At 34.5% G+C, this 144,179-nt stretch overlaps 1 protein-coding gene across 5 annotated transcripts; it reads right to left on the reverse strand.

Annotated features, from left to right (window-relative positions):
* Positions 1–16,841: 16,841 nt before the first annotated feature.
* Positions 16,842–108,195, reverse strand: LOC119636176 (tyrosine-protein kinase Dnt). Of its 5 annotated transcripts, none has more exons than XM_038031371.1 (12): positions 107,561–108,194; positions 84,038–85,319; positions 83,747–83,952; positions 59,371–59,498; positions 57,412–57,649; positions 48,138–48,306; positions 47,885–48,045; positions 47,581–47,726; positions 20,002–20,390; positions 19,781–19,921; positions 19,376–19,675; positions 16,842–18,641 (listed from the first exon to the last, which is right to left on the reverse strand). In XM_038031371.1, exons 3-12 carry the CDS (start codon positions 83,856–83,858, stop codon positions 18,530–18,532), a joined length of 1,896 nt encoding a protein of 631 aa, XP_037887299.1. In that variant the 5' UTR covers positions 83,859–83,952; positions 84,038–85,319; positions 107,561–108,194; the 3' UTR covers positions 16,842–18,529. The 5 variants fall into 5 exon arrangements, with proteins under 5 accessions (XP_037887299.1, XP_037887298.1, XP_037887300.1 ...); XM_038031370.1 differs by having other exon boundaries at positions 83,747–83,970; XM_038031372.1 differs by having other exon boundaries at positions 48,138–48,294; positions 83,747–85,319; positions 107,561–108,195.
* Positions 108,196–144,179: the final 35,984 nt, after the last annotated feature.

Here is a 144,179-nt window from a genome sequence, read left to right on the forward strand (position 1 = left end):
ATTTAATATTCAATCAACCAGTGCGCTATGAAATATATCATTTATCTGAAATTCCATTCATTTCACTATAGATTGAAATAATAGCGAGTTGTTATTAAGTCTTCGGCTACGTATGCCAGCAGTAGATAGATGATGTTGACTAAGACGAATTCGGCATAACTATTCTTTTGCGAATTAAATCATTCTCTTATTAAGCTTTCGTACAAAGAGAGTATCACAAGCCTTTACCGTCAAAAAAGTATCGGGAATTTTATATTTCATCCAGTCTAAATTCATTTCTTTTATTTGTTTTCGTGTTAAAAATGTATTGGGTGTAGATTTAAATTATTAATTATTATTAAACACAACTCATTGCTATCAAAAAAGTGTCGGGAAGTTTATATATCAAATAACATAAATTTATTCATTTGTGTTATTTCATATAGCTCGCTTCTGCCAAAGGTCTTTATAAATATAAATCTATTTGTTGTATTACCTTTAAATTATTCATTTGCACTATCAAGCATAGTTCGCGAATATCATAAATGTATCGAGAATTTCATTTTCTACAAACATAAATCCATTCCTTTGTCCAACATAGTCCGTTCATTCCAAAAAAAATGTGGGGAAGTTTTTATTGCAGATCTTGCCTAATCTATCTATATTATATTTCTAAAACTTCTAATTATCGAATAAATAAATTTTGTTCAAAAGGTCCATCATACGGTACAGACTTTGCACAAAGTTCCAAAGCTATATTTGTGCGATATCACGGCACTTCATAGGTTAGTGTACAAATTATATTCGGCTTGGGATGAATGTGCTAATGCTTATTATAAATTGTGTGTTCTTTGCAAGACAAAGTGCGATTTTCTTGCTCCAAGCCTTAATCGCATACAATGCTATTCCAGGACAAATTATTGATAGTGATCCAAGTTAAAAGCTACATTTTTTGTTGGCAACTAAGAACTAATCCTTGGCTCGACGTAACTGATTTTCGTACTTCCCAAGTGGCGTCAATCGAAAAGTTGCGAGATACCACATCATTCAATAAGTCTGGTGTCTCGCATATATATGGCGTCACTGTTGGCCGGTTCATATGATTTCCGGATAGTGCGAACTTTTATACGCTACGCGGCAAAATTTCAAGATATGCAGACAATTAGTCTATAAGACGCAGTTACTTTGATAATGCTATTACGTGCTTGGATGTATTTCGAAAATTGTTTCACTTGAAGAGGTCTTATATCCAGATAATTGGTACAATAATTATAATAATCAAAATATTTTCCGTCACATTCTACAATTTTTTCCCATCTTTCTGGCAACATGGCAAACTGTAATGGTTTGGCAGCGATTCAATTACCGACCAGCATTCTTCAGCATTTCGAAATCGCGTGCCAACCAAGCCATGCTGCATCAATCTGAACAACTGGTAATGAAAAGCCTCATGTGTGGTGAGTATGCTGCGGCATAACGTCCCATTCGAGCCGTAACAGTGTGTCTTATCAAGGTGTGGGCGACAAAATTAGTCGCTGATCAAAATACATGCAAGCACCTATTACTTTTGTAATTTTCAAAACAACATAAAATCTGGCTTAATGAGTTTTATAACCTAACTCCGAGCCTTAGGAAGAACATTTTTTTTTTAAGAGCTTTTAAGCTAGTTATTCAATTTAACTCTGAATTTTAAAGAAAAAGTTCTTACGTAGGCCATAGCGCGGGAATATGGAAAACTCAGTAGTTTATTTTGATACCTTTGATCGAACCCAGGTATCGGATCGGGTAAATTCCGAACTTAAGCTTGCGATGAAATATAGTTTGTGAATATTTTTCGCAAACCTTATATCAACACATGGGCGAATATAAGTGCAGAGGCATGTGCTCAGGTTGATTGAATTTTTCACACTGAATAAAATTGTATGTCACCTATGCGCTCTTTGAGTAGCAGGGCATTCTAACGGGTCTGAACTCTGACGCCGGTCGATTCCGGGAAACAAATGTGCTTTGGGAAACTACCATGTCAGTCCCCATGTCAGTATACTGTGAGTGCGTCTGCCATCATATTATTACTTGTCTTGATATCTCAACAAGTGAATGCACGGGAACCAAGAGTCTAAGTCACCTCCAGATCTTACCATGATATGTATACTGCTTTATTAGGTTTTGCATTCACATTTTGAGTTTTAAGTGATAAAAATGCAAATATAAAGTTAAAATATCGTCATTTTGTGGTGTTGGTTATAAAAAGCTCTTTAATGCATACGCAAAAATCTAATTATATTAGTGGTGTACACAAAACGATTTCCATTTATATCTATCTGCACTCTAATGCTTATGCTTATATATGTACATATGTACGGCTCATAACACTTGTGTATGCATTTTAAAGAGAGAGCATAAATGATGAATGATGAATTCATATGTAAAGGCGTGTATCATGTACATGCATATATACATATAAATTTTAATTATACCATTAAATGGAATTTGTTATATAGATATCTATATATATATATATATATATATATATATCTATATGTATTCATAATTTAGGTTAAATTTCAAAATAATATCCATCAATAATGCAGAAAACATTTGATTATCGATTAGAGTGCTTGTTTTCAGAATTATTCGTTTATGCATATTATGAATATATGCATATATCTATATAAAGCAAGCTGTGTATGTATGTATGTATATGTGTGTGTGTGTGCGTGTGTGTGTGTGTGTGTGAGGTATGAGTAAAATATTTAGAAAATTTCTTAATGGTATTTTATTTGGAAATTTATTGCGACAGTTGTAATGATAGATGAGATATTTGGCTTTGAATTATATGCTGAAAGTTTAGTTTAATTTTTATAGCAACTATGTGAGTCATGTGAGTCTAATAAATTTTTCTTTTGTTAGATATGTTATCACTAATTTACATATATCTATATATATATATATGTATACATACATATGTAAAAAGTCATTTCAAGGTAGGTGTATACCCTCTCTTTAAAATATCGTATATCATCATCATAGTTATTATACAGTTTTTCTCTTTCATTATTTGTTGCTAAACATTTTGATCTACTTTTTTTTTTTCTAATTCATAACTAAAGCTTATAAAGTTTGATAGAAAAACTTATAATTTCCTGAGATGGAAATTTTAGTGCAGTCAGTCAAAGCAGTTAGTGTGAATGTTTTTTTAATTCGATTTTAATGAAAGTTTTATGAAAAAACTAGTAAGCCCACCGCAGTGAGCTATGCCTCACCATTAAATACGCTACAGCAGCGTGCACATGTTCATACGAAGACTTTTCAAAATAAGACATTACACGGAAAGTAGTCGAAAACTTGGACTGACCCGAGCAATGTCAGGGTGTGATATTAATCCTTAGGCTAAAACAGGTCGGTATACCAAATTTCATCGAAATATATCAAAAATTGCAAACTGTAGGTAGAGCATAAAAAACCCAGGATGGACAGACAGAATGACCCGCAAACGGGCGAAGAAGCTTAATTCTATTCGGAGTCCTTCGCTGTCGGTATAATAAAAGATAGGGTCTGTCTCAAGTCTTGCTGGATGCTGCATGCATTTGTAAAAACTTAATATACCCTTGTAGCAACGTCGATTAAATTTGCTAACTGGATGTAAAGTATATTTTAAGGTATTGAAGAAAGCTTTAAAAAAATGTGTGGAAACAAGCAAGAACATTATACTAAAATACCAACCATTATACCTTGCTTTCAGCACAAGGCATCTATTTATCTGTTTTCGTCATTAAGTACTGAAAACTAGAAAGGCGTGTCTAGTGCGAAATTTAAAGCTACGTAGTCCAAAATTGGTAATCTCTGCATCGAATTATTGTTATGGCCACATTTTTCGTCACAAAATATTAAAACGAGATCTGTTTGTTACATGAAAGGCTGAGTACCTTTACGCAAGATGCAGGACCGAAAAATGGTGCTATAGATGATCTTTATGTCAAATCGTAATTCGGTCCAATTCTCTGTAAAATATTAATAATTATGCTATTTCCTTTTACAAAGGTTCATTTTTCATGGAAGCGGTTACATAGGACGAGGTTCAAAACATCAGGCCTTCTGATCATAAGTTTTCGTATCGATTCTGCAAGCTAAAATGCTATTAATTAATCATATATGGACTGTTGCAATTTTTCATCATATAAAGATTTAAAAAAAAAAGACTTTAGATGGGGAAGGGCCTTAAAAATGGTCGGATCCAATCCAATTTTCCATAGTGACTTCTGAGGCAAAGAGTAATAAAGTTTTACCAAAATATATTAGAAATTGTTATCTGTAGGTAGAACACAAAAATTCATGGAAATCAGAAGGACAGAGGGACAGACAATCGACTCAGCAAAAGGCTCACAATCAATCGATGAATGGCGAGCCGTAAGCAATTCTGGGTGTTAAATACATCCCCACAAACTTAATGTATCCTATACCGCAAGTGGCGTAAGGAGCACCAATTGATCGGCTCGTGAAGAAATGTTATATTTACTGCGGAGGGAGTTAGCTGGCGCAATTGAAGTCTACCACATACCGTCGGCCAAATAACGTTGTCAATTAAAAATGAAGTCCCTTAAGTATATTGCAAAATTTAATTGCAGTTAAAATTTTTTGTTAATTTATGCTATGTACACGTCCATGTATATCTCTTGTGCTATAACTGCGGCAAAAATGTAGTTTTTCCTCAAAACGAGTCGTCTATTAACTTTTAATATTTATTAAGTGGACTCATAGTGAAGTATGTTTTCAAAGATAAGAATACGCATGAAATGACTACCCTTCCGTTTATGCGAGACCCTTTACAACTTTTAGAAACATTCTTCAGAGACTTACTAAAATTTATCCTTGGTCAGTATATGGCTGTAAGGGACGATTAGCACATTATTGCGTCGCTCTACCCGTTCATCTAATGTTAAAGCCCCTGTGACAATAAAAATTGAGAGAGAAATTTGAAGCTTGACAGGTGTGTATATATGTGTATAGCTGACTGTTACAGATGTGTTTATATACATGTACATAGTTGATTGCCACAAATCGAGTATGAACATTTAAACTATTGCGTTCACAAACACTTTTACACAGCGCATATAAAAATGGTAATTACAAGTAATAGCAGATATTGTAGCAGAAATGTAGATAAATACGTATTAGAATTACGTAATAGTTCAGTTCTAGTCGGTCTCGCGAACAAGCTTAAAATTAAACAAATGCTATGAACTAGAGATGCAATACTTCACCCGTCTCTAACATCATAACATTTGAGGTAGCGTTAAGTACCCTTGTTGGCGTACACAAACTATTGCACATCACTACATGGCTACCTTTGTAAATGCACATCATATGCATGTAGGATGTTATAACTACCTCTTCTAATCTTTCATTCTTCAGTCGGATATGCACTGATCTTCTGCTGTCATTTCCCTTTTTTTTTTAAATTTTTTATTTGATTAATTAAAAATACTATTTTTGATCTAAAATCTAGATAAGAAATTGGAATGAAATGTTAAAAAAAAAAAGAAAATCGAAAAACAAACTGAAAATATTATATTACAGATAGAAAAACATATGGAAAGAAAATTAGGAGATTGGATGTTTGGTGTCGTATCTTGGGAAAAATCAATTAAGCTACGTTATGCAGACGTTTGTTTGAAAAATGGCATTGTAGTTTTTAATTCTCAGGTAAAAAATAGTTTTGCACTTCGCTAATTACATCAAAAGCTATACTAATGCGAGAATGCGTGAAATTTATGATGTTTACGTTTAAGACGCTTTCTGGATTGTATGACGGCCACAAAAGCCGCTGGAGAGCTAAATATCGACCGCAAAGTAGTTTTACACCACTCCAAGGATGAATACACAAAAACTCTTACCGCATGACGCGATTGAAAATAGTGAGAATGCTCTACGAAAACAATTATCGCAACAACTTCAAAAATAGGATTGACATTTTAGAAGATTATGCCATGTGTAGAAGATCGTCTTAGAAGACAATTGTTTCAGTTTTATGAGCTTCTATAACCTAATTAATCGACTGATTTTGGTATCTACTGTCAGTACTTAATCAGATTGTAAGTGTGAGGAAAACCGCCCAGTATTAATTAAAAGACATTGTATTACCTTCCACCACAACAGAAGGAACTTTACACTTTCATAATAGCTCAGAGAATGTTGAGATAACTTGATTGGGGACTTTTGATGTGTCCGCCCCATTGCCACGAGTTTATTGATCGAAATGGCGCATAAATGGTTTAATAAAGTGTATATTCATATATGTATATATATATATATGTGTATGTGTGAATGTACGTTAGCGGTCAGAATGTATAAAGAAACAGATGTATGCCGCTTTTTCATCTTATTCCAAGACTTCATTTTTTATATTTTGAATGAACTTTGTTAACCCAATTATATGCTATACATATATACATGCATATATATTTATGTGCGTATATACACATCTGTATATGTGTGTGCGAGTCTGCTTGTGTTTTGTAGTTAGATGGCCAATCATCGGAAGCCGACATTGTATCGTCTGCGAAACTTTAACCCGCTAAAGTGACCTGTGTTCTCATTCCCTATTCTATAGAACGACCCCTTACGCACATCTTTCCAAAAGGAACTATATATTCAGCTACGTTGACGATTCTGTATTCTCCGTTACCATAATACCTTAGCGGTAAACACTCTTGCCACCTTCCGTTTTCTGAGGTTCTACAACACATTTGTCATGAAGTCAGAGAATACTCACCCAATTCTATTCATAGTTCCTATTTGTAAGTGTGTGTGTGTGTGTGTGTGTAATCGTGTCATTTATATTTTACAAGTATGTATACGATGGCCAGTATGAAAATAGTCACACAGTGAAAGTGTTTCATTAGAGAATTATAGAGATGGTGGCTAAGAGAAACAATTTTATAAAGTTTTCCCTCACTTTGGTACGAAACTTGATACAACTCTGAAAGGTATAAATATCAGTATAAAAGAAAAGCAAAAGTGGTAAGCGGGAATTATTTATTTAATTCATTGACCTGGCTTCGTTTTCATCAAGGTTCGCAAGATAATTTGAAAGCAAGATTTTTTTTAATTTATGGAAAATTAAATTTTTTTTGCTAATTAAACTCTGTACAAAATACAGTACACATTCTTTAATTACTGAATGAAAGTACCCTTATCTCACACTGTACGAGAATTTCCTTCATATGCCTTGAACCTATAAATTAATATATCTCGTTGTAATATATAGTCATAGCGTCATACATAAATAGCACATCCTCTGTAATAAGATGAACGCAAAGATTTATTGTGTTGTGCAGATTATATATTACTAGCAAATAAATAACGAAAAAAAAAAAAAATGAATATAATAAAATATATGGATATTAAACGCTTTATAAATATGTGCGGAAGATTTACTTTGCTTTGAGAATGGATTTAATAAGTTTAAGAAGGTGTGAGTAAAAATACGCACAGAAATTAAGTACGAAAATAACATATTCGTCTGCGGCTGAATCTTTTATACCCATATGTAGCTGTTATATGGTCTCCAAAGTTTCTTTTTGGGTGCCGCAACCGAACGTTTTCGTGAAGAAACAAAGAAACAAACAATACAAATGGGAATTTTTAACGCTGTGTTTGCCTTTTGGGAGCAGTAGGCATAACACAGGCAGACGGAGAGACGGACAAACAGACAGGCGGAGGGCCAATTCTAGTTGGAGGGCCACTATAGTTGATGCGATCTCTGAAGCTTCCTTCCTGGTGTTGGAAACATTGCGACGAAATGAATATACCTGTCATACCCCCATATATAGCAGAGTTAAAAATGTTGCAATAGAAGCGTGAAAGTCCATTGGACAGAGAAATAGTTTAAAAATTCTTAATATTGTTTTGATGTAAGCTTTCGTTGCGGCGACCTTGGATTTGCTTACTGATCGAAATGATAAATGTTTAGAAGCAACGAAGCGTAGATTACTGTAAACGCATTATGGGTAACGTGTTGATGAAAACCTTACCGCAACCATTAACCTTTTAAGGTCTTTGGTTTTCAAGCTTGATGCTCTAGAAGTTATTTTTTGTTATTTCCTTAATGAATTCTTTCACTGAAGCAGTTTCGCTGCCATTGCAATATTTTATGAAAATATATTTTTTCGTTTTTTCTCTTCTCTTCTCTTTTATTTATTTATTTTATTTTTATTTTTTTGCAATTTAGTTATTTACAACAAGCAGTTGACCTTTATATAAATGAAATTGCAACAATAACAACAAGGTAACGAGACAGGATATAATTAATGTAAACGCCCTTTGTGTGATGCGAGCAAGTGCATAAACAACAACAATAACAACAGAAACAACAACAGCAAGAATAACGTTAACAATCACTGTTGTTATTATATGTTTTTAGTATAAAGTTACGAAGATGGAGAAACAAAAATGAAACAAAATTAAGAAAAAACAGTAAAAGTAAAGTTTTTCATTTAATATTAAATTTACATGAATGGATATATATATATATATATATAGACACCTGCAAGCATACACATGCATACATTTATAATAATCATGAGAGTACACTTTTAACTAAAACTAAACGTATTTATACAATACATATATATATATATGTATATATATATGTATATATGTTGCACAAAACATGCATACGTGCATGCAAGCATGCGTTTAGATATGTCAATGGTTAATGTAGTGTTATATATGCAAATAAGTGTGCGTATGTGTGTATGTATGTGTGTGTGTGTGTATGTATGTATGTATGTATGTATGTTGCACATGGTGTTTTATTTAAATTAACTTTCAGACTTTTACATGTAAATGAAATAGACAAATAAAATATTCTCATACACGCATACTCACACTTATGTGCATATAAAAAATTTGTAAACTTTACTTACACTAAAGAGTATAGAAAATAAAAACCAATTTCTGTGTAGAGCGGGAAAGGGAAGGTAAGAGTAATTTCACTTTGTAGATTTTGTGCATGCATTGGTACGTTGTTGTGTGCCTGTGATTGATTGTAACTGAGTAGATTAAGAGATGAGTGGGTTTAATCTTATTTAAAATATAAAGAAGAACCGAGAGGCTAGAGTTTGCTTCCTTGCGATGAGAGAGATTTCCTTGGCTATGATGTTTATTTCAGTGTTTCTCATACAACCGGGAGCGAGTAAACAAATTTCTTTACATATTTTTACATATTTTTCATCTGTTTTATAATAAACATACATAATGAAAACAAAGGAAATTAACAACAACTAACCATTTATTTATTTTGCATTTTTTAATAGATTCGATAGTCTTCTGCTACTAATGATCATCTTACTTTACCTAAAGAATGTATTTCTTTAATTATAACAGTGAACAGAAATTTTCGGCTTTTGATATCGACACCGGGTGTATGGTATTTGATTTATTTTGTAATAACAAGCAATTTTGTCCATTTTCGAAACTTCATGTGACATAGATGATAAGATGAAAGTTGTAATAAAAATTTTTCAAAGTTCTTGTGCATCATATATTGAGATCGTCCGCGTAATTTCAGCGGACGGACGGACATTATGCCACTAAATAGGCGTCGAAATGCACCCTGCAATTAAAAAACTGGCTTTGTGATGCGTATTCTTTTCGGAAGAAGTATTTAATAGTAATATATAAAAATTATTTACTTCCAAAAAATCGATTTATGCGATCAATTTATTCAGGTTAACGAGGACGGACAGACAGCACGGGAAACGGTGCTAAACCATTCATTGTAGTATAGATAGGACTACAAAAGACTCAATCACGAATAGAATGGATTCACCTCATGTCCTTTTCCTCTTGAGACCAACGGTAGGCACGAGCGCCGATTTCTCGTTTGCATAAAAAAATTACTTACCCAAGGAACACGTTTGAGCGTTTTGAGGCCTTTGATGTCAAGAATGTCCTATATATATGTATATATAGGTACAGTGGTATTTAGGACAAATGATGGAGGGATAATGTTTGTAAGTGTATAAATATCTACAACAAGAGACTCTACTCTAAATAGATTGTTTCAGAGGCGAACAATGCATTTAAAGAAAAAGCAGTAACGGCCTTGTGTCGCTCGATAAAAGCAACTCTAGGATTCTTGCTTATTCGAGATATTAAAGGAGAAGAAAGCAGGGTCTCAACCTTCTTCTTCCAATCACTTGAAACAACCATCTTGTTGGCCACAGCAGCTACGTTGACTACTATAAACATTTCTTTTTAATTGATTAACGAAATGGGTTATCTTATCGATCGAGGAAATAGGCTCAATGAAATTCGTGACTTTAGTTTTCACAGGGAGAACAAAACCGCGTTAATTACCATTTAAGATCAGTTTAGATCAATAAAAATTAATGAGTCTGCAAGCAAGAAAATATTACCCATTTAGATAATGGTTACACCTGCCATTGCACAGCGCTTTTACTCAACTGTCACTTTACCAGCTGATGCCTATATTAGGAGATTTAAAAATACATCTCCCAATGTTCCTATAAATGAATTTGATACATATCTTGGTCTGCAGCATAAATTTGCTTAAGAAACACTGGCTTGTAGGAAAAAGTAGTGTTCAGAGTTGCATTATGATATATGTATTTAAATTGCTGTTGTGGAATTGGTTAGTTTTAGGGTAAAGTAAATATATAAAATCACATGCAATTGTTATGCACAGCTTGTTAATTAAGTCAAAGTAAGGAGGGAGGGGAAAGGGAGAAAGAGGAACCCAAGGGGTTTTCATCTTATGCATGTATTTTTCTTTTTTCAGACATACGCACCATTTTCTTCGTTCCTTTTTACCTTTAAATTAATATTCATACACATGCATTTACATATACGTACATTTATAAGCTTAAGCGTTTATATATGTAAATACAAATGTACAGCATATGAGTGACAAGCATTTAACAGTTTTATGTTTCAGTCTTATTTTGAAGTTTGTTAAGGAGAATTCATTTCGTTAAGCTTTGTAGCTGACGACAGATTTATTATACACTGAGAGCTATATGCACTATATACTCAAAATTCATATTGTGTAAAAAGTATACGAAATTATACGGAATCGTCAGACTTTATAATGATACATCAAAAGTAGGTGTCATTGTATGCAACACAACACTTGTAAAGGATAAAGCGTGTAGCGGACTTCAAGGCCATGCAGCTTTACTTTTATTAATTAATAACAAGACAGAACGTTACAGTCGGACAAGGCCGACTTTTTGGTATTTTACACCGCTTCGTCTAACGCAGTTATCCACTTGTTTTGGTAATACTACGCCGAAAGTTACCCACTATTTTTATGCAAAGACATAGTTTCCATGAAAGCTTCCAATTTGAAGTAGACCCAAAACGTCACATGACGTGGTCTAAATTTTGCAAAATTGAGTTGCTTCTCAAAAATTTTGTTTTTTTTTTGAGTGTCGGTCATAAAAAGAACTAGAAAATAGGCTTCCTCTCCGTATACGCGATTAGGCCTTTGGCGGTGCTATCAAAAAAATAGATCTACGTGATTCAAATCGGAACGATTATATGTAAGCGGGTTCAACAAATTACGTCAGCCCAACCAAATTTTTCATATCAATTTAGAAAGTTGAAGGACTACTACACGGCGGGCACAATTTAAGTCGCTACGAATTTGAGCGGCATTTACTTAATCTTTATTAGGCAAAAATAGGAACATAAGATGATGAAAAACCCCGTGGCCTCAAAGTGTCATGAATCCACGGGCATAACAATACCACGATTGCTGAATAGTACTGAAACGAGAGTTGACTTGAAACCGGGGTTAGAGACGACACTTACGTACGCCATCTGTCTTAAAGGCTTATTTATGGGTAGATGAACTCTTACAGTGAACTTTCTTTATCTCTATTGCACCCGTATAGCACATGTAGTCCTAGCTAGGGTAAGCGCTCACTGTACAGTAAGTTGGTAAAAGCATAACACTTACCGGTGTTTAACAACTACGCAGCCGCTTGTCTGGGGCCACTTTCTATAACTTTCTCTTTTCTCACCTCATGACTGTATTCCATGTATAGGGGACATTTCGCTAGTGATTCTTCTTATTAAAGATAAACGCACTCAATTCACACTACTTTTGTGTAGAGGACATATACGTCTGAAGTTTTGGTTTTCCCATAGCTCGAACATCAGCCACCTATAACCAATCGTAATATCAACACCTTTTACATAGCAAATATAGCGGAAATGTCGATTTCATTGCCAAGTAAAAAATATTCGTCGAGAACATTTTTTCTTTGCCCGAACAGGCCACAAAAGAAGGTCTTCCTTGCAATGTATCCTAACAAGCGGTGAAAAATGGGTCCATTTTAGGGAATATCAAGCCTAGAAATTTATGGATAGATCTAGGCGTACCATCTACATTGACTGGGGGACTGACTCGCTTTGGCAGGAAATCGACACTCTGTGTTTGGCGTGCTTTTAAAGTCTGATGAAGGAGTCAATACCAGACGCTACCGATAACAACTAATCCATTTTATCCGTTCACTGCTCGAAAAGCAAGCAAGATTTCAAATAATAACACAGTGGCACTTTTCTATGAACAATTGTTCATCCATCCTTCTGGCACCAGCGATTCGAGACATTTTGAAAGCACTCCATTAAAGAGTGCAAGCCGCAGCAATTTACTCAACAAAACTCGAGTGCTTTCGATTACCACTTATTTGCATCCTCGACGGCGCACGTACTTGCTGAGCAGCGCATCACTGTTTCCAAAAATATACGCAAATCAATCGACGACTGATTTGCCTCAAAAGAACTGCAGTTCTTCCGACGTGGCATCCGCAAACTATCGGCCAGATGGGAAAAATGTGCATTTATCAATGAGCAATGCCTTGTATGATATATTTGTAGTCATTTTCTGTAGAAAAATTTTGATTTCATTTGTGCGTAGCTGGCATAGCTCGAATGAGATGTACTTTGGCTTAAGAACATGGAATAAAATTGAATTATTCCACAAGCAATAAACCCAATCTACGTCGGAGAGCTAGTTTAGTGAACTCGAAAAGCTCGATGATCTTTGAACAGCAGCTTCTTGATTATGTCAATGTTTTCTTCCTTCTATTGCGAGGTTGAAAACAACGCAATACTGGGTTAGGCTTCTTCTTCCAATGTTTCCAGTCGAAAAACTACCTCATTGCTTTGGCGGTTATAATGCATTACAAGGCCTCGGTAATATGAGTCGACTTTTTAAGTTTACTCTAATGTATGAGATATAAGCTAAACTCTTCAACTCAAAATAGCAGAGGAAAGTTTTATAAAAGAAAAAGAACTAAATTTTGAAGACATAGGTTAAGGGATTGGTTCTCCTAATATATCCTTCTTTCGTTTTCATTAGAGTACAACCAGTCGAAAAAAATGGTGCGTTGTCTCTAACGGTCGTTCGATTTCACCAAATAAAATGTTGCGTACTACTTTAAGGACTTTTTTTCAAGTTTCTCGAATATCCCTTGAATATGGATTTGTAAATATTGCTGTGTAGTTAGAGATTCAATGATAATCCTTTCCATTATACGAAAATGCATAAATGTTTTTAGTTTTTTGTAATTTTACTTTATTCTCATTTATTTATTTACTTATTTATGTTTTTTTTAATATATATTTTTTTTTTTTGCATTTTTTTTACATTTAGAGACAAAGATTACAGAGAAAAAGAGATAAAAATTAAATTTCCATTTATTTCGTGATGACATTGAGTGAGTTTAGGAAAAAACGATTCATTTTTAGTTTTACTTTTTGTTTTGTGTAAATTTAAGTTTATGATGAAATAGATTTTCTTTTTAGTTATTTATTTTTTTTTTTTTTGTATTTTTATATTTTATTTTTTGTTTTATATCAATACATATACACACATAAACATAAACATTTAGACATTTATGTATATATGTTTGCATAGAGAGAGAAGAATAGGCAAAATAGTTTATGTTCGTAGAGGTGAGGAGGAGATGAATCGATTTATTTTGATTTGATTGTAGGAGTGTGGGAGAAAGAGCTGGTGGAATTTATTTGTAATTGTGTGTATTTTTGTTTTTCATTATTATTTTTATTTTTTAATTCACTTGGTTTATATTTCAACATCTGTTTGATTTTTACTATATTTTCAATTAGTTTTTGCCTTTTATTTTATTTTGCTTTCTTCCTTTCTTTTTTTACATTAACTTAACCTAATTGCTGACGGATATTAGTTTAAAATCAGGATCATGTTACATAAAGAGTTTTATTTTTAGTTTTAGATTCGCAATGTTTTTTTTCGGTTATTAATTTGATGCTATTACGCTTTGTTGATGCTTTTTTTTTTTATCTGGTGTTGTTGTTTTTTCCTTCTATTTTTTTTTTTTTTTTTAATTTAGAGGATATCATCCAATGAAAATCACTTTGTGGTACAGGCGGATTTTAAGCTTTTTATAAGTTTTAAATAAAAAACGACAAACAAACTGTAATTACAAAACAGAAAAATATTCCATGAAATGCAAAAATCGAAAGGAATTTTCATTCAATCGGAAGAATTTGTTTTTATTGTTTAAATGGTAAAAATGTGTTTTTTCTTTTTTATTCAAAATTAAATTTACGTTGCGAAGTAAAAGTTTCTAAGCATTGAAGCATTTCATCAAACTGAGGGAAAAATTTATTTTTATACCCATCATCGAAGGACGAACGGTATATTGTTTTGTCGAAACGTTTGCAACACCCAGTAGGAAGCTTCCAAGACTCCGTAAAATGTATGTATTCGTGATCAGCTGTCTTATTTGCTTATTTGCTTGTCTGTCTGTCTGTCTATCCATCTGTCCGTCCGTGTGTTTATTTATGGCACACATTCTCCTGGTCGCAAAAATGAATCAATGTCTGAAGCCTAAACGGAACGCAACTTCGTTTCTCTAAGCAGAAATTTGTGCGTCTTTGTGCATTACCCACAAAATGTGAAAGATAGAAGGCTGTACTGTTCTTTGTTTATTTTTCACGTAGAAACTTGACAAATATCGGCCACGCCCACACAAAACAATAAGTGACTAAATTTTTATTGTTTTTACTTTTCTGACGCTCTCTGCTTATTACCCACATGAGGAATATGTTACTCGTATTATAATGTGTTAATTCTAAAATAAATATTGGCCATTCCGCAACGTGGAGGACTCGTCTCTTCTTGTGCTGCTAACACAATTAGCTGGGTATCGCCGGCACTAAAGAACGGAGCGCGACAATCTATTTCTCTTCACTTTGCTTGTTCACAAAGAATGGGTATAGATAGAATATGAGAGTCGTTGGCCACGTGTATGAAAATTTAATTCTTTTTTAGGTCGTTTTTACGATGACAGTGAAGGGTACACAAGATTCGGTCGCGGCCGAATGTAATTTTCTTGCTTGTTAATAATGGTATTTCTACAAATTTATGTTTTGAATGACAGATGAATTCCATCCAAAGAAGTGTAAAAAGTTACTGTTACTGTCTCTACAATAAAGAAGGAAAGTATGCTTTGCTAATAAGAGTGTAAGTTTTGCTTAATACACTTTTAAAAGAATTACAAGCTTACGCTTTATGGAAACGATTGTCTTTCGAATTTAAATTATTCAAATGTGATTTTATGTTGAACGAAGTCGCGAACGGAAAACTAAATGAATTTTTGTAAAGTTTTGTTAATCGAAAGCGTGGAAAACTCGAACTATTGCAACGTTGGATGAATTGTTGCTGTTTCGTGCTTTAAGGTAGTGAATAAACCTTTCGCTGTCTTTTAGCTTAACAATGAATGGAATCTGATTCCGCTTAAGTCGAAAAATACTAGTATTGAGGTGTGACGGATGATGAACAATGATTGCTTTACACTGTCCAAAGGCGAAGACAAAATGCTGAAAATTAAGGAAACCGTTATTATTGATAATAGGGCTAAAAATGATGGGAGGGGCGGTGAATTGCCTAAGCCTATTATGATTTGTTCTAACTAACTAAAATGATCACTTCAATCACTGAGCAATACTGTCAGCAAGAACTTCTGCAATTGTAGCGAATATACTAAAAGCTATGACATCGGCCACAAGTTGCAAAACTCATCTAGGAACCTGTAGCGTGCAAATAGTTAAGGTCTATTCATACTTTTGTTTTTTTTTTATTATTGCACTTATATGCAAGCAAGTGGTCATGATGTTTACTCTGCATACCACATTCCTTGCATTCTTTTGAAAATAATAGAAAATAAACAAGTAAGAAAATTGAATTCGGTCGGGACCGAATCTTTTATGCCCATCATCGTTTATCCGAAAAGAAGACAAAGGACGTAAAACAACAAAATTCTCATGCTCTAGAACATGGAGTGGGCGCAGCTGATTTCTTCTATGTTCAAAACAAAAGTTTTTATCGTAGAGGCATATGGGCGCTATAGGCGTATCTTTCCAAATCCTTTTGCCAGTTTGTAGGCGATATCTTCATTTTCGCTAACGGAAGAATGTTTACCACAAATGTAGACAAATAGGCGGGCATGCTTAGGTGCATTCAAGACTTAAAACTGTCCAAGAATTTGTATACTTTGTGGAGGTTTTTGAAGATTGTTTCTGCCCATTGCAAAGGTATTGAAAAAATAATTCAATTTTGCTACTGGATAGGCGTGGCCGATTTTTTCCGTTTTTGTGCACAGCGTCGCCCATCAAATATGAAAAACAGTTTACGTTCTTAGTTTACGTGGCGCTGGGGGCGTGTTCTTCGACCCATTTGGCTTACTTTCAAGACCAACCTGCGTGCAAAAACTTCCAATATTTTCTCAGTTTTCAAGTCAATAGCTTCATTTTTGCGGCCGAGAGAATTTATAAAACAGACATTAGACAGACGGATAGACGATCAGACGAACAGACAGAGACATGTTTAAATTGATTTAGAATTTGATGTTGATTAAGAGTACTTTGCCAGGTCCGTTCTTCTGCTTCTTTCTGGGGGCTGCAAACACTTTGACGTAATGAATCCTTCGGTGATGTGCATAAAAACTAAGTAAAAACAAAAGAATGCAATGAAAAGAGAGTCGTTCGTAGGAGATCGGTCACAAGGGTAATGAGAAGGTTAGTTTTAAGTCAGTTAGTTCAGCCAGTGTTTTGTCGTGGCGGAAGAAATTCACACAAACATTACGTAGCGATAACCAAAGAAGTTTGTAAAAATGGCCTTTTCTAAACTAGACTTTTGCACGACATTCGCTCGATTAGCCACTTGCTTTGTTTCATGACGTTCTAGTGGTCAGAAACCATGAATTTACCACAGGAAGCAAATATTATTTTTCCCTTGAACATTATAATGATTTTTCTTTTATGGAAAGCCGGAGTGAGATTTGACTTTACTTTCGTAAAATCGGGATCGGCATGACTACTGAGGAAAAACTTGACATCACTTGTGCAAATACACAATACATTTAACGCAATGCTATATACATTTGATTCAATTCTATTAAAAGGGGAAGCGGTCAAGAAATGGTCCGATCGCTATCATTATCAATAGCGCTCGTTCTTGGCTGAAGATAAGGCAGGCCGTCAGATCTCATCAGAATAATCGCAAAATTTTTATCCTGCAAGTTGAACATAAGAAAACAGGACGGACGGAAAAGCTTAAATGGATGTAGGAAGCAGTTCAGCACTGCGAGATATAGTAAGGAATGATTCGCAACTATAATAATCTATGCCTGTTGTGGCCCCGTTTGTATGTTGAGACAGTTGATAAATTTGTGCGTCTAAAAAATGAGTAAACAAAGCATTACATTTTCGACAATTTTAAAAAAGCTTTTGCTTTCGTTTAAATAAAAATATAAGATGGTAAACAACTTACCGCTAAATAATGTTTTAAATTCCGCCTTGAACCAAAAATTTGTTTATTATGATCGCACTGTTCGTTTTCAACGATACTTAATTTTCTTGTGTTATCCTGTGTAAATTGAAAAATTGTTTTCTCTTTTTGAACCTAAATTCAAAAGAGAGAGTGAGAGAGAGCGATAGAGTGAGATCTTATGTAAACGGCATCACTTAACAGATTAATTTCTTCGCCTTAATTTAACATTTAGTGATAACAACGATAGACAATCAGAATGATAATGAGAGTAAGTGTATGTATGGCTGTTGTTGTTGTTGTTGATGTTGTGTAAGAGAGGCAGTGTTGAGATTAGAGGACTGCATAACAATTCAAAGCCCAGTAGAATGGCAATGATTTCTAATTGTAATTGTTTGTATCTCTTTGGTTTTAGTTTGATTTAATTTTAGTTTTTTGTTTTTCCTTCATTAACTACATTTATATACATATGCTAACTACACTTAGTTTAAATAAAATTTAATAAATGCTAAAAATATGTTCAGGTTGTTTTCTCTTGTTAATGTGTTTTTAGTTAAATTCTCGAAACAATTAACCAACGAGAAGATTTTTCTCTAGGTTTAAGTGCAAAGTTCGTCTAATAGTTTTTTTTATTTTATTTATTTTTTTTTTGTTTTGTTTTTTTTTTTTTTGAATTTCAATACGTAGGACAAAATTAAAATCGATTTATATATACATGCCCAAGTCTTCATAGAAATCTTGTAGATAAGCAATTAGTTGAGGGAAGGACGGCCTTTGCTTAGGATCCACCAGCCAACAGCAAGACATGACAGTAAAACTTTAAATGGTTAAAAACAGGAAGGGGAAAAGGAACAAAGCATACAGAAAATAGATTAAAGTTAGTGTCGCCGTTCTAAATAGTTTGATAAGAAAGAGAAAAGATTTTGATTTACATGCACACATCATTCAGACAGTTTGTAGCCTTACGCCTGACCGGAAGAATTGGAAAAGTGCTGAAAAAGTTAACCAAGTAATTTCAGTGACCTTTACAGCCTTCTTAAAGCTTGTAGTTATGAATCAGATATTGTATTATGATATCTAATCGCAGAGTATACCGATGCGGGTTGCCGCTCTCTAAGCCAAATAGATTGGCGCAAAGAGGCTCGTCAGTCGTCGGTGCAGGCAATTTTCTTAATTGATTATTTTTGAATGAATAAGTGAATGTTGTGCTCAGCGACTTTTAATAAAATTTGCCGACAAAGATGGGCGGAAAAAGAAGCAAATACTCCAAATACTCTGCATTTTTCATTAAACAGTGGCAGATGGCGTGAGTAAACATTTCAAAACAAATTCGGAAGCACAACAAGCGAAACGAAGGAATCATTGGAAAAATGTGCTACAGAAATGAAAGATTGTAAGTTTGATGGCAAATATGTTAGGGAGTAAATTTCTTTTGACGCATCATCTCGGGCCGCATCATTCGGTCGGCTGCAAAGTTTCTGAATAAGCAGAATTGCTTATGCATGTGTTTGCTCAGGTCAAAGAGAGAGATTTTTTATTATCGTTACTTACAATTCGTCTGGACAATTAATGGGTTGCGAGAGGCGAAAACCGTCGCTTAGATATGGTGTTAACTCGAATATGTCGACTTCTTCGAACGGTGTTAAGGCCAGCGTAGCCAATTCCCAGAATAGAACACCCAAACTCCAGACATCTGTCTGCGTATTGTAGAAGCTCTTTTGTTGTAGCGATTCTAAAGCCATCCATTTTAGTGGACGATTTTCATTATCGCATAAGCAATGATAGTCATCGGGAAAGAGATCACGCGACAAGGCGTTATCACATATTTTAACATAGGAATCAATATCCAGGCTAAAGTAAAGAAATAACAATCACTTTGATAGCATCATCTTGTCCTTCTTTTGTTTTTTGTTTTTGTTTTTTTTTTTCTTTTTCTTTAGAATAAGCACTACTTACTAGCAATTTCTGGTCGCTATATCTTTGTGTATAATCCCCACCGAGTGCAGATGGGCCAAACCTTTAGTAACATGTAAACCGAATTCCACCAACTGGCGAGTACTGAGCGGTGTATTCATTTCGCGCGACTTCTGCAAAAATCTATAAAAAACATCGAGAAAGAGGGAGAGTTTGCATTAAAATTGAAAAAGATTTCTTTTTTTTTGGGGAACAAAATTTACATTTTTAAATTTCCTTTACAAGGATAAGGATATGCTATTTCAGGTGGCCCCGGTAATTCGGTATTGGCCAACATGGGAGCCAATATGTTTTGATGACCCACTCCAATAAGCATTGAGGAATCCTGCAGTAAGCAAGCGACTTGTGTTAAAGAAGCTCCATCTACTACGGTTTTGATCAGAACATCACAGGCGTCCGCCAATTTACCGCCATATATACGACCGTATGTGCCTTCCTTGATTAGATGTTCAGATAGCAAAGTGCCCGGCTGCACATTGGGTATACGGCGCATTTTCTCTTTAGGATCACCTGAACTGCCGCCGGCTGTACTGGCACCACCAAATATACTGCCGTTGCCCCGACTCGATTTCGGTGTAGACATGCTATAGGCCTGAAATGAATAAGAGCACAAATACTTACAAATTTCATATGGTAAAATTAATGAAGATAAATTTTCTTAACAAATTTATTCGAATTTCGAATTTTATCATACACTTGCAGAGCATAAAAATCCACTTAGGCAGGCTTAAAATAAATCTCTCTTCCCCTCGCATATACATAATTGTAAATCCTTGTCAAATTAAAAGATATCATCAATTAGATTGAATAGTTATAGGGGAAAGTGAGTATACATCGCACAAATATATGCATGTACGCGCACACCCACACGCACACACAATCCTATATTCGTAACCATATTCAGGCACACGTACAGAGCAAGATTGCAACACTTGCTCTATTACCCTTGACATAACACAATGAAGAGTTAATTTTCAGTTTTCTCTCACTGCTGTCTCTCTCCATTTCTACCCTTTTTTTTTATACCCTACACTACTTGCGCGAAGAGCATATTAGATGTGTGCCGATGAATGCATTCTTCAGCAAGGCGCGAGACATTATGATGAAAGGATGAAATTTCGTACGCTGGCATCTTTTCACTTCGAAACTCATGCATTTTCATTTTTAATATTTCTCGATTGGCAATGTAGGAAATTGGGATGGGTTGGCGACATTTTCTGATCTGTTTATTATATAAAGTTTCCCCAAAAAGAGAAGCCTTCGCGTGGCAACAAGTTATGTTATCTAAAAATAAACATCAATGCGAACTAAAATCACATAGATCTGGTTTTCGGACTTCTTCGCATGTAAGGGGAGAGGCAAGCTCTTTTATGATAACGTGGTCCAGTTTTGATCTTCTTATGGCGCAAGTTGACCCAGGATAGAGATTTAAAACACAATCTGGCTGCGCTATGTTTGGATCATACAGATTTAGTTTTAAACTTCTTCGCCTATAGTGGTTCTCATAGGTAAGATAACTCTTTGTATGACCACAAGTTCGTCTTTTTGATTATTCTATGATGAAAATTGCTACAGAATAATAATTTGAAATGAAAATATGTCTTATATTTTTGAATCATATAGATCTCTTTTCGGTCCTCTTGGTATATAAGAATTCTTATGATATAATATATCCATTTTCTACGATGAAGTAGGGCGTTGACTTCATTGGGATATAATCTTTTGGCTTGTCATTATTGCCTTTTTATCTCTTTCTCTTGCTTAGTAGATAGTAAAGAGCATAAAAGAAACCACAATTCAACTTACACTTAACTAGCTTGCTGGACCGGCAACAATGTCTGTATTTGACTTGGTCAAGTGATGATAGTATGAGACAAAAATGAGCACTTCAATATATTACTTCATAAATCATTTTGACCATAAAACTAACCAAGCTAGCCAATAGTCAGAACGAGTTGTAATCATTTCTTCTGCTTTCATACGTTTACACATAAAGACGCACATGTAAACATGTAAGGTATACGGTCGGACAACATGACTGAGTGAATGTTGTGTGAACGAATGGTAAGCGGATGCAATAAAACTACAAAAGAGGAAGTCGCGAGTGCATGACCAGTAAGCCCGGTTAGTCAGTAATCAGCGAAATGGCTGCGCGACTTATACAAGTCTCTCTTATATAAGTGTAAGTATAGTTGCGGTAGCTAAAGCGGTAGCAGGACATCATTTTATTTATCGAGTGCAAGTCGCTTCGCGTCACTTCAATTTCATTTTGTTACATTTATTAAAGACTGCACGACCGCAATATGGACAATTTATTTGTGGGAGGCCACAAATTGCTGAGCGAATCCGCCTGTCGAGTTGAAAGTTTTTCCATTTTATTATTCCCTTTGTTTTTTGGTTTTGTTCTATGTGTTGCTGACTGTCATTGCTGTTGTTCGCATGTAGGGACGATGATAATAATAATAATAAAAATAAGAAATCAAAAAATTTATCGTCATTTTCCTTCCACCCTTGACTTTTCTGTGCTTCAAAATTAAAAACAAAAAACAAAAAAGTTTTCAACAGTTCTCTTGGCGTTGATGTTACTTTTGTTGAATAATTTCAGTTTTGATGTCATTGCTGTTGTTGTTATTCGTGTTGTTGTCTTTGTCTTTTTTTTTTTTGTTTTTTGTTTTTTTTTAGTTTTTGTGCTCGCTGGCTGACTATATTTGTGCTCGTTATTGTTGGCAACTTTCAACTTATAATAATGTTGCCAACTGCGCCCTGCATGCTGGTGTTGCTGTTGCTGTTTTGTTAATGCTACCACCTACTGAGCAGAGAGGGCCTAACGTGACCAGAACCGTGTGTTACAAAAGAAAATTTCAATTAAAATGAAACAATACCTACAATACGGGACAGGCAGCCTTTTGTGTTAAACACACACACACACACACACACACACACACACAAACACACCCATGCAGGCTCAATATATATAAATATATATGTACACATGTACAGGCCATTACGCGCCCATTCATTCAGCTGGTGATAAATCTTTGTCGCCAAATAAATGCCATCCAATGCTTTGTTCCACGACTCAGTTTTACTCGTCTGTAAGTATATGTTTGCTTCTTGCTTTACGCAAGAGTGTGCTTGTGTCTTTGTGTGCAGATACTTTGTCTCTCTCTCCCTCTTTCAACACGAACGAAATTGGAAACCTTTCCCTGCGGTACTAACGCGACGTTCAACTGTAGCGTAATTAAAACTTTGACTAACGATGATAACCAAAACAATAACAACAACAATAATATTAACTATAACCACACCAACAGCAACAATAACAACAACACAAAGTTGCTATCAGTCGAGCAAGTAGATATACGGCCAGCAGCAACAGCAATAACAGAATTCGCCCAGATGTGCCATCCGATTGTGAATTGTGTAGCCCTGGTGATGGCTTGTGCTGCGGTATTGTAAAACACCGTTGCTTGTATGCAACCTTATGCATATACATATAAATACGTATATATATATATATATGTGTTTGATAAAAACTGTTGCTGTTGTTGGCTGGCGAAATCTCTGCTTTATCTTTAACACACACTCAACATAAGACATAAAGTTTCACCTCATTTCTCTTTTCAGTTTCGTCGACTTTGGACTCGTTGTTGATTTTTTTCCATTTTTGGTTTTTGTTTAAGTTTATGATGATTTTTAATGGAGTTATATATAACCGCAAAAAATATGCTAATGCTGTGATACTTGAAGGAATTGCTACTAATTAGAAAACTGATTATAGAAGATTTGATGTCATAATGACAATGTTTTCCCTAATGTTGAATACTCTATCACTGCAACTAGCTGTTAGTGTTTCTCCCATAACGAGAACGATGATGACGACGACGATGACGACAACAACGATAACAACAACAATAACGACAACATTCTCTACAAGGTTGAGACGACGATGATGATGAAGATAAATACATATTTCCTGCAAAAAGCGCACACACACATAGATTGCAAAGATTTACCAATAATTTCTAAAGATTTGCTGTGACAGGGTGAGGTTAGAGGATGTGATAAATTGTAATCTCTAAGTGTATTTGGTGCTGCTGCTTCGTTGTGTTTTTGTGAATGTATGTAGAATATGTGCACCACGTGTCAAATGTTGCTACAAACATGTCTTTAAATTCTTCTTATTATTGTTGTCGCTATTTTTGTTATTGTTGTTGTTGTTCTTGTTGTTGTGACACATCAAATGACACATCGTATAACTACACATAGAGCAGCATCATCAACAGCGATAAACACATACGAACATACACTTCTATATCTTTGCTCATCCCTTAGTTTATTCACTATTGCTCATACATGGTCTTAATGATTCTCTTCGTTCGATTTATGCATGTTTTATCCATTGTCATGGTAACATTAGCAACGGTATATATTACTATGTACGGTTGTATGATTAACAGTCTGTGTCTTATACTATTTACGTTTGCTTGCGACTGCAAGTGACACACGCTTATCAAAAATCAAATCAAGTCACCCTGTCTGCCTTCGTATCTGTCTGTCGCTGTGCGCCATCGAAAACCAAGAGAAGCACAAATCGTAACAAACACCAAACACACTAGAGGAATATCACTTTGATTAAAGTCTACTGATATTGCAGTATGCTATGGTATGCTTTTATAGAATAACTTTTCACATAATTTCGTGAATGCAACATTAGTTAAATTAGTAGACTTTCATTAATATTTGAAATGATTGCAAACTCATTCTTTTACCCTAAGGCAGTTGCTTCTTAATTACAAGATCAATAATATTCATCTTGGAATTATCATAAGCTTTAAAGCAGAGAGAAAGAAAGAGAAGGAGAATGCTTTTCAAAGTAAGCAATTTTCTTAACTCTAATCACTGGCAATCTATTCCAGTTAGGTTTTCAGACTCGCCACTGTCTGGAACAGAAAAGATATTTTTGCATTAAGAAAATGCTTCTAGAAGACTAAGTAAGCAGTGTTAATTGTTTACAAATTTAAGTTGTATTCCTTTTACTAGATGGATGATACGATGTTAACTCTAAAAATTTACTTTCGAAACGTTGCAGTGGGGAAAAGTCATATTTAAATACCCTAAAGCACTTCGCGTTATACAAACATTCATTAATTGTCGTGACCTAAACATTATACTTTCTCAAATTCTGGCGACCTGCAGGAAAAACATGAAAATACCAGGACAGACATCACACGAAGTTGGATAGATTCAGAAAATGATTCTCAGATGTTCAGTATCAGCCCTTCTGGATACTGTATGCGTCCGTACAAAGTTAATCTCTTCTTGTGCCAAAAGTTGTGTAAGGTAGAACATATACAAGATTACATTCTTTAATTATATTACAAAAATCAAACACACACACACACACACACACATAAAAAACGTCCACATGAAAATCAGCTAATTTTCTAGGTAAAAAAATTCCTTAAAATGTTGAAAGCGAATACCGTTTTATTATGTTTTACCTGGTGACGTCATAAAGTAAAATGATCTTACGTAGCCAGCGATTGAGGAACAGATTAACAACAATTCGAAGGAAATTTAACAGGACTAACAAATAAAAAAATAAAAAAAAATGTCAAAATGAAATTTGATGTCGATGTTTATAAAAGAAGAGCAATTGCTGATGGCGAACATAGTCGGAATCGTGATATTCGAAGGGAAAGGAACATAACATAACATAAAAGCAATGAAATGTGGTAAATGCCGGCCAGTTCCTGGAAATGTAAATAACATCTACGCTATCCTAAAAACCACCATGTACGACCAGTGGTACGACCTTAATAAAAAAAATGTCAAATAGCAAAAGGGCATTGTATGCTACAATATTGTAAACAGAGATTGTGAGTTGCATAATGCAAATAAGATAATCTCATGTAAGGCCGTTCTTCAATTAATTATATTTATTACGATAGATGCCTCGTCGGCATACGACGTTGATTATGTACTAATTCGCTTCGAAAAGTTCTCAATATGCCAAAATAGAAGCTGAAAAACTGATTGCAAACGTTGTAAACAAAATTTTTTAAATTATAAAAAATAAATTCAGGGCAAATTAATCTAAGAAGATTGCTCTTGTAAACCGTAATACATGAACAACTACCTCTTACAAGCCAACATTGCATCAAGATAATTCATTTTTAGATTTGCTTTCATCATGTCAATCAAATGTATTGCATGCATTCTTATGTTCCATTATTTGCTTGGGATTTGTCGTAATACTCTTCTATAGGTATGTTAGTTTACCGTTTTGTGCAATAAAACTAAACTTACTTCGTAATGATTACATTTGTTTAGTCATATCATGCACTCTCCTAGTTTCTTGCACGAATACAAAAATACACTCGAATATGGGCGTAGACCTTAAGAAAATTACTATACCTCGTAAAGTGATAAGAACTTGCTGTCACAGAAACTCTCTCTGAAGTCAATAGTTTTTTAGACCCCTCAGCGAAGAATGAGGCGTACATTCACTTGGTCAAAACGCTTGCAACGCCTAGAAGGAAGCTTCGGAGAGGCCAGGCCGCAAAGTATACACTTTCTTGATCAGCATGAAATTCTGAATCGATTTAAGCATGTCCACCTGTTTGTACCTTTGGTTTTGAAAAGGATTTAGAAATTGGTTTTATGCCCAATACTCATAAACTACAACAGATAAATTTACAAAATCTTGAACGTCTGTTCTACGAACGATACTGTCGTACCTCTACAGACGTGACAAAAATTAAATTATTTTCAATACCTTTATGGCGCGTAGAAACAAGTTTCAGAAATGCCACAGTGTATATAAATTCTTGATCAGTTTCAAATTTGGAATGCACCGGTCTGCTCGTCTGTCCCTCTGTCCGGCTCCTTAACCCTGTAGTATCTTTGCTAGACAGAATTTGGAAGTAACAAAGAAGGTCCACAACGCCCACACGCCTGTGCGAAAAAAACTTTTACTTTGAAAATATAAAAAATCAGCTGCGGCGATATTACAGAGCATGAATACTTTTCTTCTTTAATTTCTTTTTTGTAGGATAACGGTGATACGTATAAAAGATTCGGTCACGACCGAGTATGATTTTCTTAATTTTCCTTCTATAGCATTACTTAGTAATTTTCGATGCCTGAGAAATTTTTATTATTGATGAGCTGTTTTTATAATGATTGACTGCTTTTGCCTCTTGTTTTTGTGCATTTGTAAGTAAGTTGGACAAAACGAAAAAATAGTGCAGATGTCAAAAAGAAATATTGCTCGTATTACAGGTACAGTGCAGTCCGTACCATAAAAAATATGTCTTTCGTCACTTTACTGACCATGGCCATCTCCAACGTTGAAATTTACAATTTACGTTGCTTCCATAATTACTTACTAAGCCATCTGTTACGTCTGCCACAGACAACTCACATGAAGATTTGTGAATGTACATAATGCTAGCAACGAAATATCGGCGATTTCATAAAATATTTCACCTTTCGATTAGCGGGAATGACCGGCTTGAGCGTTAGGTATTTGTGCCAGTCTGCGTGCCACGTATTAAAACGACAGTTGCGCACTGACAGGATTGGCTACAAGAACGAAACTTCAATGGCAGGAGAGTAAGCTTTCGTTCTAAGGTTATTAACTAAGGGATGCGAACTTTAAAACTAACTCAGCTCTGCCATGAAGATCGCAATTGTTAACCTCCTGCTAAAAACGTGCCGGGTTGGCGACAATACCCAAATCATACGAAATGGAGTTCCACTCACGAAAAACATGACTAGCGGATAGCGTAAATCAAAGCCTGACAAAACGCCGCCTAGATTAGCGATATGCCCACAACCATGCCATGCAAAAGGCAAACTACATCTTACGACAAGTTTTGATTTACAGCTCGGTACAAATACGCGGGATTCTCGCAAGAGTTTTCAAGCATTGCTTAAAGGGCAAAAGTTGGGGAATATACTCGTACTTCACAAATCACTCTATTATTTTGGACGCGCATTTGTTGTTTAACATTTAATTAAGCAAGTCGGTGTGGATTATGGTTAAGTAGTGGTTTGTCAAAGCTAGCACGCGTACACAAATTAGAGACAAGTCGGAGGACGGATAGAGCATTATATTATAGGGTATTCAAGGGTTCATTATGTTCTACTTTAATTTTCTTTAGAATCGTAAAACCACAGTCTTAGTGCCTTAGCACTCGCTCTGTAACATTTATGGAAGTGCTCAGAGACAGCTATGCCATTTAGAAGGTTAGGAACGAAGAATATGATTAGAATTATTCGTCTGCTTTCTAGAGGGAGCAACTTTAATACAATGTTAAACGATCTCTGTATAGTGGACCGTTTGTTGAGTGTTCTCCTGGTAAAAAAGAATGTCTGACATAGCTGTTGTCTGCAAGTGGATGGATATTATTTTTTGTCACGCGTAGAAGGCCGTTGATGAACACCAGGCAGAGCGAAGGAGAAAGAAGACTTCGAGGTCAGTATTGAAACTTGGTTATCTATTTGCACATTATTGATTCTATCTGGATTGGTGAAAGCTTTGGTTCGGTAAAAAAACCATGGGCTCCTACTTGTTAATACTTAGGAACGCTAGATTAGTGCAGCGCCTTTTGTAAACATTGTCGAAGTCTTCCTGAAAGTAGACGTGGGCTTGACTATTATTTGATATGCAGATAACTGAAGCGAAACATTCTATGACATTTAGTAAGTCATTTATAAATAAGACAAAGAAAACAGGACCAAGAGGGGTGCCTAGAGACACACGAAGGTGTATTACGATTTCCTTAGAGGATTCATTATTAAACGATTTTTTTTATATATATGAGATTTGAAGAACAAGTAATCACGTGAAGGTTGAAAAAGAAAGTTGCAAAAGTTCACTCGCGGTGCACTGGTACTTGTCTTCATTTTGCCTATCTCTGTGGTAACGAGCACTGACGGTACCGTACGCACGATTGCGAAGCACCCAACTGTGAAAACTTGTTTATCATTTGATATGATCTAAGTGAGAAACTCTTTACGTAATGTCGTCGCACCCTCACACTCTCCCTCTTTCTAATGCTACTTTTATGTAATAATAACATGTTATGAGAAATTTTAAATTTTTGCTGACTTCATTGCCTGTCATGTTCAGCGCCGTTAGTTAACAGGAATTCTATCTATATATTCTGAACTTCCTTGATTACTTATTACGCTGCATTTTGAAAAGTTTAAAGAAAGTTACGCACTATAAAGTTCATGTCACTTGTAATGAAAGAGATTAAATGATTTTCTTCTTGTTTTTTTCTTTGTTTTCTGTTGCTTTTTCGCTTACTAGAATTGATTTATTCAAAAATCACATATAAGCGCCGTCTACGGAAGAAGTTCTAAGGAAATGTTTTCAAAATGAATTTTTTCACTGTCTTGTTGTGCTTGCCTTTAAGAAACACGTACAAATTTGTGCATTGTAATTAAGTGATTTGATGAAATAATGTTGCACGGTAACAACGCCATTATCCATACATATCTATATACATATCTACATATATATAGGTAGGTATATATGCACATTTCTTTATGATAACTATCGTTAAAGGATATGAAAGTTTTTTGCACTGAATCAGCATAAAATTTTTCAAATATAAAAACGTAAATAAAAGTTTGTTGTTGACTAACTAACACACAACGGAATTGAAGGGCTGCCAGGGATTGCGGGGAACGCATAGGGAACGCATGCATAAATTATGCTTTGCTTATTTTGTCTGCCGAGTCACGAATCTGAGTCGAAATCTGAACAACTTTATAATTTTATACGTCTAAGCATCCCTGCAGGTGGGAAGTCTCAAATGCAAAAAAAAAAAAAGGTAACTTAAAAGGAGAAAAAGAGGGGAAAAGAGATAGACTGATGTAGGAAGATCAACCAAGCGAACAATTATCTTTCAATTTGTTGTCGAATTTAACGAAAATTGTTAAAGAAAACTTCTTTTTAGAAATTTTTCCTTTGAAGTCGTCTAAATAACTGCAATGGTATGCGCGACAGAAGAGTGAAATGAAAATTGAAAGGTGAAGGTGTTTTAATGTTTAAAATGTGTTTGCACCAAAAAAAAAAAAAAAAAAGAAAAGCTTTTTACCGTTAATGCAGTGTTAAACGAGTGGAATATTAGCAAAAAAAAAAAAATGAAAAAATTAATAGAAATGTTTTGGTGTGTGTTGAGTGGGCCGTGATATGTAAATTAAGGAAAAAGGTTATTTTTTTATTTTTATTGTAATTTATGTTAATTTCACTGCTGTCGCTAAACAATAATAGCCCACAAATATGTTGCCGACATGAAAATTTCATTTAAAATTTTTGCTTTCAGAAGAGGTTCACAAAAGCCTCATGTATATGCATATGCAAATAACTGTAATAGGGAAGTAATAGGGAACAAATTAATATTTTTTTTTTTTTTTTTATGAACATTTCTAAATTTTGTAATGGATAATTTTAAAATATTTAAAAAAAACTTTTGAAAAATTTTAAAACTTGATTAAAATTTTTAGAGGAAGATTTATGCATAAAAAGCGAATGAAAAGCACAAAAAAAAAGAGAAAGCAGCCTTCGGGCATAGTAAAATTTTCAGTACCCTGTTTGTAAATACCCTACGTCTAATACAGTACTTGATTTTTCTTCGCCATAAAATAACAAAAATTAAGCCTCCTTGGCATATTAAGATCTACTTTTCATGAGACCATACTTCGTTTATATGCCAAATCCCTACATAGCACTGATTTCTATTATGAAGTCCTGAAAGTTAGGTCTTGTTCTTACATCGAGCCTTACACAGGGTCCTCAAATAAGTGTTTTCTTTTTTTATTAATTTGCAATGGAGACTAAGCGCTAAAAGCTATCAATTTTCTTGTGTTTTAGATACTGATTCCCGCCGTTTTAAAAAAGTCAATCCTGGAACACCAATTTTTGCTCCTTTTCCAAATAAAATTGCTCTTATTTCGTCAACGACACGGAAATTCTTGGTGAATAAGGCAAGTGGGAGTTCAGTAAGCCAGATTGAGGCAAGCCAGTGTTTAATATAATCCCACAGTAAAAAAAAAAACGATTCCACAAAGAGAAGGAGAAAGTTAAGAATGTCGTCCCGTTTTATCCAATTTCTCCTTCGAAAATGTTATTTTGGTTATTTCTTGGAAAAGTGTTTTCATATAACAATTTTTTCACAAATAGAGTCTTATATGAGTAGCTTTATGTGCTCGTAGACATCGTTCGATCCAGTACTTTTTCAATAATCTTCAGCGTTGCACCTAAATATGTCAATGTAGGAAATTTCATAAAAACAATTCGATGTGAGAGAGACGGAAGGACAGACATGCCTAGATCGACTTAAAAATTGATTCTGAATAGTTTGCCTTAGTAAAAAGGTGCGTTTATTTCAACTCCGTCTGGGTTTTGTATACAAACTTGGGATACCTTTTTTGTTAATGTAGGTCATGACGAATAAATACCTAAGAATACTTACATAAAGTGAATTCATTGGAAATGTTTATTGTTTTTGATGAGGAAACTTTAATGTTTTACAGATTTATAAGTGACCTCAAAATAGTCAATAACACGACAAGAAGAATAACTTTTAGATGAGAGGCAAATGCAAGTAAAAATACAAATTGTTTCTTGGAATTCTCCGGCAAAAATTGTGTATTAAGTAGGGGTAACTGATGATGACAATGCGAATTGAAATTGAATACAATTTTTCGCACTTCAGATGCCAGGCAATTATGTAGCAATTGTCGCAAACATATCAAGTTTCAGTTCGTACATTGTGCAATGCACAACGAGTTTAAGTAGAATAGAAGCTCTTTTAAAAGAATTCGATTCGCAACACGATGCTACCGGAAGTAGAAAGCAATCAGCTCATAATAAGGCCATAGACCTCGATGGGGACTAGCTAATGTTCATGTTCATTGCGAATCAACACGCGATTAAGAAAATTGTAATGCTTTTCTTCCAAATAAATTGGACTTTTTACATGTACACATAAATCTCTTTTTACACGATAGATACAAATAATCCGTGTAAAAAAAATCGCATAAAAAAAGGTGTTGTTGGCTTAATGGGAACATGGCATAGATGCTTCCAGGTCTAAAAAAAGCAGCTAAAAATATATATTAAATAGTTGTTTCTTGGGTTCACTTAAGAATTTATTTCGCACTTACACATTTTAATTCATTAAATATATTATAAAACATAAATTAATCTTTGAAACACCAAACTGAATTCCGGGAGAAATACACTGCGTCTTGATTCTATGCATAATTCGGGGAATCGTTCTCATATAAGCATGCAACCGACATAGTCTCACTGAATTATAAAAAATATAGCGTGCACTTACGATGCATATTTGTGAGGTGTGTCAATGAAAATATTTATAGAAACATCAAAAAAAGAAAAAATAATTCATCAGAAAAATTCATTAAAAAAATTCATAAAAATAATTCATGGGATATTGAAATTTGTGTTAAAACCAAACAATTCGGGCAAAAAGAGAAACAGGTGCATGCATGTATTATATATATATATTTATATATTTATTTACGCACATATATGTATATATATATATAAGGCTATATCGTGCCCTCAGACAGAAGTTGCAAGTTTTAAGACTCATCGTGTGCCATATATCGAATATGAAGTCATTGTTGTTCGACGTCTTCACTACATGTGTTTAGCACTTTTTCGCTAATTGTGTAAACAAAGACCGACGTTTTTATTCAGCTTATTTGTGTACGAAGTGTTCCGATGATAGCGCTTAGGACATTCGTCTCGTTCGTTAAGAGTCGATTCTCGATCGTTTTAAAATTGTTTTAAATGATGATAAATAAAAACAAAAGAATGCAATAAATGAAAATAGAAAATTTTATTTTGATGTAAAATAACTAAGAAAAGTAATAATTAAATATATCAAAACGAGTGTTAAAAAATTTCTAAAAACTATATTAGGAATAAAGAATAAAGAAAATGAGAAACTACTTAAGTAATAAATGGAAATAAAATATATTTCTTTAAATAATATTAAATAATTTAGTTGAAGTAAGAAGAGAAGTACAATTAATTTTAAAGATATTTAAAATTTTTTAAAAATATTTCGAATTTGTTTTTCAGAAAGATTTAAAAAAATTATTGTAAATAAAAAAGATTTAATTATTTAGAAGAATTTTTTTCTTTAGAAAGTGAAAACAAAAATTAAAAATGCCCGAAAAGAATAAGAAATAGAAATATCAAAAACAAAAAATAAACAAATTAAGGAATCTTATTATTAATACTAAAAGTATGTAGGAAAAATTAAAGAAAAAAGAAATAATTTTTTCAAATAAAAATGCAGGACAATCAAAACATTCTATTAAAAAGATATTAAATAATGAATGAAAATGATGCTAAAATGAAAGCTAATAATAAATAAAAATAGAAAAAAATTATAAACATTTTATGTAATAAATAAAAGTTAAAAATTTGACATAATTTTAATATAAATTAATTTTATGGATTAAACAAAAATAAAAGCAAAAATGAAATTAATGAATAATTTTTAAAATATATTTTAAAATATAATAAATGAAAATATAGAAGAAGAAATTAAAGAAAATAATATATAACAATATGAGAAGAAATTAAGAAAGCTTTTAAGTAATAAAGGGAATTAAAAATTTAGACAAAAAAAAAAAAAACAAAATTCAATATTAAGTAATTAAAACAAAGATGAAAAAAAAGAAGAAGGCAAACTCACTTATATAACAAACAAAATACAATTTCTCTTAAATAAGGTAAACGCTGTACTGTACTGTCTTCAGGGCTTTGGCCTCGAAATGCATTTTTTATGCTCTTTTATTATATTAGAAAATGCATTTGATCTTTAAAATGGAAAAACGAATAAAAAGTTTTTTCTTATAAATATTTTAATAACAGTTAAACATAGGAAGCATAAAAAATAACCTAAAACTAAAATAGCAATAATAATAACAAAAAAAAAAAAAAAAAAAAAAACAACAAAAATATCAGAAAAAAGAAATGTTATCAACTAATGGAAATTTGTCGCTATCTCACCTTGTCTCCGTATATATACGGATACCTTGTCTTGACAAAGTGCAAACAAACATCACACAAATACACACAAAATACATATGCATATGAGAGCACACAAAACGAACAGTACAAACACATACAAATATCAGCAACTTTATAAATAATGCAAATGAAAACAAAGTGTTTTCCAACAAGCAAAAGGAAAAACTTAAAAAACATAAAAATAAAAAATATAAGTGAAAGTGGTTTTAACGATAAACAAGACGAATTTTGCAAGCCGTACGGTATTCCAGAAGATTAACAAAAAAAAAAAAATAAATAAATAAATAAATAAATAAAATGATAAGAATAAACGAAAGAAACAAGAAATGGTAATCAAGCTGTATATATATATATATATATATATCTAAGAAAAAATGAATTCTTTGGCAGTGAATTTGCATATAAAAGAAATGCAAAATATCAAAGAAAAGAAAAATATTGAGAAATTCGAATAAAGCTGACGCTGGCAAAATAAGCTTTTTTTTCTTCTTTTTTCAAAGAAATCGTTTACCTTTGCGCTAGCGGTGCTGCCGATTGCTTCTCTTCACAGTATCACAAGATTTTCTTGGAAATTTAACATACATTTTTTTTGATATCGAGGAACAAAAATAAATGAAACTAAAAAGTAAAATAACAATTGCGTGCATGTGTGTGTGCTCATGTTTCTGTATACAAGACAATTGTATGCATTTACATAAACACATACCTATGTGAATAAATATTTACATTAGCCTTTTATGTATATGCTTATGCAAGAGTTAATGCACACAAACACGCTTATATAACAGCACACTAACATAAATATGTACACATTGCATACTTTGCATACTTACATATAAATATAGTGCATTTAATATTCATGTACTACAGGAATTTGTTAAGAGAGAAGCCGTGGTTGGTGCACACATATATGCATATCTATATATTTATTCTTGCTTATATATAAATACATATAGATACTTAAAGCTGCGGAAGCATAAATATGTAGATATATATATATATGCATACATGTATAGCTATACGGATGTTACAATTGCGTCGGATTGCAACCAAACTAACAGAGCGGCAATCAAGCAGTTATAATAATAACTATTGAAACACAAACAACAACAATTACAACAAGAAAAGCAACGACGAGAGAAACCAGATATTGTGACAGTTGTCGAAAAGTTGACACTTTGAAAATGAGGTCAAATAACTGCCTAGGAAAAATGGTATAAAATACAAAAAAAAAAAAAGAAAATAATAAAATAACAGCAATAACAAAAGCCACAACAACAACGCCAGCTACAGACAGTTACAAGTCCTAGTGGCAGATTAAAAAAAAAAAAAAAACAAATGAAATAAAATGCAAATGAAATTTTTGCGGTTTTTGAACGGCAACCAAAAGCTGACTGCCTTAACACCATCATCTTCATTTTCTTTATCTTTATCATCATCAGTATCATCGTCATCATCATCTTCATTAACATTATTACCAATAGCTTCATTACGACCGTCATCAACATTGTTGTTAAAAGTAAGAAAAAAAAAATTCCAATAATAAAAACAACACTTGACAGCCATTCTTGGCTTATAGTAGTAATATATACAAGTACATAATACGGAACGTATAATAAATGTCTTACATACAAGAATGCGCATACATATGTACATAGCTTCATAGATATGATAATAACTTTAAGAACGCAAGCAGCAAACGAGTGAATAAGAAAAAGCAAAATAAATGAATACAACACAACATGCGTGTGAATAATTCCATCCGAGTCTCGGCATTGATTGACTAATTGTCGTCAGGTGTTTAATTATGAAAGAGACTTAATTAAAAGGTGTCATCATTCTGGGGTCAGATTTTAACCAGAACCAGAACAGAAATGTTACTTCTAATAATATGCTTTACACGTTATATACGAACAATGACATATATACATGGATATAAACATACTTGCAAACATACCTGCATATATACATACATACATATAAACATACGTTGTTATAGCCGTAGACGTTTGCACGTTTATCGAAAAATACTTAAACGTTTGTCATAAAGGATTGTTCAAGCACTACATCGCGTACTTATATTACATACTTACTTACTCACGTATACATCTATATATGTAGACTTACTCAAATTAAGTAATTACCGTTAAGCCTCAAACTAATATACAAGAAAGAGAGACTGTACCGTTGAAATTATTATTCAATTCTTTATATGCACGTTACTGAAAGTAGTATTACAGGTAAATTTATATCCTTCATATATATATAAATATGTATGAACCTTGGATATTACATTTCCATATGAGTTATAATTTCACTATACTTGTATTTTAAATGACTCCACTTCTTATTTGTTACAATTAAAATCAATTTTCCTTAAATTGCTGGCAATTTGCATATATAAAACACACACATACATACATACATACATACATACAAATACAAATGCGTATATACATATTCATTCAAATATACACAGGCATATACATATATATATATATATATAAACCAGTATGAATATGAATGACTTCGGTATCTAGTTTTACATATGTACATACATGAATATACATGCATGTATTTTGTGTCTGCTGTTGATTATTATTGTTATGGCAGTCATTATAAAGTAAATGCAGTCGATGCAAGAGAGGGTGTACGAAGAAAAGAGAAAATCATGTAAAAAGTTGCTGATACCGTAAGTGTTGTGTGCAAGACTAATGTATTCCGTCCGTTAAATGGCAGTTAACGTAAAGAGCAAAAATTACTTATTTAAAAAAGATTACTATGAAAAGTCTTTTACTTTTGTTGCTGTTTCTTCTTTTTTTTTCTTCTTCTTCTTCTTCTTTTAATGTGACCAATTATAAGATTTTCTTAAAATTTTACAAAAAGTGATTGGGTAAAAGAATTTTTATTAAAAAAGTTTTTTAATTATAACAAGTAAAAAGTTATATTCACATTCGGGCGAATCGGAGCCGTTTTTTTTACTCAATTTTTATGTAGCTGTAAATTCATCATTTCTTTTTTATATATATATATATATATATTTCAAAAGTTTTTATGGCCTGATAATCGCTATTTATGCACTCTTTCAGGCGGTATCGTTAGGTAATGGGTAGAGGAAAAAGTTTGTGACGTTTGTTCATCTAAGCTGAAGCATATTTTTTTTAGATTTTCAATGAACTTTATGTATATTAAATTTATGTATATGACCGATACTCACTGTCGTAGAGCTTCCAATAATTTTCAACTAAAAAACGAAAAAAAAAACAATTTTCACAGATGTCTTTGGACGTCAGCTCCTTACTTTAAAGAAATGTATGCAAAGACGAAACATTTAGTAGTTGGGTGGGGTGAGATTCGGACTACATGGCAGCCCAGTGGGCGCGTGCTAAATCGGCAAATGCTTCGCCTTTGCCCTCTAGACACTAACAGTAGCTATCATCAAGCTAGACTTTACCGCGTTTGAGACTTAAATCTGCTAACGTTGACAACGTTTCCAAAAAGGACCCATTAGTATAAATTTCTGTATTTCCGGTAATTGATGAATAGTAGTAGTTTGTTATGAAATAGAACTTTTGTTTGTTCTTCAAAAATTGTTGTCAGTTACGAACATGCTACGACGTCACAGATCTGTCATATTTGGAGAAATCCTTAAGTCCGCGGTAATCATATCCTTGCTAAAGTTTTTTTTGAATGATTTCAAACTCGCGCTTTCTACCACAGCACTAAAAACTGTTACTTATAGTTTTCCTTGGATCCTTGCTTGGTTCGAATTATCAGTATTTACCCCGATATAGCTCAGCTGATATCATAATATAAGAGCACAAAAAAAAAAAACCACGGAAGAGAAAAACTTCCTTTCGCCCCTCATATAACAGGTATTCGACCTTTCGACCATTCGGCCATTTATTAGTCTTTCTCTGCAACATTTTCCCGTCGTGTATTTACTTGTACAGTGTAACCAGTATGTCTGTCCTTTATAATCTTCTCTTCATGTACATCACCTTCCATAACCTTATCTTAAGAAGTAGATTATAAATTTCATGTATGCAACTCACTAGAACATTAAATAAAAGAAACGTGTGTTACTCAAGTCACCAAACTTGTCGCAAGCAAGGTGTTATCATTATACGAGCATTACGCATTGATAAGTGAATACGTAGCCTATTGGTCGTGTTCATACCGACTTTTATCGCGTAATGCACAGGCAGCGCAACGTTGTCAACTTTAGTCGTCAATCAATGCCATCTCTTTACATAGCATTCAACAAACCGGTTACATGTGATGAAATGCAATATGAACAACAACCGCGATGGGATATGACATTCAATGTAATGATGTCAATAATTTGTAATGAACTTATCATGCTATGGCAATGAAACCATTACGCTTAATAAAGTTCAGTATTCAAGGCAAGAATCAGTAGGCCATCTAGCAATCGGTAACCTAAAAAAAAATGGAAAGTACATATATCGAAAAGTACCCATCAACGCACTAAGGCAACCAATTATGAGGGCTTTGCGAACTTGTAGACTTTTCAACGTTGTTTTTGTTATTGTGCACACACCTTATTATTATTAGCACGTCTTTCGAATGACTTCAGATGGTGTTTGATCTCCACACACAACACCTTACTTTTTTATGCACATTGTGTTGTTTTGATTTAAAAATCAAAGTGGCGGCTCAAGATTTCCAATCAGGAAATGAAAATATGAAAATGAAAATATGGGTAAGTAAAATTCTTCATTTGTTTTCATAAGCTGTAAAATCTTCATTGCATTGAAATCATTTTCTTTGTAAATAAAAATAAAATGATTGCAGACGTGCCCAACCCTTCTCATATCGATCGCTTTAGAATCATATTTTGTCCGTCTTATAAAGATATATTAAAGCTAGGCAAGAGATTTGGGCCGACGATGAACGCAATAGAAATTGGTTCGAATTGGACCACTTTTTCGGCTACTTCCCATACAACTCATTAGCTTGAAAAGCCGTTTTATGAATAAATATAAAGCGTTACGGCTAACTGAATTAAGCGAAGTAGTGTTGAATATATAAAGGTCGGCCGTGAACGATTCTAATGGTTTTACGCGTTTTTACTGCAAAATTTGAACTAACTCTCTATTAAGTACCGGGAAAAAATGGCTTAAATATACAGCGCTTATAAACACAGCGTCCTAAAAGAAACCTTACGCAATCGCCGGCTGATCAAAAATCTAAGAACTGGCATTTCTACTGGTGTAGGGGTAACAAGCTGTTTTCATAAGGAGGTAAAGGGACACGTGGGTCTCAATCTAAATTTCTTAGAGCAAAAGGCAAAGATTCTATGGAATTCTAATTGCAACGAAGTTCGTCATACGACCAAAGCATACTCTAATGCAGGCCATACTAAACTAACATATAGTCTTCTCTTCGCGTAGGCGTCGACAAAATCCCTCGAACAGCCTTTAATGAAGCCTGGCACTGATCTAGCCTTTAAGATGCAAAATGGAATTATCTACTAAATGCCGCCAGTTAATGTTTTCCTTGCTCGTTGAGCTAAAGCTCCGATCATCTACTTTGACAGGTTGTAACAAACAAGTTTTGAAACTTTTTTATAGGTTTTTTGTTTTTTTTAAACTTTTCCAACATTTCATATTATATAAATAAAGTTTGAAGTAAACATTTTATCTACGGCATCTTCTCTAAGAATGGAGTAAGATTCTATAAATTTTCCCTTATTTAATAGAATTTCATTTGAAATCCTACTCAGTCACAATAACGACTTTTGTTAAGTGAGTTATTGGTCTTTGCATACAATTGCATCACAAGTGAACTTGACTTTATAACTGTTCGGTCGTGCCTCCTCCTTAACCGAACTTAACCAGCATGGTCATTATCATTATCATCATTATTATCATCAGACAATACCAACTGACACATTATTTGAAATTATTAACGTTGGATATAAAAACATTACAATTTTATTTCAATTGTTGTCTGCAGTATTTTATGAAAGCACATGACATCAATTGTTCTTCTATTCAACAGCCATCGTACACACGCATATACACTCTTAGCTAAATACTTAAGCTAACAATAGCTTCGCCATTACTGCGAACGAGCACACATTACAAAAACAAACATTGCCTGTTATTCTATGGAGTTCAAGTTATTGTTGTTTTATATATATATATATATATATATATATGTATATATGCATATATATATTATAACGTCCCTTATGGCCTTCTCGTATACACTTGATTTCGATTTACCAGCGAAAAAACACATTAAGTGAACTTAATGGGGCGACAACATTTTTAATTAGCACCTGTTGTGTGTGTAGTCATTAACAAAAACAAAACAATATAACGGCAACAATAGCATCAACATTGACTATAATGGTAATAACAAGCCAAAAAACACCAACACTCCAGCACTAAAACCAACCAACCAACCAACTAAACAAATGACAATAACTCCAATAACAACATTGAAGATCCAAAAAGAAGACAAAAATGAAATTAAAAGAGAAAAAAAAGGCAGAGAGCGAAAAACAATTTGTTTAGTTTCCTTTTTCTTATGGCTTTTATACTCTATTAAAAAAAAATAAACAAAAAGAAGGGAAAGCCGTAAAATGTAACGTTACACTGTGGAGGAGAAAATGGTCCGGAGTAGTAATATTAATTTTATGTCTACCCTTAAAAGGATACCGTAACCAATCTGACACATTCCATGCACTAAGAGACAGATGGACGGACAGACGGCCTGGGGAGGGGGGGAGGAAAGGAGAACGAGTGACAAATAATAGAAAAAATTACAAGCAAAAGAGACATAAATTCCTTAAGACTTAATGAAAAGCTTTGGTGATACTTTTCTGTTTGCAATTGTTGCCCTCTTCTTTTCCTAGAGTATGTATGCCGTTATCGCTATTGCCTGGTAGAGGCTGACAAAAAACCAAATGCTAAAGAAAACCAAAAAACACAAAAAAAAAAAATTCAATGTTGCAACAGATGTGTGGATTGTTTATTTAATACAAGACGCAAACATAAACACGCATTTACACATATTCCCTTTTACACACACTCATATACACGGAACATGCATTTCTGTATTTCTGTGTATATGTGTAGTCTCTTAAACCTTTAAGCTCTTTTCTAACTTTTCTCTCACTCAATGCTTTAGAAAAAGTTCAACATCCTTCACTGCTTCCGATTTCATAAAAAAATAAGACGAGAAGTAGATGAAGAGGTTGAGCGAAAGGCAAAGGATAACTTTGTCATTTTATATGCTGTGTTATATGGTTGTTGCTGTTATTGTTATTATTTTGTTTGTAATTGTCCTTATAAATGTATGAGCGTGTGTGTTAAACTTATTAGAGAATTTTATTATCGTTACATACGTATAGCAAAATTCCCCGACGCGCTTTATAGACTGATTAAATGGCAAAGTAAACATTGAAGGCTCCATTATTCATTCGCACACATGCCGCTTGTATACAGATGCCGAGCGATACACATAAATGCATATCATTGTTAAAACAATTACTTTCTCACAGACGTTCATATCTCACTCCCGTTCTCGTTTTCTCCCGTTCTTATTGGTTTTCCTGTTCCTGCTTTTCCACTCCTTCTCATCTCCCCACCTATTAAAATATTACAGGAATTTGGGGTAATTCCTTATAAAACCGGAAGAAATTCAAAAGTTTTTGCTATAATATGAGAAACTTTGGATTTTCAAAACGTTATCCCAAAGAAAAAAAGAAACACAAATAGAAAATAAAATGTCGTTCACTAAATGGCATTTAAAAGAAAAAAAAAAGAAAAAGAAGAGAACGGAACACTTAAATATTCTTCCTGTGCTTGAATATATTCAAGTAAACACAAGATGCTACAGATGGGATATTACATTTTTCACAATATGGTTGGCTATGTTCGTGATTGTGATCGTCCAGACCTTAGAAATGGCTTTGGTCAATCAAACGTAAATACTGTAAAAATGTTTTGGGAAACAACCGATTGCTTGCAGTTGATGAAACTGAGACCATACTCACCCGCTTTTGGCTAAATGTACAGATTCTTAACTTAACGAATTAGATATGAGAAATTTATTGATAAATAGATGACGCATTCGATCGAAAAACAGATCTTTCGAAGCAGCTTTCTCAACACTTGTGCTATACTCAAAAGAATAGGACCAACTGACTTGTAAATATGCATGAGACGCGGGCCATGTTACAAGGACCATATTGAATAGTGACAAAAAGAAGAAGAAGAAGAAGAGGTCCACGTTAAGCTAAAAGAGAACGCTCACTAAACATCGTCGCCACAATTTAATCGCTAATCAAAAAAAGCAAAAAAGGACTGAATCCGGTAGAGGTCTCCTTTCTGTTTCTTTGCTTAAAGTCAATCCGAAGCGAACAGAACGCTTTGGGCACCGAGCCCACAGCCAACCGAATCCTCAGTGGCTGGGTCAACAGCGAACTGGGTCTTCTCTGCCGTTTGCCACTACTTTCTCTTCTTCGCATCGGGACAGAGAGCTGAGTTCAATTCTGTGTTTTGTTTTAAAACAGCCAAAGTGATGGTAAAACTTTTTTGGGATCAAAGACGAACTTTGTTAATTGACTATCTTCAAATCTGGTGGCCCTGTTCGAAGTTTTTGTATCAAAGCTCGCTACTGCAACTCAGTACACCTAAAGCCATATTAAGTTCAGATGAATATGTTAAATTAGGTGATGTCAAGGTTGGGTCATCCGAACGGGTATTACATAAGCTCTCTCTGTTTTTCTTCAAACTTTTCTTCTTTACAAGACTCGCTGCTGAGTGACGTGAATCATTATTCACAATTCTTTTCTCTTCACATATAGCACAACGTTTGACCAACCGCTCGGATAGGATTGTAAATTTTTAAGGCATTAGCTTCTAATGTTCTCATTAATGTTCTGCGTTATTTTTCAAATTAATTATAGTCCTTCTAGAAACATGAATCAAAGGATCTCCCACAAGTTTCTGTAAAAGTATCTCATATTTCGGAGTTATAGTTTGGAGATAGTAAGTGGTATCTGAATTAGCATACATGTCTGGAGCTTCTTGCTACCTTTGTGCAATTGAACTTAGTTGATAAGAATTCTTGGTATTCATGGTAAGTAGGACGGTTTATCTCAGGCACAATAATATATCATAAAAAATGGTCTTTCTATCGTCATACACTTTACGTTTTGCACATCTGTCCATCTTGTTTTCTCATGCAGACATGATGCTAGTTACAAAGGATTATAAGCAGAAGAGAAAGAAGAGAAAGAATAGTGTGGCGTGTGGGAAGGAAGGCGAGATGAGAGTTTGCTTTCAAGATTTTAAATAGTGGGTAGATCTCTTGTTAGAGAGAATGGCTGCGTAGAGGCCGCATCGAGGAGCTCATAGCATTGTAAGAAGAAAGGGAAAGGGACGGGGAGATAACCGCAGCCTGGCGAGTATGTGGCCAACCGATACGTGTTAGGCTTTGACGGGCTGAGCAGCGACTAAAAAATGAATTCTACCGCATTGAGATACAACGTTTGGTATATCTAACATTGTATGCTTGGCGGGTGGACCTTTAATGAATTTTTTAGATTTTCTATTCATCTAGTATTTAGAAGCAATTGCCCATATATGAGTTTTTTTTGTGTAGACTCTAGCAATAATTTCAACAACAATTACTGTTTGTACTAATTTCAAAAACTCTTACTACAATAGCAAAACATCAAATGTTGCCTTTATTCGTTAGACTATCTCTGAATAGCATTCTTCATGTTACCCCCTATGCATGACTTCTTCGTTCAACATTAGACAGGCTTGAATTTTACTCATTAGTAAATGAGTTTTACTTAACTCTGAAATTCATTAAATTCCTTTACGCCTGGTTGCCTGCCACGATGTATTACAGACGTAAGCGCCCATATATGCGTATATGTGATATGTATATTATACACATGTTTATATCCATATATATATAAGTCGACGCACATTCATTCCTATGTATGTGTAATAATTCACTTATCCTTATAAATAAACAAACAATAGGAGAAAATAATAGCAACAACAATAATAACTACATCTGTAGAATGACAAGTGTGTCGGAATGTTTGTGCAATGATTCGTTTCTTTAGTATTAAATGCAATATATAAACAAAAACAATAACAGTAACAACAACAACAACAACAACAGCAGCAGCAATATTTATAAGTGGGTCGCCGTCGCTACGGCGTTTTTAAAATCCATGAGAATTGCTTTTCGTTTAACTACACGTACATGAGTAAGCGTGCGTGCATATATATATATATATATGTGCGTGTATGTGAAATTTAATTTTTCCATACGAAACTGTAACTCGGTATTTGTATCCATCCACTGCTTGTATATATTTGCTTTGCCTTAAACTTTGTTAGTTTTCGCTTTAGTCACATCCACAAGAACAAAAAATAAATAAATAAAAAAAAACTTATTGTTGCATGCTATCGGTAGATTTCGTAAGTAGAAGGAATCGTTGCTTTCTGCTTCCAGGACGGGGGGATGGACGTTACGAGATTAGTTGTATGTGTTATGCACACATATAAACATATGTATATGCACAATTGTTTATGTTTGCGTGCGCATTGGGTTGGTTTTTACATCAAGTAATGAGGGTGAAATTGAAATCTAAGTAAATATAAACAGTTAAACAAACAAGCGTTTTGAAATTAGTATCCAATCTTTGAGAATTGTCACTAAACGTAGAGAGAGCACATAAAATACTTATGCATACACAAACAGCTGTAAACTTCCAAACAATATATACAAATGCGCATATATACATACACACACACGCATCCACAAAGAGAAAGACACATTTACATTTGTGCATATATAAAATCATAATTTTTGCATACGCATGTGTATTTAGATATGTTGTATACACAATAATGTTACATTTCTTTACACTTGAAAGCCTTACAAATGTTGTATCTCTGTTTTGCCGCCATATGTTATTAGCGCGTGCATACACAATTGTATGTGAGCGAGACATTGTTGCCACAATTCTACATTCAATCTTCATCAATCTTAACTTAGTGGCAAATGATTTCAAACGAAAATTCCATTTAGAAGGAAATAACTAAGAATTAGATTACCTAAGATAGATGAGCGTATGCAGCAAATCCCTTTAAACTAGAATAAGAATATGGGAATGCCTTAAGTCGATCAGAAAAAGCTTAAATAGCCTTACTTTCGAAAGAGACGTCCTAGCGTGCGTTCGAAACTAAAGCAGCCTTACTTCTACTATCATGTAAAATTCGGACAGTTATTCCTATATTTTGCATTGAGACGACAGTTGCACCTCACTACTGTGATGAAATCAGCCCTATTCTTCCATTTATTTTCGAGAAGAGCAACCTATAGCTTTCTTTCGGCATAAAAGCTGTTGTAACTCGCTAGGGAACACAGCTCTAATATTCTTTCGCGGCTAACGCACCCGTAACCCGTGCCATTTGCCTTAAGGGAGCGGATTTCCACCCTGCTCTCGGGACGACGAAAGCTTCATCAAAACATTTCTAAGAAAATGCGTTACCTATGTTACCTACGTGAAGTTTGAAACTGATTTTCAGCCTTGAAGAGTTTTTAAAAATGATAGCATTTTTACCCATATACGAAGCGCTCTTTGATATTTGCGCTACAGACTTGACACTTGGCAAAGAGTGAGGACAAAATGTTCAAAAATGTTTTTGAGATTTTGATATGGAAGATTTTCTTCAAATAAGATTTTTTCAAAATTCGCAGTACACGGCAACTCTAGTATTTAAGGATAAGTAAGTTTTTAGTGTTTTCTTATGTATGACTATATGCTCGGTACGATGTTTCTACACAACTCTGTGATGATAACCTAAAATTTATGCAAATGTTGGCATTAAGTGTTATGTGCAGCAACATATTACTAGGATTGTACGAAAAAGAAGGAATCCCACTTGAGAGAATTGGATACACTGGACCGTACACTATACATTAGTTTCATTTCAATCTGCACATATATGTGATAAGCAATTTTTGCTTTTAATTTATTGGTAAAAGGATTTCTTGAGTAATTTGTTAATTGCACTGCATTCGGTTATTGATTAGTTACCTTTAAATTAGAAGTATCTCCAAAGGGATTACTTCCCTTATATGAATGCAAGCGTAGCTTGATTCGTCTACGTATATCTATCTTTGCTTTATATTTCGCTTAACCAAACGGCCCTAAATTTGTCGCTTCTGTCCCTCTCTCTCTCTTTCTCTCTGTCTCTTTTACCAAATGATTTATTATGCACTTTCTATCTGTCGTTCTAAGCGAATATAGATATACTTTGCTGTACGAATGTCTTTCTGTCTGTTTCTCTATCTGTATGTCTACTTGTCTGTCTGTCTGTCTGTCTGTCTGTCTGTGTGCATTTAAATCACAACTTATATCTAATACTAGCATCTTTCAGTTGTTTTGCTTGTAAATTTTTGAGGTTAAATTTTTATCGAGCTTGTTAATCATGTGTACAGTACACTTTTTGCACTTTTACTTTGTTTTCCTTGCTTTTGTTATTCTTTGTCTATGGTAAACATAACTGCATGCATATACCGTAGTACAGGCAAATAGTAAATGAAGGGAATTTTCATGTTTGTTATAGAAATTTTAGAAATTCAGTAAACTAGCCAAAGGCGATAAAGCAGCAATTACTCATTTAACAGAGAAAGTTAAAGAAAAGCTAACACATGTACGTCCAGCCTCACAATCACGCACATGCTTTTTCAAATGTTATCTAAATGAACACTCATGACTGCGCTTTTAACCGAACATCACAAATGGCGGCTTAGATATTTGAAATTTGATTGTTTTGTTTTTTTTGTTTTTTCCTTTTTTTTGAAATTTTTTATTATTACCTCTTTTTTTTTTTTGAAAAATCCATCCCTCTATGCTTATAACCAATTCTAGGCATTATTGAGATGAAATGTTTGCTACACTTTTTATTTCTTCTTCAATGGCCGTCAATGCTGTAATATTTACTATCATGACTGCTATTGTGATTATCAAAAAGTTTACAAATTTCAAATGCATTTGTGTTACTACTGTTCTACTTTTCTCTTCTCTGTTGTTTTTTTTTTTTTTTGTTTTCTTTTATATTTTTATTGAACAAATCCAAATTTTTGTTTGGCGTTTGCTTACCAAACTCACGTATTTTGTATGTATATGTGTATGTATATGTGTGTATTTACCGAAGGGGGTTAAACTACACATAACTTTACATTGTTTACAGTAAACTTTCGAAAGCAATCGTTGCATGCCGTCGGCACGTTCTGCCAGTTCAGCCCAGGTCGTCGTTGTTCGGTACTGAAGTAATCGTTTAAACACTGGCACGTGTTGAAAATTTAAAATTTCCATCAAAAGCTTAATAACTTTTCACAACAACCACTTTTCCTTGCTTTATTTTTTTAGCTAACTTACCAAAAATGTAGTGCCCCCGCTCTCGCATATAAATTATTTTATCAAAAAAGTTTTATATAAAGTACCCAATATAAGACCCCTAAATAGAATATGAAGTAAGAATATGCGCCATGGCGCTCCAATGTAATAAAATACTTGGTCTTATATTAAAATGTACTTAAAAATAATTTTTTTATATATGTAACTATCTGAACATTTATGTATATGTATATAACATACTTATGCACATACCTGTGTTAGCTGTGACGAGGCATAATACGATATTCTCGAGGGACAACACACCGATTCCGGTTTCGAATAAATTGTCTCCGTTATCTGATCACCCATTGGTAACAATGCTGTTGCGTACGGTGAAGGGGTTGGCGAGCTACGAAATTCTAGTTATGTAAATAAAATAAAAATGAAATGAAATTTTTGAAAAAAAATAAAAACATTATTAAAAAATTTTATATTGGTTTTTGCTTTGTGCAGCTCGGTATTGTTTCTCTTCCTTTTTTGCTTTTCATGTTGCTTGTATTTGTTATGATGAACTCACTTTCAAATATATTGCATGATTTTTTCGTTTCCGAAGGATATTTATTTAGACTAGCAATTGTAGCATAGGAGCCGCTATTAGCACTCGGTGGCCGACCTAAAGGATCTAGGCGTATAAACACATTCTGGTGGCTGCCGTATGCGGCAGTAGTAAAACTTGTACTGATGTGCACAAAAAACAAGAGGAAAAAAACAGAAAAAAGATTTATGAGAACAATTTTTCTTTAACTCTTCTTTCTTTCCCTTTAACTTACTGTAATGAATCTTGTCTGATCTGCTTACGTGCCCTCAGGTACATTGTACTAGCGGTCAATCCCACCACTAAAATCAAGCCCAAAGCACAAGCTGCAGCTCCTAGCAAAGCTGGACCTTGTGAGGGCGCATGAGCCGGGGCCGGTGATTGGTTTGGCGCTGGAAAAAGACCTTAGAAGATAGGATTTCATTTCAATGGACAATTATTGTAGAAAAATTTTTCAGCAAGTACTATTTTGAAATCAATTCCTTTTGCAGAGTTCAATTTTGAGATCACCCCAAAGATACCCAGTTGAAGTAGGTCCATGTGCGAGCATCAACAACCCCATACACTTGTACTTGACTCTTTCAATAGTCTCAAGCGCCATGTCAAGTCATGTCCCTCTGTCCGTCTATACCGTCCGCCCATTTGGCTGCTTGCTTTTCTCTGCTTTGCTCTCTCTTCCTTTCTAATGCCTACTGATTTATTAGTATTTTTGATTGGCCTTCCTCCCGAATGTTGAACATTCTACCTATAAGTTTATTCTCTATCCATCTTTTTGTCCCACCGTGCTTTTGCTTTTTTCTTCGCCTGTCCTTCTTTGTGTCTCCTTCTACCTCATTCTTTCGCTCTGTTTTTTACACCTTACAATACCTGCATATACATTAAATATGGGCGTGTGTATACAATGCAAGACTTGAGATAGACCGATTTTTTTTGCTTGTCCTTAAACTTGTCTATCCATCCGGAGGTCACAATGTTAGAGATATTTGGATGAAATATAATGCAGCGAGGGGCCTTTGGCGCAAAGACGAACTCTGTTCCAACTGATTCGGATCGGACCATTTTCTCGACCTCTTCCCATAACACCTTATTTTTAAAAGTGTTTCTAATAATAACTGGGGTAAAGGAAGTGATGCAGTGTATCTAACGATTCCATAATGTTTTAAATTTCTTTGTTTCTCGCTTTTATCTGTTTGTCTTTCTTCTTATCTATGTGTAATTCTTTCTATCTCTATTTGTTTCTCCTTCTGTCTGATTCTTCTTCTGCTTACCCGTATTTCCGCTCAATTTTTCGCTATCTGTTTTCCTACTTGTTTAACTACAAAAAGAGTCTAAAAATCGTCCAACCCTTGGTGTAACTCGCCCAAAGAGAAGCTTACAATGGACACTGTATATGTACGCTATACGCTACAAACTATCTAAGATATTGGTCTGAACTTTGTTACAAACATTTACGATCTTTTCAGGTACAGCAGAGCAGTCGATTAGTTGAAGTAATTGAAAAAGGAAAAAAACCGTTAATCACTATTTTTTGTTTTACGCGGTTGTCTGTTTTAAATGCATATTGGTTGACAGCTGAATGAAAACCACATTGAAAAAAAAAAGAAAAGCAGTAAAATTATATTGAAAAATATAAATAAGCGAAAGAGCCATTATTAGTAGAAAGGGTATAAAGCAACTTCTGGATAAAATGTGACATCATTTTAGTTTCAATACAATGCAAGGATGTATTTCTTCTATAAAACAAAATGGAGCGTTCATTGGAGTCCGATTGCTGTAGCTTAAAAATATTATATGTATGTATATATTTATATATAATATAACACATTACTCCATAAGGTCTTAGGATCAAATGCAGTGAGAATGCTACACAATATTCACTATTGATCCTTTGTCCCTTTTGCAGATTGTCGGTGGATATTATACCATGGATGCCGACTGACTTTTGGTTCTTTTTGGTCGCTATGAACGGCATACGTTGGCTGCTGTCTACGCGTTGCTGACTGTCTTGAGTGTAGCGATATGTCCACACTTCATCCGTTGTCATATATATATCTGGTGAAAAAGTCCTTTTTACTTCGCCTAAACACCTCCAACAAGTTGTCATTCTCGATCAAAAGTAAGGAAGCGCAATACTCACTTCAGGCAAAACTTTCTCATGGGCAAACAATTATGCAAAATACATACATAGGCCGCCTTCTGATATCTATACCACGAAAGTTGACTTTTACATCTTGTGAAGCGAGCACTTGTCTCGAGAGAACAGAGTCCAAATAACACTTGTAAGGCCATTCCTTTGCTGGAAAGCTATTGTTTCACCTTAAACGCCATTGCCTTTTCTTTTCTCCATTATTTTGAAAATTATAAAGGTAGCGTCAGTAAAGCAACTGCGACTCACTCACAGTCGGGAAATCACGAAAATTTGACATATTTCGTTTGAAGAACGGGATATTATGTGGATTGTTTAATGGTATATATATATATTCTGCTTTAATAAACACATGCATTCGCACATTTATTGTATATAGTATATTTTTGTATATACGAGTATACGTATGTGTATAGTAATACGCAATAATTTTTTTAATGCTTCTTTAAAACGAATTATTCAATGATTATGATTATAACTGTAAATTTTTATAAATAAAACCTAAGTTTCAGGAAGAAACTCTTTACGCTTAGCTTGAGGAAAGTGCAATATGTAGAAATTTTTGAAGAAGCAGCATTTCGTAGCGTAAAACACGCAAATTACGTTAACTCGCAAAACGACATATTTTAGGACAATGTGATGTGTGCAGTGTCGCAACAATGCTTGAGTTGAAGTGGTCAACATAATAATTGTCTAATTAACAAATCTCAATGTAAATATTGTTGACCACAAATTTCTTGCTGTCGAGATTGTCATATCTGTGAATGACAGAATTTATGGCATTGTGGCAATATTCTGCTTGGACACTGTTCGTGAGTGCCGTAGTATGCAGGGGAGAAAAATTTGAAGATACAGAGCCTGAAGTGCAAAATGTAATTGAATGGTTTGTCCTTAAACCCCATGCCTCGAAAACAGTGAGGAAGTAATTATACAAACGCTCGAAAAATGCTCCTAAACAAACTTCGATTGAAGAAAATGTTTCCTTTAAAGTTACTTTTTGATCTGAGGAAATACAACAAAGTGCGAGGTGTACGTTAGGGGTAGCATTAGCCAAGCAAGCAAATTCTGTTCGGCTGCGGACGAATTCTCTGGATTGGAGTGCCATTGGTGTTTTTTTCTGTGTTTCCACCGCTACTTTAGCGTAGCTCATGGGATATAGAAAAATTGATTGCTGTTGTTTATGAAAACAGGCGTTTATGCGATCAGGGTCATATGTATAACAAATGGAAACAAACACACGGGCACAAGCATGCCGTAAGTAGATTCAATACTCCATCCTGCTTAAGAGTATTTAGGAATTCTATAGGATCTCTGAAGCTTCCTTTTGGGTGCTGCAAACGCTTCGACAAAATGAAAAGGAAAAAAAATTTAAATTGATTTGATTTATAAAAGTTTGTTTAATTTTCTCTTTCTAAACGAAGTAATTCACTTTTCATATTTTATAAGAAAAAAAAAGAAGAGAAATCAATAAAGAAATTTTTAACAAGCTAGATTGATGAATATGTATGACACGTCCTCGTTTTAATTATTGTAAACACCGCAGGGGGTATATTAAATTTTGGCAATGCCTGGCGCACGTATATTCTTGAGCGTAGCGAATAGCGTAAAGTATTAAAGCTTGTTTTCCTATCCGTTCGCTCGGCTATTGAGACTTGTGAAATTTTAATCACAAGCCGGGATTCATACGATTTTTTTAAAACTACATCATCGGTCCATGGATGATCCCTAAGTAAAAAAGAATTGAGAATTGAGTCGTTATAACATATAAAAAACTATACCTTGTCATCACACTTTTCTCTCCCATGTAAACTTCTTTGAGAGAGAGGGTCGGCCCAGAAAATCGACTAATATTGTTCAGATTTGCGGCATTACATCTGCATACCCAGCTACTACATTACAGTATTTTTAAACGAAGGATATCAAAAATTCAACCTTATTGCCATATTCACCATATTGTTCACCTTATTGTTCCTTAGAATTAAAACTTTTTACATTCCTGTAGTATTCTAAACTCCCATTTTTCAACTTTTTTTATGGACAAATACGAAAAGCCACATACATTTTTCACACAAAGCAAAAACTTTTTCGAAATTGTGATTTGAAAATATTGAGTGAATTCGTAAGAATGGCCCCAATTTTCAATGGGATCCATTCTTTGTCCAAATATTAATGTAAGTATTACAAGTTTGGTCACAATATATCGGTGTCTTCAAGTTGAACATAAGAACACATAAGCGAACATCGGACTGACAGACGGACGGATATTCTTAAAACAATTGCTAAACTCTATCTTAAGTCGTTCTGAGTGATGCGTACATACGAAAAGGTAGTGTAGGGCATAATAAGCTCAAGTAAGCAACTATTTGCTCTATGTGGAATCATATAAAAGCATAGAGAGCATTAAATATGTATCATGAACGGTACACATGATATGCTGCACAATTATGAGTAGAATCTTCACTTAATCTTGCAACACACGATTATTGATAAATTAATCTTAAGCGAAATATAATTTTTTCTTCATTCTCGAAAGTCGTGTTCTAAAAAAAGACATTTTTAATTTCTCTTCTAAATTGAAATATTTTAGTTTAATAAAAGTCAACTTGCAACCAAAAAAGCGATTATTTTCCTCAATATTTATACACATTTGTGATCATACTAAAGTACAATTGAAAACGTGCACAGCTTTAAAACATGAAGGGATTCATGTTTTGCCAATGCTTCTGAACCGATTTAAATGAAATGAAAAAAAAAAAACAATAAAATTATATTATTTCCTTTTTTAATGAAAATATTTATTTCGCATAATTTAACGAAAAAAAAAAACAAATTATATTACGATGCAATAAAAACAAGAGTAAATTTTAATTTATGTTATGAGCTGAAACGCGAAAATTAGTTAAAATAATCAACTTATTTTTGGCTACGACATAGACCAGTGTGTTCTGTAGCACTTGTTTAACAACTACGTCGATAATAATAACGATTCTATTAAATGTTCATAATTTTTAATTTACCGAATCGCCGACAAAGATCGCTTCATTTGTGTTGGCCTCAATTTTGAAAGATAAATAAATCTTCAATACATTTTTGTCGTTAATTACTTTATAAAGAAATATATTTTCTGTTTTTGTACCCATCCATCATCGACGAATAGGCGCCTATTTATTTTATAGAAATGTATGCGACGCCCAAAAGAAAGCGGGCAGAGTTCCTATAAAGTGAAGAAGACATGTCTTGGTAAGGTCGGCTTCAAATTTGACAAAAACAAAGGGAAATTCGTGCAGGCAGGCGGGCATCGAAACCGGATACCTTTCTCTCTAAGACAAAACAAAGGGGTGAGGTTTGTGGTTAATTAACATTTTTAAGCGTACACCCACCAAAAATGGGAAAAAACAGCCCTATCCACCTAAAATAAAAAAAATTTGCTTTTTTTGCATTTTTGGTCTTTCCGAAGGCAAAAGTGTTGGGCAGAAAAGATTCGGTTAAAGCCAAATTTTCTTACTTCTTTATCATCGTTTATTACTATAATAATATTTTGAAATTATTTTTGAATGTTTTGCATATTTGGATTTCATTGCCATAGATGACGTCTCATTTTATAGCACTTTTGTGGGTAAGTTTTCTTAAATAAAAAAAAAAAATATATATTTTTTATTGAAAAAGTTGAAAGCGCGTGAATAAAAACCCGTTATAAGAATCACATAAACATAGATCGCATATAATAATCGCGAGCGAAACAATGAATGTCTCAATGCGGGGTATTCGGCGCATACTTTGTCATAAATTGTTAAAACTGCAGAAATGATGCAGAGCCGAAAAAGTTTCATTTCTTTTAACGTTTCATAATAACTATAATGGAATGACTTTCAAACTTAAAAGCAACTTCACCGTCCTTATGCTTTTATCGATAGGTAAAACGATAGAGGCGATAATAATACAATTAAACTACAAATTGCAAATAATCGCAATAGAAAACTCTCCCTCCGAAGCCGGTCAAGTTGACTTTAAAAGGGTAAAAGAAAATGCGACAGCATTTAGGGGTAGCTTTGAAAAAGGTATTGTAGAGTGAACTGAACTCAGCTATAGAGAAAACTCAGCAGTAATGCTACAAGTAGAATTCAAGCCTTTATGGCTTCAAAATATATGATGACAAAATTAATAAAGCGACGGTCATTGAGAATTCAAGTTGCAAAGAAAGAACGGGATAAACACACGGATGGATCAGATCAAAGTAGAGAAAGTATTAAAGTGTAACATTGCGTTCAAAAAACAAGGGGAATTTGGTTTGGAAAGAAACCGGCGCTTTAAGGTAAACTTTACTTTATGCTTACACAACGACTTTTAATAGCTGACAGGGAAGTCTCCTGTCACTCTAGAAATTAAAGAGTCCTTTGTAATTGTTGGACGATGGTTATCGACAAATTTTCAATATTTTGCTCATGTTTTATAATTAGCTTGATCGCCGGCGGTTCGTCTGAATGTTAAATTGTCTCCAAGTCACAAGCACAAATCCTTGCCTAATCATTTCAAGAAGGTTGAGTACGTTAGAAGCAGGACAACCGCCAAATCGATTTTAAGAATATATTAGATTATTGTATTTTTCTTATCATTATCATTATTATTATTATTATTAATAACGCGAGAGAAATAAATTCTTAAAACAAAGTCTTGAAGCGCTAGCATTTAGGGCTGTTGGGTTTATTGAAAGCTATGAGATTTGAGCTCACGAGCATTGACTTGTCAGTTGAGATCCTTTGCCGACTCTGAAACAACAAGAAAAGTGGATGTGGTCTATAGGCTACGTGACGAGCAACATGAAGTTCCTGTCAAGTACTAATCGCAGCCGCCCTAACGCAACAATGGTGTACGGAACTTACGTTTCTTTTTAAATAAAAACTACCTTTATTTTTTGAGCACAATTGTATATATGTTTATACCGTTCACCGAAGGATAAAGGGAGCAGGAAGCTTCATGGTCCCACAAAGCGTATACATTCTTGAACAGCATCAAGCAAGCATTCTCCTTGCCGCCAAAATGGAGCTATCGACTTCAATTGTCGCAGAAATATTGGAAGTTCCTGCACGCGGGTTGGTATCGAAAATGCGTTATAATCGGTCGAAGGATACGACTAGAGTACGAATACCTTTGTTTTTCAAAAGGAAATAATATATTGGTTTTGTGCTCGTTAGTCATAAGCTACAACAAATAAATCTACAAAAATTTGAATGTGTACTCTGTTTACAAAAATGGAAAAAAACCACCCAAGCCTACTTAATTTTATGGTCTATCATGACTTCATTCTCTTTTCAAAGCCTTTATAACACACGGATGCAAGCTTCAAAACCTCCATAAAGTATACAAGTTCTTGGCCAACTTCAAATTCGGAATGCATTTAAGCATGTCGGTCCGTTCATCTGTCCATCTAAGCAGTGATGTCTGTGTTCTTCCGTCCGCGAAAATAAAGGCATCGCCAATAAACTTGCAAAAGGCCTTGAAAATTAAGCAAACTTATCAACGCCCTCACGTCTGCGTAGCAAAAACTGAGAACACCTTTGCTTTCCGTGTTTCTCCTTGTTGTCCAAGCAACGTGTACACATATGTCACATCCATTTTTAATTTTATTCTGAGAATAGAAAAAATCAGCCGCGCCCACCCACTGTTGTAGAGTGGGCATATGTAGTTCTTTCACTTTTTTAAGATCGCTGGGGTAAGTATAAAAGACTCGATCACGACCGAATGAAATTTTGCTACTCGTTCAATATCCAAATGCACAGCTCATAGAGTAAAGGGAACTGATGCATGTCCACAGCATGAAACTCTTCTTAAAATCCATAGTTTTATACAATTTTTTTTTTTTTGGCCATAACTTTTTTCTCTACATAACTTATGCTTGCTTTACCTTTAAGCTTACGGCACCTACTTTTCAGTATTACGAATAGTGTAACAAATTTCATTTCCTTTATTATTCGTTCAGTTTTAGTTGACGTTAATAAAAATTCACAAGTGTATGCAAAGTTTATAAAATTTCGAAGAAAAATAAAAAAAACTCTCAAGAGAACTTTTTTTCTTTGCTTTCACTTATGCTTGAAGTTAACATATGTGTACGAAATCCCTATAAATTCCTTTTTAAAGCTTTTCATGCTTTATTTATTATATTCCCACCGGTCTTAACGTATCGTATTACACTAAATATATGTCATTATTTTCTAATTATGTGGCTTTTGAGCGATTTATTCCCAAAAACAAAATTAAAATTTCGTTTAAAACGTGTAATAAAATATTCATAAATAATCCGAAATTTTCAACACATTTCGTCCCTTGTGTAAGTTCACCAAATTACTAAATCCCACTTTATTCGAAAAATTCCAGTCTATTGAAAATGCTTGGGCTGACTGAAAAAAAAAACACACACACAAAAAAAACAGATTACAAAATTATGTTCGACACAAGGTGAACAGCAGATAACCCTTCATTGGAATTTTGGTCTTTTTTTTTTTTTTTTTTTGTTAATTAATGCAACTAATTGGAGTTATATTTTATAACGATGTCCGCTATTGGCCGTTTATAGGTTGCAATGAAAATTTACTAGAAATTTGAAATTTTTTAATATCAATTTAATGCTTTATTTTGGCTTAAGTCTTTAGCTTGTACAGATCATGCTTCTGGGCCAATCCTATCTATTTTTGAACTCGATTTGAACTCGAATCTTGGCAAATTCTACTTTTCGAACTGAAATATTAACGCCATGGTGTAGACGAGTAGTTTTAATTTAATCTCTAATTTTACATACACTGCCATGCATGGATGAACTTATTCAGAACTTCGGTGAACGTTTGTGTTTATAACTGCAGTGAAAGCTTTGATAATTGGAAGAACGGACGCAAGGATAACTCGACTCCAAAGTGGATAAAAATTTTTTGTTTATTTGGCGTTTCAGTCATTTGGACCATTGCGACACCTCTCGCGTGAACACATATGTTGCATGCGCAAATTTAGTCCGAAATTCCCAAAGACTTTATCGATTCCGATAATCGTCACAAAGGAGGTGCGGACATGCATGACAGACATTCAGGAAAATTTTATTTTATTAATTCGTTCACTTTTCAGTCATCATTATGCAAATGCAACAACGGACCTAGGGACATGTATGGTTTAATCCTATTCAAAGATTCAATGAAATTCGATTTTTTTATTTTAAATATTATCGATTTCGATAGTTGTTACAACAGTCGTATGGCCATACATGGGAGGGTACCTGATGAATAATAGTGAACGATACAAATGGAACGACAGTTATTGTATACCAGCATTTTTCGCTGAGATGATGAGTATAAAAAATTGGAAAATATGTTTTGCTTACCTTTAATACAGATTTTATTGCGCTTAAAATGTAATTTTGTATCATTGTAACGGGGTGGACCTCGTACCAGCATATTAACTGTAAGGGGGACTTGTTCGCTTACATTACCACTACAGGGTAAGTGAAGTGAAAAAGTTTCCACCTGCTGCGGTACATAGCCTTTGTCCGGTATGCTGAGGGTGGGCAGTAATAAAGCCTCTTGTTCGTGTTCATAATCGATGGTAATAGCATATGGTAGCTAAAAAAAAAAAAAAAAAAAAGAAGAAAAAAGGAAAATGTGGTTAAGTGCGAAGGGAGAATGAGAAAGAGAAAGCAAGCATAAAACGCACTGTCTGTATATACATACATATATATATATATATATATATATATAAAGGCACTCACACAATTACATTTATAAATATGTACGTGCGCTTGCCTGTCGTTGTATATAAAAGGGAATGTTGGTTAATGGAGTGCAAATTACTTTTTGAGTGGTTGCAGATAACAACCATCTACACAAAAAAGTACACAAGCGTTTAAAACCAAACAAAATTTAATATACTCAAACAAATGCATCCTCTTTTACGCGCATATATATATATATATATATATATATATATAATATATATCAGATATATATATTTTTTTTTATATATATATATATATATATATACATGTACATATATGTATATAAGTATATGCAGTTTTGATAATTTTACTACGAAGTGCTGTACAGTTTGTCTTCTCAATTTATTTTTGTGGGTGTGTCCGTCCTTCTGTCCAATTATTATTATTGCATTATACATGTATATATGAATACATATGAATTTATATGTACTCATACATGTATATATATATTTGTATATGTGTATATATACACTGGGCTAAAGGAAGTGTTTATAGTGTTTCGCGTCATATAACCTTGGCAGTAATGTTACTTGATAGGGCGTGTGAAAGGTGACAGGTAGTAAATACTTCAAAAAAAGAAAACCTTGTGACGTTTGTTATTTTAACCGAAAATAATTATATTTTGCATGTAAGTTGAAATTCTTTACGCAAAAATCCTCGGTTTCTATGCTGAAGATGGTTGATTAAAGTCAGCAGCAAGCAAATGATTTACTCGTTTTTGCTTTTAAAGTCACCCTGCGCGCTGGTGAACCAAGCGATCGTTGGTGAAGTCAATAAAATTATTCAAAATATTGTGGAATGCGGGTAAGCAGCGTACCATACGATTGCTGAAGAACTAAGGGCTGATTAAAAACAACCTCCCAAGTACTTTACACAAGGTTGGCAATGAAGAAGGTTGGTCGAAAACTAGTCTTGAAGTACTTTGTATAATGTTGGCTACGAAAAGAAGCTCGATATTAGGGTATAGCTTGGGCAACGAAAAATTCCTTGTGTCTCGAATTTCCATCTGCGACGAAACAACTCAGTTCAAAGCTCAGGTTTTTGCCACTTAAAATCATGTTTCATGTTTGATGGCATTGAAAGGGGAACATGAAGGGTGAGCTTCAACTCCACCAAATGTTTGACTCCTTTTTCCATTGGCCAGAATCAATCTTTAATGATTTTGTAACTGCTAAGAACACTGGGCGGGGAAGTATTGATAGGTAGCCTGGAGGGGTCGCTCCAAATAGTGAAAAGCTGAATTGAAAAGAGACCTATGAAAAACATTTTGTCCATGTTTTCACCTACATACACTGGAAGTTCCACAATCATGGCGCAGCGTATTTAACAGAAAAGTGATAAAAGGCCATCTATCAAAATGGCTTATATTTAATTTGATAAAATTAACCAAAAGTACAAAAAGAAAAAAAATTTATTTTAATTTTGTAGAAAAAACGATGCAAACTTGTCCTTTCCCTAAATATATTTGTGTATCTGTAAAAATATAAAACATTTAGGTCTTCTTGTTGTGCCTTCAACATTTTGACGATCATTTGATTGTCACATTTTTGTTTTATTTTGTGTACTTACGGGATATGTTGTTAGACTTTGCCACGAGAATTCGAGGTCATGTACATCCGCTGGCACCGGCACCGTGAAATGCATCGCGTATGTGTTTATGGCTCCCTCGTGGACGTAAAACAAATCTGCCTCCAATCCTACAGTCGTTGGTGTTTTGTTGTTTTAATGTTGTGTTCACACAATAGTGTACGACACAACAAAGTTTGAAATACATTTTTTTTTTTTTTGTCCCAAAACATCCACATGTTAAAGTTTTCGCACATCATCCAAATAGAATTTAGATAAGGGACAAAACGAGATGGCGACAGTCCCACGTATGTCAGATGAACCATGGCGGAAAGATTGCGTGAATAAATAAGAACCGAGAAAAAATAAACAGAGAAAAAGTTTTTTTATTTAGAAACTTTACCACATGAAGCAAATAAGTTAAAACTTGAAACGTAAACTAGTTGCCCACGTTAGGGTTTAACACAATTTGTAACCGAATAGAAACTATTGGACAGTTTTTTTAACAAACTAACAAAATCCGAACGACAATAAAACAAGTAACAAACGAACTTTTGCACCCCTCGCTAGAGGATTTAGTTACGTGAAAGGACAATGTCCACATAAGAGTCTGAAATCTGTCATTATTTTCTATCGTAGTAATCATAATAATACAAATATTCATTAGAAGAAGAAGAAGAAGAAGAAGACAAAATTTCTATCAGAACAAATTTCGTAATAACGACTGTCACATAATCCTTGTTCGCTACTTTCCGCTGCCAAACGATGAATGAACACTTTTGGGTTTTTAAGACGATTTCTTTCTATTCACGTCATACTTAAGCATAGCCTTCACTCTCCTGTTCATCATTGTTTCACACACACCAATTTACTCGAGGTGCACTCAGAATGCCTTGATAAGCTGTGTGTGATTATTTATGAAATCTCTTCATACTCTATGCCACATGTAGTATTCTGTAGTAGATATCAATTTTCCTTAACTCTTAAGCCAATTCATGGAAAGATATTAAGATTCTAAGTTCCTTATATATATATATTCTACACCAGTAGGGTGTATTAAGTTCGTACGGATGTGTGTATCACACAGAAGGACTTTAGATAGACTTAGCTTTTATTATACTGACCGACTCAAAATCACTTTCTAAATCGGCTTAAAACCTTGTCCCCTCGTCCGTCCATACGTCTATCCTGTTTTCTTTTATTCAACCCACAGTTTTTCGAGATATTTTGACGAAATTCGGACGAAAGCTATTGAAAATAGTTCGGATCCAACTAATGTTTCGAGATCTTCCCAAATGAACAACTTTATTAAACGAAGCGATGTAGGGTATTTCGTTGTCAGCCGTGCTCCACAATAGCAATTTTATTTGTTTTTATTTATATTCGAATTGTGTGAATGTGAACCATGGAAACGGTATGGATATATTTCTTTCGAGCATACCCTAAAGTTTATTGTGTGCTACTAGAGGCTTATCGAAATGGGAGCCGAAATATTGATTTTGGGATTAATCATAAAAAGCAATTAGTACATCGTTCAAAACTGAAAGAAAAGAGCTTCAGTAATGTTCAGGAATATTGGATACTCCGTGCTTTGTGGATTCAAGGTTACGCTGTAATTAATAAAAATTCGAAAATTTTCCTTAAAAAAGCAATTTTTTTCATCGCCGTTTTATTTTCTTTACTTACAGTCGCAGAGTTAAAATTGCTTATGCCTCAACTTCAGTAGTATTTAATGGTAACTAATGCGAATTCACTACAAGCTTGGGAACTAAACTTTTACAGCAGCAAATAATAAAAGTAGAGCTTCTTAAAGTAGCAAACAGTAGCGTCGTATATTCGAAGAGCAATAACAAGTTCGGGAAAAGGCGTTTCGTTGGGGGAACTATAAGGCTATAAGCGAAGTTGCTATTAATGGTTTCTGTTCTAGAATAATCGTATTTTCTTCAACTAAATTCATTTCATTCAATTCTTGTTTATACAACAAAATTAAATTGAAGCCATACGACTGAATGTTAACTTTACCACTGCATATATGAGAATGTAAAAGGAGAGAGAGAGAGAGAGAGAGAGAGAAAGAAAAGATGGCTCCAACACTCCGATACAAGGGGCAAAGCGAATGTGAGGCAAACAAAAATAGTGGCGAGTAGTGAGCTCATTGCAAACTCAATTAATTACAAATAATAAATAAGATTGATTACAAACACTTAGTATCTCGCTTCTAGTATCTATGGCACATTTTACACATATAAAAAAGACCATTAAAGGCATAAGAATTCTGAGTTACAAGTTAGCTTTTAGTCACCCAATCTCTTCGATTCAATATGTCATTTTATTCATAAAGGATTCTATGCAAAATCCTTGATGTGTTAAAACTAGACTAACCGTGAAGCTAGCTCCAAATTCATCTTCAGCTCCGACAACAAAAACGAAAGCACAGAACACTTTTTCTTACATGAAAAAAAACAACTCCATGATCTTTGATCCTTTTCGTAGTAATTTGCCTTCCAACCACTATGACGTTATTCTTTCTGCCGTCAACGGGCTATCCTATACTAACGTTGTGTTTGCACACGACCCTAAACCGCCATTATAGCTCAAGTTGTTCAAGTTTTTCAAAACAGCCTCGCTACCCGAATCCGGTTGAAATAACCTTCATAGCGCGAAAGAAGAAGACTTCTTTACACAATTTCCGAGAAAATATTTCGTCTCTTTCTGATCTCTTCATCGAAGCTATACCGGCTTCAAGCACGACTCTTTCAATAAAGTCAAAAAATCCACTTTCAGATAGATTCGTCAGAATTTGATAATTGCCTTTAAGAAGAAGAAAAAGACATAGTGCTGCATTTGGCCCATTTTAAGTACCAACCTGCCACCATGCAAGAACTTCCAATTTTGCTATGGCATTTCAGGTCGATAGTTCAGCGACCCGAAAAACGTTTACAACATTACAAAGACAGACAGAGGGACAGATGGGCATGTTTATATATTATATATAGTTTGGGGTGTCTCTGAAGCTTCCTTATGGGCGTTGCAAACGTTTTGACAAACTAAATTCATCTCCCATCCTGACGTGATGAATAGAAAAGAAAAGTTGCTACCATTTTTCTAGAGATTGTGATGATCGCAGTTTCATCTTTATTTGTTTTAAATTAAATGAAATTGATTACACACATGGAATATATGTTATTACAACTCCCAAGGTATAAGCAAAACCAAGCACAATCCAAGTTATATTTATATATTGTTACAATTTAATCGTCGTTTGTTGTTCCTATAAATTTCAAATACTAACAAAGGGAAGGATTTGCTCTTAAACATGTACATATATACAATGTAATCATATAAAGTTTTTCCTGCTTTAGCCAGTGAAACGTAATTTTATTCTACTCTATAAACCGGACGTTTGGTTTTTCCTCTATGCAAGCTTAGGTAGTGTAATGCGTTAGCATTATTTTTACCGTCTACTCTTACCCTCTTTCTCTCTCTCTCTCTTTGTGTTATATTTATTTAGAACTTTTTTTTTCTTGCTTTTTACCGTGAGCGCCGACAACTTCATAAACTTAACCGACTTGTCTTAAATCAATTTTGTGTTTAACAAAAAAATAAAAATAAAAAATAAATAAAAAAAACTCACAACACAATATAGAAATTAACTGTTTACTCAATAAAAGACCGAGACGTGAACTCAAAACACTACTAACGCTACCGTCAACCGTCAACGTTCGTTACTGACGATATGCGGCGACTTGCGATGGAAGAATGAATTCATTCAGTTCAGTATGAAGAGCAAAGAATATAAAGGCTCGCTATACGTAGTCCAGCAGCTCTTTGTTTAAGAAAGGAAATGTTGGCGTTGTTTGACAAGTTTTGTGTAAACGGAAATAAAATGGAATTCTTAAGAGATTTAATGTTTCCGTTTTCATGCACAGAAAGAAGAAAAGTAAAGTAAAATAAAAAAAAAAAAACAAAAACAAAAACAAAATAAGAAACGGAAAAATAAAAAAAGAAAATATTTAAACAAATTATATAAAGCTATTTATAAATCCGTTACAAATACAAAAAGCAGAGACGTAGCAAGGGGAATATAAAAACGAAAAAAAAAAAAATAAATAAATAAAAATAGAAGCACCAGTATTTTCTGGCTTTCGTCATCCAAATCAGTCAAGAAATAGGCTAAGTATGTGGCAACAAATGCAAGTGTACTCTGACTGAAATAGATTTTTGTGCTCAATTATATTATAATAAAGAATTCCAGTCGCTACGGAATGCTTTCAAATCCATTTTTTTTCTTTCTCTCTAGTAATTCGCTTCGCAGATAAGGGAGTTACCTCTCACACATTTTAAAAAATGAAGAAAAAGCCAAAAAAAAAAAAAAAAAACGCATAAAACATATAAGAAATTCTTCTGCTTGTCTGGTCGCAAGGAACTTTTACTCTTCGCAACAACAATAATAATAATAATAACAACAGCTGCAACAACAGCGATCAAATAAATAAATAAAAACATATAAAAATTGAAAATCTCGTGTAAATACAACAACGTTTAACATTTTCACTTTGTCACATAATAAAATAACCGACAGCAACGACGGCGGCAGCTACAATGACAACAATAATGTTAACAACGACAATAGCTTTTTATTATTATATCCTTCAAAAGCAATACAACAGAAGAATGAAAGTAAACGAAATGCCGAAGAGGCAGATTCCTGCTGCGCAACGTGCAAAGAGGCAGAAAGCGAGAGATGGAGGCAAAGGGAGCCACAGTGAAGTCTTTCTAAGAAAACCTAATAAACGAAGACATTTGAGTAAACGTAACAAATTTAAAATCAGTTCTAAAAAGGAAAATATAAAGCGAAAAAAAAAACAATTCTTTTTTTTTAATTTTGAAAGCGAATCTCGGATATCCTGAGAGAATCAAAGCAATTTTTAATTTAATCATACTTTTTCTTAATAATAGGCGGTAGAGATATCGGCTTTGTTCAGGATATTTCCAGATAAATTTGGGCCGCAGCTTGCAAATTCTTTTTCCAAATATATATAAAAACTTTGATGATTTTCAATTCAATCCAAACCAAGTAACTATACCTTGCAAAAATGCAGCCCGTTTGTAAGAGCTTAATTTCACTTCACACATCTCTCCTTCGCTTAGCAGACTTAATAATAAATAGGCAATAGGGCGGACGGAAGAGAAGAATCAATTATTATTAATTTGAAAATCTTCAGATTTGATCTCAATAAAATTTGAAAGAGTTCTTAAATGATCTTTAGAAAGGACAGACGGACAGACATTGATAAATTGTTGGTTATCTAGACCGTCTGGGTTTTACGGGGTTCACAGAAGCTGTTTTCTGTCTATCTGTCTGCACAATATCTGGAAGAGCCTTTCACGTTTCTATGAATCCACTGACATACATTTTAATTAAACTTAAGTTTTTTAGGCTAAGACAGTAATGAATATTCGAAGTACTCTGCACGCCTTTTACGGGGGCTAGGAAGCTGTTCTTTTAAAAGGCCAGATAAGATTGCCTTACTTCACACGGCGCCTATTACATATCATATGTTTGTTCGGTTTAATCGTAAATGTAGAGTAAACAATAATACGACAACAACAATAACTCATAAAACTCAACATGTACTCATATATAAACTCAAAGAGATGTATGTGCCATACAGGATAAATTCACTTTGACGCATAGAATTTTTTCTTTCAAAGAAAAGACAACAAAAAGGACAAGAAGAAAAAAAAAAAAACAAAATACAAATAGAAAGAGAAAGAGAACTGAAACCAAAGCCAAAAAAACCATCATAAATGAAGTTAAAGGCAATGAATATTAAATGGCAACAGTTTACGCATTTTCTGCTTGAATTCACTTATGGAAAAACAGATATCCGAAACAAACACACGTACGGGAATACGGGAGCATAGGTCACAGAAAGTACACCCACCGTACTGCATATAAAAAGCTAATGAATAAATGAATGATTGCCTTTTGTTCAGATAGTTTTTAAATTAAATGCACAGAGAGACAAACGATCAGGCAAAGCTCACTATAAAGTCAGGAAAAAAGCAATTTGTTGAAATTTAAATGAGTATATTGGTAAGCCTGTGTTATGTAAAATAGAAAAGCAAAAAAAAAAAAAAAAAAAAAAAAATAGAAAAAGGTAACATGACTATGTATTGTATTGATATCCTCTCTCCTTTTTTTCCATATACAAATTGCTACAGTTTATAAAACGAACAAAAGCGCTAAAGCAGTACGCTAGGTTTAGCTTTGTCTTTGGAATAAGCCAACGTACTCTTTATAAGGACTTTTCAATCTGCACAGAACTACAAAGCTACAAAGAAGCTGAGAAAAATGTTTAATTCAATTATGCGCGCCTCTACTCTTTACTGAAGGCTTCTTCACACCAGATTTGCGGAAATCTTTAGTTATTAAAGGTGTCGAAGATTCGTTGTAAGCTTATCGTTTCCTTTCTTTTTTCTTATTTCAATAAATGCTTCTTTGTTCACTTTAGTAAAAGCACTTTGTTGAAAAGTTCAAGTGCTTGTTACAAACGTCATATTGAGCAATTAATAAACGGTTGAAAGAACAAAGGGCAGAGAGGGAGAGAGAAAGCTTAATAAAAGATATGAAACGAATTCTGAGCACTCAACCTTTAAAGGTCAAGACGGTTGATAGTAATAAATAAAAGAAATAAAAAATTCTTTGAAATCTTTTTACATTTTCTACAAAAATTTACTTTTTATTAAAAAAACTTTTAGTAAATTCAAAATCTAATATTTCTTTATAAGTCAAAGAAAAATGACGCTTACATATATATATATAGGGCGCCTACTTTACAGCTCTTACGCGAATTTTGCTAAAACAATTATTAAGTAAATTTTCATTGAATTCTTTACTAATCGCAAGAGAGGAAAACATTTACGATTTTTCTGTTTTATTAAAAAAAGTTATACAATTCACTTATTCTATGTAGATTAATAAAAACTTGACGTAGACACGACTACGCATATAAATGCCAAAGTATAATCGCATACAAATATTTGGTTGGAAAAAATTCATAAGCATCTTAAGGAAAGTGTAAGTTTGGTAAGTTTGGGAAAGAAGACTGTCAGACCATTTTCACTGTGGAGAACACGTAATAGCAGAAGTGGATTGAAAGCGAAGAGAATTAATTACCACATTTGAATGCTTCACTTGTCAAATCGTTTGACTCTCCTTTGTTAAAAACCGTTAGCTCCGCTCTCAGACTTAATTATAAGATTTATGTATGTATTTAGAGTAGGTTAAGTTCGTAGCTGATAGGTTGGAAAGTGAGGAACGTCGTGGAATCGACACAGATATCATGCTGATGTTTGGCAAACGGTCTATTTTAAGAAAGGCATAGTTGGCTGGAGAAGGCGACTGGCATTTCAGTTTTTTCCGGTCGACCTGTCTATTTGGAATGGATGTAATAGAAGAGAGAATCCCGCCGAATCACCATAATCGAATTCGATGGATCTAGCATCCGGATCAGATGATCTAGTAACCGTAGGAATTAGCAGGATAATGAAGAATTCGATCTTGTTATACATTTGTAGGGATCGTAAAAGCAAGAGAGACAACTTAGGGCGGAGTCTTAAATGTTAACATACAATGTTGTGAATCGAACATAATGTATGATAGGTTGAAAGAATCCGCCCACAGAAGAACCAATTACTCAATAAAGAAGCGCTTTGGTGAATTGGCTTAAATGGTAACCTTCTACTTAGCCTCATGGAAAAGGCTAAAGAGGTAGCAATTAGCTCGTCCCAAGCACTTTAATTCGGTCCCCACAACTTTCTGGATATTTTAATATTTTAATGTCAAAGCACTTGGCTCCTGTCTGTGTACATTCAAAACGAACTTGCTTGATAAAATGTGCTAACAACACTAAATAACCAAATTTTCTTAGCCATTGAATAATAAATAATTTTAAAGTAAATTGTAGGAAGGATTTAATTAAAAGACTTCTTAAGAAAACAAATTAAGAGTAAATGCATATGAAAATCGTTTCCTCACGCTTGGTGTGAAAAGACGTATTGTAAACAAACTATTTTCCCACATAGAGTATACTTTTGGTTCTATAGACTTAATTGACTTTGCAAATGAGGCATTCAATGTAATGATGTTCTTAGCTATGCGGATATGAACGTTGCAAAAATTGCATACTTTCAGGATCAATTACAGTTTCCTGTGCTAAAAATTACTGAACTGTGGCAGGAAAATTTGCTATAAGTTTTAATCATTCCATCTTAGATAGTCGCCTGCGTAATCTTTAATTTTCCGATAGAGAGAGAGAGAGAGAGAGAGAGAGAGAGAGAGAGAGAGAGAGAGAGTGAGAGGAAGAGAGAAAGGGAAAAAGATAATAATAAGAATTATAGAAAGGGAGTAAATTTCTGTAGGCTTGTGCGTTATTACTGCTCTTAATTACTGTACATAGCAGATGAAATGGAACAAAGGCATAATTTGTTACAGCTACCGTATGAGGTAAGTCGGACAATTTAGTTTTATTTAGGTTTTCGGAAGAAAAAGTCCATACGGGATATTCATATGTATAGAAAGTGTATGTACGGGTATTGGGTTATGTAACACGACTTTGCAGCCTACTCTTTTCAAATGATGCGAAACTATCATGTGGTTGATGCTTAGTGCCTCCACTACTTCGGACAACTTGCGTGCCGGCCTAGCTCAAGCAGTTACAAAATTCCATCGACTTTTCGGCCAGAGTGAGGTGCATTTTAGACATCGAAATTTCCGAAACGGAATCGCGCAAACCACTCCTGGGTCCTTCGTTTACTTCAGCTTTCCCACCGTACACATCACAAAAGGTTTTTTTGCGGCGTTTTTACCATTTGTTTAGTAAGTAAAAGTAATTTCTTCAGATATTTCATTTGTTTTTAAATCAATAGAACTTTTTGCACGAGCAAAGAGTTAGAAAATTATCTTCACAAAAAATATAAGCTGAAATTTGAGACAATCAATTGAGCGCTGCCCGATTTTTAGGCATTAACATCAGCCTACGGAAAAAACCGCAAAGCCCTTTTACATGACACAATATACACGTATGTATATATATTTATGTATATACGTGTAGAACTTATATATATATATATATATATATATCTATTTAATTAATTTTTCAATCGCAACTTCATTTATTGGAAAATGTTTACTTTTGTGATTTTCAGTTTCATCTGCACGCAACTGTGCTATTGTTAATCTCATTGATTCATTCCGTTGTATTCTTTCTTCTTCACTTCGACTAGCACGCGTTTGTGTGTGTTTGTCGTCCCATCTTTTTGATACATTTTCGATGTGACCATTGTTCTTTAGACGCAATTTGCTCATATGTTTCATTATTGTTGTTGTTGTTGTTGTTGTTGTTGGGTTTGACTTTGTGGACCAATATTTGCGGTTTTTTATGCCCTACGCCACTTGTGGTAAAAGAGTATATTAAGTTTGCGCGGATGTACGCAACATCCAGAAACACTTGAGACTGATCCACCGTCTATTATAGCGATCGATTTTCTGAATTGATATAAGCTTGATTGTCCGTCTGTCAATCTGTCGGTTGTTTTCCTGCCAAACTTTGACTTCCAAACTTAACATCGAAGACACGCTTTAATTATTCACATTATATTTTTCAATCTGAATGGCACGAACTTCAATGAGTCAGCTAACAAATAAGAACGAAAATTATTCCACTCTAACTTTATTACGTCTTTAGGAAACTATAATAGCTGGGAAAACCCAAGTACAGGAGAGCAACGGTTGGAAGCTTTTGTAAACAGATGGCTCAAAATCTTCTGCTCTGCCTCCTTCTTGCACCATGGTAGCAGATTCAGGATAGGTCCTTCTCAATCTCATATTTCACGAAAGTGCTTCAACTTTCACAGTCGAAGCCAGAACTATCCTTCACGCTGCGAACCTTTCCCATAAAGCCAAACTCAAAACCGTCATCGTTACTGACCGTCTGTCTTTTTAAAACCTATACGAAATTCTACGACGTCGAGATGGAGCACCGTCAACAAATTAAGGAATATCGTTACAACACTCGGCGAAAAGCTTAAAATGCTTTGGATACCAAGTCATATCGGTTTATTAGGAAGTAAGAAGGCTGATCGAGCGAAGTATGCTGCTTCTGCACCTGTAATTATGGATGATGTAATGGAAAAGTTGGGTCTTCAAAGATACATTGCAAGAAAAGTTAAAGAGAAAATTGCAGAAGTAAATCAACAACACCCACATCAGCACTGCTCTTCTATTAACCCTAAATTAATTCCACCTTTACATCGAATAAATGTTGAGAAAATCAAGATCCAAACATTTTCGAGAATTCGCCTTGGCCATTCAATTGCAACTCGCCCAATGGATTTTCAAGATGTCTTTCTCCCCAATCTGCAATTGCGGACAAGTTCTCGCTATTAAGCTCAATCTCTGTGACTGCCTTAACTTTTCCTTGGCTAGAAGTTTTGCCTTTCGGGCGACTATTCCTATAGACATTCTAAAATCAGCTGCAGAACAGAATATTACGACAAGGTATTACTTTATCAAAACTGCTAGGGTCAATATCTAATGTACTTTTATAAATTAGAGCCGATATCCTTTGTTGTTAGTACTCCATGTCTTTTTCCTTTTAGTTTAAAAATTTATTTCATTAATCTAAAATTACAATAATAACAAAAAAATTATTTATATATATTAATATATTATATATTATTATTATGGGTGTACAAAACGAATATTTATATTGATTCACATAGCAGTTATTTGCCCTCCTGGACAGGTGCTTCCTTTCTAAGAAGCACAGAGAAAGATCAAGTAAATAACGTTGCTCATGCTTTCGAGGACTAGTAATATCTTGATCTGACCGATCTTTCACCCGTCTATCTAGCTTTCTATTAATCGAAATTTAACCTAGAAAATTGTAACAGTTTAATAGTATGACGGTTGCCTTAATTTTTTTAGTTATACAGGACGTTTAAAGAAATACATTTGGGATCCTAGAAAATTTGTACATAGTGTATATCCATTTTCATTTCCCGATAGTCCGGTCAAGTCTAAAGAATCGTCAGCTTGAATGTTGGTTCAAAATTATATGCGCAAATCGAAGACATGCAGAAAGTGCCCAGCTTAGGCACATTACACAAGGAGCTAATGAGGTAAAGTATGCATTCAGTCCCTTAAGCGTAATATAGTCATTTTAACGGATTTCCCATCTCGTTTCAAAATATTTTGAATTCCTTTTCCGTTTTCCTTGTTCCTTTTTTCACGATGTTTATCTTCATCAATTGTCGTGCAGCGTATATTAAGTTTATAGGGGTGTTTGTGACATCCATAAGAACTTAAGATAACACCGACCGATGCAAAATCATTTTTGTGGTTTCAACTTGTCCCTCCGTCTGTCCATCTATTTCTCTAACCATGTTCTTTGGTGCTCGAGCCAGGGGCAGCTATTTTTGAGATATTTTAACGAAATGTGATATGTTGAGGTGTTTTAACCCAGACATTTGTCTTGTTACATGATAATATGGTCCTATTTTTAATATTTTATGGTGATGGGTAATAAATTCTTGTCAAGAATAAAAAAAAAAATAACTTTAGTTAATTTGGATCACGTCCGTTCAAGCTTTGGTTCTCTCTCTCTCTCTCAGCTACATGAGCCGCTATGAGAGGCAAGCATTGACGTGGCAAAGAAATACGAGTCCCGGAATGTTATGATGACAATGAGAGAAGTACTGCAGCCTGGACGAAGTGGTGCGCAGGGCATTTAACGATCGGTCCTGTCTAACTATAATGTCTTTACATTTTTTGTTTTTCAGGAATCTTTGAAAGTCTTGAAAGGACAGATTTTGTGTGTATAATGAATACTCCGAAGGCTCATCTTATAAATTTTGATTTTTTAATGAAATATGATATAATTCACTAAACGAAATCAATAGGTTTATGCTCAGCATAATGAATTTTCTCTTGTCGTTTTGCTAAATTGCAGAAGAAGAAGAGAAGGCAATCAATAGTTTTATGTCAAATGTCTTTAATAGGTTTTCTCAGGAAAGGCATAGCAACCAACCTTTAATTCCAAAGATAGAGTAATTGATTGCTTAGTGAATACCATAAGGAATTTCTTGCTTTGAAAAGCTGCGCGAAGTGGTTTTGTTCAATTAATCCTCCTTAATTGATGAATTGATATAACGAATGGACTATTTTCAAATTAAAGCCGCATTAATACTCTCGGTATTCCAGTTTTATTAGAGCATCGCCTACTCTTTTAATTTTAAATATAACAACGATAATAATTATAAGTCAATTATATTTTGGCAAAATGCGAAAGTGTGAAATAATTATTTCAACTTAAATACTTAAGAATCCGTTTTAGCCTCTATACTTTTTCACTTAAGGGCTTTGCACTGTTGTTGCACTGTTGTCTGCCGCTGACCGCATTCTACTTTTAACTATAGTGAGGTCGCTTAGTGCTTAAGTGCTTAGCTTCATTACCCTTTCTCGTGGCTGTTTAGTTCCTACCGACCTCCTGTAGTTATTCTGTTCTTTGAACTACCTTACATTTTGCCTAGATACACACATACATAAATCGCAAGCTATATATTACGTGGCAACTGGAGATGTGTTACAATATATTTTGTTATTTAGTTTTAAGTGCTTTAGCCGACTTTTGTTCTATTAACTGCAGCACAAATGCCGATAGCAAATATTACATAGTTTAATTGTCGTCTTATAAACCTAAACTTAATTAACATTTTATCAAATGGCTTACGATATTATTGTACACTAGAACAAGACCAAGAATATTGCATTGTTGTACTGCCGTCGAGGAAATCGCTAAATGCTTTCGAAAGCAAAAAAGTTTCAATAAATATTTTGTTTACTTACTTGGAAATATTACATAAATATTTGCCGAAATCATGCTAAGCGGAACAAACGCTATTAGGCATATATAAATTATCAAGTGGACTAACGCTGCTACGCTACGAAGCATATTTAAGTTGTCGAGCTGCTAACCTGATCTGTAAATGTTGAGTACACGCTTCGCCCTCTAAGGGACATTCATTGTGTTTTGATAAAGAAAAGATCCTAAATTCCTAAAAAAAAAAAAAAAAAAAAAATGGAATTCTTCACTTGACTGCACTGCACCAATGAAACCTAATAATGATGTTTCAACACCAAGATGATGGAACTATCTATCGGTGCGATTTGCTATAAATGAACTCAACTATAATGTTGGTTGCGCATGTATGCTTAGAAATACTCCTAACAGTTTATCGTTGCACGGAAAGATATGAAGAAGAGAAAGAAAAGTGTTGCCATTGATTCCTTGGTACAAAACCGCTTTTCAAACCCAAGGAAGCCGTTTTGTCATTTTCGTTTTTGGTGATTTTTACTCGCATTTTTATGTCGTGGTTGAAGCCGTGATTGTGCAACTAAGCGGTCAACTTGAAAATATTAAATTCATTTATTTACTCAGTCATTAGTTATGTATTTTGTGAGTAAATTTACAAAGTATGACTTTAAAGGCGCCAGATAACTTTAACCACATGCTCGCCTGCTTTGAAGACTCTACCGAACTTGAGATTTGAACCCGCAACCAGGATAAAAAAAGATGCTAACCGTTAAGGCAGATTCTTTGCGGAGAGGATTAGAGTTTTGTCCGCGATCAAAGAGATGTGATGCATACCATTCACAATATACACAATCATCGACTGGCATCCGGTGGATCAAGAATATTACAAGTCGCTGCAGAGTTGGGAAAGGTTACCCGGTAAACCCGACGACAAAATACTTTACATTAGATGAAAGAAAAAAGAAAAATTTTTTTAATTCCTTTGGCACAATTAAAAATTGTGTGCATGGATTTTTGCGCCTTTTATATAATCAGTAATTAGAGCGTTTGCTGAGCTTCTTTGAATTCTCAGTTAAATGCTGCGATAAATGCTTTACGTGATTTCTTGTAAAATATAAACCGATAATCTAAGGGAGATAAAAAGCAATTGGCGGCAATTGTTACTTTTGTTTTTCTTTTTCTGTGGAAGCTTTGAAATGCTTTCTATGTCTTTGACATTTGTGCGGGAAACGCCTGCTTGCCAGCCGCAGAGTCAAAAGCAGAATGTTTTTTAGGGGAAAGGGAAATTTTTGACAGCAATTGAAAGCAATGCAATGCTTTTTTTTGGCAAAATTTTTCGATACACAATAACAGCAACAAAAGGCAATAATAAATTATATATGAAAAGAAAGTGAAATTACTTTTCGAATTTGTCATAAGTTTTTACTGAAACTTGTTTCATTTCCTGTTGTTACCTTCAGCCTAAGTTCAACTGAAAAGCAATCAAATAAGGAAATGTTTGCCTTTGCACTAACAAAAAACCAAAATTGAAAGTGACGGCAGGGTGCCAAACTTAGTTAATGTTCCTTTAAAGGGAGGAAAGTAAGCCGAAAAGAGAAAAAGAACACGAAAAAGAACGATGTGGTTTTCTTAATAACCCATCTTCTACATCTTCTCAGTATTATGGTTATCGGGAGATTGTGCGTTCTGCGAGCGTTGCTTTGTGTTTATTCTATAATTGGATTTAAAATTGTTTTAAATTGTTCTCTTTGTTCTACTTAAAAAACCATTTCATCTCAGGCCCAGCACAACAATGCCTTTAATAAAAACGACAGCAACGCACGCAAGAAGCAGAAGAAAATTTTATATTAAAGAAAATAAAAAAAAACGAAAAAAAAAAAAATAATAGAAAAAAATACGAATTACTTGATATCTACAAATCACCTACCCATGCACGCATTTCGCTTTTCTCCCCCTGCCCCGCCACTTGCAGCCCACGCTCTACGCACTAAGTACTCGAAAGACTAAGAAAATACAATTTTCTAGCTTTCTGAGCTTTACACTCTGCATATACAACAAGAGTGTACACATATACTTCCGTTTCTTTTTTTTCTTTTTTTTTTTTTCTTTGCATATAAAAGATTAAAAAAAGTCCTACAAATACTTAGGCAAACATACAATTTTCCTTTCAAACCCAAAACAAACATACACACATATAGACATACTCGCGCACCCTTACGAAAATGTATATGCATACGTACATACTAACAGTTATACGTTTATAAAACACTGCTTACTGCACAATTCCTGCAGCACTCAGAGAACTCAAGTGTTGGCAGTAGTTGTTGGATGGTTGATGTGTGCTAGTGTGTAGTGTTCATTGCAAACAGAAAGGGGGGAAAAAAACTTATAAATATACATATATATATATATATATATATATATATATTAATACTTTTATATATAGCAGGATATCCAACCTCATCTTACACACATATACACTCACATATATTTTTCCTCATTTTTTCATATAATTTTTCTTTCTTTAAGAGTTGTAGTGTTTGTAGTGTTTGCTATGTGTTGTATAACATGAGTTGAATTTCTTGCTTTTTTTTTTTTTTTTTTTTTTTTTACTATGAAAATACGAAAGAGGGGCAAGAGAGGCAAGAAGGTTAGTGTCGCATATATATTTGTTTGTAGGTTGTTTCGACATTTGTTCATCCGAGTCGTAAACACACACAGGCACACACACACGCGTGCAAGTACAAGTACTTCATATATACCTAAATTCACACTTGTTTGTTATTTGATACCAAGATAACAGCATATTGCTGCAAGTGGAAACAACACCATCGCCGACACCAGAAAAAGTAAAATCTGATGATCTTAGCAAGTATTCTTTGTGTACATTCGGGTTACATGTGTGCACATGTTTGTGTGTGCACATGGGCTATGTGTTTGTATGTCAAGTTATAAACTCTCTAAACGTCTTTGTCAAAGTGAAAGCTTTGGGATTAAGCATCATATAGATCCCGATGAGTAAATAATGCAACAAAGAAATTTAATTTCGCGTTTTCTTCTTTTTCCTCTCACTCAATAAATATCGTATAAGGTACCTGAGTTTCCAATTTTTCTTTTTACTTTCTTCTTCCTCTTTTTTTTTTTTTTTTTTTTTTTGTTTACTTCGAACTATTCGTCTACAATTCTTCATCTATTTACTTATTTCTCGTTTCAAGTTTCCTTTTTATTCTGTTAATATATCCGGAGATTTGTATTTGAAATACCTTATGTTCTTTTAATACGATTTTCTATAAGGATTTGTTTCTTTTGAATAGAGAGAGAGAGAAATTTCGCAGACATTGAATTTAAATAATAACTGACAGCAAATATGACAGCTAGAAAGACAGTAGGATCGAATGGATGTAGGATTCATTGGCCGAAAGTTGTCGGTCAGGAGGCTGGACAGGTTCGTTGCGCACTTTCTATCTTTTCTCACTAACCGCTTAGCTGGGAAGTTATTGTGTGGTTACAGACGTCTGTAGCTCTACCTGTCTATGGATCAACCTTAGTTGATTACCGTTGTCTTAATCTTTTATACCTTACACCACTTGTGGTGGTACAGGTTGTATTATGTGGCCCGCTTTTTATTATACTGATCACTCTCTTAAATAATTTTCTGAATTTTCCGTACTACCTACGATAAAACCTTTCCCCCGAACATTGAAGTTTTATATGAGGAGAAATTTCAATATTTTTCAAACAAAACAAGTCTGTAATAGTAATTTGACTTTGAAATTAGTCCTACGGAATTTGGACCAGTTAGGTTCTAATGTGGAAAATTGCTTTTTTTTATGATAAAAATTGGTTCGTAAGAGTAAGGCGGTATAAAAGCTAACAGTTCGAAATTTGGATCAATTAGGTCTATTTCTGGGGCATCGTTAAACCCTTATACACCCAAAGGCAATTGTGAAATAAAAATTAACTATGCCAAACTTCAACTATGTGGATCTGTTTTTGTGACGCCATTCCAAGCAAGGATTCTGATGACTGGTGGACTCATTAGCAAAAAGATTTAATGTTCAATATTTTATGATATGATTGCGTAGCAATATATTACGAGCTTTTAAATTCAACTGGTGTCTCATTAAAGCAGGCGTGAAAGATGTTCTAAACCGTCAAAAATATGCTACGAACTCATTTATGTCAAATTATTCTTAGGTTAGAATAAAAGCAGAGCAGGTCAGCCGGATAAACCTTAGTCACTTGCCAGCCAAAAGTTTATAGTAAAGCCTTCGACACATAGTGTTTATTTCGAGAAAATCTTCTTCTTCTTCTTCTTCTTTTATTTCCTTTCTTTATCGTACTGCAAATGCATGTTTTTTGCACGGAAGCTTGTAACGTTTTGCGCCCACACTTGTCATTAACAGCAATAAAGAATTTGTTTTTTCTCTTATTGTAAGATGGATTTCAAAATATTTTTCTTTCATATGAATCAGACCGTTAGACGCCTAGAAAGCAGCTTTTATTGATCATAGTTTTCGAAAAGACTTATTTCTTTTGTTCTCAATACTAGTAGAGCGGGTTTCATTGACATGGAGAAAGCGTAGATAAATTTGAATAGTAAAAATATGAGGAGGAATTTTGTAATACATTGTAGAGAAAATCTTTAAAACAGTAAAAAAGTTTATTTCTCTTTCTTTTTCCATTTAATTTTGAAGTTTTTTTACGGCAAACAATTTTGTTAATTTATTTGTGCTGTAATATAAGATGATTTTGTTTGCATATCTTTTAGATGTGCACTGCTAACGCGGTAAGATATCATTGATAATAAAATACTAAAGAAGAGCATGAATGCTATGTCAATAATGCTGATATGAAGAAGCAAGTTATATGATAATAACATTTTGATGATGAGTAAAAAATATTGCAAAATGGCTGCAAACACCACTTACGCTCGAATGATTTCTATCATTTTGAAATCAATACAACTCCGTTGCGAGAGACATGCGAAAGGAAAGGCAAAGCAAGTCAGATGCACAAAAGCATCTGAGATCAATTGAAAACGAAATCAAAATCAAAACTAAAGTAAACTACAAATCAAGCAGAAAAATAACTCATAACAATAATAATAATAATAATAATAATCATGGCGAGATTAGATATTTAACCCCACCAACGATGATTAAGCTGACAAAAAGAAAAAAGAAGCAAAAAAAAAAAATAGAATTAGTTGATAGACGTCGAAGAATGCCAAAGGGAGAGTTATGTGCGATTTTAATGTAATTAGGAAGATCTAAAAATAGATGAGCATGTATTTCGGCTGAAAACTTTTTTTCCAAAATATAGGGTATATGATATAAAAGAGTGGGGAGAGAGAGAGAGAGAAAGAGAGATAGATAGAGAGAGAGAGAGAGAGAGAGATAGAAAAGAAGAGGGCAAAGAATAAAACCGTATTCAGTTTTAATTGCCATAATTATAACATATCGCACACAAGCAACCGGAGCATCAAAGCATATAATTGTTTGTCTACTGCTTTTTTAAGTTTCTTTTTCTTCCATTTTTGTAATAAATCCCCTTAAGATATGCACTGGCACAGGATGCACAAACACAAAGAAACATATTTTTGCAATAGTATTAGGACGCATAACTGAAAGAAGAAAAATATTTTGTTGATAATGATTATAATAATGATGATGATGATGATGATGCTGTTCGGCAAAGAGTGTAACAAGTCTTTCAACTGCATGAGCGGCGAATGGTTATATTAACACACTGAACACAGTGAACGAAGTGTCGAAGCCGTATAAGAAAAATTCAAGTTAGAATAGTAATTTTAGTAACCTTACCTTGCCGTGCTCCTTACCATTCACCCCTGCTATGAGAGAAAGTATATGGTTGAATATGTGCTGGCGTTTGCTTATATGCGTTCGAAAGGTATAACTGACTATACTTTATAATGGCTGTAATTATCAGACTAATCTTTATGCAAACTTTGTCTTTAATGTGTTGCTAACTAACAAACATTGCAAAAGAGATGGAAAACGAAGAAGAACGAAAAGGTCGGTGAAGTGTTAGCAAGTGAATGCACAGTCACGTAGAGAACACGTACGTAAAAAGCTTTAATACTCTACTTTAACTAGTAACTTAAAAGGTTTATTAAACCATCATCTTAGGTTGCATCTTGATCATATCTCTCTCTCTCTCTCTCTCTTTCTCTCTCTCCCTCACTTACTCGTATTGTGGTTTTATTGCTTATCCCACTTTCCACTCAATTGCTTCAAGAGAAAATTAAAACTTTACTTTTCTACATCTTCTTCTTCTTCTTCTTCTTCTACTTCTTATTTTTCTTGTTCATCTTCTTCTTCGTATTTTGCTTATTCGGTAACATTAATCTACAAAACATTAAACTTTTCCTTACTTTTTTAAACATTTTCTTTTTCAATAATTCTGCCTTTGAGTTTATTAAGAGTTTATCTATGCTTTTCTATCGTTATGCATGTATGTGGTATTCATTGTGTATTTCACTTCAATTATTTTTAAGTGCCTGGAAAATGTTATAAATCTGGGCCACATATATAGATCTAAACATTTATAGACACATATATACATATATATATATTGATGCTTGCACGCACACACATTCTAGGCACTTATATGCCATCATTAATCAATTTATAAATCAAATCAAAACGCTTTCATTTTGTTAAGCCTCACACTTTATAGCACAGGCACATACAATTTATAGTCTATTTGTGTAAATGTATTGTATGCAGCGTGTACCGCAAGTAAACCTTGCTTTCTAGTATTTACCTTATATGGATGGCACTAAGCAGCTTTTAGAAAATGAAACATTTTCCTTTACAAAAATAAAATTTATTTAAGAAAGAGATTTCATTTGTATATCTGGCACATGTATTTGTATATATGCTCACATACATATATATGTACATATAAACATTTGCTCGTATGATTGCTGGTCACACTACGCAACGACTAAACGAACAATCAGCAAAGAAAGCTTATCTAGCTTTGTATATGTGTATACATATACATATATATATATATATATACATATATATATATACATATATACACTTGTATACCTTTAGCAGTGAGATTTTTGGTGCGGCCAAGGTCGTTCTAGTATACGCCATCAGCTACTTAGCGTATGAATGACAACAAAAGCTTTATCATCTCACACAAACTCATACACTTATACATTATAAACCCTGAAGCCTCAGCATTTCTAACAAGCATTCCGGCGACCATTATATATTATATTAAGGATTTCTAAGCCAAATGGTTGCTTGTTGTGTTTTGTATCTTTTTGTTTTCGCTTTTCTTTTTTCGTTGCCTTTGCGGTTGTGTTTTTTACCTCATTTTTCTATCACGTATTGTGTTTTCTTGTTTTTTTGTTTTTGTTGTTGTTCTTCTTCTTCTTATTGTTATTATTATTATTATCATTATTATTACTGTTCTTTTTAATGGTCGCCTTGATGTTTTGCTGCATTATAAACCGTCAAGGTCCAGTAATCGATTGTGTGTCTTGTTTGATTGAAAGCACTTTTACTTTCCGGAGACAATGGTTGAGAGTTCACTTTAAAGGATAATTTGTTATGCATTTTTTGTTGCCAATAACAAAAGTCAAAACAAGGTGTAATTGATTACTTTTTAAACTACTCGTTAAGATGCATTCTTGCAAAAAATGAAACCAAAAGGTCAGCTATATACGGAAGATATATTAAAGCTAACACAGAATCTCGATTAAGCAAAATGAGTGAAAAAGTTCTATCTTATGCTTGGTAGAACTTCAATACAGCTACCATCTCATGTCAATTTGGAAACATTGCAAGCTTTTTTGTTAACTGAAGGCGTGTCAATTGATCGATAGATACTTTTTATAAATCGTGACGTACAGGTAGTCAATGAATAAAAAGTCAGAGTTCCATAAGGCGTTATAATGCATTAGAGCTTCTCTTATATTTATGATACACAGAGAGACGCCCACATCTTATGATACTAACGCCATGACACCTTTGTCATACCTATCAGCTCACGTTACCATGTTTGAGGAAGGGCTCAACAAGCATGCATTTACAAACGGCAAAATACGTGCCTATGACTACTTTTAATATCAGTATGGCCTACGTAGCGCACCAAAAATATCATGGAATACCCTTAGACGGATGTCCTATTTGGGCGTACCATGTAGAGGTTCAAAAGCCCAACATCCCATTTGACGTGTCATTTATAAGCGAAGACACAAATCATCGGTAACTGGCAAACTGTACTCAGAATAATATTAATACGAATACCTTTTTACACGATATATACGCAGACCAAAATGACATCGGGTAAAAATAATTGCTCACCGTAAGGCGTAAAAAAAAAAAACAAATTATAAACGACTAAATTGTCGGTAGATATTTTTGTTTTGTTATCAGGGCATGTTCAATATTCGTGTAACGCGGTGACGGTCAGAAAGAAGTAAGGAAAGGAAAAGAGATAGATATAGAATAATCGGTAAATGTTATGCCTTTCCCGGCCGAGTGCTCACTATTGCTACGACCAGCCTAGACGAGCTGAGCTTGAGATCTGCATTTGCACTCACGGTTGCGGTGGTCATTGCTACTTATTGGGCTGTTCATTGCGGAAAGGCCTAACTGTACTTATATTGTCACACGGAAATTACTACTAAAGTGAAATCGTGTAAAAATAATTAGTCGCTAAAGCAAATTAACAATATTTAGAAGCGAAATCGGAATATATCCTAATAAACAGTTGTTGGTTGTTCCATGCCGTAGGTGCAAAAAGGTTGGCAAAGTTGAGACTCTGGGCGAATTAGACAACAGCATCTGTTCGCTTGCACCCTTCATATGATTTTTCCACTTTAATCTTCGATCAACACGTAAGCCAAGATACTTTAAACAGTTGTTGTTAGGGTTGCTATTGCCGTTTGAAAACAGTAAAGGACAAGAAGCCTTAAACCCTTTATTAAATTTAATAAGTTTTCTTTTTTTATGAGTGAAACTTTTTTAATTATTATTCATCTCATCAGAATTTTTCAGCCCGAAATTTCGGTATCTTTTAAAACTAATTGAATTCTATTTATTATTACATTAACGCGAAAAGAAAATTCAAAAATCGAAGAATATTGTTCGCTTGCTTAGCACACACAAGCAAGCATTTTATAAGTTAGTTGCGACAGCTGCCAAAACAATCATAGAAAACACTTCAGTTTTATTAACCATTCTCATCATGAAAAGTTTTTGAGAAGTAAAGTTCAAAGAAAACAAAAATGATTCGTTTTATAAGAATTAAAACCATTAAAGAGAATAAATACACTTTAGGAAAAATGCAATCTTTTTACAATACACTCGTGAATAAGAGGCAAAACAGCGTAAGTGCACTTTCATTGTTTAAAAGCTTTCTATCTTGAATTTGAAAGAATTAAAGCCAGAATTGCTTCTAACTTATTGCTAAGGAAAAGCAAAGCCTTTCTTTTGCATACCATCGAAAAGTTTAGGATATGATTAGAAAGACATTTCCGACATCTTGCAAAGAATACACATTTTTGATTAGTGGAAAATTTTAAATTGATTTAGGCATATCCGTCTGTACGTCCGTTTGCCGTAGACTTTCTCCTGATAAAAATAAGAAAGTGCCAGTTCGCAAACGCAGGCTGATTTTGAAAATGGGCCGGGTCCATTAAGGGACACGACCGTAGTACAACTGAAAACAAAGTGAGAAGCAAAGTTTTGAGCAAAACAAAATGACGCTTTTACTCGTTACTTATTACTCCTTGCGTACAACAAATAGAACGGCGAAAATACCCTTCTTTGCGCTAACCGAAAGCATCTGCAGAAATTGAAAAAATGGAGGCGAGCCCATCCTATATTGCAGCCTATCGCGACTTAATTTCTACCGCTTCTTGGTTTTTTAAATCGAGTTGATTGCTGCAATTGATTCAGCCAGCCTTCAGGATGAGGGTTATATTCACTTTGTCAAAATGTTTCCAACGCCCCGAAGGAAGTTTCAGAGACCTCGCAATGTATATATCTCTTTAATCGGCATCAAATTCTGAATGGACTAAAGCATGTCCATCTGTTCGTCTGTGTGCCTGTCCGTCTGTCCGCCTGTGCAATGCCTGTTGTAGACATACTCCTGGCCGTAAATATGAAGATATCGCCTACAAATTTGAAACAAAGTTTGGAAGCGACTTGAACTTCTCGAAGGATACCCCTACAACGCGCCCATTCAATACTATAGAGCATCCAAATGTAGGTCTTTTCTTTTTTTTTTTGTATTTTCTTAGAGCAACGGCGATGGATATAAAGGATTCGGCAACGATCGTATATTTTTTTTTAACTTTTGTTTATTTCAATTGCTCGAACATTTGAAAGCTTTTTTCTATCCTACTCTAACACTTATGGCACAAGCGTACATGTGTGAAAAGTCACAGAGACTCACCTTTTATTATACCGATCGATTCAGAATCGCCGTCTAATTTGACTTACGAGTGTTTGTCCGTTTAGTCGCTTGCCCGTCTTTCTGTTTTATTTTCGTATGTACAACCTACATATGTTCTTCATCACCCTTAAATTCTCAACCGATTTAAGCATGTTCGTCTATCAGTCTATCCCTCTGTGTAAAGTTTGTGTCCTTTGGTCGGGAAAGGACAGCTATCTGCTTCGAATTTGGCGCAAACGTGGGACGTTCTTGCACACAGGCTAGCATAGAAATCGGCTACAATCGGTCAAAGGGCACCCTCGCAGTACAATATATCGTAAGACAACCTCTGTTTGGATACAACTTTGGAACAACAACAAGAGATACAACTATAAAAATATGCATTGTTATGTTATGGGTGTTTGTGCAAATATAGAAAGAGTCGGACACGCATACTAAATTTTATAGAGTATTGAACTTTCCTTCCTTTGTCAAAACAGTTGCAGTCAACCTTTTAAAAGAAAGCTTCAGAGATCCTATAAAAACTACATAATATTAATTAGTATTATATCTGAATTATTCTAGGCACGTTTGTCTGTCCGTCTGTCGATATGTCTATCTGTTGCTGTCCTAAACATACTCATGGCCAGAGAAATGGATATATCCGCCTGAGACACAATATAACTTTCGACTCTTATTCTATAAAAATAGGAATAGGGAAAATGGGTCACGCCCACCTAATATTATAAAGTATGGAAATTGTGATTTTTTTTTTTTTTTCTTAGTTGTTCTTATAATAAAGGCAAGGAGAATAAAAGCCTCGATCGCAATCGAATATAATTTCCTTACATGTTTTTTTTTTCTTTTTCGACTTTTACATATGTTGTTGTAAGATGTATTATCTTTGTTTTTATACTCTCGGTTAAGTATATGCTATCTATGTGTCCATGGCTGTATATTGATTTTACAAGAAATATAAAAATTTTAAATTGTGCTGCTAGGCATTTAGCAGAACTAGCAGTCACTTACATATATATATATATATATAAAGCGTGTGTCTTATCACTTACCCATAAGTTTCATGACTTCTTTATGGCTTATGAACACATTAAGATATCCGTGCGTTAGGAAAGGATACCAAGCAACCAAAAGGATCCAATAGAACAACCAAAATTTTGCCATTTGTTTGCACAGCTCTTATCAACTGTAATCGAATGGATTTAAGCAATGATTTTTTGCTTTATATTTTTTTGGCCGGATTTGCTTTAAAGTTGAACTGAAAATTTAACATCAACTTGAGCGCACAATAGTGAAGTAAAAAATAGAGGTGAAAAATATATTTTAAGTAGGATTCGGTATACTTTGGCTTGTGTCCTTTTTTGTGCTTTCTTCTCTTACTCTCTTTCCTTCTTTCCGTTTAAAGTAAGTTTAAAGATTCCGTTTAAAATTTTTCACTTAATTCACAGCAAATGAAGCCGATGGTCAGTTTGCAATAACAGCCACAGCAACAGCAACAACAGCAGCAGCAGCAGCGTGAGCTTTAAATGGATGAATGTGTGTTGAGTTTTTGCGTTTTTCTTTTCACGTAGTTGTTGTTGTTAGTGGTGCTTTTTTCCTGATAGAACTGGCTTTGAATATAAATTCGTTTGATTCGTCGTAACCTGTTTTTATTTTCCTCCGAGTTTTTTGTGCTGATTTTATTGCGGAGAGATGGTCGCTCCTAGAAGAGCCTTTGGCCACATTAAATTCAGAGCAGTCAACAATTTGGAGTGACAAGCGTTTGCATTTTCTTTTTTAATTTGTTGCATTCTATTGCTGTTGTTGTTGTTGTTATTATTATCGTTGCCGTTATCGTTGTTGTTGTTGTTGTTGTTGTTGTTCTTGTTGTTTTTATACTTGCAGTAATAGCCCGGGAGGCAGTTAAGTTCAGTCTGACAATATGTGGTGGAAGAGAATGGCTTGCCTGCTGATGTTTGCGTAGCGGCAATAGTGCGGGTGCGGCATATGTTGTCTCGCCTGTCACGTGGTAGTCGCTTCGTTGAAACCTGTGCTTTTTCTGTGTGTGCTTGTAGCTGATATTAGGAAGCCGTAAGTCCCTCACTACCAGCATATTTGTGTCATTTTATAAAATTTGGCAGACTGCCTGACTGACTTTACCATATCATCAGCGTCGGCATCAGCATAAACATCAGCTCCAGCATCATCATAATCATCGTCCTCGTTATCCTTTCTCCACAAATACAAAAAATGCTGAACGCACAAATGCAAGTGAATGACAGGGTATATCAATGTGAATGTGTTTGTTTATCTTTTTGTTTTTTCTCTTCTGTTTGTTCTTTCTCTTTTCGTATACACACTCACTCACAACTCTGTTTGGCTTGCTTTAAAATAACACGGTATGGTGTTATGAATGCGGCTGTTGGTTACGACGGTCGGTTGGTATTTTTTAGTTATGCGTAGATACGGCCGTCCAGATGGGTGAATGTATCGCTTTGGCTCATACTCGCGTGTTCGTGCGTTGCCCAAAAATTCCTCAAAGAATTTTTTTTGGTTTTTTCGAGTTTTTTTTTGCTGTAATTTTTTCAGACGTTCCTTTGTATGTTGTGTGTCGGCCTCGATGACCGGCTGTCAGCTTTGCTTGAGCTATTGTTAAATAAAAACAAAAAAAAAAAACATGAAGAAAAGAGAAGAGAAAGTAAGTAAAAATGAGGTGTTTTTTTTTTTTTTTTATTGAAAAAGTCAAACTTAGTTCACTTAAGTCCAGCAACACTTCACCAGTTAACCAGCCTCGTCATCGTTGTCTGTGATGACGATGCTACATGCTGTGATGTTTTGTATATGAATGTGGCTATGTGTGTGTGTGTGTGTGTGTGTGTGTGTGCACTATTAAGGATATGAGCCATCGGTCGTTAACTAAAGTCTACACGTATACGTGCGTACTGCCTAAAAGGAGTAGCTTTTCGGTCTGGCTGTCAGTCTGCCTTTTCGGTGGGTGTACACTCAGCTATAAGTTAACACAAATGTATACATGTCTACGTCTCGGTTTATTATAGTGAAAAGCGTTCGTTCGCTTTTGTGTTTTTGTTAACCCCAAAAAGTAAAAAATAGAAAAAATAGGAAAAAAAAAAAAACATTTTCTTTTCTGCTTTTGCTTCTTCTTTCTTGTCCGTTTTACTTTTTTGAATGCTGTTTGCTGTTAAACAATTTATAAATGTTGTTTTAAAAAGTTCTTGAGAAAGTAATTAAAAGTTCGTAAAGATTAACAGTCGTTTGAACGCAACACGCAACGTATGCCAGTGGGTCATGCAACTTGAAATTTTTATTGTTATTGTTGCCCTTCGCCACTGTTGCTGTTAGCTTTGCTACTGTTGCTATTGTTGTTGTTATTGTTAGAACTGTTATAATGTTGTTATATCTACTTTAGAAACCAACGGGTTAGCAGTTCTCTGCGTAGCCTCTTGCTACTCAACTTTTCCATTTTGGTATTTTTTTTCTTATATTTTTTCTGAAAACTTTACCGTTAATGTAGTTTTCGTACATAATTGAATAAGTTTTACGCGTAAATTATAATATATATGAACTGACAACTGACCTATTAAGGTGAGCATGTCTTTCACTTTACCAAGAGCTAATTTTTTTTTATTTTTGTTTATTGAAATTCGTCTAAAATAGTTTTCCTTTAATAGTTGTGTGGAAAAATTTAAAAATGAAGAACTTTCTTCATTTGTTTCGAAAATTTCGCAAAGAATTTCAAAAGTTGTTTAAAATTCTTCAAATTTCCTTTTTTCTCGTTGCGGTCAAACAATTAAAAAAGAACGTTTAAGCCTTAGTTTGGAATGCTATACATCATGTAATCCATGTGGTATCGAAATAATTTTTAATTAGTTTGCTCCTGATGACTTCACGATGCAAGTTGATAAAGCTTTGGGTGCGTGGAGCTTACGAATCAATCTCAAAAACAAAGAAAAGGACGAACGACGCCTTGGAATTAAATATTCGGTCATTCAAAAATTTTATATACTACCGCATGGCGGCAAAAGTAACGTTGAAGCATTTTGACCTCTTTGAAGGATTCTTTCGACTTTTCTTTTTTGTTTGGACACTTAAAGGAGTTACTTACATAAACATTACCTGCCACCCTGTGATTAGTGTGTGCATTTAGATCAAAAAGCAACAACTGACTGCCTGGTAATATGCCATTAAGAGTAAGGCAAACTAAAGCAGACAGTGTTGGAAAGTTTTCCGATTCAAGATGGCCACAAGTATTCCCTTAGGGTGGATTGTACAGATAGCACACTTTCCTATTTCTTTCCACTGCACTTCTGTTTATTCCGCAAGATTGGGAAGAACAAAAGCGAGATACATAGATCCGTGTAATTTAAAAGAAAAAAAAAAAAAAACTCGGGGTCGGGTATAAGGAAAAAATGTAAACAACCTGTAAAACAGTAGAGAAAAAGACGAAAAGGGAAAGGATCGGAGACAACAGATATACAAGGTCGAGAAAAAGAACGTAACTATATCCAGCTTAGAGCAATAATTTCGACGATTAGCACCTCCCGCGATATTCAATTGCATGAATGTGCAGCCTTCCAGCAACCAGCTTTGTTCCATTTATCACATGTCGCGATAAAATATCGCATTTTAAAGACAAGAATTTTACTTTTAAGCTCATAACTGATCAAGTCTGAAAATCAGGATTCCGAGGTCTTAGTCACGACACGGGCCGTAGACAAGCAGATATTGGTAAATCGATCCGGTATTCACTCTGATCAAGATGTATATAAATGGCTATGTATAATAATGTGTATATATGTAAATATGTATGTATAATAATGTATATATGTATGTAAATATATAAATATATGTATATATTTTTGTATGTATGTTCACATAAAAATTCGATATAGTGCGCTTTTCATTTCCTGATAAGCACTTAAACGTGCTCCGGCAAATATAGAAAAATTCATTATATATTTATACCAGGATGTGACAATATTAGCATCCTTTTTGCAGGGAATTATCATATGCATATTTTTCTTTATTAAAATATTTGATCATCTTATTGAGAATAAAATTCCCAAGTCATTTATTAAAATCTTAAACTATGTTGCTAAATAAGTGGTCACTGAATTATGAATGCCATGAGGTTAAATCTTTCAAACGTCATCCTAGGTTTCTTTTTGCGATGTTAAAAAAAAAAAAAACCCGGTTTCTTAAAACCAAATAGTAGTTCGTATTTAAATAGGCAAAGTCGTGAATAAATTCTGATAATTATGTCGTATATCTCTGCTATGAAGAAATAATTCTTTTAAAATGATTGGCAGTTGATAGCAAATTCGAATAACAGTGGCAGGAGTAGTAGTAGCAATAGGAACAACAATAGCACTAACAGGAATGTTAGTATCGATAATAGTGGTATGCAACTTCAGCAGTGACAGTAGTGAGAATATCGCTAGTATTTGTACTGCCTGCAGCAACAGTTTTAATACCTATAACATTACGGCATTTCTGATAATAGTAAACAGCAGTAATAATAAGAGGAGACGCAATAGTAGTAAACAGCGTAGCGTATTGATAGTGATAATAGTGGCTGCGGCAAAAGCATCAGCAGTAGTAGAAAAAAAGTAAGAACATTATAGTGGAGCACGGCCGACTATTAGATACCACCGCGGCTAATACGGTCGTTCATTACTTTCATCCAAAGGCATAGTTTTCGTGGAAGGACGCGTATTGGAGGAATCCTTACATGCGGTGGTATTCAAAGCATAGATCTACGTGGTTCCAACTCGATGAGGTTGATTTCTATGTCAATTTAGTATGATGAACTAGTTTTCACCGTGAAAGATTCAGTTTTCGTAGGGACGATTGCATGAGAGAGAGTTCAACAAATCGCGTCAGCCGAACCAAATTTTCTACATCCATGTAGAATGTCCAAATACGATTGCAGAGCGAGTCTTGTCGAGAAATTTGGAAAATTGCAATTTTTTCGTTAATGGGGAGTGGGCGAAAAGCGAGCCGGTATAAATTATTTTTAGTAGCGTTCGTCGTTGGGTCAAAGCACGTCAACGTACGTAATTTCATCAAAATGGCTTAAATATTGCGATTTGTAGCTTAAACATAAATTTACATGCACACACATCAGACGGACAGAAAGATCGAGGGACGGATAAGTTTAGATCGATTCGGAACATGATTTTGAATTGATCGATATAATAAAAAGTGGGGTTATCTCAAGCCCTCCTGCGTGTTGTACACGTGCGCACAAGCTTAATATACCCTACAGTGCAAGTGGCGTAAGGTATAGATAATTTAAATAGCAATAATTGTAATAGTACTGATGGTTATAGCAAGAGCGTAATGTTATACTATGTACGTACAATATATATAAATATATACACATTATGTTATTTCGCACATTGTAAGGCACTAGTATCAGTGTACTAATAGTAGTAACAATAGTCATAGTAGAGCTTTGATAGTAGTTTTAGTGGTAAGAGTAATAGTAATAATAATAGTCATAGTAGTGCTACTAATAGTAACCATAGTAGTAGGAGTGTAGTAGTTGTAGAAGCAAGAGCAATTAAAAACCGGTAATAGTAGTAGTACAAGTAGTAATCACCGCAGAGTAGCTACTGCTGGTAGTAGTAATACGAATAGTCGTCGTGGTACTAATCTACTTCAAGTATAAATCCATAATGACAATGGGTATAGTACTATAACAATGTTGCGTAGGGGAAATAATATTAGTGGCAGTAGCAAATGCGGTGGGAGCGATGGGAGCAATAAAAACAATAGTGTAACAATACATTGTTTGTGTATCCTTTTGTAACGCACGCATCGAGTGAGCATCGTGGGACTCAACTAAATTTATTTCAACTTTGTATCTTTCAGGCGATTTGACGTAAGGCAAGTTTCAACGAACCTGCTCGGAGCTCTACAGCCGACCTTCCAACAGCTTTTGTATCTGCTCGTGGGTATCAAAGATACTCCGTAAGTTGAATGAAACTTTCCCTTGTACGGATGTGCACAGCTCTCAGCAAGACTTTAGATATATAAAATGGCTTTTTATTACACCGATCAAATCAGAAGGATTTTATGAATCAATCTAACCCTGTCTGTTCGTCTGCGCGCGTATTTGTCTTGTTTCCTTTTGCTCACTCTACAAAACGCAAATTTTTGGAATCTTTTGATAAAATTGGGCACACTGACGTGTTTTGGGTCAATGGCGAACTCCATTAGAAGATGATTCGAATAGGGCTACTTCGTCGACCACTTCCCGTGCAAAGCCTGAGAAAGAGGAAAGGAACCGGCTCTGTTGCAACGAAATAAGAGATGTACAATGATGATGATTGTGAAATTTGCTGCATAATCTAAGTTTTCTGCCAAAAAGTCATAAAAGACTGGCGTGTATGGCAAGATTTGAAAAATTTAAAACCAATTGTGGCCATGTTAACGAAAGATTGCAGCTTTCGGAATCTTGAGGATTCGAATAGCACACACAAACAAACTGATGGATATTTAATGCTTGCATTTTCTAATAGTAAATGTGAAATGTGTATTGTAAATATATATACAAGTTCAGAGCAGATGGAATTTGATAACATAATTTACATTTGATATTTACTTAGGAAATGAAAACAATATTATTTTATTTCTTTTTGGTCGAATAGGAAGAGAAAAGTTTCATTAACACATACGCATATTCTATAATATGATACGATAAACTGATGCTTGTGGATACATTTTTGCACAATTACTTGTGATCACTTGAAATATTGTGTTTGAAAACTAACCTCTCTCTTGCACTTGCTCGCAAACTACTACACTTTCCCTCAAGAGATGCATTACTCACACCATGTGTTCCCTTAAGTGTTTACGTAGAGATTGTGCTTTAACATGCATACAAATATATATATATATATTTATTATATATGTTCGCATGAGTATTTGCGTGCATGTGTATGTGTTTGTGCATATAAAGATTTAGTTTATTTTCTCAAAAATTTCACACATTCATTCATATGAACATTATTTCATATATTTTCATAAATGTGGATATTTATGCATAAAACATAAAAATCTGCTATAAAACTTCTTCATGGGAGAGATCTAACACACACACACACACACACACACACGGAGAGAGAGGGTACAAAAGCGCTCGAAGAGTGCATGAGTTATATTGCGGCTTTACGAACTGTACAGAATAAGTTTCCATGGAAAAGTTCAAATCAAATTTCTATTATGTGAGTATGTTTATGTGTTTTTCTTTTACCCAAAGAAATGTTACAAAATTTTTGAGTTCATAAACTTAACTTTTTTTTTTGGTTTCTTTTCCGCCTTTAGAAAAATAAAATTTTTTACACATGTGTGGACAAGACATATACAATATTTCCCAGCAACGGCAACAGCAGTAGCAACAAATTTTATTTTTTTTTTATATTTTTATTTTTTGCTTTATTCTCGTTGCTAAGTTGTATGTATATTTGTACTAGAAGTTGCTTGTTGTTGTTAGCGAGTTTTTTTGAAAAAGTTGAGAGAATTCTTTTTCTTTTCTTTTTGCTTTTTTTTTTTGTTTTTTTTGGTTTTGATTGTTAGTGAAATTTTGCCAAGAAACTCTTATTTCAAATATAACGAAGAACACTAAAAACATCAAGTTGCTGAGATGCATTCATTTATGAAAAAAAAGCTAGTTGCGATAAAAACAACAACCATAACAGAAATTTCATATTTTTCAGAGAGCTTCAATAACATTTCCAGCACTAGTCTGTCTTCTAACCTGGCTCTGAGGCAGAACGTATGACTGTTAGTTAAAGATATTTATGTAAGCAGAGAAAAAACTAATATCAAGTACTGCTACACGAACGTCAGTCACCAATCATCTAAATCCAAAATATTTGTTATTCGAGTACAAGGTACTATACACCTACTGGACATTTCGAAGATCTAACGAAACATGTTTGAAACTTCGCAAAGTACACTGAATGGCGCAAAGATATTTATTTTCTCATATTCCATTATGCCTTTGGGCTGAAGCTCAGTTATCCGGGCTTTACTCCAATGGATGTGGATGGAGACGATATATGCTTTTCTAGAGGATTGGAAAGCTGATGAGTTTAAAGGCCCCTGTACTTTGTCCAAACAATCGGAAGGAAGGAGCAAGTCTTGTGAAGTGCCTATAAATCGCTGCAAACGTAATCATTGAGTTCGACATCATTAGACAAGATAAGGTAGGACATGTTCGGGGGCAACAAGAAAGTTCGTATTTAAATGTAAGTCAAACAACACGATACTCGTTTGATTACATTGCTCTTCAGGATATACATGCAAGAAAAAAACAAAAGCTTCGTTCGTCTTGGCCCTACCAAGCAAACACTTTTGTGTATAGATGTTTATGTAAATTTTGTGCAAAAAAGTTTCCGAATTTGCTAAAGCAAAAAAAAGAAAGCAAACCAATTTTGTCGCTTTCGAAATTCTTCTAATGATGGAACATGGAAGCACCGTGAAACAGGTCTTGATAAATAAAGTATTACTAACAGTCTGCGGCCGCTTTATAAGTCATTGGGCAAACTCCCAACGTATTTTTTGTTCGTTTTGCTGGAACGCTTAAGGTCTTACGAACTGAGATTCAAATCAAATTTTCTTTTTAATATATTGCTTTGACTTCATCTCAATTGGTAATAATGTGCTGATAGCGATCAAAATTGACGATTTGCCTTAAACCCTCATCCATTGTCTCTCTAATGCCATTCCCATAATTTGGGAATGGGAAGGTTTTTTGACAGTTACTTGTAGATTTTCATTGCCGCAAACCTGACAATTTTGCTTGTTGTCATATCCACCTAGCGGACAATTAACCCCTCCACTTAAGGAAGGTGCACAAAACGTATTTGGTACAGAATCAGAATTTTATTAGTAAGACTTTTTTCTATTTTAAAATGTTGAACGGCTTTTAAACGATTCTTAGTGTAAAATGACGAAAATTGCACTAAACCTGCGATGCCCTGGATGACTGTTTTGTTTTACATATGTTACTGAAGCAAGATTGTCAAATCCAAACCGTTACATATGGTCTAACAAAGTTAGTAGATCCTTCTCAAAAGTGCTAGTTGTAAATAAAACAAGAATGAAGTAAAATGAAATATGCGAACGTTCCCCAAAGTTCACAAAGAGCCAAACGCATAATTTGATGTAAAAAAAAAAATTTTAAAATATATCCAACGACTAAGCTATGCTATGATAGAAGGAAGAGCAGAAGTTTATTTGGGGAACAAAAAAAAAAAAAAAAAAAAAAAAAAAAAACCAATTAATTTAAAAAAAAAAAGAAATTATTTTTTTTTTTTTTTTTTTTTTTATTTTTTTTTTTTTTTTTTTTTTTTTTTTTTTTGTGCATAGAAAATATGAAATTGCAAATATTGTGTATTTGTGTGATTTCTACAGACCTATGATGTTTTTCTATCGGAAGCTATGTATGTTTGCACACAAAAAAGCCAATCATCGATCATAGGTTTTTTTTCGCCCTAAAATGGAAAGAAAACTGCTTGCCTGCTTCCTCGCTTATATCTCTTCATTCCCATAAATAAAATCAAACATAGCGTTCATTAATAATTCAAAAGACAAATTTCCCAGACATTCATCCAAGCCCCATGCATATACATATCCACGCATATGTATATACAATATTTGGATAGACACGTATGTATGTATACATATATACATATATACATATATATGTTGATATCCATACAATTGATAGTCGCACAATGCTATAAACAAAAATGGCATTTGAAAATTTTTTTTAGCAATAGCTTATTAAAGCATGAGCTGCTTTTAATGGAGCTACTCGTGTATATCTGTATGCAGCTTGTAACTCCATAACTCCAATATTCTCTATCTCAACATAATAAGATATTGATACATATTCAGTCAATCCACCCTTATTACCGTAATAGCTTACAAAAAAAAATTTTTTTTTCTTTTTTTGCCATAAAAAGCGACTAAAAAGCATTCTTTGCATTTTTCTTTCGGTTCAATCTGCGAAGCAAACTTCCCTGTACGGGCGAAATGAAAACTTGTGAGCGAGCGATACATATTAGCGACATCATTAAAATCATTATGGTAATGATTAAACGTCTGCCTGAAGAATTTTTCTCATCATCGTCATCGCCTTTATCGTCATGCACAGTGACAAATTTATTAACAAATATACAGCTGCGTTGTAAGCAAAACTTTTCAATTATTTTAATAGTCTGAAGTGAAAGAGAGAGAACTAGAAGAGACGCAGCGGCCGCGTCTTAGTGATAACATAATTGGTTACTAAGGCGATTGTTTGACAACAAAACTTAAAAATCAAATATTAATGAAACTTAATTTTTTGATTTTCTTCTTGTTTTCTATTCGAGACTCACTCATAGCAAGCAAAGACACTATAGCGGGACGTCGAGCGCCGTTGAATGCGCTACATTATTTAACTTCACATTACTACTCATATAACAAGCTTTGAAGAAAAAAAATTTTTTTCTCTCTTTGCAGAGAAATCGAAGAAGTGGTCCGGTGTGAATAATTTCCAATAGCGTTCGTCCTTGGGCCAGGACTAGTCAGTGTACCAAATTTCATCAAATTATCCCAAAAATTGCGACCCGAAAGTTAAGCAGAAGAAAACAAGACGAATAGATGGACAGACAAGCTTAGATCATTTTATGAATCGGTGGCTATAATAAAAGACCGATCTATGCGAAGTCGTTGTGGATGTTGCATACACCCTCACAAACTTGGTATAGCCATGTGCCACATGTGGTGTAGGGTGTAATAAGTTATTGATAAGTTATTGATGAAGGAGGTACGAGTCAAGAGCTTTCTGCGGAAAAACTGAATAAAACTTACTATTTTAGAATTTCTTCCAAGATATTTAACATTTAATGTTCAGAAGGGTTTTGGTGAAGAAATATTTTTTTTGCAGGAAACCTTATTTACCCATATTAATGAACATCGGTAGGGAAATGAAAGAAAAAATTCATTGAAAAGAATACTTCTTACAAAAAAGCTCATTAAAACTTAATATGTAAGAATTTTATTAAAGTATTTAACGTTTACAGCTATTATTTAATAAAACAATGAAACTTTTCTTCGGAAAAGGCTCTTGTATTGAAAAGCTTATTAAATGTTAACATCTTTGCCGTTCATGAAAATATTTAACATTCATTCATAACTACTTAATAAAACAGTGATATAAGGGGAAGTATCCCTACCGTAACAAAAGTAAAATTTCTTTAGAAACATACTTTTCTGAAGAAGAGCTCAATGTTGATGAATTTTTGGAATTTTGTTATTACTTCGTGTTTACTCTACACCATTTGTGGTACAAGAGTACAGTAAATCAGTGTGATTTAGAAAGTGGTACTGTCTGTCTGTCCATCTGTTTTTCTCGTTTGGAGATACTTTGGCACACACTACACTAATGTCTATGTTCCCAAGTGCAAACGCTATCGAAAATGGTTCGGATCGGATCGCTTTTTCGCCCATTCGCCATATAACTATCTATTTTGGAAAGTCGATATATGAGTGTCTGCAGGGTGGTGTAGGGTATTTTCTAGTTGGCCACTTCCCACTATAGTTCTTTCACTGGCTTTAATTATATCCTTCGTTTTTCTAAAGTCTACAGGGAAATCTCCAGGATTTCCGAACTTGTACTGAGGAGCGTACAGAAACATCATTATTTTCAACATCAGTCTTCAATTCAAGTTCAATTGTCTTTATCAATTTTTGCGATTGACTGCAAGATAGTACGGTGAATAGCGGAATACGATTGCCTTTCTTAAAAAGAATTACAAAATAATAAATTTTGTTGTAATGGTTCCTGTCTGGACTGTGTGTAATGCTTCTAATGCGTCGCCTTTCTCTTGCACGATTTCTATTTGTTGCCTTATCCCGCGCCGTGGCTCTTAATAATGTAAAAATGTTGTCTCTTTTTGGCAAAAGGCATACGATGTTGTGCTTCATACATAATAATTGTGCGTATGTATGCTGTGAGCTTGATTAGGAAGCCATTTAAAATTGGTGAAAAAGAACGGAGGGGAGGAGATGATATTCGAGAATGGAGAAAATTAAAAGAACATAGTTTTTGCCAGTAGCTACGCTAACAAATGCTTCAATTATAAAATGGCTTTTAAATCAAATCGGAAGTTTACTAAACTATAAGAGAGAGAACAGACAAAGTTTACATTCCATCCTAACAAACTTCTTTCATTCTCCTCCATCTTAAATTATATTGGAGTACACACCCAAACTCACACACACACACACACACACACACATACATACATACGCACATATACATAATCATATAATAGATCTACCATATATTATTTTCTTGATACTTTTCCGGGAGACTAATGGAAAAGCAAGTTTTATTTGTTTACCTAAAAGCGTACAAGGTTGCCCTGGCTTGGTTAGCATGGCTTGTCTATAAGAAAACTGCGTTCATTTACTAAACAAATATTCTACTCGCAATCCAAATAACTTGTTAAGCGACGAAGAGTATAAGAACGCATACAATCTTCACTTATCGTTTCTTCTCGTTTCACATTTTACCCATGCATGCACGCTTCACTTCATTTTATGCCACTTGATGCAATCTACAAGAGGCCAGGAGAGTTGGTTTTTAGTTGCGTTAAGTGTGAGATCTCACTTGGAAAAGTTTTTTAACATTTAACAAATAAACAAGTGCCAAAGTTGTTGAGCATTGTACGGACCTGCAAGGAGATGAAAATTTCTTAAGAATTTTACTCTAAATTTAACACAATATTAACTTTCTCATCTAACACAAGGTACATACGTGGAAATAATATATACGTATATTGTATATATATACTTAAAGCTTTACACGTATAGGTAACTTTCTTATATGAAAATTGAAATTGTTTTTATGGAAATGTAAAAGAAAACCTATAACAACTTGAATTTAACTTAGTTATAGGCAAGGCAGAGCTGAGACTAAAGATAAAAAGAGAGAGAGACAGACAGAGAGAGAGAGAGAGATAGAGAGAGAGAGAGAGAGAGAGAACAATTGTCGCATTTAAGCATTTCCGTATCCGGTAATTTTTGTGTAATTTTGTCGTCTTCACAATGTCGTGCCGCATAGAATGACAGGAAGCATAATATAGTTGTGCTAAAGATTAATTTGAATTTGCCTCCATGTCCGGACAGTTAGAAATGTAAAAAAGTAAAATCAACAGAAACGAAAACTAACAACAAAATATATCAACAGAAATTGCATATACAGTCATGAACACATAAATAGCACGCATTTCATGGTAAGAACAAATTACAAAGTTTATGAAGGGATTTAAAAAAAGAAACAAGTTAAAGCACTATAGTGTGCCACTGCCCACCATTAAATAACCTACACCGCTTGGTTTAATTTAGTTCTTCATATGGCGAATGCCCAAAATAGGGTTTTATACGAAGAGTGGTCGAAAAAGCGGTTCGACCCGAGCCATTTTCAATGGCCTTCGTCTTTGAGCCAAAAAATTCAATATACAAAATCTCATCAAATTATCTCAAATATTGAAATCGTTACATCGGAGCAACATACGGACGGACAAGCTTAGATCGACGCAAGAAATTACTCAGAATTTATTGTTATGATAAGAGGTGGATCTAATCGGTTCAAGTCTTCCTGGGTGTTGCATATAGCCTTGTACCAGAAATGGTGTAGGGTATAAAAATAATAAAAAAAAAAAAAAAAAAATTTTAAAACATAATTTAAATCTCCAGCCGTACATCTAATATGCTACAAGCAATAACAGTATCGAAGCATATGCTTCACATTAGCAAGCTACGAAGAGTACAAAATAAAGCACTAAAGCTGTCAATGAACCTACAGTTTTCCACTAAGAACTTCAGATACTTGGTGATTACGAAGCGATATCCGAGGGGATTGATTTTATAATTGAAAAATCTTCCATCCGAGGTCTCCAGTGATTTAATCCTCATGTGGTTAACTTAAATATACTCGAGTGCCTCTGCTTGAAATTCTTGATTACCTGTTTTCCTTTTTAATTTCTTTGAATTACTCCCCTTATCGTTGCTTAAGGTTTTGTTTATTTTTGCAACAGTTTTTGTTCTTGTTTTTATTTGCTCTCTTGTGCGCTCTCAAACTTTTTCTTTCAGCCTGAACGTATATTGAGTGGTGAGGCCTGCTCGTCTTTTCTCATACTTTACACGTTGATTTGTATAGGAGCACGTATGAAGAAAAATGAACCAAGCGAAGACATTACAGTGGCACACACGTTACAAGTAATCATCTTAGTGACTTTTCAAAGTAAGGCGATGTACACAACATTTTCAATTTCACCAAAGCATCTCAAAAATTCCGATCTGCTTGAACACAAGCACGCAAGACATCTGTCAGGCGGGCATGCATACAGACAGACAGACAACTTTAGAATCAGTTGGATCTAACTCAAGCCCTTCTGAGTGTTGTAGAGATCTCCACAAGCTTAATACACCCTTGTGCCACAAGTCGTATAGTGTGCAAAAATACTTGCATTATTGTAGAGTATGAAGCGAAAGACATAAAAACCTTGGACACGATGACAGGACAGAATTCCTTACAAAACAACTTTTTGTTTTTTATTACTTTGTCAATATTTCGCGCTGTCTATTGTCGCTTCACTTCGACTGCCTAGTGCCAATGTTCTAAAGTACAAAGTACTAAACAAATCATTCTAGTTGCAACAATAACAACAACAACTTGTACGATAAGAAATTCCTTTTTACTCATCACTCCTAAAATCTGCCTGATGGACTTTGGGAGCAGTTTTTCATCTACATAAGTCTTCCTCTCGAGCTTGGTGGACAATTAATTCCTTCAATTTTCATACAAAATTGTAAATGCCTTGAAATGTTGCTGCGGCCTCCTCATAAGATATTTTCTTGAACATCAAAAAATCCTTTGATGAATTAAAGTTTGTTGCTGCCGATCGGTTAAAAAATGCTGATATCGACACTAAATTTGATTCATTTTAGTTTTAGCAGCATAATTAACACTAAACGTACCGACCTTTCATCCTACCATGAGCGGTCAAATGACCGCTCCAAAAGAACGTATGTATCTTAGTAAAGTAGATAGTAAACAAAATATTTTTCTGATGCTACTATAAAAACTCGTTCCCCGCTTTTCGATGGATGTATGTATATTTTACGAAAAGTCAATAAGCTACATGATGATACATGGTATGTTTAGTGTTAATATTTTAATTCATAATTCGTTCTAGTAATAATAAACATAACCGGAGAGTCTATTGAACTCGACCGTCAATTTCTATTAGTTGAGTATCATGTATAAGTAGAATAAATAAATAAATAAATAACAACAAAATTTCGCAGGTATAATTGAATTGAATCTATATGAATTGATTCCTTGAAAGGGTCTCACGATACTCGCTGTATATTAGATCACATTTTCAAAAAATTTTTAATTTGTTTAACGTTTGTTCGGCTCATTCGTGACAGCTGGCGATAGGATAAGAAAAATGAAGCATAACAATGAAGAAAGCTATGTTCGGATGCTGCCGGATCTTTTGTACTTTTTCCACAAACAAAAAAACAAAAAGATTAAATTTTGATATTCTACACTATTGGATGGGCGTGGCCGATTTTTTTTCATAAAATACACAAATTTATATTGTTACAGCTTACGAGTGATCGCTAAAATCCCATTTATTTCTTTATTTGTAAAAGTAGAGCTGCTGCCCGCTTATGCTGTGCTGTGGGCGTATCTTTTGTTATAATTTCACGGTATTTGGTTGAAGACCTTCGAATATTTCCGCCAAAGGTAAAGCCGATAGCTTAATTTTAGCGACGAGGAGAATGTCTACACAGACAGCCGAACAGACAGACAGACGGACAGAAAGGCGAGCGGGAAGACGGTCAAGTAGACAGAGGGGCGGATGGACAAATGGATAGGGGTCGGATTGACGGGCAGACAGGCGGCAAAAAAGACGCACATGCTTTTGTCATCCTAGAACTTGTTGTTGTTAATTAAGAATATGTGTATAGCCTTGTTACAGGTGTTACAAATGCTTTGACAATTGAACATAACCTATCCTTCGATACTTGCTATAAAAACAGTATTTGGATCTACTGTGCTATACGAAATCGTAGAAAAAAGTTACACAATTGTATTCTTCTGTACATACTGCTAAACCTTTCCATTTTCTATTTTAAATAAATTTACATATGCTTAAGTTTCTCTTTTTGAGTCCTCCTATTGCTTCAGTTATCTTTCCCCTTCGAATCTAGTATTTTTAAAGGCTAAAACACAAATCAAAACACAGAAGAATGACTCTTTCAAGGACTGCGTCTGTATATTTTGGAGACATTTTTATGATTCATTCCAGAACAAGCTCTGTGCAGCTAAATGGAGAAAGCAAGAAAAAGCAAAAAAAAAAAAAAACACCTAAACATTAAACTTCAGAACGCGCAGTTTTCTTAGCAGAAGGGATAAACAATTTTGTCAACTGAATGTAAAATCGTTTTTTCATTGTCTAGAGAAAAACAATTTATTAAAAATATATTTGCGCTATTTATGTGTCCTTGGCTGCATATAAGCCATGGGGTATACATACTCATACCTTAGTGTTATTTAAGATGTAAGGCTTCCTATGATTATTATATGCCAACTATAAGGGTGATAGCGGGCGCCTGACAATGTTTGACTTGAATTTCACTAGATCAGTACCTTAGAAAGACGATGATGACGGTGATGTCGGTGGGTGCTTTGTGGGCTCTGTGACTATTTGTCGTTCTCGTTGCCGTTGTTGTTTGCAAAAGCATTCTACGTTTCGGTCGGACTGGCTAACATACAGGAAATAAGCAAACGGTTTCCTACACAACTACGTTTTGTGTACGCCCGCCCACTACATACATGTATCCGTTTAACCGTACACAGAAAGATGTACGTGAGCTATATTCACGTTACAATTTGTTAAAGACCGACAATAGAAGGTAAAGAGAAGAGAAAAAAAAAAAAAGAATCGACAACGACCACAATGAGCATAGGTTTTAGAAACGTAGCCACGTACACAAAATTTATTACAACAAAAAGAAAAAAGAAAAATCCGTAATAAGATAGACCTAAAGCTTTAATACTTTTAAATTCTTGTAAAAGTGATGACATGTCATCATCATCAGTATCAGCGTCAACATAAGCATCAGCATCAGCAGTGTAGAGCGAAGCGTAGGAGCATAAGGACGAGAGAGATAAAGTTGGATTAAGAAATCACAGCGAGAGTTTTTCTTGCATAAGAAAGAGATGATGAAGATTTTTCTGGTTGAGATTGGTCAGGGAAATCAGTTCTGTTTTTCTATTTACGTGTATTTTACTTGAATCGCAAAGAGATTTACTGAGTACATTTTTCTGTTAAAGCAAAGAAGAACGACAAAGACAGATGAAAGCATAAAGTAAAGCAAAAGACGACGACATTTTAATATTCATTTTTATGATATTCTCTTTGAAATTCCTTGGAAATTATTCTCTGTCTCTCTCTCTCTCTCTCTCTTTAAACTTGCATTGAAATTTTGGTGCCACTGTTCACTGTTCACACAAGTTCACTGCAATCTTTTTTGGCTTTTATTCGAGCCGTTTGCATGCAGTTCGAATTTATTAATGAGTTCCCGTTAAAGGATTAATTTACAAACACAAAGCTATGTACAATTTAGCTTTCGGCGATGTTTAAATGAAAGTGACACTTTTTTATACCCCTGGCGAAATATGGATTCCACAAGCGATGTTTGGAACTCATCTAGAGACGGATGCATTTTTTCATTTTGTTTAGGCGGATAACTTGGACTTATTACGAGCTTTAGACGATAAACGGTCATTGGAAGGAGTAACGTGTGGTGGACATGAAGGGTAAAATATTGCAGTTCAGTGTTGCCCATGCTTCTCAGAAAGATTTTATAATATGACAGTGGCTGGAAATTCTGAATTTGATCCGATCCGAACCACTTTCGATGGCGTTCGCGCTTGGGCCACATATGTCGCAGTCAGCTTCCAAATCGATTGATATAAAAAAAGATGGGTCTGCTTCACGTTTTTCTGGCTGTTGCAAACATCCACATAAACATAATGTACGCCGACAGGTAAAATTTTCAAAATTCAATTAATTCGTTCTTCCTCAATCTGGAAAAATTATATTTAATGAGTTTGTTGTTCTAAAAAAGCTACAAGTAATAATTGAAGGTATCTTTGATGCAGAAAAGTTCCCAACATATTTCCCAAATACAGCATAAAGCAATTACTTTAGAAAATGTTCTTCAGTATAATTTATTTTTCATCATCATCATCATCATCATCATCATCATCATCATCATATCTAATCTCTAACTCTTAAATCATTTAATGCTTTTAACCTTCTTTTTTTGATTCTTTTTAAGATCAGCTTTACTGTTCTAAACCACATTATTACAGCGCGCTGTGGATAATGCTTTAAATAAATGCTCATGTTTGCTGTTAAAAATTGTAGAGAAATAATGTAAATTTTAGAGAAACAACATTTACTTTTGGGTTTTTATTTATTATCAAAATTATGTTTATAGACAACAATAGTTAAACAAATTTAATGTAACTCCCACTATATAAATTGTGTCATTGTGGGTCTGTGAAAAGTTCGCGCACCCCTAAAATAAATTTAAACAATTGCTAGCAATATTAAGGTTTTATTGTTTCTTGGAAAATTTAGTCATCATCATCGTTATAACAACAGCGGCCATTAACGAGCTCAAGCACTCACTTAAAAAACGAGTAAAGAAAGCAAGCGAATGCAAACAAAATATAATAAAAACAATATGCACTTGTGTGTATGTGTGTGTGTTTGTGTTTGTGCTTGTGCACTGATGACTGTATACACATGCATGGTCAATGTGTGTTTGTTTTATTTTTTTCAAAATTATGTACGGTTGGGTAGTTTTCTAAATCATTTGTTTTATTTATTTTATTATTATTATGATTTCTTTTCTATTTGCATTGCATTTTATTGCCGATATAAAGCAAAAAAAAAAAAAAAGAAGAAAATAAACAAATAAACAAGCAAAGAAATAAAGAAAAAAAAAAAAAAAAACAACGAATAAATGAAAAGAGAAAAAAAGGACATTTTTTTTTTTTTATATACATGTTAGAAGCCAGTTAAAATTAGAAACCACTAAACACAGTTCTTAAGGGGTGACTGGTTTTCACATGGATATGGTATTTGAAAAACCCTATTTTTTTTTTTTTTTTGTGTTTTCATTTTTCAAACACCCGCTCCCTCTTCTGCAGCTAATTTTTCTAAAAGCACATTAAAAACATTTCGTTTTTTTTTTTTTTTCTTTTCTTTTCTAATGTTTAGAAAAAGGCAAAAAGAACGAAACCATATAAAGCCGGTAAGGCAAGGAATCCCTTTTCAACCTAAATAATAACAACAAGAACAACAAGAACCGAAGGAGAAAAATATGCCAAAAAAGTCTGAACAACATATTTCAGTAATTCTGTCCGCTTGGCTTCTTCGTGGTTGTTATCCCAGACTTTATCGTCATCATTATCATTGCTGTTATTTATATTATTATGGGTTCTCCTTTAATGAATTTTGACCCTTAGAGTGGGACTGGCGTAGGTAGGGAGTGTGAAGGAGTTTTTTTATTTATTCTCATTTTTTTTTTTTTTTTAACCATGTTTTTGTATAAAGCAATAAAACCATTAAAACGTTTCTTTTTCCTTCTTTTTTTTGACATATATTTTTCATTTTATTTGAACGGAACAGCCGGCGAACTTTAAATGTATGTTAGAAGAATAAAATCCAAAGTTTAAGGCGGCTTAAGCTAAGCTAAAGAAAAAAGAATTTTTTTTTTTTTTTTTTTTTTTGATGACTCATAACTGTCAACATGTTCTAATGTTGTTGTTGTTGTTGTTGTTGTTATGGTTGTTATACCAAAAAACATTTATTATTGAATTTGTGGTAACGTAGATTTTAGCCTATCGATAAGTCACCTAAATTTATATAAAGGTATTAACACACAATATAGTGCCCGGTAACCGGTTACCAGTAAAGTAAAATCGAAAATTTATATTATGTTGCTCCCGAGAGTAATAACAGAAACGAACAAAAACTTTTTTAATAACACAAAAACGTAAATCAAATTTTATGACCCATTGTGTCTCTTATCCATACCAATATACACATCCACATACATATGTACATATATATGTATGTATACGTACCTACACGTACGCATTCAGTTTATCCAAATGTCGCATCTTTAGCAATTTAGCCAATATGAGCAATATTAACAGAAACCAGACAAAAACAAAAAAAAAAAAAAAGCAGAAGCAAAAAAATATGAAACCCAAGTAGACAATATGTTCGTTGATATTAATGTATTCGTCGCATACATACAACAATGCATGCATGCATGCATGCATATGATGTATAAGGAGTTATGCCGGCCACCTACAATACTATTTATAACCAGTAAATGATAAAGCATACGTACATATATATATAAATATATATAAATAGATGAATAGGGTGTAAAATACCAATTACATCGCGTACACTCACTCACTTATGTACACATGTAGTACATACTCTCGTACCCGTTACTTGCGTCATGCAGACACCATTAATTCTTCCTTTTGTGTGTATATATATATATGTGTGTGTGTGTGCGTGTGTGTGCGTGTGTGTGTGTGTGTGTTATTGTTTTACAGTGTTAATAATGGTCATATATATCAATTTGGCGTTAGGCTGCCAACCTTTCACCGCAACAGGAATTTTTGCGGTCGTCATACAATAAATACGTACAAAACACATTTGTTGCTATTGCTGTTGGATATTTTACAAATTAAAAAAACAAAAAAGAAAAAGTGGCAACAAAGTATTCACTAAAAGTGACCGCAAATAGTGGCCTGAACTACTGAGTCTGCGGAGATACGACAAAACACGTTTAGTTTATAACGCAAAAAAGAATTTCATCGCAAATTAAGTATCCCGCGTATACGCCAACCATCGAAAATTACACAAATGCCGCTAATATGAAGCATACCTAAAAAACATATGGAATGATTAACAAAATGTGTAGGTATGCAAATAAGTCATGACCGGTTGACGTTCTTTCTTTTCTTAAACGAAAAAGCGCTTATTTCAAAACAAATCTAGAAAATTTCGTTATTGGCCATCAGTTACAGCTTACAGTTTTGCCTTTCTTTCGTTTTTCTTTTCATATGATTGGTCATTATTTAGAGGATGTCCGCTATTCGGGTAACGTGATGGGTAGCGGAAAGAAAGAAAGAAATGTGGAAACGATGATCGCAGCCTAGCGAACGTAAGTTCAACGATAAGGCCGACACGGCTATAAGGCATTCCTGCATACCTGCAAGATCCCTGTATTGCAAACACAGTGCTCAGAGAGAAGAGGAGAAAGAGAGAAAAACATAGAGAATGGCTATGCCTTCACCGACTGCGCACTCACTTTAGCTACGACTTGCATTTCCGGCAAGGGTAACGCGCTTAAACAAACTGCAATCTCGACAGTAGGTCATGTGAAAGTGCTGAACGGTTTGGTTAATAGACGCAAATTTTTTACTTTACCATAGTATGTGCCTTGGAAGTACCTACACACAAGCACCGCACAGTCGTGCGGTTCCACGGACCGCGGACCACGTTACTATGCGAAGCCTTAAAGTATATCGAGAACGCTGGGCAAACCTCATTCATCGATGAGTAAATCAGCCTGTCGTTCCACGCAAATCTCCAGCATAAACTTGGATGCTTCTAAAGGCTCGATGCAAACACAAATGAATCCATTAGGTCAACTGATAAAAACAATGTAATAAAACAAAATGTAATGTAATGAACACACTACTTGAACATACTGCTTGTCAGTGTGGACGTCACACATTTTGCCACACCTTCTGCATATTTAATTTGCTGTATTTACATGTACAGCATTGCAATCCTAGACGTGTCAACAAAACTATCAATTTATGCTAACATAATTGATTCCTTTGTTAACGATAATATCGAATGTCATGATTGTCATAATACTGTCTTTTATGTTATTTTTAGCACATCCTTTCATGTAACATATATTTCTTGTTGCCAATGATTTTGTTTACAAAAACTTTCCGATAACTTTTTAATTAAAAATTTCTTTAAGGAATGGAAGAGGATCTATTTAATAAAAATTAAAGAAGAGTTTTCAATGGAGCAGGAAACATTTTTTTGTTTTGTTCACCATGTGCATGCTACAATAAGTTCACTCACAAATGCCGACTCGTTCATATTAGGTAATAAGAACGCAATTATGATTAATTGGAACCGCGAGTATAGTTCTACTTCCTTTTTTAGGTTAAATGCATAGCTGGTACTTTAGCGTAAATGTCTTTGGGCCGCGCAATATAGAAATATTTTTATGGCGAAACTGCGACACAATTGACACTGAAACTTATACTTATTTCATAAATTTAGGTTTACGGGAAAGCTGTGTCCGTTCCGGTTACGACAAGTTTCAACATATTTCATTAAAGATAAACATACTAACATAGCAAACGAACGAAAATCATTCGTTAGGATTAAGTGGGACATTATCGTGTGCCCTTGGCTATTGACAAGGTTTGTTTACGGCACTGTATTTTTAGTGAATTCCTAGATGGAAGAAGCGCTACAAAAGCACATAGAGATTTATTGAAAGTGTTCGCGATGAGTATACAATGTCTGATATAACTTACAGAAAATCGGTCGAAAAATTTTAAATAGACGATTTCGATCCCTCAGATAAACTGCGATCTAGACGATCCTCTGTCATAGACGACGATACTGTGAAATTCATGACAGAGAAAAAGCCTTTTTTGACAACATTGGAGATTGCGAAAGTGCTTGATTCCACTTAAAAAATCAGTTTGAACCATAATCGGAAAGTAGAATTCTAAAAGCGAGCAGCACTCTCCGGTGGCCCTTATATATACTTTGGTTGGCACACAATTCTATATAGCAGTTAATCGGCTACAGACTTCAATCTGATGGGTCCAAAAAGAGCTATATTTTCGACATCCGCAAGAAATACGTACAATTTGGTATTTGTCTTCAATGGAAAGTAAAATGTATGGGTTCTCATAGTGAAAAAAACATCTGTAGCTTTAGTTTCGGGAAGACTGGGCAAAATTTCCATTTTTGTAGAAATAAGGGCCAATCCATGGCTGAGTTTTATGCTGATAATAAGCAAATTGTGATTACCAGACGGGGTGGGGGACAAGCAGGCACATGAAGAAATCAGTTAAGTGCACATATATATATATACATAGCATAAGTGGTCACCAGGGCGCTTCTCTACCCATTGAAAATGTTCACTGAGCTCACGATATCTCTAATATAATAAATCGGGTGATTTATATTATAAGCAGATCGTAGTCACTTTAGGAATAAATCATACTTTCTAAAAGTGGATAATTTACAGCAATTAAATCCATAAGAAACTTATATGTGTGTGTTAGGACAAATCTAAAGTATCATAAATTTTAGATTAGTATGAAATTCTAAGCCGATTAACTTTTATATTCTTCGACGACACACATATATAAAATTCTAATTTCAACGTACTTTATCATGTTTCAAGCAGACAGAGCTTTAGTTAAGATTCTGACATAAGGTAATAGTTGAAAAATGAACAAATTAATCTCCAACAGAATGTAGTTGATGTTGACTAAAATCCATATGTAAAACGTGCGGATGTGAAAATGTTATATATATGTTTATATATATGAAATATGCATATTTGAACAGACATCAATTTCGAGCATATTTACTTTATTTTATTTAATAATAGCATCCAAAATAATGTATTCATACTTTCATACTGGCATCATCAGTGTGCTTTGAACCATGAATCGCTGTTTAATATATAAATTAAATTCTTTTTCTTTTTTGATAGTCTACCTTTAAGTGAATTAAAACTCTTTTTCTATTGCCTACTTTCGATTATAAAACATTATGTTCTTACAGCTTTTAAAAAAGTTTTTTATAGCCTATTTTTAGGTGTTCAATATAAAACATCACTTTTTTCTCCTCTTTCGAATTTTACATAGTTGTGTGTGATATTTTTTCCATTTCATATACGACGACGCTTTTCTTTTTTTTTTTTCTTTATCAGAATTTCACGATTTCTCTTTTAATGAAATCAAAACACAAACACATGAATTTTCATTTCATGTATTCGTTAACACACAAAAAGCTTAAAATGTAGTTTCTGTATTGTGTCGACTGTGATATACCGGCCGAACAAACGAATTGAGTTGTTTCGAGCTGATTCAAGTCAGGATACGCTTGAGCACACACGACAACCACAAGTAAATGTACCATTTCGGTTAACACACAAATAACCGCAATATAAGGTTGACCGACTACTACACCCTTTTTACTCTCCCTTTACTCAAAATTTATCAGCAATCGCACACCCATTCGCGTACATTCAAACTAACCAAACATACAAGTACACATAAATACATAACATATACACGCACACGCACACACACACACACACAAACACACACGCATACAATACCATACTAAAAACCTCGAAATCTAACAATTTGCATATCTATCGATAAACAAAAGAGCCGTAAAAAAAAAAAGAAGAAAATAAACCAAAAATGAAAGTTTTAATACACACTCCCACGCATACAATTACACAAAATGAAATTGAATGAATAGTAAAAGTAGTAGACCATGACAACATATGTGTGAGGTAGCTATTATATCGAAAAAATCGGGAGCCTATAAAAGCAGATAATCTGCTTTTGAGTTATATACGTTTTTTCATTGAATATTTTTTTCAATTAGTGATCGAATATAAAAACAATTTTTGGAGAATATAATAAAAACGTTGTCCCTAAAAGATTTGTTGATATCTATTGAAACTAAAAAAAAAACAACAACAACAACAACAACAACAAAAAACAGAAAACTATTCTACGCTTTGAAACGATTCCGGATTATACGTTATTTAATGAATAGTTTAGTATAAAACGGCTCTCAAATTGATAGAAGAATTTAAAGGAACGTTTAAAACGGGCGCTTATATAAGGCATCACGTTGACTATTGACATGTATCTAAATGATTTTTTTATAACCAAGCTATGATTTTACTGAATGCTCCTACTAATAATGCTCTGACCAAAGAAGAAGAGAATGTCTTTGCTTAAAACTGCACTTCAACTTGAAATCGCTCGTGTCAACAGTCATCCTGCGCTAAATTCATACACTCGAATATCCTAATCAGGCAGCCAAGCGACGCAGATCACATAGAAGGCACACAGTTGCAAACCATCGCTTTATGCACTGGGCGTCTAGCTGCCTGCTTGTCTTATTGTCTGCCAGCCGGACAATCCATTCGATAGTTTGTCTCTTTGTTTGGCCCTTTGAAAGTCTATCTGTCTGAATCTCGGTTTGTCTGACTGTACAATTGACTATCAAACTGACTGCTTGTCTCTCTATTTATCCAATGGCGTGCTCGTCCTTTTGTCCTTCCCTAGCTCCCTTCTCTTTTACCACTAAACACTAACCTAAAAATCTGTATTTATTACATACGCCCGCCCACAAAAAGGACAAACTTTTTCACTGTCGCTCGATAGAGGCTATGAATATAAACCTTTCTTTACCACAACTAATTAAAGCAAAAGCTGGTTTGACCAATGCGCAAGCATCGCCCCAATAAGCAAGCAACGCTTGACAGAAACTTGTCATACATACTTTACAGGGCCCTTTAAATGTATAGTGGAAAAATAATCTTCACTCCAACGCCATTCTTACAACCAGAGTCGTGCAGTGGTCTATTGTGGCGGGTTTTACAAAATTCGCTCCACGGCGAAGGTGACTTTCTTAGATGCTTTCTCACGAGAAGAGCGACGATCATACAAAGACAAGGTAGGTGGATGAACAAACCTAAATCGTATCAGGAAATTGCGTCGGGTCAATTACTTTGAGTATAAATTTCTAAGTATTACAAACCGAATGTACGATTTAGTTAACTTCCATACTCGATGATGCCTATGAAGAATAAATAACAAAAAATGAAGAAATAAAAAAAAATGTATAAGAAAGAAAACACAAAAGCAAAAATGGGAAAATTTATTGACATTTTGAATACACATTTGAATTTATTGCATACCTACATGCAGGGGAACGAAAAGTGAATGAACTAGTTTTGAAAGAGATTTCAAGCTGCACACAAAGAAAAAATTGAATTTTACTTTTTCTGTCGCATCTATTTTAATATTAAAGACTAAGGCTTTAAACGATAACAAACAAGCGAATATCGTAGGATTTTTTATACAAAGTTTACTTGAATTTAATGATTTTTGATCAACATCCTGTAAAGGTAATGATAGACCTTTACTGTCTTTAAACGTAGTTATTATAGACTCGTCGTATATGCTGATTCGCAGAATAAGAAAAGGTTCCGTTGTATAATTAAGTTCGCCTTAAGCTCTTTCACTGATGTCATTGCAACTCACTTGGCACGCAGACCTTGTTGTATAGTTAAGTAGTTATGTAACTTGAAACATTTTAATATGAAATTAAAGGCAAAAATCCTAGATGCAGCGAAAAGAAACAGTTACAGCGCCAGTACAGAACAGATCTTACAACTGGAGAACGACTTGCTGAGTCAAGCAGTGACCAAGCACGGCAAACACTGAAGTATCGCTTAAGCCAGCGTAGCAATTGCGCAGAGCAATCGTCCTCTTGTAGAAGGTTAGATGCCAAATATTGATTGGATTTGTGAGAACATGCGTGCCCTGGACACTTTTGTAACAAATTTTAAACGATTTTGTAACATGAATATAAGAAAGTGACTTACTTCCGCCTTCAATATTCCTCTTTTCAAGAGGGAGACAACAAATATTGAACACACACAGTTTTCATTACGCTTTCGGTCTTGATGGATTATGAGAAATCACAAAGAAAGATTTGCGAAAGCTTATTAAAACTGTAAGGAAAGCTTAACAAATTTATACAAAAACTTTTGCTTTTTGTCGACTTGTAACCGCAAATAACACAAAATGCTGAGGCAAAGAACAAAAAAAAAATCGTAAAGATTTGCTTGTTTTTATTAAGTTCACTACCCACCCGACGTAATGAAATTAAATGATCTTGAAAGAACATTGCTTGGATCAACTTTCCCTCCTACAACCTAAAATATCAGACACTACTGAGTATCAAAAGCCAGAAAGAGCGCGTACGTGTCTTACAAATTTGTTGCTAATTCTTTTCATATCTATTAACCATCTTTAGTTCCAAGACTAATAAAAAATCGCCGAAACAAAAGCTATGTCGATAAGTCGTTCTTACCAAGTTTTTTGCACATTCGTCGCTCGCAATTTAGGGAACGTTCTTGCCTTTCTTGACCCTGGTTGCGTTTCTTGCCCATTTCTCTCAGGAGAACTAACATACTTCATCTAAGCTTAAAAGAAAGTCGCAATGCTCCGTAGATTTGTTGCACATTCTTGTTATGTTTGATTTCCACTTTTTTGCAAGAAACCTAATGAACCTCACCGAGATAAGCGAAGAGCACCGCAATGTGTTATTATTTTGTACCAAGTTGTCTGTCTTTCGCATTACACTAATGAATGTCTCCGGATGTATAAAAGAACCCGGTTAGGGTTGGTGCTCCCTTTTTGCACGAGAACCCAGTGTAAGCCAAAAAAATGGCCGATATGTGTAATAAGTTTGTTGCGTCCGCTCATTAAAGTATTTCTGCTTTATTTGCGAGAAACCTAAGGAGCACGAAAATTGACGAATTCACCGGATTGCAAAAAAAGAGCACGATTACATTTGTTGCCCGCTTTGTGCACGAGTACTAATGGGCACTGTCAAAATCAGAAGAGCACCGCAATGCCCCATAACCTTATTGACCATTTTTGTTACGCTCGTTGCCCAATTTTTGTTTTCTTTTGCGAGAAACCTGGTAACGGTCGCCAAAATCAAAGAAGAACTTGCTGAGTTTGTTACCCAGTAGTGTAATGAGGAAAAGAGGTCAAAAAGAGAGCAGAACCCCTATGCAATCAATGCACATTATCAAAGGTAGCATTCGGTTTTGAACTGAGTAAAATAATTGCAGGCACACAGTAACGAAATACTTCATAGATCCTATACCTATTTTCGGTAAACTTCTTTTCCGATGATGATATCGTCCGCATTGTAGGGTACCCAAACAATCAACTCATGCGAATCAAATTTAACTTAACTTACACTTCCCCGTTACACAGGATACAAGATCTTACATTTCCTATATATTTCAAATGTCGTGTAATAAATTTTTTGGTCAAAACACTCTTTTATAACAAAAAACAACCAAACCTCGACACTTTTATAGGGAATGGGACCCACAAAAAACATTCACATGATCTACACTCTGTAGGGTTAAGTTCTGTACCAAAACACTATTATGGATCAAGTTCCACCATGCAATACTGGAAATTAGACCTTTTTATCATATTCAGAAGATTCAATTTCCGCAAATAGAGTTACATGCGAACGGATTCACAAAATTTCGCTATTCCATCAAAATTTTTCTCATCAATTTCGAACACTGAAGTACTATCACTCACCGGTTTTTTGTCCTGAAAGCGGGGACTGTTGGGGAGAGAACCGAAAAGGGGGCACGATCCAATTCATTTTCAATAGAATTCGTTGCTGGTTATAAATACAAAGGAGCGAGTTGAAAACATCAGTCCATCCAATCTAAATATTTCACAACAGCTTAATATGCCGAAAAATAACAAGCAAGGGATTATATGGAGAGAGGTCTAAGAGTTAGTCCGATCCGAGTATACGTTGATCACCATTAAAGGAAGAGACAAACTTAGATCGATTGAGAATCATTTTCAGAACCATTTTCTGAATTGATCAGTATAATAAAGGGTGGCTCTATCCTAAATCCTTCTACCCTATGCTACAAGTAGTGTAGGAGAGCTCAATAAATGATTCAATAGTAGCATGGAGCGCTATATATAAAGCGTAGGGATGTAGTCAATGGGCATTAATGACTCATCCTTCCTGGGAATCCCAAGTTCATGTGAACAGCTTCCGTTCGCAATCGCTAGCATGGAAGTGATTTAACGCACCTCTAGGTCTAGGAAATACGCGCTGATATTTGCACAGAAGCGCGCATGCAGCCCAGAGCATCTGAGGAAATTACAGGCCTATTATTGCTAGAAGCCAACTGTCTAGTCAGGAAGCAAGCGTCCAATAAAAACATAAACTACCAGATACGACCCGACTTTTACAAAAAGATCGAAGCACTCATACGCTTTGCTGTGCTTGTTAACGAAGCCGAAATCACAAAACCTTGAACGCAACTTGAAAGCATTTATTTATTATTTTTGAATCGCCCCACGAACTAAGAACAGCCTCACGCGACCACACATGGATCCGAGAAAGAGCAAGGAATCTGGTTTACACACTTAAATCCGGACCGTGTAACCTCTTCATAGCACCCTTGACAAAGACGCTTCTTTAATCGATTAATTTGTATTTTAAAATGGATTTATAGGCAAACATTGAATAAGTGCATGCAAGTGTAACAATAAAAGTTGCCTTACACCTTTTTTAAATACAACGGCTATTTTATGAAACCACATTACAAAGTGCTTACGTTGCATTCATTATAGTTTCCACTCTGTTTCAAAACGCTCTTGTGAGTGAACGATAAGCAAACATTTTATTTTAAACTGACTCAAGTCAGTTTTTTTGCTTTTTTTTGTATTAAAGGGAAGAGCTTTTATATTAAGGTTACTTCCATTCTTTATTAAAATGTATATGTATATATGATGCAGTAGTGAAAATGGGACTTGGAGTCATAAAATTTGAACATTAGGTTCGATTCCGATTTGCTAAAAGTTAAATGGCTTCGGTTCATCGGTAACGGTACGAATGCTTCAGGATATATGGAAGAAACATTATCTTATACTCCTTAGGCTAAAATAAGATATTTCATGCTTGCATCGTACTCGTCCCTACAGTTTGGGTAATTGCAAGTATAGCGGTTTCTCTTGATTGTATGTCTTTAATTTGATTGCAACTTTGTGTTTTTTTTTTGTGTTTGACAATCCTGGTGGCTATCGCAACCTTTTTGGAAACTAGGAAAATTTTCAAATCATGATTTATGTATTTGTATAGGTAAATGGGGGTGGATGGCTGTGTGCCTGTTTTTGGCTTAACGACACGTTTTCCAATATAAGTCTGAAGTGTCAAATGTTAAGTTTGCAACACAACACTTTGCAACTACGTACGAACTGAGGGCAAAAAAGTTTTTTCTTTTCCTTTTTTATTCATTTTTTTTTCTTTTAGTTATCATTTTTTTTCTTTTCTTTTTTTTTTTTGATATACGTCTGCGTGTAGTGTAATCATAAACTAAAAGCCTGGGACTGGCTGGGTAGGGTTGATTTTATGCAATAGGTGTATATATATATATATGCAAGTGTATATTGTGTCTGTGTGCATGTATAGGTGTAATGGATGATACATTATAGGTGTTGTGTATAGTATTTGGTGTTGCTGTTGCTGTTGCTGTTCAAGGTAATGGAATAAATCCCATCAAATCCTTACTTATCTTAACATAATCAGCTTAAAAAAATTGCTGTTGTTGTTGCTTTCGTTACTGCTGTACACACAATCTCTTGTGGTTGTCGTTTACGTATAGCCCACAAATTATATTGTATATGAAATGTTATCCTTTTTAAATGGAGTAAAGTATCCTTTTATGTCCTCGCTGCTACGCTTCTTTCTTAGTTAAAATACAGTTATTTATGGTTTCAGTTATAATGTACGTGAGAGATGCACGTTTTCTTATTGTATTTTATTAAAATAAATTTTTGTTATTTTTATGTTTTTGTATTAATTTACTTTTTCTCCAGTTTTTTGCATTTTTAAGGATATTAAGCGACTTTACAAAATAATTATGTTTTACGTGATTAACTGAATTTGATGACTATAATAGTGGATGGATATAACTACCACAGTCACACACATATTCTCATAAAGCTTTGCTATGTTCACTTACAAACACATGTACATGTTAGGATAGTTTAAACAATTTTTTTGCTTTGGCTTTGTTTTTTTTTTTTGTTCTTTGTTATGTGAGACCGCAATGAGTTAAAAATTTGCGTATACCCGTCCGTAGTATAGTTTTATATGAACAAAGTAGGCGACTTTTATCTTTTGATTATTAAATTAAATCACATTATACGTATGCACGCAAATCGCGGTGCTTTCAACAATTTTGGCGCTTTTGAAAATCGTATTGCAAAAGCCACAAATTCACATCCACGTCATTATACGCGAACTTATACTATATTGTTAAAGCACAACATGCCAGGATCATTGGTTTAATACTTTGCAAGCTAAATGCGTCTACTTGTGTGCGTATTTGGATGAGTGTGTGTATGCGTGTGTGTACATGCGTGGCTATTTGCATGGTTCTGTTAACAAACGCTTGAACATTAAAGGGAAAACCGTTCGCTATTAACTAACAAATAACTTTAGCAGCCTGACACACGCACACATTCATATATACGCATATATATATATATCTACGCAGATGCATATAGATGCATTTATTTTCACGTGTATACGTGGAAGCAAACGTTAGAAGGCAAAGAGAAACTTTTCTATTAATCTTGCATTTAATGAAATATCATTTTATCTATCGAGCGACCGAGCAGCCGAGTAGTAGCGCAACAGCAACCTCTCAATGATGAATTTTTCATTGTTATCAATAAACTGATGCTTAATAGCGCAGGCAATACATAAGCAAAGCCTTGTGTACTGCTTGCACTGTTATAATGACACGTAAAAAATATAAAAGTGGAGTAAAAATGGTTTGCTGTTCATCGCTTGCCATCGCATAGTATGTCAGCATCAATTGACAGACAGATTGAAAGATAGCCGATATTAGAATTACAACAACAAAAACATTGAAAATGAAATGCTTTATTAAAAGCATGATGATGTATATGAACGTGTGCATGTGTGTGGGTGTCCCTATGTGTGTATGTGTAGTTTGCGATCACATACGTACATACGTACACTCGTATAGTATTTTTATAGAGAAGATTACCGGAAATTGAAGTAAAATTTTTGGAAAATGGAATGTAACAGCAGTGTGTTTGACAAAGAAACAAAAAAAAAAAACAAAAAATAGGAAAAAATAAAGAATGCAAAGCAATTGCTTTTATGTTAATTTGAATATTTGATTGAAGAGTAAGTAGTAGTTTTGATATAAAGAGAATAAGAGTAATGCACGAGGAAACGCGCGCGCCCGTCTAACGTATCTTATAATTTAGTTTTCGATTTCTTCTTTTTAAAGCCGTTTACAACAACCGTTATGTTACAAATTCAATATAAGACTGAACATAAAAATTGTCCTCATAATATACAGAGGACACACCAGGATAATGCAAAGTACCGGCAGCTTTTCCATTAAATATTATCAGTAGAAGCAGTGAAGTTATTCACCACTTGTTTTGAGGGCAATTGCGCTCTAAATGCTTTTCAATTCTCTTTTTCACTTTCTCTCTTTCGTTGCATTTGAAAGTCGAAAGAGCGAGAGGGAGATTTGAAAATTATGAACATAAGGTCTCTCTTTCTCTCTCTCTCTCTCTCCATCACTTTCTCTGGCTGGTGGCTGGTGGCTGGTGGCTGGTGCTAAGAAATGGTGCAATATTTAGCTAAGTTAAAAACAGCCGGTAAACATATAATATTTGTAATGTGTGTACGTACAACAAACGAAAGAATATTTATGCAACTGTTGCGCATTTTTTTGCTTATTTCTTTGTTTTGTTTTGTTTTTTCTTTGTTATCATTCGCCACATATTGCTCTTGTTAATAATGGAAAACAAAAACAAGAATATACATTTTGCATACTATTACACTTAGCTTAGGAGAGGCAAGTAACTAACAAACACAAAGCATCCCTGCTCTATAATATAAAAATTTCGTAACTGTTGTTATTTCCCCCTGGTCTTTGCTTATATAAAAAGCTAATCATCAATCCTTTGGAATTTAGCATAGCATTGCGTATTTACCCTTTTCAAAATTTCGACATGTCCGGTTTACTACTGCTTTGATTTAAAATACTTTTAAGCTCCTCGCCTGCATGCATAACAAACACCATAACATACCATCGGTTAAACGGCAAATCAATCTAATTACGAAACTAAACTTTTTGCATTTGTAACGCATTCGGGCCCTTCGGTTAAATGACGCTTCCATAAGTTAATAAAACCTATACGTTGTTAAGCTCTAATCTCGTTCTATCTCGTTCTCTGTTTGCTAGAAACGTAGCTAATTTCCGGCAAAAATGTCCTCTAATTAAAATTTTAATGAAAAAAGTTTCTTTTTTGTTTTGTCGTTGGTTTCTCTCTTATCTTCCTCCTCCTTTTTTTTTTGTTTTTGTCTGTGCCTTTACATTTTGGTTTTTGGCAAAATGTCGCTCTATGTCGTTTTCGTTACCATTGGACTTTCGGTTTTGATTTTCTATGCTTTGGTTGAGGTTTTTTATTAGACTTGCTTTTCTCCCTGTAGATGTATGTTTCCTTGCCGAAGCTATCAATAAATTGTTTTTAACATTCTTTTAGGCTTTAGATGTTTGAGGAATGTTTACTGCTGCTCCTGCTGCTTGTATGAGCATTAAATTATATTAGAAAAGCTTAGCGTCGCTTGGGTCAAAGAAAAATGTTAATTAATTTTGTTTTTTTTTTTTTTTTTTTTTTTTTTTTGAAAAAAAAAAGCGGAAAGAAAGAATGAAATGCCAAACGATTGATGGACGCGTTTATACATTAAAAATATTTTGGATTGTAAGGCATTGGTTTTTGTTTTTTTTTTTTAATGGAGTGACGAACGTAATTTAATCGTTTGAAAATATTGCGCAAACACAGTGTATGTACAAAAAAGAAATTTTAATGCTATGCAACAGTTTAAGCAGTAAATTTATTTTTCGCCACAAACCGTTTAACAATTTTATTGCGTGATAACAACTTAAATGGTGGAAGTTATAACTCATCACTTTTTTTTTCCCTGCCGTTAGTTGCGTTAATTTATTATCAATTTGTTTACTTTCTTTTTATCTCCACATATTTACGGTCATAACCGAGTTGGCCGTATAATTTCCCCCAATAAAATATTTAATAATGTCAACTATTTGCTATCGTTCATTTTGAATGCGATTATGGGGACAGTAGCCTGGGGACCTTCAATGGCTACTACGACTTTATTACACCATTCTTTATTTAGATGGCTTCGGCCAAAAAGTTGCCGGTGGGAAACTATTCATCTTTCTCGATTTAAAAATAAACTTACATTTATTTATTGCACTAACTAAGCCCAGCGACGAATGCAACTTAGAGGGAACAACAAATTTTTCGTTAATGTTATAACAAAAGTAAAACATATTAAAAACAACGTCGCAAACTGCTATTTAGCTGAAACTTTATGCACATATGTTCGACTCTATGTTGCAGATAGAGTTCAAAACCAGCCATAACCCGAGACAAGAAAGCGACACAAAAGAAAGGTGGACATGCACTCCCATCCCAAGTCTTGAGCAGTAGGCGGGGAGAAAACATGGAGAAGTGAATTTCTTCCTAACGCAGGCTTTAACTGGTCACGGAAATTTTCCGAGCCATTTCTGACGTTTCAACCTACAAGCAGATAACACATGCCACCTGTGCCAAGGCAGAAACGACGACGTGTGGCACATTGCCTTCGTCTGTCCAACATTTGCTTATTTGAGAAATGTGCATTCTAGATCTCTGGAAGTAGAAATCACGCCATGCAACCCGCTGGCATTTATGCTGATGGACAAGGGAAGACAAAGTAAATGCACGACATGTTCCGGCATAAAGTCATAGGAAAGTGACATTCGAGTTCCCAATATCATGCGAGGACGGGGGAGGTAGGATGATATATGACGATACTGAGGATCAAAAATTCACAAGGGTCCATCTCGGGGGAATGCGAAATTTCTTTTTTCCGGGCTGGGTATTTGCACCAGTGCGAGGCCACTAGTTGGTGCGCTAGTGGGTTGCCACTACGCCCAAAAAAAAAAAAAAAACGAAAAACCAAGACAAAAGACAAACTCAGTTGTTATTGATAGCGTTTCCCAGTAATAGATGCGTTCAATTAAAGCAAACCGTGGTATAGTGCATCTATTAAATAGGTAACGTGAACTTGGCAGTATGAATAATCAACCTTCTCATGTTTGATAAAAAGAAAGTGGACTTGTAGGTTAATTTCAATTATTGCAGCGCTGCTAATGGACAAAGCATTCTATCGCATTTGCGAACACAACAAAAAAGGGAATACTAAAAAAAAAATTGTTGTAATTAAGGATTTTTATGCAAGAAAATCACAATCTGCTGGTACCCTGCGAGCCCAGTACAAATGCTTTACGGAAAAAGTTACGTAAGCCGCAAGTAATAATTTCGTTACAGCGCAATGCTAAACTTTATCTTAAATTTTAAGGACGTTAACGAAGACGTCTTCCGTTTAGCCCTTCCGAAAGCAATTGTACCCTGCAATCTGTCTCACATTGCTTTCGAAACGACCGTTATGAGTGCTCAGCATTCGTCATACTCTTATCTGCCACGTACCTTATTCTCATTTGATATTATTGGCTTGGAGTACTTTGCTAATCACTCGTCTTTGACGGATAGTTTGCAAATGCATTACCTGCTTCCTATCATCTTTGATTGGCTGATTAATACGGACAAAAGGTATTCAATGTCACTAGTCGTAGAGTAGAGCATGCAGAAAGATAATACCCCATAAAGGCTGTTTGCACTCAAGCGTTAAATGCCATCAACATGTATGCAAGCTCGAAAGAGATAGTTGCCATGAAGTTACGATCATCACGCTTCTCTTTCAACCCTTAATCGCTGTTCGAACTTGACTACACTCTGCCTTAGGGTATAGCAGAGTTAAAAGAACGCTTCTAGTAGCAAAAGTACGTTGAGTGCCCATTGTTTGCCATCAGTTCACTTATGGTATCAACGGGAGCAAATGCCAAGCTTAGCATGTGCAATGCTCCTTATTTTCTTTGCAGGCATAATATTGCAATTTTGAGATTAAAGGCGCAAATGTGGTGCAGTTGTTCTGCTACTGCTAGGGTTAGTTGACTTAGCGTAAATATGTTTCAAGTGCATGTTACTCGGCGCAGCGCATTCCATATGAAATCAATAGAAGCATTGCGCGCGCTTTGCTTGTGGCGAAAAGAAGAGAGGGGATAAACTATGCTGCGGAGACTCCTCTCTCTCCGAAACTCTCCTCCACCACGTGGCGACCTATCGACACGTTTGCGACTTGGCTATTTTTCACGTTTTTCTCACAGATTGGTTATGAAATACACTTTGTAGCGGGAGAGTATGTCAGCGAACCACTAATCCTTAACGATTGGAACCCTAAACCAGCGGTTTGTCCTTAAAATAATCGTCTGTGCTAATCTAAAATGGAAAGTAGGCTTAACAACGTTTCGAAGCACTATACACCACCTTTTTAGAATACCTAGCATGCGACATGAAGTTTTTTTTTTTTTTGCTGCAGTTAAAATAAGAGACAAATAGTGCAGACACTAAAAAAACGGGCCGTGAACTTAATGCATTTTATGACATTATTGCGCAAGCAAAGTTAATGACCTTTAACTTAAATTTGTTACAAGCCCTTACGTATACATCGAATAGTGGATATACGAACATAATGCCCGCGCTATATAAGTGGCAACCTACGTGCAATTAAACGAGAAAAGAGTGGGAAAGGTATTCAAGAAATTCAAATGAACCTACAGAACGATAATTGAAGAAGAAATTCATATACGTTTGTAGGTGTTTTTCCGACAATATTTGTGTAGGTGTTAGACGTTCAATCATTGATTGTTTGGTTTTATGGTTAAATGGTTGAGCAGTGGTGAAACCACAAATCAAGTACACAGACATTGACAAGCGCATGCACATACACTTATACGCTTGAGCGAGCATTTATAAACCATAAGCTAATTATAGCCGAAGACTATTCAGCTATACATATATATAGCAAAAAAAAAAAAAATATGTATATATGCGTACATATGTTGCGATGTTACGCCGGAGTATAGTGAACAGCGAGTCGATAACTAATCAATTGAGTTGATGTCGATCGGTTAAGAGGTTGAAAGCGCAACAAGTGCCAAGTTTTATTTAATTACTGGCATAAGGAAAAAGACGTTGAATGCTAAGTTGTGGGGTAACGCGCACCCAGTTATTATTTTCCATTGACCTAATGATCCATTAAGGAAAACTGCCATTAGCGCTAATGTCTCCATTGAAAAGAAAAGCAAAGAATAAAAACATAAGAATAGTGTTTGTGCATAGTTGTATGTTTTTATGTTATACATATATATGCAGTATATATGTATGCGTAGTATACTGATTGACAAAGAGTTGAAAAGAAAATTTGTTTTTTTTTTTGTTCAAACATTTTTTTAGCATTTTTCTTGTGCATTACATTATGAAACAAAGTTTTGGTTGAGCAGGCACTGGTTTAGCTTTGCAAAGTGCAACACCACACATTACGCATTTGAATCAACTTGAAGTTGTAGTCAGCTGGTGTGTACATGGCTATGCATTTGTTTGGTATGCTAGCATTTTTGAAGTTGTTTGGAAAAGTATGAACTCCAGCCAATCGCTTCCTTGTTTTTGTTTCATTTTCATAAATGCCTGCGGGCACTGTTGGTTACATATCGTATGTTATTCACGTGCCTGGTACGTGCTGTACTTTGTAATGTGCTCTGGCAGTAAGCTTAACAACAAGAACACATACACATTCATCCGTTTCATTCTCTATTGCTCACGAACATGAAAGCAGTCGTTGCAGTTGTGGTAGTACTGCTACTAGTACTTATACACAGATGTATACTTCATTACCACTCTACGTAAAAAAATGGGGGTAAAAACGAAAGAAACAAAAAACAAAAAACAAAATATCAAATCATATTGAAAATGGTTTCGTATCCCGTAGCCCTTTACTGTCTCAGCTTTACTTTTTTACAAAATGTTAGTAGGCTTTGCATTTGTCAAAAAGCTTACCCCCTGACAATTAGTGCTAGTGACTGCCAGCCTACATCCACGATAGCAACTTTTGACAACTGATGTGACATTGAACGTATAGTCAGTAATAGTTGTTAGTGTTACTGTTTTGTTAATATTGTTTTATGCACAAACACGTACACTATATGCATACACAAAGCCATTGACATTCAGATAGCATACTTTTTACCGCAAGCATTCATTGAAAGTCTTACAAAAAAAAAAATGTGCGCGAATTGATTTTGTTCGGGAATTTTTTTTTCGTTACTCTGAGCGCAGTCACTGATAGATCGCGAAATATATGTTTCTGCGAAGCAACAAACGGGTGAAATGGGTATTATTGCCTTCGATGGCATACTTATGATCTACTTTTTAACAGGTCACTGACCACTTCTGTTGTAATAAATTTTTAAAAATTGAAGAAAAGTGTAAAAGAAAAGTGTATAAAAAAGGGAGGAATGTATTATAACAATGTTTTTATTCAATTTTGTAGAATAAAATAAATAAATTTTTTTATTTTATATATATATTTTATATATTATATATTATTTTGTGGCAGCGAAAAAGATAGCTACAATATAAATAAGGCCTCAGTGGCCGAGCAGACTAAGAATCTTGGCAAATAACTCAATTGCGGTAGAGTTTTTGTAACACCGATCGCCTCAGATGGCAGTGCTTTAGGACATTAGTCTTTAAATTAATTTCTCCAAGCAAATTACGTAAAATAATCATAAGTTTACATTAAAATAATATATTAATCATTAATCTTCAATATTCTTTTTTGTTAGCTTTGCTTCAGGTTAGTGAAAAAAACGATGACAAGCAAACACCATAACTAGTTTTATGATCATTTTAACGGTCATATTGTCAGAAAAGCGCTGGAAAAAAGGTACACTGAGGTTGGATGTAACCTGTGGTAATTGCAAATTTTTTTTTATCTTGGCGCATAATGTAATACATATTCGGGAAGTAGTTGGGCGAAAATTATTTTTGTTTTGGCAGTGGTTTCCTAATACTTCCTTCCTCTTCCTTTCCTTTTTAAATTTAATCAGAACACTTCACAAATTTTGGTCTATAGGTTGAAGACAAGACACCAAGCCTGACAGATGGAAAAGTTTAGTAATAGTTGGGCCTATCTCAAGCTCATTAGGATATTGCATCCATCGTATTCCGTCCAAATTCACTGTGCTTGCAACAAATCTCCAATCTCTATCTCTAATATGTTGAACAATCTATTCGTTCAAACCCTATTTTAAATTTTTATGCCCTACACTACGGATGCACGGATGTATACAACACCCAAAAGCATTTGAGACAAACCCACCGTTCATTATACCGATAGATGCAGAATCACTTTGTGAATCAATATAAGTTTGTCCGTCCCTCTAACTGTATGTCGATCTGTCCGTCTGTCCATCTTAACTTCTTGTGTTCAATCCGCACTTTTTGGGTTACTTTGATGAGATTTGGTACACTGAGGTGTTTTGGCCAAAGAACACAAACTATGGAAAGTGGTTCGGATCATGGAGCGGATCACCTTTCAATCACTGTAAGATATATTGCACTATATACGCTATAGTGTTTTCACTTATTTGCAGCTGTGAATTTTCTGTAGTTTTATACAATCTCCCAAAACCAATTCTAAAAATAATAATAATAGTATTTAATTTGTAAGAGGCTCCACAGCTATGTAGCTATGTTGTCCTCGTTTTCTTCTTTTAACCTATAATTTTAAGTGTAAATGAATTAATAAAATAAATGAACGAATAAAAAAAAAAGAATTTTTAAATGCTGTTTATGTTGTTGTGGCTGTACTTATATGGATGTAATACACACGTTTAACTTTCTCTCTCCGTTACATTTGCCATCAAGTCTTATTTGCCAGCCTTTTACACGTTCGAGAGATTTAATGCTGTCTCTCGGCATGTGCATGTTTGCAAGTGTAAAAGAATTCATGCACGTATGCGTGTGTGTGTGTGTGCGTGTCTATCTACTTTTGTAGTAGTGAAGTAATAAGAGTGCATATGGCATTTGTAGTGACAAAGTTATTGTTCAAGTAATTTGATTCGAATGTAAAGCATACTTTATAAACGGGTTAAAAGCTCTGAGCGTAGTCAAAAAACAAAACATTTAGGAGCAACGATAAACAAAACAAAATTGAGGGGAGTAGAAAATAAAAAACAATGAAAGAATGAAGCAGCGCGAAATACACGAGCAAGAAAACAACAGAAAGTAGAATATCTTGAGTAGCAAATAAGACCAAAAGGTAAACGAAAATGAAAGAGAAAGAGAAGAAAAGAAAAGAAAAAATAACAGCCACTGGCCCTTCTAGTTTCGTGTGATCGCTGAAATGCAGCGAGCAGCATGCAATCTTCTGAAAATATTTTTTTTTTACTCTGACCAACATGTTCTTGTTAGGACTTTGTCTCATGTAATTCAAATCTATTTTCACAACTTCCTCTTCGAAGGTGTTTTCTATTCAGTTAAATGGTCGCCAAGTTTAAATATTTCATTATGAACACTTTGTTGATCTTTAAAATCATTTGCGATTATTACCAGCAGAGTTACTAATGCCATTACTTAGCCACGCAAAAGCTTCCATTGGACGTACGAGCTTTATCTGCACTTATTGCAGATATGAAGTTTGAAAGAAAGCGTGATACGCGCACTTTATACAAAGAATTGCATTAGATACAATTTATATACCTATATATACATATATATTTATGGAGATTTCTGTACATATTGGTATATTCTGCGTGCATTGATATATATGTTGATCTGAAACTAGGTATAAACATTTTGGAGCCTTATTCAAAATTTATGTGCAAAACTAGCCGTGGTCGAGAAAAATGTCTGCAACGTAAGAGAAGTTCTGTGCAGAAACAGACTCTGTTGGTCAGAATAGGTATACATATGCCCGATGTTAGATACTATTTACAGCAAATATTAGTTTAAAGCTTTGTAGAAATATTCTGCAATGACATTTAAACTTTAGTTGCAAAATATATAGTCCATATAGCTACTTGCCAGCTAACTAATTAGATCAAGAAAATATTTTAAAATATTTAACTCCTACCTTAAGATAGTACACATCCAACATGTCTTAAGATAGTACACGAATAAGATTAGCTGTCTTTTATGGCAAATGTTTTATAGGGAAGAAATAGGGCATAGAAACTCGTAGCCCTCTCCTTAGGGTCCTAACTAAAGTTCTAGAGATAAACACTAGCAAGGAGAAGAATATTCTCTTTACTATCTTACTTCGCCACCAAAGAAAAGTATTCTCTTTGTACTCTTGCTTTTCCTTCTTGCTCCACATTTTGCTTTTTCATTTTGCACTTTCTCTACATTCGTCTTTTCTGCTACCTTTTGTAGACGATCTCTGCTTTGTTTCAATTCGTAGCTATTTCACTTCTTCTTTTTTCTTCCTCATCGATGCTTTAACCTCCTGTACTTCAGTTTCTTCATTTGTTCAACCTGTCGGCTATTCCTACTAATAGCGTACTCTAATGTAAAAAAGAAAATTGATGATACGCCAGTGCCTAATAATTATCATAGTCGTAAGTAGCTTTGCTCAAGCTTTAGATTCCATTGTCAATTAGTTCCCACAAAGACAAATTATGTAGTAAGCATTGGTTAAAATGAGGACGAGCCGTGCCTTTGCTTAATAGACATGGTCAGTAGACGCAGACTATATACAGCATCCAATGTCCAATCAAAAACCATTCTCTGTACAATGCAACTTTCTTGTAAACCATAGCAATCGTAGCAATTCTTTGTAGCTAACAATAGGAAAAATCTCCACGTCACTGTTCATTAACCACCCGGAGAAGTTGCATGAAAAAAAAATAAAATAAATAAATTAAAGAATGTAATGAAAAAATAAAGGGTGGATTTCATATTTTTATACTTTAAACGGTACACAAACGAGCGCAAAACATTTTTCTGTAATCATCATAAGCAAAGAAGATGAAAACAAAATAAAACGGGGTTAACAAGGCGTTTCAATACAATCGATGGCGTTAAAATAGTTTCAGATTTTGACAAATTGATTTTTCATGCACTCTCTAGAGAATTGCCCGTCACCCCATGTACCGAGTGCAAGTACCGAGAAAATTTCCGTTAATGAAGTAGAAGTAAATGAAATGTTCACTATAATGGAAGGGGAAGCGTCAGAGCGACAGAACAATTACGAAAACAAGACCAAAGAGAAGAATCTAATCGTGAGTGTTGTTAAAAACATGTTTTCCTTTATATAATTTTTTAAGAATAGTTTGTTGTTGAAACTCCATGCACTGGTTTATCTTATGTTAAACTGCATATAAAATATACATATTTTCTGAATCATTTCTTTAGCTCTCCAATGAAGCACAGCTAAAGAGAGTCGACAAATCAACGGCAAAACATTACCGACTGCCTTAATACGCACGCATTCAAACAACATTATCAGTCATATCATAAAAAGCTCCATTATCAACGTTAACACCCGTTTCGAAAGTAAAGGAAATTGTTCTTAAGTTTTCGTCTATGAAGTGCTACAAGTTTCTACGCCGCAGATACTCAAATGCAGATGCGCTAGTAGACGTGTCTATGTCATTTGGCAGCCGTAAGCCATGTGTGTCTGACTAAAAAAAATATTCTTAAAGCAGAAATAGGTGATGGTGTAGATGTTGATGACGACGATGGTGGCTATATGGTGATATGAAACGCGTATGTGCTTTTGCGGGTGTGTGTGTGTGTATGTGTGTGTATGTGTAGGTTTGCAATAAACATATTATGATCGAATGCTAATAAAGTCGTTGACTGTCGTTAGTCGCTGAAGCATGATGACAATAATTGTATGAGTTTTTTAGATGGGTATAGCTTTGCGCGTAATGTCGTGTGTGTATGCGTGTGTGTATGCGTGTGTGTGTGTGTGTGTGTTAAGAATTTATAAAGGCTTTGTGTACATATAGTTTAGATGGCGCCAACTTGCATAATTCAATTACATCCGATGTAGACTCATAAAACTAAATCAAAGGAAAACAAAGCGTCACGCTTCATTTACTTTAATGCTCCCGCATCGTTGACTACAAGCCGTCAGCAGCAGCCGCCGCCGACGCCGCCACTAGCACTTCACACGATACATTGCTAAACTAAACTCAAACATATAAGCATATAAAAGCCAGTACGCCAATAGACTCTGAATATATTGAAAAAAAAAAAGTTCATTATTGCGTGTATGTATGTGACACCGCTGAAAGAATAAACAAACAAAACACATATACCGGCTAGAGGAGGCGTGGTAGAGCATCAAAATCCATTTAAAAGCATTAAAAACTGAAAATTGACTTCACTTTGGCATTTAGTTTGCCAGTGCATGGATGTGTGAGCTTTACAGCAGTACATTAAGACAATGACAACAATAACAAAAATACGAACGGCAACAGCAGCAATAACCGCAACGAGAATAAGAACAACAACGGCAGGCAAAAGTTTTTTCCCTTATCCACCATTCATGTATGTTGAGCAGTCAGACTCGATGCGGTTTAGTTTTCAAAGTCTTTGCAATGCGTTGATGGCACCTACAGATCTAAACGAACTGTCGGATGTTATTTCAAGTTTGTTTGGGTGTCTGTTCGTGTGCATATACATATATTTATGTATATATATATATATATATATAGTTTTTTTTTTGCCATTTTTGAAATAAGTTTTTCTATAGGTTCGCATGCTTGTATTCCATAACTGCTTCAAATCAACAATTGTGCAAATACAACAAAGCGATGAACAAAAAACTCATTTCCATTTCAATATTTTTGTATTCTGCCTTTACTTCAATACGCTGACAAAAATTTTTCGATAACTGATAATAACCTTGTGTGAACTAAATTTACACTATTCATTTACATGGAAAGTACGTACCGTGATCCGAACGATCTTTTGTAACAATTAAGACTTGCAACTATCGCAGAATTTAATGTTATGGATGCAGCAACGTCTTTTAGTCAGACGAGTGATTTTAATCTACCTCTAAAGCAAGGAGCAATGCCTTCGTTTATAAATCAAAAAGGCAAGAAGAAGAATTCCCGATCCATAAGAATTACAGGAGTTTTCCGAGCACACCGATTGCACAATTTTCGTCTTTAACTGCTTGATGGTTGTTAATATAAAATAAATAACTGTCATCGAATGTGGATTAACACGGAAATAGATAACGATTTGAAATTTTTTCCAACTTTCTCCACTTTTCCGACCTTCATTACTAATCATCAAGTGGCTACTGTACCTCCAATAAAGCCCAGTAATTGAGCAGTACATGCCCTGGCTGAATGCTATGTATGTACATAGCTAACACTATGCGCCGTCCACCGCACTGAACTGACAGTTGCAAGTCTTATCTCCCCGGCTATGCGGCAGACCCAAATCGTCAAGCCCTAACACTTACCGATCAGGGATGATCCCTCCATCTCCTTCTAACAATCGTCGCCTTACACGTGCAGGTGACGTGACCTGAGTGAATTCGTCTTATAAAAGAAAGTTATGAAAAATTCATAAGGCCCCCTCTAGTGTCCTACTACAATTTTCTACTTCGATTATTTCTCTACTTCTAATTTTTTAATTTGTCAATTCATATGTAAAAATATTGACGACAGAAAGTTTCACCGTCTTATAACAAGAAAATCTTATCAAGTCCGGACATGGCTCTTTCTGCAATCTATGGGCGATGGTGCGTGGCGTCTAGCAACGATGAGATTCAGCAATAACAGGTCCCTGATACCGTTAGATGTACTGGACTGCAAGCGTGCTACAATGATAGTATTACAGTGCCAATTAAATTATTTAGTGATCACTGCAACGAATGTTATGTGTTGCAAATGTTTCGCAAAAGCCGACCGAACTTGATTGTTTACAGGAAGTAAAAGTCGTAACAAGGTCAAAGGTTGATGACGAGCTCAATATAGCTTCCCTACTTCTCCGTTAACTCTGTACTAGTGTCCTTTTTTTTTCATCCATTTTGTATGGACCGACTTATACTTTGAAGACTCCTATAAGTTCGCATTTAATCCTTCCCATGCAAAAAAAAAAACATCTCTAGAAAGAAACAAAGGCGTACAAGCAACTAGTAGAAGAACGCCCGTTCATCTTGCTTTGAAACTATCAGAATCAAAATTATGTTTAAATCCGCTTTGTTCCCTTACAATTAATTAATGAGTCATGCACTCTGTTTCTTCGAAATCTCATTATCGAAAGCTTATAAAAAAGCGGACAAACTTATTTCTTTGTCTACTTTAAAAGAAATTATAAACTGCCTTCAGCTTAAGGAATAAATTTTCTGCTATCTTTGAAACTGAACACTGCCAACTTACACCTTCGACACTCATAACTTGCCCGGTATTTGCCCTTATAGATCTCGAAGATATTTTAGCAATTTGGTTACGCTTAATTATTTCTCTCTCTGTATTTTGTTTTGTCTTGTTATACTGGATATATTAGTGATGGGAAGTAATTTTAATACAACTGATTGTTCCGCAAGTTGTCACATAATGTAGCCAGACAAAGAAAAAAAAAAAAGAAACTCCAGCAAACAGATAATATAAAGAAAACTACGTATAAATATATATATGTATGTGGGGAGAGCGAGAGGGGCAAACAAATAAATAAATAGGAAGATAGATAGTAAATATAACAGACAGAGTCAACCTTGCAAAGTCATCTAACTAAAGCTTTCACCCTTACGGCAGTGTGAAGACAGATTTTATGTTTTACTGCCAAGTATTAAGTGTTGGCGCATTATTATCTTTAGAACTTCATAACTTTAACTTATCATAAAGTAAAGGAAAAGCAAAACAAAAAAAAAAAAAAAGAAGAAAAACAACAAAGAAAAAGATGAGAAAGATGAGAAATGAAAGTTGGCAGGATATACATACGAATCTGTGACTGTGTCCCCCTATCTATCTAACTACTACTTAAACGAACCCTTATTCCTTTTATAAAAGATAACGAAAAAGATATAAAAAAAAATGAAAAAAGTAGGAGGAGGAGGAGGAGGAAGAAGAAATAAATATGCATGGAGCAACAATAATACCGTTATCATTACACTTTAAATAAGATTGCTGAGCATAAAATCAGATGAGTTGAAATGTGATGCTTTAAAATTGGGTACCACACATACATCCTTAAGCATTATGAAGTTTTATAAAACTGATGACGATGGCGACGATGACGACGACGATGCATGTGCATGTTGTATACAGAGAACAATTTTGATATGCCTTCAAAACGTGTTGGTTAAGCTTATGATCGCACACGCACATGTTTGTATGTATGTATAGTGTAATTAACAGTTTACAAAATATTGGAACACGTCCAACATGAGATACTCTCTGGTGTTCGTTCGCACAACCCCATACAAGATAACTTTTATAAGTGTATATATGTAATATGTATGTATGTATATATGCATGCAAACATATATGTGCTTGTGCAAGTAAGTACGAACGTGTCTGTATATATGAAAAGAGTCGTTATCACACTTTAATTTACGTTACGTGACCATGTGAGCGCAACACAATTGTCTATTGTTTCCCGCTTTACTTTGCAAACTCGACTCGACTTTTTTTTTTAGTAAAGTCTACTTTTAGGAGACAACAGGATAAAAACTTTAAAATTTACCGAAAAACATTATTGTATAGAAATGTAGTTAAAGTAGAGAATATGTGCTTATACACACATATATATATATATATATATATATATGTATATATAAAACTTTTCGCTAGAGTCTGCTTTACGTTTACCTTTTGGCCTTTCGAGTGTAAATTTTGATAAAAATAAATGAGCAGAAAAGAAAAAGAAGCAAACTCTTAACGACCGGTATAAGTATAAAGTTGTTGTACCTCATAAATTTTAACAATTACTGTTTTTTTTTTTACTTTATTTTATTTTTAATTTTATTTTTTAATTTTTGTTTTTTAAATTATATTTCTGTATACACCTCAAGCAAGGGTGAAGTTTTTTTACCTTCTTTTTAAACAGAGAGAGATTATATAAAAAATTTTAAAGTCCATTAAATAGAAATTTCGTAATTAAAATGTCACAAGCAGTTCGTTTTCTAAATAGTTGACAAGAGTTGCGCTTTCGTTAAGAATATAAAAGAAAATTAATAGTAATGATAGCAATGGGGTGAGATGGTAACACCTTAAAATGTTATTATTCGGTATTTTGTTTACATTAAAAGCACGTGCTTTCAACACTGCTAAGATGACAACACAAATGCTAACCAATGTCCGCTCTTCAAATAGTGACAATTTCGTGCAAAACGCTGAATTTGGAAATGTGCTCAGTAAGTAGTGTAAGTGTAAGAGTATGTTTTTGTGGAAAACTACAAAGAACAAAAAAAAAAAAAAAAAAAAAAAAAAAAAAAAAAAAAAGAAGAGAAAGCCCGACAACTTGATTGCAACGTGTTTGGTAGAAGGCAACAGCTTTAACATGTACTATACCGTGTGATAACAGGCCACTAATCTACCCCAAATGCCGCAGTACAACAGTTGAGGCTTATCTGGAACACGAGCACTATACAAGCCATACAGACACTTACATGTACATAGATAAATGCTAAGCATAGAACAAAAACAGATTCTATTGTGTTAGTCTCATATATATGTGCTCGAATGTATAGCCCTGACCGCATGTATAGCACATACTTCATTACGAATATAAACACAAAGAAAGAAAATTATGTTCGATCGTCTTTGAATCTTTTATACCCATCACCGAGTGGGCGTGCCTGATTTTTTCTACGTTCGAAATAAAAGTTCTTATCGCATAGGTGTGGCCTTGGAAAAATTTAAGTTACTTTCAAATTCTTCTGCCAATTTGCGGACGATGTCTTCCTTTTCGACAGTAGGACGAATATTAACGACAGATACTACCCAGGTGCGCAGACAGACAGATGGATGAACGAAAAGACGGGCATGTTCAGGTGTAATCGAAATTTGAAACTGCCCGAGGATGTATATACTTTAAGAGGTTTCTGAGGCTTTCTTTTGTGGCTTATCAAGGTATTAAAAAAAAAATTAGATTTTGATGCACTATAATATTGGGTAGGCGGGTGTGAATTCGATAGATTCGATTTACCGTCTAAGAGATTGCATCCAATAGCACAGAGTATGAAAATTTAGTTCTTCTCTCTTCTACGGTAACAGTGATGGGTACAACAGTTTCGGCCAAGATCGAATATAATTTGCTTACTTGTTTCCTCCAAAATTACTATCTGACAAAAGAAAAACTCGGAAAAAAATTTCGAATATTATGTAATATCGAGTGAAGAAGCGTATAGAAGATTCTGAAACTGTAAATTAAAAAAAAAATGATGTCGATCTTAGATTAAAATGAGCCGTAAGGTCGGTTAAAGTAAATCAATCACAAAACCCCACCCCGTTTATCTGTGAATTTTTGCTATAAACGTAGGGAGCAGAAATGTGGGGTGAATCTATTGAAAATTCAAAGATCGAGAAACACCGCTAGTTTGATAGTTTGGAAAAAATTGCTATTAAAGCTTTAAGCAATGATAGTTTCAGGCGGTTGTCACCCTTTTAGGAAATTAATTTTTCTAGGGTCCTCAACAGTTCTGCCTGTGATTGAAACGTTTTGGGTATCATCTTTGATTATTTTGAATTGAAAAATGGTGGGGAAAAGCCCACTGGGGAGCGTTACTGCTTTAAAAAAGTCCTTAGGCTTACTACCGCGATGAAGTTTGTACTATTTATGCGTGCTTGGCTGTATACAGCATATATTTGTATGAATGTATGAAATGAAAAGGAGAGAATTTGGTAGACAACCCTCTGTTGCATCATTCGGTGTTGTGTGCAGATTTTTTCCTTTTTTATGAAATACTGCCATATTGGGTTAAACCATTAGCAAATATTCATATGTATACATATTCGCACTTATATACACAGGTATACACACATATATATATATATATATATATATATATGTATATATAGCTATGCAGGCATTTAAATCTTTTTTGATTTTTCTCACTTTCTTTCGCCTGTATTTTTTCGCTTTGTTTCGTTCTCAATAGGAAGCTTACACACAAAGTGTAAAAATTCACACCAATTCTGCTGTACCTCGCCCTCTTTTCTCCATTGTTTGCTTTCCCTTTCGACTGTACTAACAACTTTTAATATCCTTTCAAAATTGTGTTCAATAGAATTGCAACAACAATGACGATAAAGAGCAATTTTAAACAACAACCAAAGCCAATACGTACAAGGAGCGCAAAAAACGTATCTTAGCTTAAATTTGGTAAAAGGAGAAATGTATTATAAACAAGCAACGAAACAAACAAACGCCATCGAACGAATGAGCGAACGAACGAACGAACGAACGAATGAACAAATGAACGAACAAACAATCACATCGAAAAATAATAAAAAGAAAAGCAATTTCGATTTTTGTATTGTGAATCGTATCACAAAATCATCATAACGTAACGATTGTATGCAGACATGCCAACAGTATTCTATAAACAACAACAGCAACAACAAGGATAACAAGAGTGTTAGCAAAGGAAATGAAAATCGTTTTTAATACGAAATGTAAACAATATGTGCACGTGACTCTATTCCTTAGCTTGGATAAGAAAATAAATGGAATGACCATCACATACACACACACATATATATACTGGCAATGACGCGTCTAGTGCCGTAATCTTGTATCTTGTATCAATTGACGTCAAATGCACACTCCTCCTTATCCTCGTATCCTTACAAATTGTGTACGTAAAGAGAGGTGCGAACAACCTCGTATACAATAATACGTAAAATTCCTTGTTTACCTTAGTTTGTTGCCATTGAATTTTTCTCATTGAACGCTGGATTAGAAATGAATTAAAGAAAGCAGAAACACTTTGGTTTGATTAGCTATCCTCAATTCCATGGCACGGTTGATGAGAAGGTTTTAAACGGATTGCCATGCTATAGGATTAAAAAATTTCAGCTCGCAAGGACTTTGTTTGCGGAAATTGTTAGAGATATTTAGAAAGCGTACTATCTCCTCGGCTGGACTTCTAAATGTTCTATAGAAATTTGCGCTCTTACTGTTGAAATATCCAGAGAAAAAAAAAGAAGAGTATATCCTCAAAAGAAGAAGAATCGCTTTTAACTTGAATTAAATTACGTTAATTACGGCGCGTTCTCTACACACTTCTTCGCCAAGTCATTTTGATTATTTTGTTTGTTTAACCGAACAATTGGCGAATTGAACCAAAAAATCACTCAATATATTAAGTTCTTATATGGATTTTGTCCATTTTTTCGCTTGCGAAACGCATTTATTGAAAAGCTTTGACAAAATGTATATTAATCGAAGTATTTTCGATTATTGCCTATAGTCCATCTTTCTAGCAACGTAGCGATACCGTGGCGAAAGAACGATATTGATTTCGCTGCGGTCCACCATCGACCCACTTTCGCATTTCTTCAGCATTTCGAAGCCGTGCTACGTCAATCTGAACAAGTGGTAATCAAAAGGCGCTATATCTGGTGAGTAAGCTGGGTGCGCAGATCTTCCCACTCGAGTTGCAATAGGCTATCCTAGACAACTCCTCGAACGTGTGGTCTTTTAACCGCTACAGCTGGTCTGTTTTGCAAGCACACATCGTTCTATTTGTCCAGTTAACGTCCGTGAACATCTGCAATAACATTTCTATCAGATTTTAAAAGCTCGTCCATATATCCATAGTAAAATTTGGGTGTTGTAGATGAGTCTCCTGGACAAACCCATAACTTTTTTCGCTTGGGATCGTCGTGGTAGATACACCGTATCGCCATGGAAAAGTCTTCCTTTTTTTGCTGACAAGCAATGAACCCGCGATGTTGAAACGGTTCAAAATGGCGTTTGTCCTTCTTTTCCCCTCGTATGAAACTATCTAGATACACTTGATTAAACAATTACGAAGCTGTTGGTAAGGTCTTTGAGAGTTTGAGGTGCGCTTGCGTTCGATAAGTTTTGCAATTCATTGTCTTCCGACTTGTTGGGTCTTCCTTCTGCGTCATCGGGTACCTTTAGGCCTTTGAAGCAAAACCGACAATGGATGTATGATGGAGCAGCACCATTATAAGCTATTCAAAGTGTTTGATGAGCTTCGGCAGCGAACTTCCTCAAAACTAACAACAAAAGCAACGCAATTATAAGCGGGCCTTAAGTAGCGTCTGTGTACACTGAATGACCTAATAATGTTAAATGGAAAATTGTCATTTTATGTAGAGAAAGGTCAAAATCGTACCGAATTTAACCGTTATGTGCGTTAATACTTCGCAAGCACCTATTACTTGAAAAGGTTGCTTTAAACCTGAATTTAAGCCGTCATGACGCGATGTCTATGTAAAACCTGGGAGATATTTTACCATTCATATGCTTGTTTAGCTCAGTTTATCAATTATTCTTAAAAAGTTCGCTAAAATTGTGAGAGAATTTTTCAATTCTTATCTATTACGTTAGAATGGCGGATATGAAAGATCTTTCACAAAACTAATGTACATGATGCTCTCAATAGTTTTTTTGTTTACCTGTTTACCAAAGGCTTTGGTTAATGTAAAGGCAATAATTAAAAATTTTGCAACCAAAACGTTGACTCATGTAATGATTATAATGACATAAAATTTCATTTTCACCCTTTTCTTACTTTTTTTTCTTCTTCTTCTTACTCTCCTTAGTTGTTTCCTAAATAATAAAAAAAAGAAGAAAAAATTTTTGTTTTTGTTTTATTTTATTTAATGTTTTTATTAACTAAAGAAAGAAAGTTCTTTATGATTATTTTCATAATTTGCAGTTTGTTCGATGTTCATTTGATGTTCGTTTTTTATGGTAATTTATAAAATTATTTGATGTCATGTTGCAATAACTGCCAAAACACAAGTTTTATGCGAACGAGGACAACAAAAGCGTCAGTTTACATGCGCACATAAATGCATAGAAATATCTATATATATATATATATATATATACAAATATAAATATATATATATATATATATATATAGTAAAGTTTAGTAATTGCTTAATTTGATTATGTGTTGGCACAGCGCATAAAAACATTTTGTATATAAATACATATATATATATATATATATATATATATAGATATATTTATGTACACAAAAAAGTTGCCGGAAGTTGGCACAAAAGGGGAACGCCAGACTAGCAATCATGAGCTTCCTCTTAACAACAATAACCCGACAAAAGCATTCATTTTAAAGTTGAGGTGGGTAAGGTGCAATTTATTGCTTTTTCTTTTTCTTTTCCTTTTTTTTTTTTTTTGCTGCTTTAACGAATTTCGAATAACAACTTAATTTATATTTAACTGGAATGTCGCCAATGGACAAACGTCTAGCGAAAGCATTTGCTTACTTCAATCGCTAAAATCGCTAAAAACGAGAGGTCACAGCTAAAGAGAGCTATAACCGTTAGCAAGTTAGCACAAATAGAATGTCCTCTCATCTACGACAACACACTGAAGTGGCGGGATTTTTAGTTTACCGTTCTATATCACGCCTAATAAGTGCCGTATGCCACGGTGTTATTGTAAGTAATTACAGATCCTTGAACATAGTGCTACTGCATGTAAATATATGATGCAATTTCGCACGCATCGCAAACACGTAAAACTCATGTAAATGGAGCAAACACAACTTTACTAAATTGACTTAATTAATCGCTACTAAAAGTACGAACAAAAAGAAGAAGAGCTGTTAAGTAAAAAAAAAGAGGAAAAACATTAAAACAAAAAAAAAAAAATAAAGGAAAGCGCAAAAGGAAAAAGGAAAGGTGGAAAAAGCACAAAGGAAACTAAAGCAAGATGTTAGAGACAAAGAACTTTTTTTGAAAATAAATTTTTTCTCTTCGTCACATACGTTAAATGCTTCAATTAAGAAACGAAAAAAGAAGAAAGAAAGAATTATATTAAAACTTTTTTCTCTTTTTTTCTATACAACGGTGTTGTCGAGTACTCACTCACATCTCTTTGCAAAATTTAATACAATTACTTGTTAAAAAAGTCGGCAAACTCAACCCAGGACCGGTCAACTTTTTTTATTTTGCAGATCGAAGTCAATGCAACGAACACTTTGAACAACTGCACGTACAAATGAAGCTTTAAAAGCTGGCGCCAGACAAAGTGCAAGCACCAAAAGAAGCATAAAAAAGGAAAACAAAATTAAAATTCACTTTGTAACCAAACATACGCTACAAAAAATCCGCGCAAGTAAGAATGCTCGGATACGTTTGCCAGTACAGCCATCTGTAGAAATCTTTCAAAAAAAAAGGGTCTTGATAATACCAACAATGATCTGATTGCATTTTCCCATGCCATACAAATTTTTGCCTAAAGTCCGTTCAGTTCTTTTTCGCTAGATGTAATGAACGATGGGCGATGCCATCAAGCATTTAAGGGGTCAGCCTATAAATATATATTTTTTTAAAGAATCAAACGATTTTTTAGCCAACAAATCGATCACGGACTAAAGCAAGCATAAGGCTAAGCACTTGGTATCGTAGAAGACGTGCGTAATCAGCAAATATTGCTCATTGATTCTGCCTCTGTAGATCTAGTTCGAAATTGAGTCAAGCTTTTTCTTTTGGCCCGGCCCTTCTCGGCTTGCTCGTAAGACCGTTTTGTAAGAGCTCAATGCTCCTTATTCGTCTTTGTGGGGGCAAAGTTCCACGGATAGAAGTTCAAAGCCTTGCATTTCGAATACTTTTGAATAACTCGTTTCGCTGAACCTACTTGATCCACGAATCCGAAATATGATGTCATTCAAGTTGATATCAGATAACATCTCAAACTAATGGGATGAAAATTGACAATATTCATAATATATAAGTAGTAAGTGCATAAAGCATGGCTTCGAGAAAAATGTGTTGAAAATTTGTGTGTACTAACAAACCTCTGTCTACACAAGTTCATCCTCTTTTTTTGCACCATTCTTGAACCTTTAAGGAATCACTTAAGTAAATAAAGAAAGAAAAAGGACAAAATGATATCACAGGAGTAATACAACAAAGAGGCATATTCAAAAAGCCCTGACAAAGTTCTTTGCTCTAAGGAAGATTTGCCTATATTTTTAAGTATCCGGCAACTCCAGTCATTATTAGCATTTGTGTTACATTTCGAAGACCTACTCCTTGACCTTGGAAAATTTCATAAATTGATATCACGACTTTGCTTCAACGTGTCAGGAAACGATTAAGAACAAGTCAGATATTTATTTTTTCCGAGAGGCGACCCTTTGCGAACCGCTACCTGAAGTCAGCATGTGAATTACAAAGCATTTAATTGTACTTGTATTAGTTGGGCGTTCAGAATCGTTTCTCGGTAGTCTTGTGGCTGCTTTTCCCTCTACCGTGGACGTGGTTGCAAAGGCTGTTGTACGCAAATCGCGCCTATTTGCTTTGTTACTTGTACTTGTACACTACAAAAGCAAAGAAAGAAAGTAAGCGAACAGAAAGGCGGACGGACGCAACTAAGTTGACTGAGAACCACCAATAATTTATATATTTTGGCGGGTGTCTAAAATGTACCTCAGCAGGTTGCAAAGTGAAGAACAAACCAATTATACTCTCATTCTTTTGTGCTGTGTTTTTAAAAAATGCATTTTTATTTTTTAGTTCCTTTCTTTTTGTATGTTTCAATACCGTGTTTTTTCAGAAACATGCGTTGCTTGGTGTATTTCTCCAAATGTCAATTAAAAAAAAAACTCACCTGTAGTATTAGGTTTTTCTTCATTTTATCAATCTGGGCTCTATAACCATATGGTCGGAACCAAGCAACCATGTTGACGTTCTAACACGACAAATAACACGTGAGACTCTCGTTCACTTTTTGCAAACCTCACTAAAAGCGTGATTGCAAATTACATTGAGTGACAAATGAAACATTTCGGAAGACCTAGAGAATGCTTTCATGGACAGCATAGGTGTAGAAGCTGAGCCGAGCAGCCGCTGAAAGATGCAAGAGTGTCCAGGGCACTTTTGTTTGCCAACAACACAGTATTTTCTTGATATTTTTTATGCCCGATGACAATATTTTTAGGTCCACTTCCATCTGAATGAACTTTTCTGTATCTGAACACTTTAATAATAACTAAGTAAATGGCTTGAAGCATTTAATTCTCACGATATTAACAAAATTCTACTCCCTGCCAATGAAAACCACAAGCAGAAGAACAAAATTACTACAAGTGCATAGTTTGACGGTGATTGTTAAATTATACCCGGGTTAAGCAAGGGCCCGAAGCTGATATATTGAATTAAGGGATAAAACAAAGACAGTTGTCTTCGATCAACGTCGTATGCCGCATTATTGCATCGAAGTGATTTTAAGTCAATCAGGTCCAAACACGTGACGAAACTACGTGACGTACCACATCCCATACGGTAAACAGTTCAATTTCATATATAAAACCACAGGTCGCATTCTTCATATATTATATATGGTATATCCGTACCGTATGGCCATAAACTGTACCGCATATCGCATTTCATTTATTTGCACCTCGCAACTCTACAAATTTTACGTTACGTACGCATTGCATACTTCACGCAAATGGCATATCGCGTTGTATATCAAGTCGTAAACATCTTAGCCTACCAATTATGCAAACTATAAACGCATGTGACTCACGCACGAATTAAATTTACTCTCGGGTTGTATGATATGTGCCATTGTCTTTTAAAGCCATAGGCCGTCCACATCTACGTCTTGGAATTTAGGCGCAAAAACTTTGAACAAGGGCTTTTTCAATGAAGAACGGCACCGTAATGCCTCCAGATTAAAATCTACACCAAATAGAAACATGTGTTGGATGCGTTCGTTGCTAAACCGTCACTCGTGAATTTGCCGAATGCCAAATGCGACGATTTTATTGATTAACCAAGCAAGAGCAGCCGAGTAGATAAACAACAAGACCACCAGGTCAGCCTTCACGAGTTCAAATCTCAGTGCGGTAGAGTTTACTTTGATCATAGCTATAGTAAGTGTTCAGTCGGTGAAGGTATAACACTTACCAGTTAGCAACACATATCCACTATCCTGCATCTACCTCCTTAAATCTTTGCCTTTCTTCACTTCTTCTACATTCTGGCCGCTACCGTGTTACATGAGTAGGGGACAACCCTTGCAGGATTGGTCAAAAAAAAAAAAACCATTAAGGTGAAAATGAATCTCGTCGCTCGCCGACAAGATACTGTTGACCGCTTCTCGAAATATCATATTCCAGATTGGACTACCAAAATGATATCCCTGGACTCTCAGGCACGGTATTTAAGACCACTAGTTGATCCACTCTCTTTTCAAATTCTAAGTAATCTGCACCACATTTTGCTGCCAAGGTTTAAAGTATCGCTGTCAGGCCCTCCTTTTTCTTTGCATAATTGTATGTAAGAGTTCGAGTACAATGAGTTAAGGCATGGATCGATTTAATGGATTTTCGTACGTACAGTGGAAATTTTAATGTACAAAAATATAAAGGTACCCTTAACGTTAAAAAAAAAGATTCGATGGGAGCTTTACAGAGGAATTTTTCATTATCACTTTATTTTTTTGTTAGGGTCACACCCACACACCGCCTTTATTGTTTTTCCAATTTCTTCTTTGTTTGCCTATTCGACAAACTTTTAGAATTTACATTGGGACCTAATCTATTGTGATTCATTCGAATTCGGTCCTTCTAATGCCGAAGAGTGTTTTATAAGTTTCTTCGAGGCCTACTGAAAACATTACATAAATTTACTACATTTAATGTCATGGGCAATACTCAGTTTTCAGACGAGAAGTTCGCAACTCAATGCCAGCAATTGCTCTGCAAACCCGCTTTGTTGAATTTTTAATATAAATTTCCTATGACCGGTTGTCATCTATACCTAGCGATGGCAGATTTATTTCAAATGCTTGTTTCCTTTTTGGTTTTTTTTTCTTTTAGATTTTTAAGTCAACATTCGCCAATTTTCAATGTGCTTTCTCTAAAGAATTTCTAAACAAGCGGATATCGTTAAATCGGCATAAAATTTCACGCTAATCTTTAGAGAACATTTGTAGGTCTTACAAGCGGAATGATTAAATTAGTATACTTCGGCTCTTTGACAGTGGGGGGAATGCAAAAAAAAGAGGTATATTTTTGTGGCGCGTTAAAGTGGGATTGAGTTGTATTTTATTGTATTTGTTGGGTATGAGATGCTTACAGGCGCTTACATGTCACTTGGCCATAAAAAGTTTATGTCTGACATGAACCAAAAACAATTTGCATATTTTTTCTACTGGATAACAACTTAATTTAGATGTAGTCATTTCAAATAGCGTACCGAGCCGAAAATGCTTTATACACAGTACGTATATATGTTAGGCGTAAATATAAAGAGAAAGGATATGACAGGATATGTTAGTCAGAGCGTTTGAGAGAGTGAGTAAAACAACACATGCAACATATACATGAAGCATTGTCGGTAGTTAAAATAGCAAAGGGTTGTCTCTAAATACTTGCCAACAACAACAACAAAAACAACAACAATAACAATATAAATAACAACGATAACAAGAACACCAAGGAGAACTGGATGTTTCCTGTAGGGAAAGGGAAATGGAAAGGGAAGTAGTGGAAGCCAGAGTTTTAATAGGCATAAACGCAACTTGTGGAGATTCCATATGACATTGTAAAAAAAAAAAAAAATATTTTGCTTTATATCTCACTTGAGTTTCATATAAATAATTTTATATTCACAAAAGCTTTTAACGTGAATAGAAAAACGTTTTGCGAAAGTTGTAAAACAAAAAAATTAAAAAAAAAATTAAAACAAAAATAAAAAATGCTTAGTTGATTTGTTGTTATCAAAGCAGCTCCTAAGTGTGTTACTTAATCAATTATGTGTATCCGTCGTCTGTGCATTACTGCTGCTCTCTATCCCTTTGCCATTTAATGTAATGATGTAGAAATTATTTTCCTCCTTAAACGAATATTGTTTTTTTTTTTTTTTTTTTTTAATTCTTGCTTTTAATGCACTCTGAGGTAAATTCAATTTAAAATGTTGTTAACTGAAGCATACACCTCTGATCTTGAATTGTTAGAGTGTGTGCTGAACTCAAGTAAGGTTTCCAATGCATTTAAATGTAGGCATTCATGCGTTTTTGCGTAAATTTAAACTTTCCCCTTGAATCTACTTCTGTTAGTGCAGAAGTATTGTGTTGCATAAAGCAAACCGTAAACACCTAGAACACGAATATGCCTCCAAACTTGCTCGTACGCAGGCATATAGAATATCAATAGTAATTCGCAGAATGTGTAACAAGCGAGCACGGCATTTTCAGATGAATGTATACATTTATTTCAGGTACACACATGTATATATATATATATTTTATATATTCACATACATTCATATATATATTCATATCATTCATAAGGAAAAAATTCTTGGCGTTTCTCGCATTAAATGCTTTTAAAGTTACGTAGCTTCAGTATGCTATAGTGCGCGTGACAATTCATAGATGAGAAGAAAAATATTGAAAACTTTATACCATTCAGTAATATAGTCGAAGCTGACTACGATTTGGGAATGAGTCAAAATGGTGAAAATATTCGGTTTTAGAACATTACTTCCCCCAGCTACAGGCTTGTGCGTTATCTATAATGAAGATGCCATATTAAAGCCTCTCTCTAGTCGACAAATGAAATGCCTTTACTTATTGCATCACTCATCATTTGTTTAATGCCGAATACAAGCAAAAGCTCGATATTTGCATACAACAAAAAATAACTGAAAGTATTCTTACCTAGATATCGCTGCTGAAAGTAACCGAAATCGGGAAAGGAGAAGGTTTGACTTGCGCTAATAATATGCAAGAGAGATGACAGTGCAGTATATAAATGGAACTGCACAGACTTTAGCAAAAGTCGGATTCGGGGAATTGACATAAAGCGTCCAGAAGCGGCCAATTTCCGTCCGCCCTAGACATCGTCTTTCATCCGGCTATCGAAGATGCTACGCATTTGTAATGGCTTGGAAAAAATGAATAAGATTTAGCTGGCAATGCATGGACCATATAGTCCGCTTTTTTTCTATTCAAGCAGCACTCCCTTTAACCGTAATTCGGTCAAGTTTTCTAGGCCTTTGAGGTTCATTTGAACACTTAGCTCAAGTCTTTCATTTCACATTTTGAAAAGTTTTATTTTTTAAATTTAGTTTAACTTCACAATTAGTACTAAAAAAAAAATATATATTTCTAAATTTTCAGTTATCCACGATGCTAAAATTAAGCTCATTTCGCTTTTAAAACAAATCATACCACGATCGGTTTCATGGTCACATAGTCAGAAAAGGATCCCATATCTTGAACAGGAAGGACAGAATCGTCCGAAAATTTGTGGCAGAAAAGCTTTGAGGAATTGTGCGCAAGATTTCAGAACAGTAACCGCAGTGTCACTTGTAATAATTTACGCAGAGCATGCATCAACGAATCTATTTTTTCGTATCATTTCACGATCTTTTTAGTTCTTTATACACTTCGAAATCTGAAAATATGGGACCTAAGTGCAATAATTTATGGTTGTGTTTAATATATTTGGATAAATAGGAGAATTCCAGTGACAAACAGGATTGCTTTAAGCGACTGAAAGTCACACCGTGCTAATGGTGTAGATATGATACCGAGGTGAAAAAAACTGAGAAAATTACTTGAGTTAGTTCTTCTTTTCAGCTTCCACTCATCAATACAATAAATGTGAAAGAGCTACAATGATAATGTTTTGTTCATTTAAAGGATAAGAAAAGTGCGTTTGATTTTAGCGCGAAAAAGCGACACGAATTTTCTTCTCGACCTAATATATATATAATATATATATATATATATATTTGTAATACATACATACATACACATCGTGTACATCGCATACATATGCAGTACATATATACATCATCAGTAACATTTTCCTGCATCAGTGATTTCTACACTTTACGAATTGTGAATTGCGTTACGTTGCTACTGACAACTGCTTGTTATTGCACAAAATTATTTCATTACCTTTCAAACTCTACCCAAAACGTTTATTCAGCTAGGCAAGAGAAAGGAAGAAGCAACGGAGATGGCAATTGCTATCTATACATTTATATATATATAAATATATATGTGTATACGTTCAATTGTATGTACGCGCGCGCGCGTTTATTTGTATGTATGTTCGGTGAAACCAATTTTAAATTATTAGTCCAACTCAACTGTGTGCACTTCCTTTTCCCCATTCTATGACGGTGCTACCTCAATTTATCAGGAAAACGAGCTAGAGAAAATTTCCATCATCGCTGTACCTTCAC

The sequence above is a fragment of the Glossina fuscipes genome, unplaced genomic scaffold (assembly GCF_014805625.2).
Source record: "Glossina fuscipes isolate IAEA_lab_2018 unplaced genomic scaffold, Yale_Gfus_2 28, whole genome shotgun sequence".
Classification (NCBI taxonomy): Eukaryota; Metazoa; Arthropoda; class Insecta; order Diptera; family Glossinidae; genus Glossina; species Glossina fuscipes.

What these genes read in the sequence shown, in the direction of transcription:
- LOC119636176 (XM_038031368.1), bottom strand. Translation starts at nt 83,858, where the DNA reads ATGGCAAAATTTTGGTTGTTCTATTGGATCCTTTTGGTTGCTTGGTAT. An exon ending in CAATAAAATCTGTATTAAAG is followed by an intron (nt 48,307 to 57,411) that starts GTAAGCAAAACA and finishes CTATCTTCTAAG; the next exon opens with GTCTTTTTCCAGCGCCAAAC. An exon ending in TGTAAAGGAAATTTAAAAAT is followed by an intron (nt 19,922 to 20,001) that starts GTAAATTTTGTT and finishes TGTTTTTTATAG; the next exon opens with ATTTTTGCAGAAGTCGCGCG.